The following is a 121,896-nucleotide window of genomic DNA, read 5'->3' on the forward strand; positions in this document are numbered from 1 at the left end:
TGGGGCCGGGCGAACAGGACCAGGTCCCATGGTAGGAGCCGGGGGAGGCAATGGGAGCCTGTGCCTCCAGACCTCGGGCTGTCCAGGGGGATCGCTCGGGGCGCGGGCACCCTCTCTGGCCTAGAGAGTGCCCATGTTACAGAGCAAGGGCAGGGGGTGGTTCACGATAAATTTTCACAGAAAGGATTCCCCCTTTCTATCTCTGGAGGTTTCTCCCCCCCACGCCCACCTGCTAAGTTCCAAATGCCCGCCGCCAGAGGAAAGACGTCTCTCCATGCCAGAGACTGGTGAAAAAGGAAAGGAATTGTTTATTTAAAAGTTACACAGACTTAGAGTAATGGCTTAATGACTTCGACAAGATACTAAAGTCCTCTAGAATACCCACAGATGCACAGTCCTTCCCTCTCCCTGTGCCCAGTGCGGGGTACCGTGTCTCAGGAAAAGAAGTCGAAGTCCGTGATTCAGGCTCCCGGCACCATCAGCCGTGTGGCTGCTGCAATCTCCAGTTAATCCAAAGCCATGTGGCACCTTCTCATGGCCCACCAGCAAGAGTCCTTCCTCCCCTTTTCTTCCCGGCAAAGTCTCTCCTGCCGCCTAAGCCGCGTGGCAAAAAGAAGCACTGCAAAACCTCGTGGTCCTCTTCCTTTCCCTTCAGAACCGCATGGTCCTCTCTTCCCTTCACCAAAGCTGCCTGATCCTCGCCCTTCTCCTCCAAAACTTGTAGTCCTCTCTTTCCCTTCATCAGAACCGCGTGGACCTCTGTCTGTCTACTTGCTTCAGAACCTCGTGGTTCCCTCTCTTCTATGGCTGCCGCGCCTCGGTTTAAATCCCAGTGCCCGTCTTCCTTCGCAGCCCCATTTCCGACTCCTCCTGCAGTCAGTTACACCTGCCAGCATCCCCGTATTCTTCCAGCTTTACTGGGCTGCCAGAGTAAGTCTGGGCAGGTGTGGCCCCATGGCGTGGAGCCAATCATCTCCAAGCTCTCGTGCGTGCAGGCCCTGTAACCAGGGGGAGTTGCTTCCCAGACACATCTTGGGTGGAAGTCACTCCCATCCTCCTGGCTCAAAGCAGGCCCACAGCTATTTAACGTATCTATGAAACCAGTTAAAGGTTATAGATACGTTAAATGACTGTGCCAGGGGTTAGCTGCAAAGCTCCTGCTACCCAAAACAGCTCTGAATGGCCCTGTTCCATGTGTCCCATCCCCCCTGGCTCAGGCTCGTGGGGGTGAGGACATCCTACATACATTTTTCAAATATTTCCTGGACACCTTGAGTTCTGGACCCCATTGCAAATCCCTTCTTGGGGCTCTCCTCTTGGCTGCACCCTGCTTCGCCCACGCCGTCCCTTGACCCCCCGCAGCACACCCGCATCCCACCATAAGCGGCCCTCTGCCTCCATGGAGCTCGGTCCCCTGGGGCCGGGCTGCGTGTCACTGGGCTAGGTTGCTGGAAACCCGCAGACCCTTCACCCCCTCCTGCCAACTGGGAAGATTCCCCTGTTCTTCCATCCCGTGGGGAGACCCCTGGGGGACCTCGGCCCTGGCCCCAGGGCATGGATCCAAGGCGGGACCGGCCGGACTCCCCGGACTCCCCGCAACCCCGAGGGAACGTCCGCGGGTTTCCAGGGTTACCAGGGTTGCTAAGCTCCGCCAGGTGCCCAGGGTAGCCAGCCCACAATGGCGCCCGCCGAGGCCACGCCCCCTCACCCCAGGGAACCCTGAGCGCCTCCCAGCCCGACGGGGCCCGGTAGGCGCCGCCTCCGTCTCCCGGGGTTCGCGTGGCGCGGGACACCCCGGAGGTGGGCTGGCGACCGGCTTCGGCCTCCCGAGTCCTCTCCAGAGCCAGACCGGTCCGGCCCCCCCCCCACAACCCGGAAGGAACGTCCGCGGGTTGCCAGGGTTACCAGGGTGGCTAGGCTCCGCTAGGGGCAGAGCGTTGCCAGCGAACAATGGCGCCCTTCCAGGCCACGCCCCGTCAGCCCCAGGGAACGCTCGACGACTCCTCGCCAAGGCAGAGCCCCGGAGGCGCCGCCTCGGCATCCCGGGGCTCGCGTGGCGGGGGACACCGCGGACGTGGGCTGGCGGCCGGCTTCGGCCTCCCGAGTCCTCTCCAGGCCCCGGACCGCCCGGGACTGCCGCCGCTGGCCCCCCCCCCCCCCCCCGCGACCGCCGTGGACGGGAGCCCGAGGCCGAGCCCCGGAAGACTGCCCTTGACCTCCCTGCTACCCCGGAAACGCCGCCGGCCCCCACAGCCTGGCCGCCCCCTCCGCCCTTTGTGCGGGGACACCGGCCCCGGGAGGCGGCAGAAACCGCCCCAGCCTTCCACACGGCGCTCGCCTATCGCTGCGTGTCGGGGAGGCGGTGGCGCGGCATGAGGCCTCCTCGGGCGGAGGAGGAGGAAGGAGCCCTGGGAAGGCTTCCGGAGCAGTACCTGAGTCCGGGGGTGGGACCCCTCTCCACGCACGCGTGTCTGGGCCGCCAGGCCCACCCCGCCTCCCACTCCACGCACTCACTCCGCCGCCCCCAGAACGCGGACCTCGGCGCCACTGCACTGCCCCCTGGTGGACGGGCGTCTCTCCCCGGGGTTGTCCGCGCAGCGGGCCGCCCCGCGTGGCTCTCGGTGCTGCCCGAGGCAAAATCGTCCACTTCCTGCAAACATTATGAGATGACTTCCCTTTCCTTAGTGTTTCTCTATTTAATGTGTGGCCCGCGACAGCTCCTCTTCTTCGCGTGTGGCCCAGGGCCGCCAAAAGCTGGGGGAACCCCTGCTGGGGCCGGGGCCCGTCCTGGCTCTCCCGAGGCATTGGTTCCCAGCCAGCCGTGCCACCGTCCCCCCGGACTTCCCCTCTTGTCCCGGCCCCCTGGCCTGTTCCCACCACACGGGCCTTGAGGGCATGGGGGGCAGGCCCAAGGGAGTGGGCTCGGCCGATGCAGCGGCGGGGGGAACTCGGAGGGCCGGGGGCACGACCTGACGGTGAGGTGGATCGCCCCCCTACCCGCTCGCCCGCCCGGGTCTCAGGCAGTCAGTCCTCCCTCGGGTGCCCCAGTGTCACGGTGGGCGAGCTGGGGTGCGGGGCGGGGGTCCCGTGGACCCGCCGACAGACCGAGGGTCTCAGTGAGGGCCGCTGTGTCGGTGGCCGCACCCGGGAAGCTCGCCTTGGCATTCTGTCTCTAACCCCACGGCCCCGGCCGGCCGTCCGTCCATTCATTCACGCATGCGTCATTTGCTCAGCGCTCTAGCTGCCCTACCTTCGTGCAGTGGTGCGGCCTTTCATGGGTGAACACATCCCTGGGACTGACTGCACATCGGCCTGTCTCGTACTGGGTAGCCGGCCGGTGGGAGCGGCCAGAGGCTTGTGCCAGGTCACGCGCCTGGCCGGGTACGTGCGCGGGCCCCACCGGGGGTTCCGGTGCCGCCGCGTGGCCGAACACCAGTGAGGACAACGGACGTCCATCGCCTCACTGCCGAGGTCGCCGTGCCTGTCAACCTAGGGCTCCTAGCCCTGCGTCAAGCGCCGCACCGTGCGAGGCGAACCAGCGCCCACTGCGCACGCGGCCCCAGCGGGGCATCGCACGGGAAGCGTCAGTGTGGGGCCTGGGGCCCGGCCCGAGTTCTCGGCGCGGGCCAAAGACAGCCCAACACCACCCTTCCCTGTCCCGTGCCGGGCACCCGCGGGACTCTTCCCGGTCCGGCTCGGGCGGGAGCCCGACACGGGAGAATGCTGCACGGTCGGCTGTGTGAAACGCGGCGCATGACGGCCGGGCCAGCTGTTTCCTCCCGTTTCCCGGGCCGCCGGATGCGAGGCCTCGGGTGGGGCCACATCCCGGGGGAGGCCCCTGGTGGACCTTGCCCCTGCCCCCAGGGACGGGATCCAGGGCCCGACCGGCTGGGCGCCCCGCACCCCGGAAGGAACGTCCGCGGGTTTCCAGGGTTACCAGGGTTGCTAGGCTCCTCTAGGGGCCCAGGGTAGCCAGCCCACAATGGCGCCCGCCGAGGCCACGCCCCCTCACCGCAGGGAACCCTGAGGGCCTCCTCGCCCCGACAGGGCCCGGTAGGCGCCGCCGCCGCCTCCCGGGGTTCGCGTGGCGCGGGACACCCCGGAGGTGGGCTGACGGCGGCCTTTGGCCTCCTGAGTCCCCCTCCAACGCCAGACCGGCAGGGCGCCCCGCAACCCGGAAGGAATGTCCGCGGGTTGCCAGGGATACCAGGGTTGCTAGGCGCTGCTAGGCGCCTAGCTTTGCCAGCGAACAATGGCCCCCGCGAGGCCGCGCCCCCTCAGCCCCAGGGAATGCTGGGCGCCTCCTCGCCCCGGCAGGTCCCCGGTGGGGCCGCGACCGCCTCCCGGGGTTCGCGTGGCGCGGGACACCCCGGAGGTGGGCTGACGGCGGCCTTTGGCCTCCTGAGTCCCCTCCAACGCCAGACCGGCGGGGCGCCCCGGAACCCTGAAGGAACGTCCGTGCGATGCCGGGGTAGCCAAGGTGCCTCGGCTCCGCTAGGGGAAGAGCCAGCTTCACAGGGTCCCTGGGGTCGTGTCTGTGGAACGGGAAGCTCTCCATGCCACCCAGAGGACCGCGCCATTTCCCGTGGATCACACCTCCCAGCTCGTCTCCCACACCCGCAGAGGCAAAGTGCCAGGGAAGAAGTAGGGACCTGGGGCCGGGACGGGGTGCCGGCCACGGTACCGTCCCAGGTGGAGCGGATCCAGGCGGCCGTGACTCACGCCCACGGAGGGGTTCTCCCGTGGGGAGTCAGGTCTGCGCCCCGCCTGGGCGGCTAAGAGCCCGGCTTTGGCGGAAACTCCCCCGCCCTGCCCCCGGGTGGCAGAGTTTGACCCAGCGGCTTCGACCCTCTCGTCTGTGCTGAAGCACCGGAGAAAGGGAGTGTGACCGCCTCGACCTCAGTCCCCCAGAGCTCGAACCCCCTTCTCTGTGAAGAAATCGGCCGCCTCCTGTCCTAGGTGTCCCCAAAGGGCATTCACCTGCGGTGAACCTGGGGCCGGGCGAACAGGACCAGGCCCCATGGTAGGAGCCGGGGGAGGCAATGGGAGCCTGTGCCTCCAGACCTCGGGCTGTCCCGGGGGATCGCTCGGGGCGCGGGCACCCTCTCTGGCCTAGAGAGTGCCCATGTTACAGAGCGAGGGCAGGGGGTGGTTCACGATAAATTTTCACAGAAAGGATTCCCCCTTTCTATCTCTGGAGGTTTCTCCCCCCCACGCCGACCCGCTAAGTTCCAAATGCCCGCCGCCAGAGGAAAGACGTCTCTCCATGCCAGAGACTGGTGAAAAAGGAAAGGAATTGTTTATTTAAAAGTTACACAGACTTAGAGTAATGGCTTAATGACTTCGACAAGATACTAAAGTCCTCTAGAATACCCACAGATGCACAGTCCTTCCCTCTCCCTGTGCCCAGTGCGGGGTACCGTGTCTCAGGAAAAGAAGTCGAAGTCCGTGATTCAGGCTCCCGGCACCATCAGCTGTGTGGCTGCTGCAATCTCCAGTTAATCCAAAGCCATGTAGCACCTTCTCATGGCCCACCAGCAAGAGTCCTTCCTCCCCTTTTCTTCCCGGCAAAGTCTCTCCTGCCGCCTAAGCCGCGTGGCAAAAAGAAGCACTGCAAAACCTCGTGGTCCTCTTCCTTTCCCTTCAGAACCGCATGGTCCTCTCTTCCCTTCACCAAAGCTGCCTGATCCTCGCCCTTCTCCTCCAAAACTTGTAGTCCTCTCTTTCCCTTCATCAGAACCGCGTGGACCTCTGTCTATCTACTTGCTTCAGAACCTCGTGGTTCCCTCTCTTCTATGGCTGCCGCGCCTCGGTTTAAATCCCAGTGCCCGTCTTCCTTCGCAGCCCCATTTCCGACTCCTCCTGCAGTCAGTTACACCTGCCAGCATCCCCGTATTCTTCCAGCTTTACTGGGCTGCCAGAGTAAGTCTGGGCAGGTGTGGCCCCATGGCGTGGAGCCAATCATCCCCAAGCTCTCGTGCGTGCAGGCCCTGTAACCAGGGGGAGTTGCTTCCCAGACACATCTTGGGTGGAAGTCACTCCCATCCTCCTGGCTCAAAGCAGGCCCACAGCTATTTAACGTATCTATGAAACCAGTTAAAGGTTATAGATACGTTAAATGACTGTGCCAGGGGTTAGCTGCAAAGCTCCTGCTACCCAAAACAGCTCTGAATGGCCCTGTTCCATGTGTCCCATCCCCCCTGGCTCAGGCTCGTGGGGGTGAGCACATCCTACATACATTTTTCAAATATTTCCTGGACACCTTGAGTTCTGGACCCCATTGCAAATCCCTTCTTGGGGCTCTCCTCTTGGCTGCACCCTGCTTCGCCCACGCCGTCCCTTGACCCCCCGCAGGACACCCGCATCCCACCATAAGCGGCCCTGTGCCTCCATGGAGCTCGGACCCCTGGGGCCGGGGTGCGAGTCACTGGGCTAAGTTGCTGGAAACCCGCAGACCCCTCCGTCCCGTCCTCCCCACTGCGAAGATCCCCATGGGCTTCCATCCGTAAGGGGCGCCCCTAACGGATGGAAGAACAGGGGAGGCCCCCAGGAGCCGGCTTTTGTCGGAGCCGCGCCTAGCTGGTGTCCGGCCAAGACGCGGGGCCCGGCAGGCTCGGGGCAGGCACCCCCACCAGAAGCCTCCCTCCGTGCAACGTGCCCCACCCTGCAGGTATCTGGCCAGCATCACAGGGTCCCTGGGGTCGTGTCTGTGGAACGGGAAGCTCTCCCTGCCACTCAGGGGACCGCGCCATTTCCCGTGGACCACACCTCCCAGCTCGTCTCCCATACCCGCAGAGTCACAGTGCCAGGGAAGGAGTAGGGACCTGCGGCCGGGACGGGGTGCCGGCCACGGATCCGCGCCAGATGGAGCGGTCCAGGCGGGCGTGACCCACGCCCACGGACGGGTTCTCCCGTGGGGAGTCAGGCCTGCGCCCCGCCTGGGCGGCTAAGAGCCCGGCTTTGGCGGAAACTCCCCCGCCCTGCCCCCGGGTGGCAGAGTTTGTTTGACCCAGCGGCTTCGACCCTCTCGTCTGTGCTGAAGCACTGGAGAAAGGGAGTGTGACCGCCTCGACCGCAGTCCCCCAGAGCTCGAACCCCCTTCTCTGTGAAGAAATCGGCCGCCTCCTGTCCTAGGTGTCCCCAAAGGGCATTCACCTGCGGTGAACCTGGGGCCGGGCGAACAGGACCAGGCCCCATGGTAGGAGCCGGGGGAGGCAATGGGAGCCTGTGCCTCCAGACCTCGGGCTGTCCAGGGGGATCGCTCGGGGCGCGGGCACCCTCTCTGGCCTAGAGAGTGCCCATGTTACAGAGCGAGGGCAGGGGGTGGTTCACGATAAATTTTCACAGAAAGGATTCCCCCTTTCTATCTCTGGAGGTTTCTCCCCCCCACGCCCACCTGCTAAGTTCCAAATGCCCGCCGCCAGAGGAAAGACGTCTCTCCATGCCAGAGACTGGTGAAAAAGGAAAGGAATTGTTTATTTAAAAGTTACACAGACTTAGAGTAATGGCTTAATGACTTCGACAAGATACTAAAGTCCTCTAGAATACCCACAGATGCACAGTCCTTCCCTCTCCCTGTGCCCAGTGCGGGGTACCGTGTCTCAGGAAAAGAAGTCGAAGTCCGTGATTCAGGCTCCCGGCACCATCAGCCGTGTGGCTGCTGCAATCTCCAGTTAATCCATAGCCATGTGGCACCTTCTCATGGCCCACCAGCAAGAGTCCTTCCTCCCCTTTTCTTCCCGGCAAAGTCTCTCCTGCCGCCTAAGCCGCGTGGCAAAAAGAAGCACTGCAAAACCTCGTGGTCCTCTTCCTTTCCCTTCAGAACCGCATGGTCCTCTCTTCCCTTCACCAAAGCTGCCTGATCCTCGCCCTTCTCCTCCAAAACTTGTAGTCCTCTCTTTCCCTTCATCAGAACCGCGTGGACCTCTGTCTGTCTACTTGCTTCAGAACCTCGTGGTTCCCTCTCTTCTATGGCTGCCGCGCCTCGGTTTAAATCCCAGTGCCCGTCTTCCTTCGCAGCCCCATTTCCGACTCCTCCTGCAGTCAGTTACACCTGCCAGCATCCCCGTATTCTTCCAGCTTTACTGGGCTGCCAGAGTAAGTCTGGGCAGGTGTGGCCCCATGGCGTGGAGCCAATCATCTCCAAGCTCTCGTGCGTGCAGGCCCTGTAACCAGGGGGTGTTGCTTCCCAGACACATCTTGGGTGGAAGTCACTCCCATCCTCCTGGCTCAAAGCAGGGCCACAGCTATTTAACGTGTCTATGAAACCAGTTAAAGGTTATAGATACGTTAAATGACTGTGCCAGGGGTTAGCTGCAAAGCTCCTGCTACCCAAAACAGCTCTGAATGGCCCTGTTCCATGTGTCCCATCCCCCCTGGCTCAGGCTCGTGGGGGTGAGCACATCCTACATACATTTTTCAAATATTTCCTGGACACCTTGAGTTCTGGACCCCATTGCAAATCCCTTCTTGGGGCTCTCCTCTTGGCTGCACCCTGCTTCGCCCACGCCGTCCCTTGACCCCCCGCAGGACACCCGCATCCCACCATAAGCGGCCCTCTGCCTCCATGGAGCTCGGTCCCCTGGGGCCGGGCTGCGTGTCACTGGGCTAGGTTGCTGGAAACCCGCAGACCCTTCACCCCCTCCTGCCAACTGGGAAGATTCCCCTGTTCTTCCATCCCGTGGGGAGACCCCTGGGGGACCTCGGCCCTGGCCCCAGGGCATGGATCCAAGGCGGGACCGGCCGGACTCCCCGGACTCCCCGCAACGCCGAGGGAACGTCCGCGGGTTTCCAGGGTTACCAGGGTTGCTAAGCTCCGCCAGGTGCCCAGGGTAGCCAGCCCACAATGGCGCCCGCCGAGGCCACGCCCCCTCACCCCAGGGAACCCTGAGCGCCTCCCAGCCCGACGGGGCCCGGTAGGCGCCGCCTCCGTCTCCCGGGGTTCGCGTGGCGCGGGACACCCCGGAGGTGGGCTGGCGACCGGCTTCGGCCTCCCGAGTCCTCTCCAGAGCCAGACGGGTCGGGCCCCCCCCCCCCCACAACCCGGAAGGAACGTCCGCGGGTTGCCAGGGTTACCAGGGTGGCTAGGCTCCGCTAGGGGCAGAGCGTTGCCAGCGAACAATGGCGCCCTTCCAGGCCACGCCCCGTCAGCCCCAGGGAACGCTCGACGACTCCTCGCCAAGGCAGAGCCCCGGAGGCGCCGCCTCGGCATCCCGGGGCTCGCGTGGCGGGGGACACCGCGGACGTGGGCTGGCGGCCGGCTTCGGCCTCCCGAGTCCTCTCCAGGCCCCGGACCGCCCGGGACTGCCGCCGCTGGCCCCCCCCCCCCCCCGCGACCGCCGTGGACGGGAGCCCGAGGCCGAGCCCCGGAAGACTGCCCTTGACCTCCCTGCTACCCCGGAAACGCCGCCGGCCCCCACAGCCTGGCCGCCCCCTCCGCCCTTTGTGCGGGGACACCGGCCCCGGGAGGCGGCAGAAACCGCCCCAGCCTTCCACACGGCGCTCGCCTATCGCTGCGTGTCGGGGAGGCGGTGGCGCGGCATGAGGCCTCCTCGGGCGGAGGAGGAGGAAGGAGCCCTGGGAAGGCTTCCGGAGCAGTACCTGAGTCCGGGGGTGGGACCCCTCTCCACGCACGCGTGTCTGGGCGGCCAGGCCCACCCCGCCTCCCACTCCACGCACTCACTCCGCCGCCCCCAGAACGCGGACCTCGGCGCCACTGCACTGCCCCCTGGTGGACGGGCGTCTCTCCCCGGGGTTGTCCGCGCAGCGGGCCGCCCCGCGTGGCTCTCGGTGCTGCCCGAGGCAAAATCGTCCACTTCCTGCAAACATTATGAGATGACTTCCCTTTCCTTAGTGTTTCTCTATTTAATGTGTGGCCCGCGACAGCTCCTCTTCTTCGCGTGTGGCCCAGGGCCGCCAAAAGCTGGGGGAACCCCTGCTGGGGCCGGGGCCCGTCCTGGCTCTCCCGAGGCATTGGTTCCCAGCCAGCCGTGCCACCGTCCCCCCGGACTTCCCCTCTTGTCCCGGCCCCCTGGCCTGTTCCCACCACACGGGCCTTGAGGGCATGGGGGGCAGGCCCAAGGGAGTGGGCTCGGCCGATGCAGCGGCGGGGGGAACTCGGAGGGCCGGGGGCACGACCTGACGGTGAGGTGGATCGCCCCCCTACCCGCTCGCCCGCCCGGGTCTCAGGCAGTCAGTCCTCCCTCGGGTGCCCCAGTGTCACGGTGGGCGAGCTGGGGTGCGGGGCGGGGGTCCCGTGGACCCGCCGACAGACCGAGGGTCTCAGTGAGGGCCGCTGTGTCGGTGGCCGCACCCGGGAAGCTCGCCTTGGCATTCTGTCTCTAACCCCACGGCCCCGGCCGGCCGTCCGTCCATTCATTCACGCATGCGTCATTTGCTCAGCGCTCTAGCTGCCCTACCTTCGTGCAGTGGTGCGGCCTTTCATGGGTGAACACATCCCTGGGACTGACTGCACATCGGCCTGTCTCGTACTGGGTAGCCGGCCGGTGGGAGCGGCCAGAGGCTTGTGCCAGGTCACGCGCCTGGCCGGGTACGTGCGCGGGCCCCACCGGGGGTTCCGGTGCCGCCGCGTGGCCGAACACCAGTGAGGACAACGGACGTCCATCGCCTCACTGCCGAGGTCGCCGTGCCTGTCAACCTAGGGCTCCTAGCCCTGCGTCAAGCGCCGCACCGTGCGAGGCGAACCAGCGCCCACTGCGCACGCGGCCCCAGCGGGGCATCGCACGGGAAGCGTCAGTGTGGGGCCTGGGGCCCGGCCCGAGTTCTCGGCGCGGGCCAAAGACAGCCCAACACCACCCTTCCCTGTCCCGTGCCGGGCACCCGCGGGACTCTTCCCGGTCCGGCTCGGGCGGGAGCCCGACACGGGAGAATGCTGCACGGTCGGCTGTGTGAAACGCGGCGCATGACGGCCGGGCCAGCTGTTTCCTCCCGTTTCCCGGGCCGCCGGATGCGAGGCCTCGGGTGGGGCCACATCCCGGGGGAGGCCCCTGGTGGACCTTGCCCCTGCCCCCAGGGACGGGATCCAGGGCCCGACCGGCTGGGCGCCCCGCACCCCGGAAGGAACGTCCGCGGGTTTCCAGGGTTACCAGGGTTGCTAGGCTCCTCTAGGGGCCCAGGGTAGCCAGCCCACAATGGCGCCCGCCGAGGCCACGCCCCCTCACCGCAGGGAACCCTGAGGGCCTCCTCGCCCCGACAGGGCCCGGTAGGCGCCGCCGCCGCCTCCCGGGGTTCGCGTGGCGCGGGACACCCCGGAGGTGGGCTGACGGCGGCCTTTGGCCTCCTGAGTCCCCCTCCAACGCCAGACCGGCAGGGCGCCCCGCAACCCGGAAGGAATGTCCGCGGGTTGCCAGGGATACCAGGGTTGCTAGGCGCTGCTAGGCGCCTAGCTTTGCCAGCGAACAATGGCCCCCGCGAGGCCGCGCCCCCTCAGCCCCAGGGAATGCTGGGCGCCTCCTCGCCCCGGCAGGTCCCCGGTGGGGCCGCGACCGCCTCCCGGGGTTCGCGTGGCGCGGGACACCCCGGAGGTGGGCTGACGGCGGCCTTTGGCCTCCTGAGTCCCCTCCAACGCCAGACCGGCGGGGCGCCCCGGAACCCTGAAGGAACGTCCGTGCGATGCCGGGGTAGCCAAGGTGCCTCCGCTCCGCTAGGGGAAGAGCCAGCTTCACAGGGTCCCTGGGGTCGTGTCTGTGGAACGGGAAGCTCTCCATGCCACCCAGAGGACCGCGCCATTTCCCGTGGATCACACCTCCCAGCTCGTCTCCCACACCCGCAGAGGCAAAGTGCCAGGGAAGAAGTAGGGACCTGGGGCCGGGACGGGGTGCCGGCCACGGTACCGTCCCAGGTGGAGCGGATCCAGGCGGCCGTGACTCACGCCCACGGAGGGGTTCTCCCGTGGGGAGTCAGGTCTGCGCCCCGCCTGGGCGGCTAAGAGCCCGGCTTTGGCAGAAACTCCCCCGCCCTGCCCCCGGGTGGCAGAGTTTGACCCAGCGGCTTCGACCCTCTCGTCTGTGCTGAAGCACCGGAGAAAGGGAGTGTGACCGCCTCGACCTCAGTCCCCCAGAGCTCGAACCCCCTTCTCTGTGAAGAAATCGGCCGCCTCCTGTCCTAGGTGTCCCCAAAGGGCATTCACCTGCGGTGAACCTGGGGCCGGGCGAACAGGACCAGGCCCCATGGTAGGAGCCGGGGGAGGCAATGGGAGCCTGTGCCTCCAGACCTCGGGCTGTCCCGGGGGATCGCTCGGGGCGCGGGCACCCTCTCTGGCCTAGAGAGTGCCCATGTTACAGAGCGAGGGCAGGGGGTGGTTCACGATAAATTTTCACAGAAAGGATTCCCCCTTTCTATCTCTGGAGGTTTCTCCCCCCCACGCCCACCCGCTAAGTTCCAAATGCCCGCCGCCAGAGGAAAGACGTCTCTCCATGCCAGAGACTGGTGAAAAAGGAAAGGAATTGTTTATTTAAAAGTTACACAGACTTAGAGTAATGGCTTAATGACTTCGACAAGATACTAAAGTCCTCTAGAATACCCACAGATGCACAGTCCTTCCCTCTCCCTGTGCCCAGTGCGGGGTACCGTGTCTCAGGAAAAGAAGTCGAAGTCCGTGATTCAGGCTCCCGGCACCATCAGCTGTGTGGCTGCTGCAATCTCCAGTTAATCCAAAGCCATGTGGCACCTTCTCATGGCCCACCAGCAAGAGTCCTTCCTCCCCTTTTCTTCCCGGCAAAGTCTCTCCTGCCGCCTAAGCCGCGTGGCAAAAAGAAGCACTGCAAAACCTCGTGGTCCTCTTCCTTTCCCTTCAGAACCGCATGGTCCTCTCTTCCCTTCACCAAAGCTGCCTGATCCTCGCCCTTCTCCTCCAAAACTTGTAGTCCTCTCTTTCCCTTCATCAGAACCGCGTGGACCTCTGTCTATCTACTTGCTTCAGAACCTCGTGGTTCCCTCTCTTCTATGGCTGCCGCGCCTCGGTTTAAATCCCAGTGCCCGTCTTCCTTCGCAGCCCCATTTCCGACTCCTCCTGCAGTCAGTTACACCTGCCAGCATCCCCGTATTCTTCCAGCTTTACTGGGCTGCCAGAGTAAGTCTGGGCAGGTGTGGCCCCATGGCGTGGAGCCAATCATCTCCAAGCTCTCGTGCGTGCAGGCCCTGTAACCAGGGGGAGTTGCTTCCCAGACACATCTTGGGTGGAAGTCACTCCCATCCTCCTGGCTCAAAGCAGGCCCACAGCTATTTAACGTATCTATGAAACCAGTTAAAGGTTATAGATACGTTAAATGACTGTGCCAGGGGTTAGCTGCAAAGCTCCTGCTACCCAAAACAGCTCTGAATGGCCCTGTTCCATGTGTCCCATCCCCCCTGGCTCAGGCTCGTGGGGGTGAGCACATCCTACATACATTTTTCAAATATTTCCTGGACACCTTGAGTTCTGGACCCCATTGCAAATCCCTTCTTGGGGCTCTCCTCTTGGCTGCACCCTGCTTCGCCCACGCCGTCCCTTGACCCCCCGCAGGACACCCGCATCCCACCATAAGCGGCCCTGTGCCTCCATGGAGCTCGGACCCCTGGGGCCGGGGTGCGAGTCACTGGGCTAAGTTGCTGGAAACCCGCAGACCCCTCCGTCCCGTCCTCCCCACTGCGAAGATCCCCATGGGCTTCCATCCGTAAGGGGCGCCCCTAACGGATGGAAGAACAGGGGAGGCCCCCAGGAGCCGGCTTTTGTCGGAGCCGCGCCTAGCTGGTGTCCGGCCAAGACGCGGGGCCCGGCAGGCTCGGGGCAGGCACCCCCACCAGAAGCCTCCCTCCGTGCAACGTGCCCCACCCTGCAGGTATCTGGCCAGCATCACAGGGTCCCTGGGGTCGTGTCTGTGGAACGGGAAGCTCTCCCTGCCACTCAGGGGACCGCGCCATTTCCCGTGGACCACACCTCCCAGCTCGTCTCCCATACCCGCAGAGTCACAGTGCCAGGGAAGGAGTAGGGACCTGCGGCCGGGACGGGGTGCCGGCCACGGATCCGCGCCAGATGGAGCGGTCCAGGCGGGCGTGACCCACGCCCACGGACGGGTTCTCCCGTGGGGAGTCAGGCCTGCGCCCCGCCTGGGCGGCTAAGAGCCCGGCTTTGGCGGAAACTCCCCCGCCCTGCCCCCGGGTGGCAGAGTTTGTTTGACCCAGCGGCTTCGACCCTCTCGTCTGTGCTGAAGCACCGGAGAAAGGGAGTGTGACCGCCTCGACCGCAGTCCCCCAGAGCTCGAACCCCCTTCTCTGTGAAGAAATCGGCCGCCTCCTGTCCTAGGTGTCCCCAAAGGGCATTCACCTGCGGTGAACCTGGGGCCGGGCGAACAGGACCAGGTCCCATGGTAGGAGCCGGGGGAGGCAATGGGAGCCTGTGCCTCCAGACCTCGGGCTGTCCAGGGGGATCGCTCGGGGCGCGGGCACCCTCTCTGGCCTAGAGAGTGCCCATGTTACAGAGCAAGGGCAGGGGGTGGTTCACGATAAATTTTCACAGAAAGGATTCCCCCTTTCTATCTCTGGAGGTTTCTCCCCCCCACGCCCACCTGCTAAGTTCCAAATGCCCGCCGCCAGAGGAAAGACGTCTCTCCATGCCAGAGACTGGTGAAAAAGGAAAGGAATTGTTTATTTAAAAGTTACACAGACTTAGAGTAATGGCTTAATGACTTCGACAAGATACTAAAGTCCTCTAGAATACCCACAGATGCACAGTCCTTCCCTCTCCCTGTGCCCAGTGCGGGGTACCGTGTCTCAGGAAAAGAAGTCGAAGTCCGTGATTCAGGCTCCCGGCACCATCAGCCGTGTGGCTGCTGCAATCTCCAGTTAATCCAAAGCCATGTGGCACCTTCTCATGGCCCACCAGCAAGAGTCCTTCCTCCCCTTTTCTTCCCGGCAAAGTCTCTCCTGCCGCCTAAGCCGCGTGGCAAAAAGAAGCACTGCAAAACCTCGTGGTCCTCTTCCTTTCCCTTCAGAACCGCATGGTCCTCTCTTCCCTTCACCAAAGCTGCCTGATCCTCGCCCTTCTCCTCCAAAACTTGTAGTCCTCTCTTTCCCTTCATCAGAACCGCGTGGACCTCTGTCTGTCTACTTGCTTCAGAACCTCGTGGTTCCCTCTCTTCTATGGCTGCCGCGCCTCGGTTTAAATCCCAGTGCCCGTCTTCCTTCGCAGCCCCATTTCCGACTCCTCCTGCAGTCAGTTACACCTGCCAGCATCCCCGTATTCTTCCAGCTTTACTGGGCTGCCAGAGTAAGTCTGGGCAGGTGTGGCCCCATGGCGTGGAGCCAATCATCTCCAAGCTCTCGTGCGTGCAGGCCCTGTAACCAGGGGGAGTTGCTTCCCAGACACATCTTGGGTGGAAGTCACTCCCATCCTCCTGGCTCAAAGCAGGCCCACAGCTATTTAACGTATCTATGAAACCAGTTAAAGGTTATAGATACGTTAAATGACTGTGCCAGGGGTTAGCTGCAAAGCTCCTGCTACCCAAAACAGCTCTGAATGGCCCTGTTCCATGTGTCCCATCCCCCCTGGCTCAGGCTCGTGGGGGTGAGGACATCCTACATACATTTTTCAAATATTTCCTGGACACCTTGAGTTCTGGACCCCATTGCAAATCCCTTCTTGGGGCTCTCCTCTTGGCTGCACCCTGCTTCGCCCACGCCGTCCCTTGACCCCCCGCAGCACACCCGCATCCCACCATAAGCGGCCCTCTGCCTCCATGGAGCTCGGTCCCCTGGGGCCGGGCTGCGTGTCACTGGGCTAGGTTGCTGGAAACCCGCAGACCCTTCACCCCCTCCTGCCAACTGGGAAGATTCCCCTGTTCTTCCATCCCGTGGGGAGACCCCTGGGGGACCTCGGCCCTGGCCCCAGGGCATGGATCCAAGGCGGGACCGGCCGGACTCCCCGGACTCCCCGCAACCCCGAGGGAACGTCCGCGGGTTTCCAGGGTTACCAGGGTTGCTAAGCTCCGCCAGGTGCCCAGGGTAGCCAGCCCACAATGGCGCCCGCCGAGGCCACGCCCCCTCACCCCAGGGAACCCTGAGCGCCTCCCAGCCCGACGGGGCCCGGTAGGCGCCGCCTCCGTCTCCCGGGGTTCGCGTGGCGCGGGACACCCCGGAGGTGGGCTGGCGACCGGCTTCGGCCTCCCGAGTCCTCTCCAGAGCCAGACGGGTCGGGCCCCCCCCCCCCACAACCCGGAAGGAACGTCCGCGGGTTGCCAGGGTTACCAGGGTGGCTAGGCTCCGCTAGGGGCAGAGCGTTGCCAGGGAACAATGGCGCCCTTCCAGGCCACGCCCCGTCAGCCCCAGGGAACGCTCGACGACTCCTCGCCAAGGCAGAGCCCCGGAGGCGCCGCCTCGGCATCCCGGGGCTCGCGTGGCGGGGGACACCGCGGACGTGGGCTGGCGGCCGGCTTCGGCCTCCCGAGTCCTCTCCAGGCCCCGGACCGCCCGGGACTGCCGCCGCTGGCCCCCCCCCCCCCCCCGCGACCGCCGTGGACGGGAGCCCGAGGCCGAGCCCCGGAAGACTGCCCTTGACCTCCCTGCTACCCCGGAAACGCCGCCGGCCCCCACAGCCTGGCCGCCCCCTCCGCCCTTTGTGCGGGGACACCGGCCCCGGGAGGCGGCAGAAACCGCCCCAGCCTTCCACACGGCGCTCGCCTATCGCTGCGTGTCGGGGAGGCGGTGGCGCGGCATGAGGCCTCCTCGGGCGGAGGAGGAGGAAGGAGCCCTGGGAAGGCTTCCGGAGCAGTACCTGAGTCCGGGGGTGGGACCCCTCTCCACGCACGCGTGTCTGGGCGGCCAGGCCCACCCCGCCTCCCACTCCACGCACTCACTCCGCCGCCCCCAGAACGCGGACCTCGGCGCCACTGCACTGCCCCCTGGTGGACGGGCGTCTCTCCCCGGGGTTGTCCGCGCAGCGGGCCGCCCCGCGTGGCTCTCGGTGCTGCCCGAGGCAAAATCGTCCACTTCCTGCAAACATTATGAGATGACTTCCCTTTCCTTAGTGTTTCTCTATTTAATGTGTGGCCCGCGACAGCTCCTCTTCTTCGCGTGTGGCCCAGGGCCGCCAAAAGCTGGGGGAACCCCTGCTGGGGCCGGGGCCCGTCCTGGCTCTCCCGAGGCATTGGTTCCCAGCCAGCCGTGCCACCGTCCCCCCGGACTTCCCCTCTTGTCCCGGCCCCCTGGCCTGTTCCCACCACACGGGCCTTGAGGGCATGGGGGGCAGGCCCAAGGGAGTGGGCTCGGCCGATGCAGCGGCGGGGGGAACTCGGAGGGCCGGGGGCACGACCTGACGGTGAGGTGGATCGCCCCCCTACCCGCTCGCCCGCCCGGGTCTCAGGCAGTCAGTCCTCCCTCGGGTGCCCCAGTGTCACGGTGGGCGAGCTGGGGTGCGGGGCGGGGGTCCCGTGGACCCGCCGACAGACCGAGGGTCTCAGTGAGGGCCGCTGTGTCGGTGGCCGCACCCGGGAAGCTCGCCTTGGCATTCTGTCTCTAACCCCACGGCCCCGGCCGGCCGTCCGTCCATTCATTCACGCATGCGTCATTTGCTCAGCGCTCTAGCTGCCCTACCTTCGTGCAGTGGTGCGGCCTTTCATGGGTGAACACATCCCTGGGACTGACTGCACATCGGCCTGTCTCGTACTGGGTAGCCGGCCGGTGGGAGCGGCCAGAGGCTTGTGCCAGGTCACGCGCCTGGCCGGGTACGTGCGCGGGCCCCACCGGGGGTTCCGGTGCCGCCGCGTGGCCGAACACCAGTGAGGACAACGGACGTCCATCGCCTCACTGCCGAGGTCGCCGTGCCTGTCAACCTAGGGCTCCTAGCCCTGCGTCAAGCGCCGCACCGTGCGAGGCGAACCAGCGCCCACTGCGCACGCGGCCCCAGCGGGGCATCGCACGGGAAGCGTCAGTGTGGGGCCTGGGGCCCGGCCCGAGTTCTCGGCGCGGGCCAAAGACAGCCCAACACCACCCTTCCCTGTCCCGTGCCGGGCACCCGCGGGACTCTTCCCGGTCCGGCTCGGGCGGGAGCCCGACACGGGAGAATGCTGCACGGTCGGCTGTGTGAAACGCGGCGCATGACGGCCGGGCCAGCTGTTTCCTCCCGTTTCCCGGGCCGCCGGATGCGAGGCCTCGGGTGGGGCCACATCCCGGGGGAGGCCCCTGGTGGACCTTGCCCCTGCCCCCAGGGACGGGATCCAGGGCCCGACCGGCTGGGCGCCCCGCACCCCGGAAGGAACGTCCGCGGGTTTCCAGGGTTACCAGGGTTGCTAGGCTCCTCTAGGGGCCCAGGGTAGCCAGCCCACAATGGCGCCCGCCGAGGCCACGCCCCCTCACCGCAGGGAACCCTGAGGGCCTCCTCGCCCCGACAGGGCCCGGTAGGCGCCGCCGCCGCCTCCCGGGGTTCGCGTGGCGCGGGACACCCCGGAGGTGGGCTGACGGCGGCCTTTGGCCTCCTGAGTCCCCCTCCAACGCCAGACCGGCAGGGCGCCCCGCAACCCGGAAGGAATGTCCGCGGGTTGCCAGGGATACCAGGGTTGCTAGGCGCTGCTAGGCGCCTAGCTTTGCCAGCGAACAATGGCCCCCGCGAGGCCGCGCCCCCTCAGCCCCAGGGAATGCTGGGCGCCTCCTCGCCCCGGCAGGTCCCCGGTGGGGCCGCGACCGCCTCCCGGGGTTCGCGTGGCGCGGGACACCCCGGAGGTGGGCTGACGGCGGCCTTTGGCCTCCTGAGTCCCCTCCAACGCCAGACCGGCGGGGCGCCCCGGAACCCTGAAGGAACGTCCGTGCGATGCCGGGGTAGCCAAGGTGCCTCCGCTCCGCTAGGGGAAGAGCCAGCTTCACAGGGTCCCTGGGGTCGTGTCTGTGGAACGGGAAGCTCTCCATGCCACCCAGAGGACCGCGCCATTTCCCGTGGATCACACCTCCCAGCTCGTCTCCCACACCCGCAGAGGCAAAGTGCCAGGGAAGAAGTAGGGACCTGGGGCCGGGACGGGGTGCCGGCCACGGTACCGTCCCAGGTGGAGCGGATCCAGGCGGCCGTGACTCACGCCCACGGAGGGGTTCTCCCGTGGGGAGTCAGGTCTGCGCCCCGCCTGGGCGGCTAAGAGCCCGGCTTTGGCAGAAACTCCCCCGCCCTGCCCCCGGGTGGCAGAGTTTGACCCAGCGGCTTCGACCCTCTCGTCTGTGCTGAAGCACCGGAGAAAGGGAGTGTGACCGCCTCGACCTCAGTCCCCCAGAGCTCGAACCCCCTTCTCTGTGAAGAAATCGGCCGCCTCCTGTCCTAGGTGTCCCCAAAGGGCATTCACCTGCGGTGAACCTGGGGCCGGGCGAACAGGACCAGGCCCCATGGTAGGAGCCGGGGGAGGCAATGGGAGCCTGTGCCTCCAGACCTCGGGCTGTCCCGGGGGATCGCTCGGGGCGCGGGCACCCTCTCTGGCCTAGAGAGTGCCCATGTTACAGAGCGAGGGCAGGGGGTGGTTCACGATAAATTTTCACAGAAAGGATTCCCCCTTTCTATCTCTGGAGGTTTCTCCCCCCCACGCCCACCCGCTAAGTTCCAAATGCCCGCCGCCAGAGGAAAGACGTCTCTCCATGCCAGAGACTGGTGAAAAAGGAAAGGAATTGTTTATTTAAAAGTTACACAGACTTAGAGTAATGGCTTAATGACTTCGACAAGATACTAAAGTCCTCTAGAATACCCACAGATGCACAGTCCTTCCCTCTCCCTGTGCCCAGTGCGGGGTACCGTGTCTCAGGAAAAGAAGTCGAAGTCCGTGATTCAGGCTCCCGGCACCATCAGCTGTGTGGCTGCTGCAATCTCCAGTTAATCCAAAGCCATGTGGCACCTTCTCATGGCCCACCAGCAAGAGTCCTTCCTCCCCTTTTCTTCCCGGCAAAGTCTCTCCTGCCGCCTAAGCCGCGTGGCAAAAAGAAGCACTGCAAAACCTCGTGGTCCTCTTCCTTTCCCTTCAGAACCGCATGGTCCTCTCTTCCCTTCACCAAAGCTGCCTGATCCTCGCCCTTCTCCTCCAAAACTTGTAGTCCTCTCTTTCCCTTCATCAGAACCGCGTGGACCTCTGTCTATCTACTTGCTTCAGAACCTCGTGGTTCCCTCTCTTCTATGGCTGCCGCGCCTCGGTTTAAATCCCAGTGCCCGTCTTCCTTCGCAGCCCCATTTCCGACTCCTCCTGCAGTCAGTTACACCTGCCAGCATCCCCGTATTCTTCCAGCTTTACTGGGCTGCCAGAGTAAGTCTGGGCAGGTGTGGCCCCATGGCGTGGAGCCAATCATCTCCAAGCTCTCGTGCGTGCAGGCCCTGTAACCAGGGGGAGTTGCTTCCCAGACACATCTTGGGTGGAAGTCACTCCCATCCTCCTGGCTCAAAGCAGGCCCACAGCTATTTAACGTATCTATGAAACCAGTTAAAGGTTATAGATACGTTAAATGACTGTGCCAGGGGTTAGCTGCAAAGCTCCTGCTACCCAAAACAGCTCTGAATGGCCCTGTTCCATGTGTCCCATCCCCCCTGGCTCAGGCTCGTGGGGGTGAGCACATCCTACATACATTTTTCAAATATTTCCTGGACACCTTGAGTTCTGGACCCCATTGCAAATCCCTTCTTGGGGCTCTCCTCTTGGCTGCACCCTGCTTCGCCCACGCCGTCCCTTGACCCCCCGCAGCACACCCGCATCCCACCATAAGCGGCCCTCTGCCTCCATGGAGCTCGGTCCCCTGGGGCCGGGCTGCGTGTCACTGGGCTAGGTTGCTGGAAACCCGCAGACCCTTCACCCCCTCCTGCCAACTGGGAAGATTCCCCTGTTCTTCCATCCCGTGGGGAGACCCCTGGGGGACCTCGGCCCTGGCCCCAGGGCATGGATCCAAGGCGGGACCGGCCGGACTCCCCGGACTCCCCGCAACCCCGAGGGAACGTCCGCGGGTTTCCAGGGTTACCAGGGTTGCTAAGCTCCGCCAGGTGCCCAGGGTAGCCAGCCCACAATGGCGCCCGCCGAGGCCACGCCCCCTCACCCCAGGGAACCCTGAGCGCCTCCCAGCCCGACGGGGCCCGGTAGGCGCCGCCTCCGTCTCCCGGGGTTCGCGTGGCGCGGGACACCCCGGAGGTGGGCTGGCGACCGGCTTCGGCCTCCCGAGTCCTCTCCAGAGCCAGACCGGTCGGGCCCCCCCCCCCCCCACAACCCGGAAGGAACGTCCGCGGGTTGCCAGGGTTACCAGGGTGGCTAGGCTCCGCTAGGGGCAGAGCGTTGCCAGGGAACAATGGCGCCCTTCCAGGCCACGCCCCGTCAGCCCCAGGGAACGCTCGACGACTCCTCGCCAAGGCAGAGCCCCGGAGGCGCCGCCTCGGCATCCCGGGGCTCGCGTGGCGGGGGACACCGCGGACGTGGGCTGGCGGCCGGCTTCGGCCTCCCGAGTCCTCTCCAGGCCCCGGACCGCCCGGGACTGCCGCCGCTGGCCCCCCCCCCCCCCGCGACCGCCGTGGACGGGAGTCCGAGGCCGAGCCCCGGAAGACTGCCCTTGACCTCCCTGCTACCCCGGAAACGCCGCCGGCCCCCACAGCCTGGCCGCCCCCTCCGCCCTTTGTGCGGGGACACCGGCCCCGGGAGGCGGCAGAAACCGCCCCAGCCTTCCACACGGCGCTCGCCTATCGCTGCGTGTCGGGGAGGCGGTGGCGCGGCATGAGGCCTCCTCGGGCGGAGGAGGAGGAAGGAGCCCTGGGAAGGCTTCCGGAGCAGTACCTGAGTCCGGGGGTGGGACCCCTCTCCACGCACGCGTGTCTGGGCGGCCAGGCCCACCCCGCCTCCCACTCCACGCACTCACTCCGCCGCCCCCAGAACGCGGACCTCGGCGCCACTGCACTGCCCCCTGGTGGACGGGCGTCTCTCCCCGGGGTTGTCCGCGCAGCGGGCCGCCCCGCGTGGCTCTCGGTGCTGCCCGAGGCAAAATCGTCCACTTCCTGCAAACATTATGAGATGACTTCCCTTTCCTTAGTGTTTCTCTATTTAATGTGTGGCCCGCGACAGCTCCTCTTCTTCGCGTGTGGCCCAGGGCCGCCAAAAGCTGGGGGAACCCCTGCTGGGGCCGGGGCCCGTCCTGGCTCTCCCGAGGCATTGGTTCCCAGCCAGCCGTGCCACCGTCCCCCCGGACTTCCCCTCTTGTCCCGGCCCCCTGGCCTGTTCCCACCACACGGGCCTTGAGGGCATGGGGGGCAGGCCCAAGGGAGTGGGCTCGGCCGATGCAGCGGCGGGGGGAACTCGGAGGGCCGGGGGCACGACCTGACGGTGAGGTGGATCGCCCCCCTACCCGCTCGCCCGCCCGGGTCTCAGGCAGTCAGTCCTCCCTCGGGTGCCCCAGTGTCACGGTGGGCGAGCTGGGGTGCGGGGCGGGGGTCCCGTGGACCCGCCGACAGACCGAGGGTCTCAGTGAGGGCCGCTGTGTCGGTGGCCGCACCCGGGAAGCTCGCCTTGGCATTCTGTCTCTAACCCCACGGCCCCGGCCGGCCGTCCGTCCATTCATTCACGCATGCGTCATTTGCTCAGCGCTCTAGCTGCCCTACCTTCGTGCAGTGGTGCGGCCTTTCATGGGTGAACACATCCCTGGGACTGACTGCACATCGGCCTGTCTCGTACTGGGTAGCCGGCCGGTGGGAGCGGCCAGAGGCTTGTGCCAGGTCACGCGCCTGGCCGGGTACGTGCGCGGGCCCCACCGGGGGTTCCGGTGCCGCCGCGTGGCCGAACACCAGTGAGGACAACGGACGTCCATCGCCTCACTGCCGAGGTCGCCGTGCCTGTCAACCTAGGGCTCCTAGCCCTGCGTCAAGCGCCGCACCGTGCGAGGCGAACCAGCGCCCACTGCGCACGCGGCCCCAGCGGGGCATCGCACGGGAAGCGTCAGTGTGGGGCCTGGGGCCCGGCCCGAGTTCTCGGCGCGGGCCAAAGACAGCCCAACACCACCCTTCCCTGTCCCGTGCCGGGCACCCGCGGGACTCTTCCCGGTCCGGCTCGGGCGGGAGCCCGACACGGGAGAATGCTGCACGGTCGGCTGTGTGAAACGCGGCGCATGACGGCCGGGCCAGCTGTTTCCTCCCGTTTCCCGGGCCGCCGGATGCGAGGCCTCGGGTGGGGCCACATCCCGGGGGAGGCCCCTGGTGGACCTTGCCCCTGCCCCCAGGGACGGGATCCAGGGCCCGACCGGCTGGGCGCCCCGCACCCCGGAAGGAACGTCCGCGGGTTTCCAGGGTTACCAGGGTTGCTAGGCTCCTCTAGGGGCCCAGGGTAGCCAGCCCACAATGGCGCCCGCCGAGGCCACGCCCCCTCACCGCAGGGAACCCTGAGGGCCTCCTCGCCCCGACAGGGCCCGGTAGGCGCCGCCGCCGCCTCCCGGGGTTCGCGTGGCGCGGGACACCCCGGAGGTGGGCTGACGGCGGCCTTTGGCCTCCTGAGTCCCCCTCCAACGCCAGACCGGCAGGGCGCCCCGCAACCCGGAAGGAATGTCCGCGGGTTGCCAGGGATACCAGGGTTGCTAGGCGCTGCTAGGCGCCTAGCTTTGCCAGCGAACAATGGCCCCCGCGAGGCCGCGCCCCCTCAGCCCCAGGGAATGCTGGGCGCCTCCTCGCCCCGGCAGGTCCCCGGTGGGGCCGCGACCGCCTCCCGGGGTTCGCGTGGCGCGGGACACCCCGGAGGTGGGCTGACGGAGGCCTTTGGCCTCCTGAGTCCCCTCCAACGCCAGACCGGCGGGGCGCCCCGCAACCCTGAAGGAACGTCCGTGCGATGCCGGGGTAGCCAAGGTGCCTCGGCTCCGCTAGGGGAAGAGCCAGCTTCACAGGGTCCCTGGGGTCGTGTCTGTGGAACGGGAAGCTCTCCATGCCACCCAGAGGACCGCGCCATTTCCCGTGGATCACACCTCCCAGCTCGTCTCCCACACCCGCAGAGGCAAAGTGCCAGGGAAGAAGTAGGGACCTGGGGCCGGGACGGGGTGCCGGCCACGGTACCGTCCCAGGTGGAGCGGATCCAGGCGGCCGTGACTCACGCCCACGGAGGGGTTCTCCCGTGGGGAGTCAGGTCTGCGCCCCGCCTGGGCGGCTAAGAGCCCGGCTTTGGCGGAAACTCCCCCGCCCTGCCCCCGGGTGGCAGAGTTTGACCCAGCGGCTTCGACCCTCTCGTCTGTGCTGAAGCACCGGAGAAAGGGAGTGTGACCGCCTCGACCTCAGTCCCCCAGAGCTCGAACCCCCTTCTCTGTGAAGAAATCGGCCGCCTCCTGTCCTAGGTGTCCCCAAAGGGCATTCACCTGCGGTGAACCTGGGGCCGGGCGAACAGGACCAGGCCCCATGGTAGGAGCCGGGGGAGGCAATGGGAGCCTGTGCCTCCAGACCTCGGGCTGTCCCGGGGGATCGCTCGGGGCGCGGGCACCCTCTCTGGCCTAGAGAGTGCCCATGTTACAGAGCGAGGGCAGGGGGTGGTTCACGATAAATTTTCACAGAAAGGATTCCCCCTTTCTATCTCTGGAGGTTTCTCCCCCCCACGCCCACCCGCTAAGTTCCAAATGCCCGCCGCCAGAGGAAAGACGTCTCTCCATGCCAGAGACTGGTGAAAAAGGAAAGGAATTGTTTATTTAAAAGTTACACAGACTTAGAGTAATGGCTTAATGACTTCGACAAGATACTAAAGTCCTCTAGAATACCCACAGATGCACAGTCCTTCCCTCTCCCTGTGCCCAGTGCGGGGTACCGTGTCTCAGGAAAAGAAGTCGAAGTCCGTGATTCAGGCTCCCGGCACCATCAGCTGTGTGGCTGCTGCAATCTCCAGTTAATCCAAAGCCATGTGGCACCTTCTCATGGCCCACCAGCAAGAGTCCTTCCTCCCCTTTTCTTCCCGGCAAAGTCTCTCCTGCCGCCTAAGCCGCGTGGCAAAAAGAAGCACTGCAAAACCTCGTGGTCCTCTTCCTTTCCCTTCAGAACCGCATGGTCCTCTCTTCCCTTCACCAAAGCTGCCTGATCCTCGCCCTTCTCCTCCAAAACTTGTAGTCCTCTCTTTCCCTTCATCAGAACCGCGTGGACCTCTGTCTATCTACTTGCTTCAGAACCTCGTGGTTCCCTCTCTTCTATGGCTGCCGCGCCTCGGTTTAAATCCCAGTGCCCGTCTTCCTTCGCAGCCCCATTTCCGACTCCTCCTGCAGTCAGTTACACCTGCCAGCATCCCCGTATTCTTCCAGCTTTACTGGGCTGCCAGAGTAAGTCTGGGCAGGTGTGGCCCCATGGCGTGGAGCCAATCATCCCCAAGCTCTCGTGCGTGCAGGCCCTGTAACCAGGGGGAGTTGCTTCCCAGACACATCTTGGGTGGAAGTCACTCCCATCCTCCTGGCTCAAAGCAGGCCCACAGCTATTTAACGTATCTATGAAACCAGTTAAAGGTTATAGATACGTTAAATGACTGTGCCAGGGGTTAGCTGCAAAGCTCCTGCTACCCAAAACAGCTCTGAATGGCCCTGTTCCATGTGTCCCATCCCCCCTGGCTCAGGCTCGTGGGGGTGAGCACATCCTACATACATTTTTCAAATATTTCCTGGACACCTTGAGTTCTGGACCCCATTGCAAATCCCTTCTTGGGGCTCTCCTCTTGGCTGCACCCTGCTTCGCCCACGCCGTCCCTTGACCCCCCGCAGGACACCCGCATCCCACCATAAGCGGCCCTGTGCCTCCATGGAGCTCGGACCCCTGGGGCCGGGGTGCGAGTCACTGGGCTAAGTTGCTGGAAACCCGCAGACCCCTGCGTCCCGTCCTCCCCACTGCGAAGATCCCCATGGGCTTCCATCCGTAAGGGGCGCCCCTAACGGATGGAAGAACAGGGGAGGCCCCCAGGAGACGGCTTTTGTCCTAGCCGCGCCTGGCTGGTTTCGGGCCAAGACGCGGGGCCCGGCAGGCTCGGGGCAGGCACCCCCACCAGAAGCCTCCCTCGGGGCAACGTGCCCCACCCTGCAGGTATCAGGCCCAGTTCACAGGGTCCCTGGGGTCGTGTCTGTGGAACGGGAAGATCTCCCTGCCACGCAGAGGACCGCGCCATTTCCCGTGGACCACACCTCCCAGCTCCTCTCCCATACCCGCAGAGGCAAAGTGCCGGGGAAGAAGTAGGGACCTGGGGCCGAGACGGGGTGCCGGACACGGTACTGTGCCAGGTGGAGCGGATCCAGGCGGGCGTGACCCACGCCCACGGACGGGTTCACCCGTGGGAAGTCAGGCCTGCGCCCGGCCTGGGTGCCTTGGAGCCTGGATTGGCTGAAACTCCCCCGCCCTGCCCCAAGGCGGGAGACTTTGACCCAGCGCCATTGACCCTCTCGACTGTGCTGAACCAGCCAAGAAAGGGTGTGTGACCCCTTCCACCTCAGTCCCCCAGAGCTCGAACCCCCTTCTCTGTGAAGAAATCGGCGGCCTCCTGTCCTAGGTGTCCCCAAAGGGCATTCACATGCGGTGAACCTGGGGCCGGACGAGCAGGACCAGGCCCCATGTAGGAACCCGGGGAGGCAATGGGAGCCTGTGCCTCCAGGCCTCGGGCTGTCCCGGGGGATCGCTCGGGGCGCGGGCACCCTCTCTCGCCTAGAGAGTGCCCACGCCATCCCTTGACCCCGGCAGGACACCTGCAACCCACGATAAGCGGCCCTCTGCCCCAGGGAGCACGGACCACTTGGGTCGGGGTGCGAGTCACTGGGCTAAGTTGCTGGAAACCCGCAGACCCCTCCGTCCAGTCCTCCCCACTGCGAAGATCCCCCTGTTCTTCCATCCGTAAGTGGGTCCCCCCTTACGGATGGAAGAACGGTGGGGGGGGGAGGCCCCCAGGAGCCGGCTTTTGTCGGAGCCGCGCCTAGCTGGTGTCCGGCCAAGACGCGGGGCCCAGCAGGCTCGGGGTAGGCACCCCCACCAGAAGCCTCCCTCGGTGCAACGTGCCTCACCCTGGACGCATCAGGCCAGCATCACAGTGTCCCTGGGGTCTTGTCCGTGGAACTGGATGCTCACCCTGTCACCCGGAGGAACAGTAGATTTCTCATGGCCCATACTTCCCAGTAGGCTTCCCACCTCCTCAGAGGCAGACTGCCCAGGGAAGAACTGGGGACCTGGGGCCGGGCCGTGGGGCCAGTCTCGCTTCCTCGCCAGGTGGAGCAGGCCCAGACGGGTGGTACCCTCTCCCGGGGATGTGTTCTCCGGAGGGGAGTCAGGCCTGGGCCCGGCCTGGAGAGACAAGAGCTTCGCTTTGGCTGAAACCTCCCCACCCTGCCCGGAGGCGGCAAACTCATACGGGGAGGCTTCGGGGCTGTAAAGTCTGTGCTAAACCACCCAAGAAGGGAGTGGGACCGCTTCCACCTCAGTCCCCCAGAGCTCACACCCCCTTCTCCGTGAGGGAATCAGCAGCCTCCTGTCCTTGGTGTCCGCAAAAGGCATTCACCTGCGGTGAACCTGGGCCAGGGCGAGCGGGGCCGGGCCCCAGGGCAGGAGTCTGGGGAGGCAACCGCAGCCCGGGGTCAGTGCTCGGGCTTTCCCGGGGGCTCTCTCGGGGCCCAGACACCCTCTGTCACCTCGATAGTGCCCACGCCATCCCTTGACCCCGCAGGACACCTGCATCCCGCGATAAGCGGCCCTCTGCATCCCTGGGGCTCGGGCCCCTGGGGCCCGGGTGCCAGAAACTGGCCTAAGTTGCAGGAAACCCACAGAACCCTCCGTCCCGTCCTCCCCACTGTGAAGATCCCCCTGTTCTTCTATCCGTAAGGGGGTCCCCCTTTACGGGTGGAGAACAGGGGGGAGGCCCCCAGGAGACGGCTTTTGTTGGCGGCGCGCTGGCTGCTTTCGGGCCGAGATGCGGGGACCCGCAGGTGCAGGGCAGGCCCCTCCACGAGAAGCCTCCTTCGGGGCCACTTTCCCCACCCTTGAGATATCAGGCCAGGTTCCCAGGGTTGCTCGGGTCGTGTCCGTGGAACTGGACGCTCATCCCACCACCCAGAGGACTGCTCATTTACCCGTGGCCCACACTTGCCAACAGTTCTCCCACCCCCGCAGAGGCAGAGTGCCAGGGAAGAACTGGGGACCTGGAGCCGGGTTGGGGGGCCAGCCACGGTACCGTGCTGGGTGGAGTGGGCCCGGGCGAGCGGGACCCACACCCATGGACGGGTTCTCCCGTGGGGAGTCAGGCCTGCACTCTGCCTGTGCGGCTAATTGTCTCGGTTTGGCCCAAACTCTCCCACCCTGCTCCGAGTCATCTGGAGGGTCACTCCTTTTATCACAATCCCCCCAAGAGCTCTAACACCCTTCTGTGGGAAGGAATCGGCGGCCCCCTGCCCTTGGTGTCTGCAGAAGGCTTTCAGTTGTGGTGAACCTGAGCCGGGTCGAGCAGGTCCATGCGCCATGGTAGGAGCCCAGGGAGGCAACAGGTGCCTCTGCAGCCAGGGCTTGTGCTCTCCCAGGGGGCTCTCTCGGGGTCCTGGCGCCCTCTCTCACCTGGAGAGTGCCCACTCCATTCCTTGATCCCCCGCAGGACACCTGTAGACCTTGGGCAGCGGTCCTCTGCCTTCCCGGAGCTCGGACCCCGGGGGCCAGGGTGCACATCACTCGCCTAACTTGTGAGAAACATGTGGGCTCCTCTACTCCAGGCCTCCTCACTGGGAGGATTGCTCTGTTTTTCCATCTGTTCTGGGTTCCCCCCCGAATGTGTACACGCTCATCCCTGGAACCTGGGAATATGTCACATTATGAGGCAAAAGGCACTTTGAAAATGTTTAGGGAGATTATCATGGACTGTCTGGGCAGTTCAGATGTAACACAGGAGCCCCGAAAAGCAGAGAATTTTCTCCAGCTAGTCAGAGGGATGCGGGGGGAGCAGGGGAAATCAGAGAGACTCAGAACAGGATAAGGACTCCACGTGCTTTTACTGGCTTCAAAGACGAAGGGGCCGGGGCCTCAGTCATACACCTGCAAGGAACTGAATTCTGCCAACACCCTGAATGAACTTGGAAGCAGGTGCTTCCATAGTTGGCCTGTGGCACCTGGACTTCAGCCCTGTGAGTGAGACCTTATCGGAAGATCCAGTCCTGTCCTGCTGGATATCTGACCCAGAAACTGTGAGATAATAAATGTGTGCTGTTTGAAGCTGCTAAATTTGTGGTGAGTTGTTCTCGGAGCAACAGAAAAGTAATAGGTCTGACATCAGAAGAGTTCAATATTGTCTGCTGAACGATAGGACACCCGCCCCAGTCAGCCCTGGCAGATGGGGCTGCTGCCCTGCCCGAGGACCCCGACCCCTCCCCCCTCACCAAGAGCCTCCCAGTTCTGCTTGGTTAGAACACTGGCTGCTCCAGAGCCCCTGGTGACCAGGTGAGGCCGATGGGGTGTGTGGGGAAGCAGCTGCTTTGCCAAAGGCAGTGGCACCCTACCTAGTTCCTCTTGCCCTGCCCAGAATGTGGACAAAACCCTGGTCGTGCAGCAGCTGTTGGGCAACCAGGGCTGGAAAAACATAGGCAAAGGAGTAGGAGGTGGCAACCCAGGAGAGCCCGGGGCCCTGCCGGCCCTGCGCAGCCCCGTCGGTGGCCATTCACTGAAAGGAGGGAAACAAGCCCCTGTCTGTTCAAAGCACTGCTTGTCCGCAGGTTCGCCCTGGTGCAACTCCGGGCTGGTGCGGAGCACTTCCTGTGGGTACGGGCTGCCGGGCAGAGAAGGGGGTGGGAAGAGACCTCATGGTGTACCTCATGGTCACAGTGAGCACCTGGAAGACCCCATAAGTGGGCAGCTGGCCCCTGGGTTAAACATCTCCAAGGGCAGGACCCAAGGTACCCATGCTGGAGGGAGGGAACAGACCGCGGAAGGCTCGGTCTACCAGCACCCCCGAGGGGTTACCCACTCTGCCCTTCACTGCCTGTCCCCAACATGGACCTGGTCATCGGTCCGTGTCTGTGGACAGTCTACCCTCCTGTCATTCCCTCTGCCTCCTCCCCAGAAACGTCATTCCCTCCTGCCAAACACCCCAGTGGTCCTAGGCCCTAACGGGTTCCCATTCACCTGTCCCTGTGCCCTACCCACTGAGTGTGGTACAATCAGCAGCAAAGGCAAGCAAAAGTACCCCTTGTCCCTCTAGTCACAGTGGAAGAAGGCCTGGGTGGAGGTCGTCATACTTACTGGTGACCCCCACCCAGCCATACTGAAGGTACAGGACTGCAAAGAGGGGTGTCTTCCAGGAGACCACCACTCTGAAGGGGAAGGAGCCAGGGGTCATGGCCAGCAGTGTGACCTGGGCTGAGTCACTTAAACTCTCTGAGCCTTTCTCATCACCTCAAGACAAGGGCGGTAACTCCTTTCCCACAGACTTGTGTGAAGATTAAATGAGACAAGCACAAAGTTTCTGGCACTCAGTAGGTGCTCAGTAAATGTTACCCAATCTTACTGCATTGCAACCAAGCGTCCTGGAGCACGAACTGGGCTAACAGGACTGAACCCTACCAGTGAGCATCCGGGCAGAGCAGGTATCTCCCTCCCCTGGGGTCCAGGTCCTGTCCCCACCCACCAAAGCTGAAGCCAGGCTGCTGGGGAGCCCTCAGGGGGAGGGCCTGCTGCAGCTGCCGTGCAGGAGGTGACGGGGTGGTGCAGCCCAGCTCAGTGTGTGTGCATGTGCGTGCGTGTGCGCAAGTGTCAGAGCTTGGAGCCCTGTCTCCTCCCACTCTGTGTCCACCCTCTCCTGGCTCTCAGCCTTCTTCCCCAGCCGCCCTGAGCCAAATAGGGCTCAACAGGCAAACACTTGGCATCTGCTCCTGGAATGGTCTTCTAACGCTGGGGCCATGGGGGTGGGACCTGGGCTCCCGTTCGAGTCCTTGTGTCTCTCTGGATGCCTGGTTCTCTCTAACTTTTGGCCATTCCCTGCTGCCTGGATGATGGACCCAGGAAACCGGCGGGACACATCCTCACCTCCCACAGGCTCTGTGGCGAGGGCTGCCCACAGGTCCCCACCTGCCTGTGCTGAATCCAAGTGTGGCCACTTGGCCTCTGTGTCCTCCTTGCCCCTGTCCTGGCCCCACCCTCAGAAAGCACTGGCTCAAGCACCAGCTGCACCACCAACCCACAGTGTCACCTTGGACCTCTCAGGGTGGCCTCTGGGAATGGGGATCAGGGAGCAAAACATCCAGGGCAGGGGAGGCAGTGTGGTGCAGTGATCAAAACCATCAGGTCAATCCTAGCCTCGGTGTGTGTGACCTTGGACAAGCCGCTGCCTTCATGGGCCTCTGCTTCTGTGATAATAAAATGTGATAATAAAAGTCCTCATTTCACGGGACCATTGTCAGGGTTAAAGGGACCAACGTTGGTAAAGCGCTCAGAACCGTCCTGACAGGCAGAAAACCCCCCACAAATGTCAGCTCCGCGCAGCACTGCTGTTGTCATTGCGAGACCGTTTCGCTTTCTGCGAGCTGAGGGTCACTGCCTCCCTATGACCCTGGGCGCTGCCAAGGACAGGGACTGTGGTGGATGCAGGCAGTGGGCCAAGATTCAGCTGAGACACGGAGAAGGTGACCTGTGTGGGTCCTGAAAGGGGCAGCCAGAGTCTCAGGGTCTGAAAGAGGAGGGTGTAAGAGGAAATGCAGAACTGTCAGCACCCCAGGCCCCCTCCCCTGCAGGGCGGGTACAGGACCAGCCCAGAGCCAGACTCACATTGAGGAACACTGAGAGCAGCTCGCACCACCCAGTTCCGATGATGACATACTGGACCTTCTCCTGGGGGACTCCCGCCTCCAGGAACACAGAAGAGGCATAGGCGTACACCTGGGAAGGTGGGCGCAGGGCCAGCTCTGGGGCACTAGTGTGGCTCCCAGGGGCCTGCAGCCCACAGTCCCCCAGCCCGGAGCTGGGGAAGGTGGTAGGGAGGCTGAGCAGGGGCTGCACCGAGTCATTCCCACAGAGCTCCATGGCACTGCCCAGGACTATGAGGCTGGTCACCTGCCTCCGCAGGGTGCCATCCCAGGACAGCTCCCAGGGTCACCACGCTCGCAGGTCCTGGCAGGCGGCGCGCTCCTCCTCCAGCTCCGCCAGCTCCAACGCCAAGTCCGCGGTGCCCCGCAGCCACTGCAGTGCTGGGGCAGGAGAGGGGCTGCTGAGTTCTCCTTCCCTTGGCCTCTCTTTGTTCCCCCACAGCGAGCTCTCTACCCCAAACCCCCTCTCTCTCTGGGCCCCCATGGTCATATGGAGTGATGACCTTCCTGGCCCTGTCATTTCACAGCATCATGGGTGGAAAGAGCTTTAGAACCTTGGGATTCTGTGGCTCCATCAGACAGGACACAGCAGTTGTGACAGATTGCCATCACCTCTGCAATTCTTCACCCTCTCCCTGTATCCATGCCCTTTGCTACAGGATTTTGCAGTTGCTTCCACTAAACAGGCAAGTTCACGTGCGCTGGGCTCCACCATGTGACTTTCTCTGACCAATAGGATGAGTCTGCAGGGAGGGCATGCCCCCTGTTCCTGCCCATGCCCCCTGTTCCTGCTCATGCCTTAAGGGACCTTGCTCATTTCTATTTGCTCTTCTGCCATCATCACAAAAACTTGCCAGGCTAGCCCACCAGTGCCAGGAGCAGAGAGGGCCGCGCTGGTACCACACTAGATCAGCCAACGCCCAGTGAACCTGCATGAGTGACCAAACAGAGCAGAGCCACCAACCAGACACAGCCAACCAACATCAGCCAACACCAGAGAACTCACAGAGGCTTGAGCTAGCAGCTGCTCCTTTTCTTGGCCCCTAAGATGCAGCAATTGTTAGGCAGACACAGAAAGCTGGTGAATAAACTGGTACAAGGAGTGGGTGCTACCGTAATTAAGACCTGTGACCTGTGGTGTTGGTTCCAGGCGCAGACAGAGAATGAGGAGGAGGCCAGACAAGTGACAGCCTGTGAGTGTGGTGCTACGGCGAGGTGGAGGAAAAACAGCAGGCCCCACGTACTTCCGGCCTGGGGCGGAGATCACCACGTGTTGAAAACGAGCTGCCTGCTTCTAGCTGAATATTCCGAGCTTGCTTTACAAAAAAGACATGAGCACAAAAAGACCTTCAGAAGGAACAAAATTTAATTAAATTTAACTTATTCCATACTTGCAAGGTTAGTAATCAAAAATAAAACAACACAAAGCAAAACACCTCTTTCTTACCTCTAGTCTCTCCAGCTAGCAAAAAGTCCCAAATTAAGTCACAGCCCGGCAGCTTTACAGACTCTCGTGGCTTAAAGCAGGGGGTATGCCAGGGGCCCAAGGATTTTGGTCTGTAACAGCCTGATGTGCCCCAAATTCCAGTAACTAGGTCTTGGGAGAGACGCATATCTGAAAAAGGGCTGTGAGTGTGGCTTTTTGGCACCTAAATCGAATACATAGAAAATTCACATCGCTTTTGAGAAAACCATAATGACAAAAGTTCTGCCAGCCTGCCTGGATAAAAAGAGGCAGAGACCACTGGAAATGTACGGGCTTTTGTGCCCCCACTTTCTACGGGGACATTTCCAATGCCATCTTTGGAAGTTGTCAAGGAAGGCGTTAGGCGGGAAGGACATCTGGGAGGACAGAAGCAAGGAGCTGGGAAGCCATGGCCAGGGAGGCCCTCCCAGGGGGCAGAGGAGCATGCCCTACCCCCAGGGCAGGGGCACCTGGCAGTGTTTCCCAGTTTCCCAGCGGCCCTTGAGCACTGCTGCAGGTAGTGGCTGCTTTCCACTTCCTTGCCTCCCACTGCTCTGAAATGAAGGTGAGTTCTAGTTATGCCGCCCCTCTTTCACCACTGAGTACGGGAAGAGTAGAAGACTTGTGTTTCTGGCTCCTAAGTCTCTGGATCAAGAGAAGACACATACAGAGTTAATGTGATCTTAATATCCTGAACTTCAGCCCTGGCTGGTGTGGCTCAGTGGATTGGGTGCCGGCCTGTGAATCAAAAGGTCACTGGTTCAATTCCCAGCCAGGGCACATGCCTGGGTTGTGGGCCACATCCCCAGATGGGAGCACGTGAGAGGCAACCACACATTGATGTCTCTCTCTCTTTCTACCTCTCTTCCTCTCTCTCTAAAAATCAGTAAATAAATAAACCTTAAAAAAAAAAAAAGATCCTGTACTTCCAGCCTGATGCCATTGGATAAGACTTCAGGGGGTTCCAGGTGTCAATCAGTATGTTTTACACAGGGGAGGGACATGAATAATAATTGTGGCCGTGATGGCAAGCTGAGAAAAATATATTAGTGGGCCCTCCCTAAATCGACACCCTTTGCCACGTGAGAGGAAATGCCACTGACTTTCCCACCCCCTAGCTTTGGGTCCAATAACATGACTCTCTCGGGTTGATGGGATATTAAAAGGGAATGAGGGGACCAAAGGTTTGGGAAGTGCTTGCTCGGCTGGATTTGCTTTCTTGTGCATCTGCCGTCACTGTAATGAGAACATCTCTGAGCTAGTTGGCTGGTACCAAGAGTGAGAGGAAAGGCATGTATGTGCAGCGGAGCTGAACTGCTGCAGCCCAGACCGGCCCAGATTGGCCACTCCTCGGCCAACGCCGACACCAGGAGCCAGCCCAGCTGACATCAGCAGGGCTGTGTGGCCAGCGCAGCAAGTGAATGAGTAGAATGTGCTGTAAATGATTGTTGTTTTAAGCCAGGGATTTGGGGATCGTTCCTTGGGCATCGTTACTGTGGCCACAGCTAATGGATAAGACCGTCAGCAGCGGTTTGGCATGAAGTCCTACCTGGTGCCTCGTCTTGCATGTGTGTTGGGGGGGGCCTGTCTCTGCGTCACCCGGGGGTCCTGGGGGCAGGGGCTGGTCTGCTCCTGCCCTGGCACTCAGGCAGCCCCTCCATTAAGCATTTCACAGGGGTCAGTAGCTGGCACAAAGGGAAGAACAACTTTTCCCTGGAAAATGAAACCCGAGAAAAGAGGACCCACATGCTGTGGGCACATGTGCCCACTGGTCAGGAGCAGTCTGGGAACTGGAGGCCACGGTTCCATTCTGGGGCCTGGTTCCTGCAGCTCTTCCCCCCACGTGGAGCCCCGCGTTCTTCCCAGCTCTGTGATAGGACACTTGCCCTTCTTACTTAAGCAAGTAAGAGGCAGCTTCTATCACCAGGGCTCAACCACTCACCCTTCCCACAGGCCCGCACTGAACATCGACAGGGGGCGGGCCAGCCTCAGCTGCTGGGGATTCACAGGAGGAAGAGATGGGCCCAAAACAACCAACACACGACCCACACCAAGGGCTGGGGAGACGGGTGACTTCCAGCTTGAGGGTTGTTGAAGGAAGGCTCTAGAAGGGTGATGGCATTTTGAGGGTGGTTCTTGAGGGGCTTCCCAGAGAAAGAAGGGTTCGAGAAAGGGCCATGTGCCTCTGGGGAGCTGCATAACCCGCCTGGGTAGTGCTGTTGGGGGAATGAAGGTGGGAGACAGACGAACAGGCTCTGGTCCCAGACGCATGCAGGTGAATGAGTCTGCGCTCATGCCTGTAGGCACTAGGGAGACACAGAATGTTTCTGGGCTTGATCAAACTTGAGAGAACCTAGAAGGTGAGAAGCTGAAGGTAGGGAGGTGAGTAAAGAAGCTGAACCAGCAATCCAGGCAGGAAAGATGGGACCTTAATAGAGGTCATGGCAGAGACATGGGGAGAAACGGCTGCATGCTAGAGGTGGTTAAGAAGGACTTGGTGTCTGAGAGAGGGAGGGCAGAGGAAAGGCTGACCCCAAATCACTGGGTAGAAAGCGGAGTCGTCCACTGACATCAGGGACTCAGGAGCAGCGTGGGTTTGGAGGAGGATGCGGAGCTGGATTTGAACATGCAGGACCTATGAGACATCCCGGTGCAGGTGGATGTGTGGGAGAAAGTCCCTCCAAGTGGGTGCTGGCCTGAACCCTGCCAGGGGCCAGCTGTCAGCCCGAACCCAGCACTCACTCAGCTGGTAATAGTGGGCGCAGGAGGTACATACCAAGGTTGGGGCACTGATGATGGAGAGGTTATAGCCAAACCGAAAAGTCCCACCAATGCCAGCTGCACAGGCGGTCAGGAGCACAGCCCTGCCCTGCCTCTAAGGAAGGAAGGGAGAACAGAGAAGGATTTACAACAGCCTCCGCCTCCCCCCCAGGACCAGAAACTGCCAATTAGAGCAATGTAATTGGTTTGAACGAGGCAATGAGAGGAAACCGAGACACAATGGAGTTACCTAGGTCCCATGGCTGGCAGATAGCAGAGCCCAGTCTTCTGCTCTGAGCCCAGGACTTCACTATTTCCCCACCTCCCACCTGTGCTGAGGACAGACACAGCCGGGGAAAAGACAGACATGCGTTTACCATTTGGTGAGATACTATGCGGGGGCGGGGGAGAGGCAGGCAGAAGAAGAGGCTCCAGAGGGCAGGATTCAGCCACCGGTCTGCAGACAGGCCCGTGACAGGCACCCTGGCTGCCCACAGTCCCTGTAAGACCTACGTAACTTCCTCCCAAGCCGTAGGAGGCAGCCAGGGGGGGGACCCAGGGGTTTCGTCTCACTGTGTCCACACCAAAGCTCAGTGCAGGCCGCGCGGAGGTAAGAGTTCCACTAAGATGGCAGATCTGCAGGAAGCAGCAACAGACAACGCCCAATGACAAGTGAGCCCATGTGGCCGGAGACGCAGGTCTCCAAGACAGCAGGAATTGTTTAATTCACTGAGATGGTTCGTGGAAATTGCCCAGAGCCATGACTGCTCATGAAAAGCATCAGACATTGGCTATAACGGTGATTAATTCCGTTAACAAATATTTCTTGCCTCCCTACTATGGACCATAAACCTACTGTTCTAGTGATTAGTTTTAGGTCATGGTTAATAAGCCTAGTAGTTAATGCATGTGAAAAGCTATTGTTTCAGGAACTGCAGGTATGGCCCATCCTGACTCCAGGAGACCACAGCGATGGCTCTCTGTGCTCCACAAGAGACCATAGCGATCAAGGTGGCCTCCGAGCCACCAGGACACAGATAAAGAAAATTACCAGTCAGCAGATGAAAGGATGTTAGGGGAAATTGCTGGACTGCAGCTTTTACCTGATTAACCTCTTTCCTGAATTCCAAATCCCTTACCTACACTTTTTCCCTTGAATTCCAAACCATTTGCCTGCGCTTCGGCCCCGTTATAAGAAAGGCTGGCTAGAAAGGGAATGTAAGGCGAGCTGTTAGGTTATGTAACCTGCCATCTTCTCAGATCGCTGGCTCTCTGAATAAAGCGCCCTGAAAGAGTCGACCCCTGTCTCTGCTTATTGGTTCTGGTGGTGACAGGCACCACAAATGCCAACTTTTCTGGTTTCACTAGGTGCTGGGGATATACCAGTGAACAAAAGAGACAAAATCTGTGACCTCATGGAGATTTCCTTCCAGTGGGGGAAGACAGGCAGCAACAAAAGGGACAAGGAAAATATCCAGTGCTCGTAAGCCAGCCGGTGCGACCGAGACAGAAGAAGAAAGGGTGAGAGGGAGTGTTTAGAGAGGGTGGTCAGGGATGTGTCCTGAGAAGGTGACATCCGCACAGACTTAAAGCAGATCAGGGAAAGGGCCATCCAGATAGCTCCTGGAAATTAGTGCAGGCTGGGGGGAAACCCAGAGACGTGACAGGCGGTGTGGACTGCCCCCACTCTCTCAGTGAAGCAGAAGTCAGGAAGGTTTAATAGGAACACGGAGAAGGAGATGAAGGTTGGGGAGAGAGGTGAGGGTGGGAAACAGTCGAAGAAGGGGCCGAGGCAGCCCGGGTCGCGGCGTGTCTGGCCCGCACGAGGACACAAGGACTGCGCGGGCATCACCAGGGATGCTAGCAGGTCCTGCAGATGTGGGACCCCATGCAACCCAGCACTAGCCCTTAGGCCATCCCTGCGGAACGAACACCTGCCTATGCTCTTCTGAGCCCACACTCTGTACAAACAAGCACGAGATATTTTTTGTACATCTGACGTCTCCGTGAAGCCCCCCATAGTGGCTGCGCCTATGCAGTTCACTCTGGGCCGCAACTCCTCATCTGAAACGCCAGGACCGGGAGGGTTTCGGAATTCTGACCTTTGCAGATGGCAGGACGTCATGGATCACATGCACATTTCTCCAGCATTTGGGGTAACAGTGGCCCGCCTGCACGTAGAGGGAAAGGTGGTGCAATCATTCCAACAGGCCGCGAGTAGCACATCTGGGCGGAGAGGTGGAGGCGCATGCGCAGTGCGCCTTTGAGCGATTCAGTCTAGAGGCCGAAGCTGTCGCACAAGCGCAGTGTGTGTTGCAATGGTCGGTAAGCTTACACTTATTCTCCAGCAGAGCGCGCCACCGCCACCGAGGCGCACGCGCAAGGGCACAAAGTATTAAAGGGAAGGGGGCGTACCGGGAGTAGGTCTCTAACATCCGAGGCTGTAAGGGTGGCTTCTCTTCGTTTTCTAACCCTCCCTTTCCTCAGCTTTGTGGCTGAAAAGCCACTCTTTACTAGGCTGAGCCTGGGGCCCGCCTCTGCACCGAAAAGGAGCTCTGGTGCAAGATACCCTGGCAGAGCGCTTGCCGCAGCGGATGGCTCTGATCACCGCGTCCCAGACTCACCCGAAATTCTGGCCCCTCGTTCCCTCCGCCGCTGCAGTCTCTGGAGTGAATCTCTGCGGGACCCTGCCTCGTTCCTCCTCGAACCTCCGCCACTGTTCCGTCCATCCCCTCTGCCCCGCTTCCATTTACCCCGATCTGGGGTCCCAGTTCGCCACCAGAACCCAGGAGTCCCATGTTCCGGGGAGGCCCCTGACCCCAGGCACATTCTGAACGCCGAACCCTTGATTCTAAACAGACATCCCCACCCTCCCCCAGTTCAGGGGGCCCACCCTTTCCTTAGAGGTGGGGCAGAATTAGGAGGGACGGAAAGACAGACCCACCAGTCTCTGGAACGCTCTCATCTGTCCCTTCTGACAGAGCAGGTGACTTGAAGACGGAGAACCGGTCTCAGGTGGCCGCGGGGGGATTCATTAGGTGAGGGTTGAATCCATTCAAGCCTATAGCCCGGACGCACTCAGAGGTAAGAGTCACAGGGTCCACTGGGCTGGATTAATCTTTTATTTCTCGGGGCTTCTCAGGCCCTGCATGGAATCCATGAGTAGGACAACGCCAAACCGAAATCAAACCTTGCCAAAGACGTTATTTGTGGGTCACAGAAACAGACCTGAGAGTGACTGAGCAAAGACTGATAGGCATGCACTAGACATGTACCATAACAGACACGGAGCATCTCGATTGCTCTTGCTTCATTTTTGATTGATTTTTGCTGCCCCGGATTTTTAAAAATTTCTAAAAACACCATTTCTAAGGGAAAATGCAATACATAAAACATTAGCAGTTGCTAACTGCATGCTTTTTCTTCTGCATCTATTGAGATGATAATAAGGGCTTTCTTTTTTAATTCTTTTTAAAATTTCATTGATTTTACAGAGAGAGAGAGAAACACTGATTTGTTGTTCCATTTGTTTACACATTCATTGGTTGATTCTTGTGTGTACCCTAACTGCGACCCACCCCACACCCATGGCCTATCAGGAAGAGGCTCTAACCAATGAACCTACCCAGCCCGGGCCCAGGGATTTCTCCTTGACTCTGAATATGAGCTCAATTTCATCAGTAGCATTCCCAATGGTAAACTCTCCTTGAATTCTCCGGGTAAATACAATTGCCTCATAATGTAATTGCAACTACTAACACATTGCTGGTTTCTGATAATGTATCATGGTTGCTGATAATTTATTTAGGTAATTTTTTTTCGAAATAACTTTTTTTCCCTCAAAAAATTAGAGTTAAAAGCAATGGCCTCATAATATCCAGTGGTGGGACAATTGATTATCTCTGTGGAAAAATGAGAACGGATCTCTGCCTCAGCCCATTCATAAAAATCAGTCCAGGTGCACACAAATCTACTGCCAAAAGCGAACTCTACACGTTTCTGAAGAAAGTAAAGAGTACTTTTAGACTTAAATATAAGTCGTAACACCATAAAAGTCCTAGAGGAAAACATTGGCAGGAAAGTCTCAGACATTCTACGCAGCAACATCCTCACAGACATGTCCCCTAAAGCAAGGGACATAAAGGAAAGAATAAACAAATGGGACTTCATTAAAATAAAAAGCTTCTGCATGGCTAAAGAAAACAGCACCAAATTACAAAAAGAACCAACAGTATGGGAAAACATATTTGCTAATGATACCTCAGACAAGGGCCTGATCTCCAAAATATATAAAGAACTCACACGACTCCACTCCAGGAAGACAAACAACCCAATTCAAAAATGGGCAAAGGACTTGAACAGACACTTCTCCATGGAAGACATACAGAGGGCCCAGAGACATATGAAAAGATGCTCAGCATCACTAGCCATCAGAGAGATGCAAATTAAAACCACAATGAGGTACCATCTCACACCAGTCAGAGTGGCCAGCATAAACAAATCCACAAACAAATGTTGGAGAGGATGCGGAGAAAAGGGAACCCTAGTGCACTGTTGGTGGGAATGCAGACTGGTGAGGCCACTGTGGAAAACAGTATGGAATTTCCTCAGAAAACTAAAAATGGAACTGCCCTTTGACCCAGCAATTCCGCTGCTGGGATTATACCCTAAGAACCCTGAAACACCAATCCAAAAGAACCTGTGCACCCCAATGTTCATAGCAGCACCATTTACAATAGCCAAGTACTGGAAGCAACCTAAGTGCCCATCAGCAAGTGAGTGAATCCAAAAACTATGGTATATTTACACAGTGGAATTCTACGCAGCAGAGAGAAAGAAGGAGCTTATACCCTTTGCAACAGCATGGATGGAACTGGAGAGCATTATGCTAAGTCAAATAAGCCAGGCGGTGAGGGACAAATACCATATGATCTCACCTTTAACTGGAACATAATAAATAGAAGAAAAAAGGAAACAGAATATAACCAGAGACACTGAAGTTAAGAACAATCTAACAATGGGCAGGGGGGAGTGGGGAGGGGACAGTGAGGAGAGGGGATTACAGGAACTACTATAAAGGACACATGGACAAAATCAAGGGGGAGGGTGGAGGTGGGGGAGGGAGGTGTGTTCAGCTGGGGTGGGGTGGAGGGATGGGGAGAAAAGGCACACAACTGTAATTGAATAACAATAAAAAATTAAAATTAAAAAAAAGACATAATGTTCCAGTTGAAGTGAATGTATATAGAGATTTTAAAAGTTTGTTCAATTCTTAAAAAGAAAAAGAAAAATTAAAGCAACCAAAACAATATTTCAAGGCTTCAAGAAAATTAGTATTTCTTTATCTATTTATATCTATTCTTTTCCAAAAAGAGCAGTCTAATTTGGAGTTATTTTTTCAATTCTCTACTTCTAAGTGTCCTGATTTTTGTTGTTGTTGTGGTAATTATTATTTTTATTTAAGATACATACTTTTGGCCCTGGCTGGGTAGCTCAGTTGGTTACAGAAGGGTCATTCTGATACACCAAGGTTGTGAGTTCGATCCCAGGTCATGGCACATACAAGAATGAACCAATGAATGTTTCAATAAGTGGGAAAACATATAGGTGTTTCTTTCTCTCTCTCTCTCTCTCTCATCATTTTTTTAAAAAGACACATACTTTTCACTTTAATGGACCTGCCAATTCAGGATTAAATATTCTCCTATGGACTATCTGTAAAGCTGTTGAATCTCCCTACTGCACTATCAGCCTAGAAGACAAAGGAACCTGGAGGACAGCTCCTTTTTTCTCTAGTCTTGTGGGTTTCATATATTTCAGAGCAGTTAACTCCTAGCTAATTCGTATGAATCCTTCAAATTTTAGCTTAAATGTCATATCCTCAGAAAAGTTTTTGCCGCCCTTCAAGACTGGGTCAGATTATCCTGTTAACCTGCTCTCACTGTGTCATGCATAACCTTTTCTTCATAGCAATTATCACATTTCATATGATTAGTTTTGTTTTTACAGTTACACTGTAATACAATTTTTGAGGGGCCCCTTTCTGTTTTTGCTCCCCAGTGTATCTCCAGTATGTACTTAGCACATTGTAGCCACTCAATAAATATTTGTTGAATGACTAAACAAAAGTATGAAGATACGGTTCCACTCCAGAAAAGGGGGTTGACAAAGAACACATCAGTAAGTGCTGCCTCTGGAGGCAAAGTGTAAGAGCTCTAGTATCAAAGTCAGAGCTAGCCAGTGATTCAGTCCAAATGAGGGATATGGTGTATTCAGCAGGGAGTTGTGCTTCAAGTCAGACCCTTGCTCAGTAGCTGAAGGGCAGCATGAGCAGCATGAAAGATCTGAATTCAGCACTGCGATGCATAGCTGACCCGAAGTCATCTTCTGTCAAGAGCTAAACCATTCTATAAAGAAAGGATACTATGGAACACGTGCACCTATGGTTTCCTTCATTGGGGACAGAAAAATACAGCTAGGCTAAAAAGAGTTCAAGGAAGAACTATAGAAGGCTTTTGAGAGGAGGGATCTTGCTCCAAAATAATGTGCCATCTCGCTAAGTGAACTTCACAATGCTGCCATTACACTTCTTACATGCAGCCCCCAGGTGGCAGCAGTGTGTTACTCTTGAGTTGGAAATTCCTAATAATTGCTTTAACAGTGTCTGGCTTGCCACCCCCTGACTGCCCTATGGCCGGCTTAGATTTAGTGGCTCCTTCACCCTGTGCGGCAGGTTTGTAGTGGGGCTTCGTCTTGGAGTGACCCCATTTGTCTTTTCCTGGTAGCTGGCTCCCACATCCCTGACTCTTGAAATTGTTCTTTCATTGCCACCCCTGAGTGCCTCCCAATCCTATTGGAATTCATGACCCCAATGGTTCCCTCCAACAATTCATAAACATGTCCAAAACAAAATTCATATTTCTCATCTACCTCATCCCCAACCACCACTCAAGTTTCACTCTTCTATATCATCTGAAACATCTCTTATCCATTCAAGTCATGGTGAAGCTACTTTAAAATATTCCAGATCTGCACCCTTCTCTCCAATTTGTCTGACACAGGACATTCTTACCGCTTCCTGACTAAGTTCCTGACCCATCTACTTAACTCCATCATCTTCCTTTCACGATCCCTCCTGCCACCACGATCTGTGCTTTTACTCAAACTCTTCCAAGGACAACAATGTCCCCGCCTGTTAATCTATCTAGTCACATTCTACTCATTCTTCAAGGTGCAGGTCAACTAGCACCATCTTCAAGAAATTTTTGTGGGTCTCCTCCCAGCCCCAACACTCCCATCATTCTTTCTACTGCCTGTCTACAACACTTCATTTGGAGCTTTTACAGCTGTAATTTTTGACATTGTGCCTTGCAGATTATTGGTTATTTATAGGCATGAATGTCTCCCTATATCCCTTAGGCCAGGATGGCAATATGTGGCACAAATGCTTAAAGTCATCCTCTGCCAGTACCCAATGAGAGACATCACTAATAGATCTTAGCAGTCTTCCTACTGAGCACAAAATCAATCTCAAAATCCCTTTTTTAGGTTTTTATTTATTTATTTGCAGAGAGTGGGGAAGGTAGGGAGAAAGAGAGGGAGATAAACATTGATGTGCTAGAGATACATCGATCGGTTGCTTCTCACACACCCCCAACCAGGGACCTGGCCTGCAAGTTAGGCATGTGTCCTGACCAGGAATCAAACCGGCAACCTTTCTGTTTGTACACCAGAGCTCAACCCACTGAGCCATACCAGTCAGGGCTCAAAATCCTTTGTGACAGAGTACACCAGGCAGACCTAGTCCACAAAATGAAACAAATTTTTCATCCCTGCCCTGGACTATAAGAAACAATAAGACAGAAAATGTTCTATCTTCTTTGAATTCATCACAGCATCTTGCACATAATCTATACTCATTTAAAAGCTTCTAGCTCTGGCTTGTGTGGCTCAGTCAATTGAGCGCCAACCTGCAAACCAAACGGTTGCCGGTTTGATTCCCAGTCAGGGCACATGCCTGGGTTGTGGGCCAGGTCCCCAGTGTGGGGCACGCTGGAGAAACACATTGATGTTTCTCTCCTTCTCTTTCTCCCTCCATTCCCCTTTTTCTAAAAACAAATAAGTAAAACCTTAAAAAAAAAAACCTCTCCTTGAATGAATAAATGAAGAAGTAAACTGCACTAGAGCAGACCCTGGCGGTACGAATGCCATACCCAGACTCCAATATATCCACTATATCGTGCTGGCGATACTCACATGGTATATTTCAATATTTCCCAATCGTATTCAAGGCAGCAACTTACCGAAAGCTGCATGACAAAGTGTTTAATCAGCAAGATTTAACCTGACATAATGTTTCTCAACCTAACATCCAGACTCATAAGCCTGTTTCTCCACCCTGCTTTCAAATTTTTAGTGCATTAAGAAATATCATAAAGGAGTTGCACCATTCAGTCTTAATGAACCCATGGTGAAGGGCTCTGTCAGTATCACATTTCCAACGTGTAATGTTGGTCCTTATTGTGAGGGGGAAAATGATACAACATGAAAACGCTTTGTACTGCCATTGACAAAAACATTCTCAGGCATATTAGAAGTTGCCATTTGACTGTGTGTGTGCATGTGCAGGGTTTCGCCCCTAGGAAAACCATGTGTTGGTTGTATAAGAATTTCCAAATTTCAAGGCTAAACTTGACTTTTCACTTCTTTCACAGTTGTCTATTCTTATAAAGAATTTCCACAGTCCAGCGATACTCAACTGATGTTTATCCACAGCAATGTAGAAGGGGGGAAAGCTACTTTGTGGGGAAAGGGCCATATTCATTACTAGATGCCAATGGAGCATAGTTTTGAAGACCAAACAACTGTTTGCTTCCAAGTCCTTGACCCTTTGTATCACAAAGTATCGCTATCTAAAAATCTACCATAAGCCTCGTTAGATCTTAATTCGAACAAATTGCAGAAGAAAAACATTTATGAGTCAATTGGGGAAATATGAACACTGGATTTTGATAACATTAAGTAATCATGTCAATTTTTAAAAGTGTGATATGGTACTGCAGTTTTGTTTTGTTTTTTAAATAAAAAGGGCCCTTAGTTTCTAGCAATATATACTGAAGTATTTGCAGGTGAGATGATACAATGTCTGGGATTTGCTTCAAAATCATTCACTGTTTGGGGGGTAGAGAATGGGTGGAGATATAAATGAAACAAGATTGACCACATCGATAACCGTTTAGGCTGGATGATGGGTATGTGGTCGGTCATTCACTGCAACAGTCTCTCTACTTTTATATTTGAACTTTTCATAATAAAATATTTCCCAAAGTCCACTATGTAAGTGGTTGCATGGTTTGGGGAGGCCTCTCATACTGTGAATTATATCCAGGAATAATAATCCACCAACATCCTAGCTTTCCTTGGCCACATTAGCAAGGATGAACTTGTCAAATGTGTTATAAGGAAGCAGAGGCCAAAAGGAAGAAGAAATGAGTCAGACAAGTCCGAGAAGACAGGAAGTTCAGAAACTCCTGGAACATGGTCTCTGGCCAGAGTGGATAGGCTACGGCCAACCACTAAAAGAGTGTCTGGGGTTTGTAGCAGCTAAAACAAAGTGGTAGATTAGCAACAGGGAAGACATCTTCTGTACACACGTTTGTGAGGGTTTACTGGGGAATAGCTTAAGTGGCAAAGCTGTAAAACAAATTCATCTTTTTTTTCAAGATTTTATTTTATTTCTTTTTAGACAGAGGGGGAAGAGAGGGAGAGAAACATCAATGTGTGATTGCTTCTTGTGCGCCCCCATCTGTGGACCTGGCCTGCAAACCAGGCATGTGTCATACACTGGCAATCCAACAGACAACCCTTTGGTTTGCAGGCTGGTGCTCAATCCACTGAGCCACACCGGCCAGGCCGAAATTCATCTTTATTTCCCTTCTAGAGACATCATGAAGAGAAGACATTTAGAATTCATTCTTAGTCCAATTCTCAAGTTAATTAACTCGTAAATTATTTCCTGTTTTGTCCATATTTTCAAGTCAACAAATCTTGGGTCAGCAGCTGTTTTTCTATATCTGCTTCCATTATCTTTTTCAAAACAAAAATTACCATTTTATAGATTGTCAGTGTTAGACCTGAAGGGACCCCTGTAGACCACACAGTACTTTTTCCACATGTGACAAAAAATGAAACTAAGAGGAAGGAATTGACTCACCCAGCATTATACAGCTCAGGCACATGGCAGGCACATGGCAAGCACTTAAGAAATACCTGTTGAATCCAGGATTGATACATGCTAGTATGACCCTACCAAGAAATTACAGCTGGTATCAGATCTGACTGGTTGCTGCCCATGTTGTATAGTTTTAATATCACTCCTGGCTGGAAAAAAAATGAACAAACAATGCTTGCTTAGGCGTCACATATACTAAAAAAAGAGACCTTCTTCCTCTATAATTCTGGTCCTGGTTTCCACGGGGCCCTACTTACAGGCAGAGCAGCTCTTGGCTGTAAAGCTCACAGCTAATCCAGCCCTCCTCTTGGGGCTGAGATTTATCAATTAGTCTGTTCACCTCCTCAGTGGCCACACATACTGGCCAACCTTATTTTGGCCTGCATGGCACAATGTACATTAATCCTCATATGTTAAAGTTTTGCTCTGCTCTCTCATCCTGAAAAAATGGCTACTTTGGGCTCCAAACTAGCTGTTTTACTGTCAGGGAGCAGCTTTCCAGCATTATTTTTCCAGTTTTTATCTACTCCAGAGGTGAGGGGAGAGAGTGGATCTGTTTTTCTTTTTTTTTTCCTGACAACTCCCCCCCCCCAAAAAAAGGAAAGAAAAAATGGCTTTTGATTTTAAGGTTTTAGATGCATAAATAAAAGTTGTGACTCGCATTCCAATGCTCTAATATTGCTAACTAAATTTATACCGTAACATTTTCCCTAAAAACAGTACAATTGAAAATACCATTTCATTACAAATTTAATATGAAGAAAGTGAATAGTATAATACTGTAAAAGCTAGGTATATTGTTGTTACCAAAACTGTCATTTCCACATAAGAAGGAAGAAGAAATTGTGCGCAACCATAGCTGCCATTTATTTTTTATTTTATTTTTAAAGATTGTATTTATTTATTTTTTTAGAGAGGGGGAATGGAGGAAGAAAGAGAGGGAGAGAAACGTCAATGTGAGAGAGAAACATCACATCAATCAGTTTCCTCTCGCAGTCCCGCAGCACAGACATGTGCCCTCACTGAGGATCAATCTGGTGACCTTCTGGTTTGTAGGACAACACCCAATCCACTGAGCCACACCACTCAGGGTCACAGCTACTATTTATTGAAGTTCACTTTACATGGCTTACTTCACTGATATCACACAATAACCCTATGAGGTAGGTACTTTTATCACCATTTTACAGTTTACAGATAAGAACTGAGGCTCAAGTTAAGGAAAGTTAAGATCAAGTTAAGGAAACCTCCCACAAAGTGGAATCAAAAGACAATGAAATGAAACAAGAGAGAAACATATGCAAATTAGGGAATCAGCCCACGATATCCAATATTCAGGTAGTAGGAGTTCTAAAATTAGAGAAAATAGAAAGGATAATATTATGTAAGAAATAATATAAGATAATGTCTCAAAAATAAAGGATCAGTTTTTAAGGTGGAAGGGCTCACAAAAGCTCAGCACAGTAAATGGAAGAAGATGCACAGGAAGGATATCATTGTTAAATTTTAAAACACTATAGATCGCCCTGGCTGGTGTGACTCAGGAGATTGAGCGCTGGCCTGTGTACCAAAGGATCGCCAGTTCAATTCCCAGTTGGGGCACATGCCTGGGTTGTGGGCCATGTCACCAGCAGGGGGCACTTGAGAGGCAACCATAAATTGATGTTTCTCTCCCTCTCTTTCTCCCTCCCTTCCCCCTGTCTAAAAATATTTTAAAAGATAAATAAAATAAAATATTTTAAAAGAAAGAAAGAAAGATAAACAAAAATTTTAAAAAACACTATAGATGAAAAGAAAACCTTTAAAGCTTGCAGATAGAAAGTTACACACAGAAAACTGGAAATTAATATGGAATCAGACTTCTCAAAAAGCAACTCTAGAAGCAAGAACATATTGGAATAATGTCTTCAAAATACTGAAAGGAAATTATTTCTAGGTAGGAATTCTTCAAACAGTGAAAATGTTAAACATATGTGAAGATATATTTAGACACCGAGGGCTTTATTAAAATTTTCTCCCATGCAATCTTTCTAAGGAAGCTAGTGCAGGGCATCATCGAACAAAACTAAAACATTAAAACAAGAAAGAGGAAAACATGAGATCTAGGAAAGAGAGTCGAACAAAGAAGAGAAGCTAGGGGAATTCCCAGGAAAGCAGCTGGGTGGCAGGTCAAGAGGGCAACCATTTCAGAATGGATCAGGAGGGTGAGGGTTGTCTCCAAGATAAAGAAGTGGAACCCATAGTTTAACTAATACATTTGACCATACTAAGTGGAGTTTTATGATTCTGTCACAAAGTTTGGGGCTGAACTCATGACAAGTACATAGAAAAACAAATTGAATGAAAAAAAGAAACAATTTGGGGAAAATAAACAAAAGAAATATAATTAATGGTACTTTACATGGACCACCTGTGAGGAATAATTATGTTCTATAATGCAAATACTGAATATTTTAAAATATATTTTATTGACTATGATGTTACAGTTGTCCCATTTTTCACCCTTTATTCCCCATCTGCCCTGCAACTCCCTCCCACCTGCATTCCCCACTTCTTTGTTCATGTCCATGGGTCATACATATAACTTCTTTGGCTCCTCTATTTCCCACACTATTCTTAACCTCCCCCTGTCTGTTTCATACTGACCATTTATGCTTCTTATTCCCTGTACCTTTCCCCCATCCCCCCACTCCTCTTCCCTACTGATAACCCTCCATGTGATCTCCATTTCTGTGATTCTGTTCCTGCTCTAGTTGTTTGCTTAGTTTGTTTTTGTTTTTTTAAAGTTCATTTGTTGATAGTTATGAGTTTGTTGTCATTTTGCTGTTCATAGTTTTGATCATCTTTTTCTTAGATAAGTCCCTTTAACATTTCATATAATAAAGGCTTTGTGATGATGAACTCCTTTAACTTTACTTTATCTGGGAAGCACTTATCTGCCTTTCCATCCTGAATGATAGCTTTGCTGGATACAATAATCTTGGATGTAGGTCCTTGCTCTTCATGACTGGGAATACTTCTTTCCAGCCCCTTCTTGCCTATAAGGTCTCTTTGGAGAAATCAGCTGACAGTCTTATGGGAACTCCTTTGTAGGTAACTGTGTCCTTTTCTCTTGCTGCTTCTAAGATTCTCTCCTTATCTTTAATCCTGGGTAATGTAATTATGATGTGCTTTGGTGTGTGTTTCCCTGGGTCCAACTTCTTTGGGACTCTCTGGGCTTCCTGAGTTTCCTAGAAGTCTATTTCCTTTGCCAGATTGGGAAAGTTCTCCTTCATTATTTCTTCAAATAAGTTTTCAATTTCTTGCTCTTCCTCTTCTCCTTCTGGTACCCCTATGATTTGGATGTTGAAATATTTAAAGTTGTCCCGGAGGTTCCTAAGCCTCTCGTTATTTATTTATTTATTTTTATTCCTGTTTCTTCATTCTGTTCTGGTCGAATGTTTATTTCTTCCTGGTCCAAACCATTGATTTGATTCCTGGTTTCCTTCCCTTCACTGTTGGTTCCCTGTACATTTCTCTTCATTTCACTTTGCATAGCCTTCACTGTTTCCTCCATTTTGTGATTACATCCAACCATTTCTGTGAGCATCCTGATTACCAGTGTTTTGAACTCTGCATCTGATAGGTTGGCTATCTCCTCATCACTTCGTTCTGTTTCTGGAGCTTTGATCTGTTCTTTCATTTGGGCCTTTTTTTTTTTTTTTTTTTTTTTTTTTTTTTTTTTTTTTTTTTTTTTTTTGTCGTGGCAAAGCTGTTCCTTTGTAAGGGGCAGAGCTTTAGATATTCACCAGGGCAGGGCAACCCACATCACTGTGTTGTGGTGCTGTATGTGGGAAAGGGGTCTGAGAGAAAACAATGGTGCTTGCTTGGCTCTTGGCCAGCTTTTAGTCACTCCCTCTTTACACACAAGCAAATTGGGTCCTTCTGGTGCTGATTCCCAGGTGGGTGTGTTTGTGTATGTTCTAGGATCCCGTAGGTCTCTCCAATGAACTCTCCTATAAAGCTGGGATTTTCTCACACCACTGCAAGCCCCACAGGTGTTTACAGCCAGAAGTTTTGAGGCTTTCTCCCCCTGTGCTGGAACCCTGGGTTACGTGGTCTGTCTCACTCCCAGTTGTTTTCCCAGTTATCCGCACAAAAATGTGGAACCTCCTGGTCCTCCAGCTGCTGCCTTGCTGTGCGTCCTGTCTGCACCAGCTGCCCGTCTCCACCTCTCCTACTCATCTGAATGAATGTTTCTTCTTTAACTCTTTGGTTGTTGAACTTCCATACAGTTCAATTTTCTGGCAGTTTTGGTTATTTTTTGTTTATAAATTTGTTGTCCTTCTTTTGGTTGTCGATGCTTATGAGTAGGCTATATCTACCTAAGCCTCCATCTTGGCCAGAAGTCCCAAATATTGAATATTTTAACCAAAAAATTTTTGTATTAGTGCAAAAGAACTGTGAGTGCATCATGTGTTTATATTTTCAAATAACCAGCTCCTGGATTTATTGATCCTTTGAATTGTTCTTTTAATCTCTATGTCATTTAATTCTGTTCTGGTCTTTGTTATTTCCTTCCTTCTACTTGCTCTGGACTTTGTTTGTTGTTGTTCCTCCAGTTCTTGTAGATGTAGATTTAGGCTGTTTATTTGAAATATTTCTATCTCTCTTAGGTAGGCCTGTATTACTATGAACTTCCCTCTCAGGACTGCCTTCACTGTGTCCCATTGGTTTTGTACTGTTGTGTGTTTATTTTGTTTACAGAAACTTTTTGATTTCTTCCTTAATCTCATTCTTGACACATTCACTGTTTAATAGCATGCTATTCAGTCTCCATGATTTTGAGTGTTTTGGGGTTTTTCCTTTGGGGTTGGTTTCTAGTTTCAGCCCCTTGTGGTCAGAGAAAATGCTTGATATGATTTCAATTTTCTTGAATTTGTTGAGGCTTGCTTTGTGTCCTATCATGTGGTCTATCTTTGAAAAAGTTCCATGGACACTTGAAAGGAATGTGTATTTTGCTTCTCTGGGATGAAAAGCTCTATATATATCAGTTAAGTCCATTTCCTCTAGGGTATTGTTAAGTGACACAATATCCTTGTTGATATTTTGTTTGGAATACCTGTCCATTTTTGACAGTGAGGTGTTAAAGTCCCCTACTATAATTGTGTTGCTGTCGATATCTTTCTTGAAGTCCTCCAAGATTTTCTTTATGTACTTGGGTGCTCCCATGTTGGGTGCATGTATGTTTATAATGCTTATTTCTTCTTAACGGATTATTCCCTTCGGTATTATGAAGTGACCGTCTCTGTCTCTTTTTATGGCCTTTGTTTTGAAATCTGATTTGTCTGATATAAGTATTGCTACCCCAGCTTTTTTATTACTGTCCATTTGTTTGGAATATTTTTTTTCAACCCTTCGCTTTCAGTTTGTGTATGTCTTTTGACTGAGGTGGACCTCTTATAGACAACATATATATGGGTCATATTTTCTTATCCATTCAGCTACCCTACATCTTTTGATTGGAGCATTTAATCCATTTACATTTAGGCTTATTATTGATAAGTACTTATTCATTGCCAGTTTACCCCCTTTGTACCTGTGTTCCTTTCTCTCTCACTCTTTTTCTTCATCTTCTTAAAGCAGTCCCTTAAGCATATCTTGCAGTGCTGGATTGGAGGAGGTGTATTCTTTGAGCCTTTTTTGTCTGGGAAACTCCTTATTTGGCCTTCCATTTTAATTGAGAGCCTTGTTGGACAGAGTAGTCTTGGTTGCATGCCTTTGCTTTTCATCACTTGGAATATTTCTTGCCATGCCCTTCTGGTTTATAGTGTTTCTGTTGAGAAATTAACTGCTAGACTTATCGGAGCTCCCTCGTATGTTACTTCCTCTTTCTCCCTTGCTGACTTTAAGATTCTCTATTTGTCTTAGAATTTTGCCAATTTCATTATGATATGTCTTGGGGTGGGCCTCTTTGGGTTCCTCTTGATTGGGACCCTCTGTGCTCCCTGGATTTGTGTGACTTTTTCTGTTATCAGATTAGGGAAATTTTCTGTCATTACTTTTTCAAACAGGTTTTCTATCCCTTGCTCCTCTTCTTCTCCTTCCAGTATCCCTATTATACATATGTTATTATGTTTCATGTTGTCTTGCAGTTTCCTTAACACTTCTTTGGTCTTTTTTACTCTTTTTTCATTTATTTGTTCTGTTTGGGAATTTTTTTCTACCTTGTCCTCCAGCTCACTGATTCAATCATCTGCTTCATCTAACCTGCTTTTGATTCCTTCTACTGTGTTCTTCATTTCAGATATTGTATTTTTCATTTCTTCCTGTCTCTTATTGATAGTTTCTATGTCATTTTTCATGCTGGTGTAGTTCACAGTAAGTTCGTTGAAGCTTCCCTGTAGTTCTTTCAAGTTCTCACTGAGCTCCTTCAGCATCCTTATGACCATTATTTTGAACTTGATGTTTGATAGTTTGGTTGCCTCAATTTCATTTAGCAGTCTTTCTGGAGATTACTCCTTTCCTTTTGATTCTAGGTTGTTTCTTTGTCTTACCCTTTTAGGTAACTCTGTTTTTTCTGCTTGTTAGATTTGTCTGCTTTGACTTCCTGTCTTCATGCTGTGGTCTTCTGTGGTAGGTGACCTGTGCAACTCAGTGGTGCAATCTCCTTGATCTCCTGCACTTGATGCTTTTGCACTGCCCTTTATGCCTTTTCTGTGGTTGTAATTGGGTTTTGGTTGTTGTTGGGACATTCTTTGGTGGGTTCTTCCCTCCAGCTGACTGACTGAGAGTCACTCTTCCCTCCATATCTTGTATACTGTTGTACAGGTACTGCCAGAACAAAAACCAAACAGCCCAGGAAACAGACTCACACCTGCAAAGGCATCTCCCACCCACATTTACACTACCAACAGCCAATGTGCCACTATTAATAGAGGTGTAAAGAGATTAAAACTATTATAATAAAGGAAAAGTGAATGTGAGATGACTAACTGAAAGAAAAAGATACTGAGAGGGTAGAAGGAAGGGCAATAATAAGAGTAGGGAATAGAGACAAGGCAAAGCAGGAAAGAAAATAAAATTTATTTCCTAACTAAAAAAGAGAGGAAGGAAGGTGAAATGGAGTAAGACAGGAGAAGCTTGTAGTATTAGGTTAAAACCAAAATTTAAAGAAAAAATATATTTCTATATATCTAGTGAGAGAAAAAACTGACAACTGACAACCACAATAAAATATATGCATGTATTAAATAATATGGTCCTAACTGCAGAAAAATCTGCACCACAGAGATATCAACAACCAATGAGCTAAGATTTATACAGGTAGAATGGGAATAAGAGAGCACAAGGAAAGATAGAAGAGTTTAAGAGTTGTCTAGAGGAAAGAGAAGTTATTTTGAGAGGATAGAGGGAGGAGAAATACTAAAAGTGAAGGATGAAAACCCCACTAACAGAGGGAAAAATTAATGTTTAAAATGAAAGAAGGGTGAGGGACAAATACCATATGATCTCACCTTTAACTGGAACATAATAAATAGAAGAAAAAAGGAAACAGAATATAACCAGAGACATTGAAGTTAAGAACAATCTAACAATGGGCAGGGGGAAGTGGGGAGGGGACAGTGAGGAGAGGGGATTACAGGAACTACTATAAAGGACACATGGACAAAATCAAGGGGGAGGGAGGGGGGTTCAGCTGGGGTGGGGAGAAAAGGCACACAACTGTAATTGAATAACAATAAAAAATTAAAATTATAAAAAAATGAAAGAAGGGAAGGAAAGGTAGAAGGCAAAAATTTGAGATTTGAAATACAAAGATAGTCACTATCTAGAAATAAGATTGAAGAACTGTAACAACAACCACCTTATCCACTACCTATGTGCAAAGATGGATAAAACTGTTGAAAGAACACAGATATTTTAAGAATGGAAAAAAGAATGTGAGATGACCAGTGACAAGAAAAATGGTTTTGAGAGGCTGAAGGGGGTAGAAATAGTAGGAGTGCAGAATGGAAACAAGTTTGTAGCAAGAGAGAAAACAAAATATAAAATGAAAATAAGGGGAAAAAAGAGGGTGAAATGGGGTAAAAGAAAGGAGGAGCAAAATATCAGATTTGAAATAAACTATAATATAAAGTCTAGTGACTTAAAATGCACACACTTGAAGGACAAGAAATGAATATTAAAAAGCTATACAGGGGAGAAAATTTCGCAAATCATGAAGAAGCCCCCAGTGGTTTTCATCTTGATAGTGTCTAGTATTTACCATTGTTTTTTTTTTTCTTCTGGATCTGCCTCTGGTGATGTCAGATGGTGACCCAGTCTAGCCTTAGGCAGCCTGTTCAAGACTACTAGGGATCTACTGACTGTGGCTGGACCCTTCAGTTGTTAATCTAGTCACCATGCACTCAGCAGTCAGGCTGAAGCACTACAAGGTGGGGTAGAATAATTCCTGCAGGCGGGGCTATTGCTTTCCCTCAGGCTGATACCACTTGGGGGAGTGGTCTGCCTGAGCAAGATGGCTCCTGCAGTTATGGGGGATGACTTAGCACAAGGATCCTGAAGGCTATGCTCTCAGTTCTCTCTCCTCAAAGCTACTGGCCCCAGTCTCTCCTCAAGCATCTCTAGTCCTCTCTGCCCTCCCTTTGCCAGAGCCCAGGGTAAGTGGCTACAAATGAAAATGTGTGTGTTGCCCTGGCTCAGTGGATTGAGCACAGGCTGTGAACCAAAGGGTTGCCAGTTCAGTTCCCAGTCAGGGCACATGCCTGGGTTATGGGCCACGTCCCCAGTGGGGACACGTGAGAGGGCACCACACATTGATATTTCTCTCCCTCTCTTCCTCCTTCCCTTCCCCTCTCTCTAAAATAAATAAATAAATAAATAGATAGATAAATAAATAAAATAAACTCTTTTTTTAAAAAAGGGAAAAATGTATGTGTTGGCCCTTAAAAAGGCTCTCTATGTCTCCAGCTGTCTGACCCTAGTAGAGAGAAACCCCACCACTTTTCCCAGCTGGATGTTATCTGGGTACTTTTCAGGCTCTTGTGCTGTAGGCTGGGGAGCCCAGCCTGGGGTTTACACCCCGTACTTCTCACTGGGATCCCCTTGGCCACTTAAATATTCCCCCAGAACTTTGGCTGCCACCCATGGGAGCCCAGCTAACCTTCTCACGTCTCCTGTGCATTCCCTACCAGTCTCATTGTGGTGAACCTGTTTGTTCCATCTGTCTGGGTTATAAGGCTTCTCTCCAGCTGTTGTTCAGTTGTTTATTCTGGATGATTTCTCCATAATTTATTTATAATTCCAGATTGGTCCTGGGAAGAGGTTAGTGTAGCTTCCACTCACTCCACCATCTTTTCAGAACAACATAAATATATTATCTTACATTCCTGTAGGTCAGAAGTCCAACTCAATCCAAATTACATTTCTTTCCCAACAAGCAAAGATGCTTTCTGTAAACAGATTATTCATTTCTCACTCTATCACGTTTCTTACCTATCAGAAAAGTGACCAAATCAAATACTATTTTTCTAAATAAAACCATACAAAATACTGCTTATTTGCTAAAATAATTAATGTATACTATTGTGACCAATGCAAAAAGTTAAGATATTGAAGACTGTTAGTTTATGCACATAACATTATACTTTTATATGTATTTTTTCAAATAGATTCCATCTTCCCAATTTGGCCAATAAAAATTTCAATTAAAAAAAGAGATTTCTGGTCAAGATGGAGGCATAGGTAAATATGGCTCACCTCCACACACAACCACATCAAAATTACAACTAAACCGTAGAACAACCATCACTGAGAACCATCAGAAATCGAGTTGCATGGGAGTGTGACAACTATGGAATTAAAGAAACCACAACCATCCAGACTGGTAGGAGGGGCAGAGATGTGGGAATGGGCTGGTCCCACATCCACGTATGGTGGATAAAATTTTGGGATGGATACCTTGGGAGAAAAACATCCCAGCCCCACACCAGGCCTCCTAGCCCAGGCTTCCAGTGCCAGAAAGGTAAGTCCCCATAAACCAGCAGGGATTAAGTTGATGGAATAAACTGATGGGGTCCCAAGCACTTCTTCCTAAAGAACCCACTCACAGCTTAGACTTACTCCCTCTGAGCTCCAGCACTGGGGTAGCAGCTTGAAAGTCACCAGTGCCATACAGGGAGAAGCTGAAGTGTCCGGCATTAGGAGAGAGCTGGGGGACAGCTTTCTCCAAGACAGAGAAGTGGGCAGAGGCCACTGTGCCTTTTCTGAACCCCCACAGAGAAACAGAGCCAGCAGGCAGGTACCATATCTGAGACTTCATCAACTGCCTGTGTGCCCCACCCTGGAAATCCCCAGAGACTCTGTGCTTATGTGCTCATCCAAATTATGTGCTCATCCAAGCTGCTTTTCCATATGAATGGCTGGTCTTGCCTCATGCTTCACAGCTTCCTAAATTTTATCAAACCAGCAACAGGTAGCCTCAGCGAGCCCAAGTCCCTATACCTATTTCTAAGTGGCCCTAGGCCTGGCAGTAGCAACAACCAGCCTAGATTCAGAGCTTGGCCTTGCCTGGGAATCTCCAAGCTCAGCACAAGTAGTGGCCATCTCAGGTTGTTTATAGCTCATGGAGGGTGGCCCCGTGCAAAACACAGGTGGGGACTTACCTTAGCCTGCACCACATGGGAAACCTCAGGGCCAGCACACCCAGTGGACAGATGCAGACCAGGTTGGTGCACTACTACCCTGTCCCTGTATAGGTCCTCCACAGAGGGTGGAGGTTGGTAGTCAGAGGTCATACAGGCAGTCCTTGCAGCTTTCCAGCCTAGGTAATCCCTGCCATTGATCTGCCAACAGCAATCAAGTCTCAACTACAAGAGGAGGGTGTACTCAGTCCACACAGAGGGCGCACCTTCAGTACCTGGCTTGGGTGATAGGGGAGGCTATGCCACTGGACCCTACATAGGACACCTACTACATTAGGCTACTGTACCAAGACACGGAGTCATAGCAGCTCTACCTAATACATAGCAACAAACACATGGAGGCAGCCAAAATGAGGAGACAAAGAAACATGACCCATAAGAAAGAACACATCAAAACTCCAGAGAAAGAGCTGAACAAAATGGAGATAAGCAATCTATCAGATGCAGAGTTCAAAACATTGGTTATAAGGATGCTCAAGAAACTTAGTGAGGACCTCAGCAGCATAAAAAAGATGTAGTCAGAAATTAAGGACACACTAATTAAAATAAAGAACAATTTACAGGGAAATAACAGTAGAGTGGATGAAGCCAAGAATGAAATCAATGATTTGGAACATAAGAAAGCAAAAAACAACAACAAAACAACAAAACAAAAACAAAACAAACACCCCCCCCCCCAGAAAACAATGAATCAGAACAACAAGAAGAAAAAAGAATAAAAAAAAACAAGGATAAGTAAGCAGCCTCTGGGGCAACTTCCAGAGGTCCAACATTCACATCATAGGGGTGCCAGAAGAAGAGAAAGAGCAAGAAATTGGAAATCTGTTTGAAAAAACAATGAATGAAAACTTCCCTAATTTGATGAAGGAAATAGACATGAAAGTCCAGGAAGCATGGAGAGTCACAGACAAGAGGGGTGCAAAGAGGCCCACTCCAAGACACACCATAATTAAAATGCCAAAGGTTAAAGATAAAGCAGACAAGTGTAATGGAACAAAAATAAAATAATTTAAAAAAATAAAAATAAGGATAAAGAGATCATCTTAAAAGCAGCAAGAGAGAAGTTAGTTACCTATAGGGGAATTCCCATAAGACTTTCAGCTGATTTCTTGAAAAAAACTTTGCAGGCTAGAAGGAATTGGCAAGAAATATTCAGAATCATGGAAAGCAGCTAGGATTGCTTTACCCAGGAAAGCTATTATCTAGAATCAAAGAGCAGATAAAGATCTTCCCAGACAAAAAAAAAAAAAAAAAAAAAAAAAAAAAAAAACCCTAAAAAAAAACTAAAGGAGTTCATCATCAGCAAACCATTGACATATGAAGTGTTCAAGGGACTCAGTTTTAAAAAAAGATCAGCCCTGAGTGGTGTGACTCAGTGGATTGAGTGCCAGCCTGTGAACCAAAAGGTCACCAGTTCAATTCCCAGTCAGGGCACATTCCTGGGTTGCAGGCCAGGTCTCCCGTGGGGGGCACTCGAGAGGCAACCACACATTGATGTTTCTCTCCCTCTCTTTCTTTCTCCCTCCCTTCCCCTCTCTAAAAATAAATAAGTAAAATCTTTTTTAAAAATAAAAAAGATCAAAACTATGAACAATAAATAGCAATAAATACATATCTATCAACAATTGAATCTAAAAAACAAACTAAGCAAATAAGAGGAACAGAAACAGAATCATGGGTATGGAGAGCATTTTGATGGTTGCCAGATGGGAGGTGGGTGTGGGGGATATTGGGTGAAGAGCTGAGGGGATTATGAAGTACATATAGGTAGTTACAGAATAGCCATGGGGATGGAAAGTACAGTATAGGAAATGCAGAAGCCAAAGAACTTATACGTATGACCCATGGACACGAACAATGGTGAGGGGATTGCCTGAAGGCTGGGGGTGCTGGGTGGAGGGAGGCAAACAAGGAAAAATTGAGACAACTATAATAGGATAATCAACAAAACATAATTTTTTAAAGAGATCCTCTAAAAAAACCCAAAATCCAGCACAGCATGACTGAATTTTCTGCTTAGGGTCTCAAGAGGCCAAAATTATGGGTTTGGCATACTTGGGCTCCTGTATTAGACAGATTCTGCTTCTAGGTTCAATTTTGTTGCTGGCAGGATCTGGTTCCTTCTAACACTTTCTACATTGTCTCATCCATCCTCAAGCCAGCAATGCACTTTAGGCCCTTTCTGAACTTGGAATCTCTCCTCTTCTGCCTGCAGCCAGAGAAATTACTCTGATATTATGAGCTCAAGTGATTTGATTGGGCCCACCCAGATAATTCATAACCTCTCCATTTTAAGGTCTGTAATGTAGCCCTGATTGGTGTGGCTCAACTGGTTGAGCATTGTCCCACCAAGTAAAAGTTTGCAGGTTCAATTCTCAGTCAGGTCACATGGTTTGCAGGTTCAGATGCATACGAGAATACAGTCAATCGAAGTTTCTCACATCAATGTTTCTTTCCCTCTCTTTATCCCTCTCTTCCCCTCTCCCTAAAAATAAATAAAACCTTTCTGGAAAAAAGGGTCTGTAATATTAATCACGCTTGCAAAGTCCCTTTTGCCATGTAAAGTGACATTTTCACAGGTCCAAGGGATTAGAGTATGGGCATGTTTTTTGAGAACAGGGATCAGGCCTAAGGAGGGAGGGGCAGGGAACTGCTGATTTTATAAGCCGTGTGGTACTTTTTAAATTATGTACATGTTTCAAAGGACACATGGACAAAACCAAAGACGGGTAGGATCAAGGGTAGGTAGTGGGGATGGCTGGGGTGGGGGAGAATGATGGTAGGGGGGAATGGAGACAACTGTACTTGAACAACAATTAAATATAATTAAAATTAAAATAAAAAAAAATTACCCTGGCTGGCATGGCTCAGTGGACTGAGTGCCGGACTGCGAAGCAAAAGGTTGCCAGTTCCATTCCCAGTCAGGGCACATGCCTGGGTTGCGGGCCAGGTCCCCAGTCGGGGGCGTGCAGCGGGCAACCACACATTAATGTTTCCCTCCATTTCTCTCTCCCTTCCCCTCTCTCTAAAAATAAATAAATAAAATCTTTAAAAAAATTAAAAAATAAAATAATTAAAACAATTATGTACATGTTTTATTCTGATCAAGTAAAAACCAAGACATTAAATTCAATGACCAAATTTGCAAGCATTGAAATCAAATGAACCATATTTTAGGTAATTTATCAAATGTAGTCATTATATAAGCAATCTATATATTAGAAAGTCCATTTTTGTGTTTCTAGGCAAAATGACCTAAGGTTTGCAAAGCTTGCTAAAAAAATATTTGTTAGGCACAACCATGGCTGGGCCCTTGTGGAAATTCTGATTTGGACGGACCACAGCATTCATTCAATGTATCAATTCCTTTTATCAAAGGACCTACTCTGGTTATCTTTGGCAGTTACTAGTCATAGCTCCTTCCTGTATCAAGAGTAGATGACTGTAAATATCATCTTAGTTTGTTTGGATGTCAGAATGGAGCTGATCTAGTCCAACCTCCTCATTTTATAGATGTCCCAAGAGAGGAAGGGACCTGTCCATGATCGTCACTTCTAAATGAGCTCCACAACTGAGGGCCTCTGTTATGAGCCTTAGATAGGATAAGAAATCACTAAGTCTAACATCTATCTGCATTTCATAGATGGAAAAGCAGATGCAGACAGGAAGAAATACCTGGTCAAGGTCATTTGGAACTCCTAAATTCTAATCTAGATTTCTTTCACCTGAACAAAGTAGCCTCCTCCTGACTAACCACCTGATACCAAGCTGAATCTCACTGACTTCTAAATTCCTAGTACCTAGCACATTGCCTGGCACGTAGATGAATGAATGCACAAATGAATCTTAAGACATTGTAAAAAGCTCACTTTGCAATTAAGTAATTTAAATCTCGGTCTTCCAGTTGATAAGCAATAATGTGAAATGTTTCTTCTCTAGGTAGTTGCCTCTTTAGGACAAATACATCACTGGCTGTAGTATATAAGCTCTAAAGTTGGGGTGACTTGTTTTCTGATTGTGTCTCATTCAATTATTAGCTGTGTGATCTTGCACACATAGACCAATCATCTTATGTGAGCTTTTTCACCTACAAAATGAGGATAATAATGCAACTTATCTCCTGGTACTCACACGAGGATTTAGTGAAATAACACATGTAATGGCACACAGTAGTCACTCAATAACTATTAATCTTCTCTTTTCATATAATTGTCTATATAATCAATGTTGAAAACTAGAAGTGAAATATATTCCCATTGCTATTGCTGATAAACTCAAAGCACGGCCATTAGGAAAGAGGGCAAAGAACCTTCAGAAAAAAGTCATATTGGGGGTTATCAAAAATAGCTAGCACGTCCAAATGTCAGTAAAACTCCTTCCCTGAAGTAAAAGCATGCCAAGATTTAGCAACAGTATTTATTCAAACAATGTTTTTGCTTGATCTAATCATTGCAGTTTAAACGGAAAGAGATTCTGGAAATCAATGTGCTTAGATCATGCTGGTTCCTTTCCCCCTGAGATAAGGTAACTATGTATGTGGCTACAGGAATTTGTTTTCCATAGACGTCATACAGACATACAAGCCCAAGGGCCTTCAGTTACATGTTTTCTGTCATAATAGTGTTTTGATATATCAAGAATTAAGTTTCCTGTTAAAAAACAAAACTATGCTTACCTGGAAGTAGATTTCCAGAATCTTCTTGGATCATTTGAGATAGTTAACAGGACTAACCTAATCAAGATCAGAACCCCCTGCACACATCCTGGGGTGTGGACCCTGTGAAGACTCAGCCAATAACATGTGGTCTGGTTCAACCCAAATGAGAAAAACCCTCTGTGGTATTCAAACCATTTTGCTGTCATTACAGAAAATATGAAACTATATCACCTTCTCTTAAGAGGACAGCTATTGAGAACTGATTTTGTTAGACTCAAATCTAACCTGGTAATGTGATTAATTTATAACTAGGGGGTCCCCCTTCGTGTATATCATGACAGCTTCCTTAAAGTGTATTGTACTCTATTTTAAACTTAATATTAGAAAGCACCAGTTTTCCATTTCCCTTATTAACATATCTACAATTTATCAAATACTTAGATTTCTTAGTGCACAGCCTTATCAGAAAACACAGCCATACAGAGAACAGCAGGGAAGCTTATGATAAATGATTATTAGATAAAACAGCTATCTTGGAATTTTTCACATTTATTCTTTTAACTCCAATTTTTTATGCTGCCCACTCCTCACAATACTTTCCCCAAAATAATGCCAAAGGAAAACATTTGGGTGACATATAAAAAGACAATATTTATTTTATTCAGACTTTCCTATAAGCAGTTAAACACAATGATCCCTAGTTGAAGTTATTACCAAAAATGTTAACATCGTTTCACATATCCCTTTAGTGCCCAGATGAAGAAAACACTTATCTCAATGCAAGAATAAGAATGAACATTCTTACAGTAGGTTTACTTAAGTATATGGAGAAAACAATCTGTATAGGTTAGACATAAAATAGCAAATGAATGTACGACTTTCCTACAGGTGATGAGAATTGGGTGGGGGGAAAAGTAGGTTAGCAGTTGTGAGTATGTGAAACAGTTTATTCTTGTACTATTATTTATTAATTATTGTATTATTTTCCATATGAACAACTGTAAACCTACTTTCACTCTACCCAGTATTAAAGTCCCCAAGAGCTCCCAAGACCTGGGGATCACTTTTCAACAATTATAAAACAGCCATAGCTAGCTGCTCCCATAACTCACTGCCCCCTTTTCCCTCAACTATTTTACTGCTAAACGAGAATGGAAACAAAATACAATTTCTACACTCCCAGGATGCTTGAGAGTCAGCATCCCATGCTTGGGTAATAAGAATATCAAAGCACCCCCACCAATGCTATGTAAATAGGGTAACAGGAAAAATGGCTTTGGGTGAGGTATTTCAGTGTTTTGCTTCCCACAATTATAAAAGACCTGGCTAGGAAGGAATCTCGTTCTTACAAAGGAAAAGTAAATATGTTTTCTACAGAACAGTAGAACAAAGTGGAATATTCATGCCTGTCTCCCAGCCTCAATCTGATCTCAAAAATAAAAGCACAGGGAGGCAACACCTGGGCATCTACTCTTGCTCTGGACGCCAATTTTCTCCGAAAAGCCAGGGACACTGTGCTCCTCCTCTGCGGTGCAAGCAGGTTGCCACTTTCCCCCAAACCTGCGAAGAGCAGAGATCTCTGATCTCCCTTCCTCTAACAGCAGGAATTACAAGCAGTGTCATTTGACTAATACAAATGGGTGAATGTTTGAAAAACTGGTGATACAAATTTGTCAAGTTCCTACCTGTAATCTGAGTCTGTGTTGTAAGGAGAGAAACACCGGGGTTGGGGAAAGGCACTAGCATTTCCACACTACTTTAAATTTGGAGTAAGTAGGAGTAGAGGGAATACATATGTTGTGGAGATGAGTGAGAATGGAACCCTAACATATGCAAAAACTGCATACGAACGTTGGAGCCTTGGATGCTGGCTATCTATATAAGCCATAAAACCTACTATGAACTATTTGTGACAGTAAGGAAAAAGAGGAAAATAAAACGATTCCTTTTTACCAAGCGAATAGCAACATTCTAAGTGAAGATAATATCTCCTTTCTGTTTAGAAAATATGTAGACAAACAGTAAATGCTGAAAACCTTCAAATGAATGCAGACACATAGAAGTTACAAAATACGCAAAAACTAGTCACTGTCTCTCAGTCTACTGACAATTTACCTGAGCCGCAAATCACTCCCTGCTCCTCTAGGTGTTCTGAGCAGATTTATATTCTAATATCTATTGAAAGGTGAAAGACTACAATGAGGGAAAAGGCGAAGGGGAAATCAGATGTGGGAAGTTGAAAGATCAGATCAGGGGAATTGAAAGGTCTGGAAAATGACTGGTGGAGAAAAAGAAAGTGGTTAAGAACTGAGGAGTTCCAACCAGATTGTCTACCTTTTGAGGGAGATGCCTCACCCCTGGGGGCCTAGCACAGTCTGGACACATAGTAAATACTTGATTTGAGTAGAGATGGTGAAGGAAAAAAAAAAACAATATATCATTACAGAATGCAATGGTTCAAACTCTAATACTCAATAAGTCATTCTGTCTCTGCTGCCCTTAAAAGACTGCAATGGCTTTGAAAGGTCCCAGCAACAGAGGCTGCCTCTGCTTTGCCTGTAGGTGTCATCATCGTGGCCAACCAACGCTGATGTCTGGGCCTTTCAAGGCAGAGGAAAATGTTGCCAAAGGGATGATGATTCTAGCCTCTTATGTTTTAATAGCCACAAACATTATTTACTGGGATCCCAAACAACAGATAACAGATTTTTTTCAATTCTGTTTGATAGATCTTCTCTGTGACTTAAGTTTGGCATTAAGAGTTGCACCCAAAAATGAGTCCCCCCACAAATAAAATTGGTTGGTATTGTTTGACACAAATGATACAAAGCAGGCATAGATCCATCTCTCAGGCAGCTATCACAACTCTTGATAAGATTGACTCTATTGTCATCATCACTTTTTGCTTTGTCCCCTAAGTTTGTAACCTTCACAAAAGATGCCTGCTTTTATAATTCAACGAGAATAATTCCACTCTCTTCTCCAAAGGGCCAATTATTTTTAGTTTTTTGGTGCACAACAACATTAAAACCTGTGGCTCTTAGGAGCTGCCTGTTTTTAAATAGTCCAGTAGTTTTGGTTTCCATTTAACAAGCTCCCAGATAACAAATGGAGAACAGGATGAGTCTTCACAAAGTCATGATGAGGGTTAAAATAAATTATCCCCGTCACTGGGAGGTTCTCTTCAGGTTTTCTATCAGCACTACAGAGTCAGTTTCTTCTTTGGTTTGCTTCTCATAGATGTCATACTTCTTCCAGTGCTGAGAAAAAAGGAAAAAACACATACACGATGACTTTTCTAAACCATGTTCTTTCCCTGAGTACTCAGAGCCAATGGTTATTTTTAGCTTTGTGTGCACGGAACCATGAGCCTGTTATGTTTTTTTAACCTAAGAATCTTCATCTATTTGAACAACTAATTAAACAAAACAATCAGGAATTAACTTTAAAGAGGGAAAAGGCATGGGATTGTTATGTGACATTGAATGGCTATTGTAAAACATATACACATTTGGACATCTCCAAAATTAAAAACAAAGACTTCTGAAAAAGATTAAAAGACTGGCATACTTTTGTTACTTCAATTATTTTTACCTTTAATTCCTTACCATTCAAATTTGACCATTACTCCAGAGATATAATAGGTTCAAAAGGTCAGCCAGCATCTTAGTAAATGGCAGTATGAAATGTCCCCAAAATCTTAGTGCAGTGAAAACTTTTGAAATACCCTGTATTAACAGTCTCTAACAGTCTCATGTAACACAGTTTGCTAGAACAGGGAATCACGCATAAGTTAAGTTCACATTGAACTCAATTTAAGTGTGTCTCTTATAGTAAAAGCCAACACCCTGGTCCTTGCCATCTCTACTTACAAATCAAGGAAAAGGGTAAAACCGGAGCTCATCTGCACAAGAAAGTTGTTAGACTAAACCAAGGTCTGGCAAACCATGTTCTAAGGGCCAAAGCCCATAGGCCACTTGTTTTTGTTAATAAAGTGTTATTGGAACACAGCCACACAGCCACTTGTTTCTGTATGGTCTATGGCTGATTTCATGCTACAATAGCAGAGTTGAGTTGCTGTGACAGCAAATAAACACAGAAGATAATACCTTAAAAGAAACAGAAGATGAAAAGGAGGACTTTTTTAATCAAAAAGAAATGAAGGTGATAAAAATTATTCAAGAGGATGAGACAAATATCTAGAAAAAGAAAACCAGAGAACAGAATAACTAAAATCTGTAAGTGAAGAAAATTTTACTGAACATTTTTTTAAAACTCTGAAACTACATACTGAAAGGGCACAACATATACCTTGGAAAATTAATCCAGGATGACCAACAACATTAAGACATATTCTGGTAAAATTGTTGGACTTTGAAAAAAATCTTTTTTAAAAAGATCTTATTTGTTTTTAGAGAAAGGGAAAGGAAGGGAGAAAGAGAAGGAGAGAAACATCAATGTGAGAGAGATACATCAATTGGTCACCTCTCGTAGGTGCCCCGACCAGAGACAGAACCTGCAACCCAGGCAATATGCCCTGAAATGAGAGATCAAACCAGTGACCTCTCATTTTGTGGGATGATGCCCAACCAACTGAGCCACACCGGTCAGGGTGGGAAAAAAATCTTTTGACAAGCAGGCAAAAAATACCAAGTGTTTTAATACAGAATGAAAATTATGTTGCCAGTAGACTTTGGCAACATTTTGTGCCAGAAGAAAATGGAGGACACATTTCAGATACCCAAGTCAAGAATGTGTGAACCACAGATTTTATATCTAGCTAAAATGATTTCCAATTATTAATTGAGCAAACTCCACCAATGTGTAAACATTTTAGGAAATGTTGGTCCCATAAAAACTTCCTGAGAAAACTTTTAGAGCTTCAAACAACCAAAATGACTGGAGTGACATAAAGACAGCCAGTAGCCATCAAATACATATCCACACAGATGAGGGCTATAGGGACATAATATAATATAATATATAATGGCCTTCTGCACTGACGGTGTAGATACTGGACAACTTTTAAAATAGGGAGAGAATGGGGGAGAACAAAATCGCAAAATTACTCTTTTCAATAATTATTAAAAATTACTTTATAAGTTGTCCGAAGTTCACAAATTCTTATAGTTTCACCTATTTGTTTCCCACCTGTTAAATCTAAATGAAGTGAAACATGAGCACTTTATTAAAACATTTTATGTGATTGGTTAAAAGTGTGGAGTAAAGAATCAGGGTGCCTGGGCCCTTCTCCTTTGAGAGATCGGCCACCTTTCCTCCCCAAGCAGATCATGTCTTGGTAGACTTATTCTCATCTGTGGCAGCCAGGGGTGGGGGGGTGGTTGGCGGGGGGGCCCTACGGGCGGAGCTCCCCCACAACAGCCGGTGCTCAGGCCTCACACATAGAGTGAGGGGGAGGTAAACGGGCAGATTATTCCACCTTGAATCCTAAACATCCTCATTTTACTAGTGACTTTAATCAAGAGAAAAGGAAAATATGTCTAGTTCCTTATCTAACACATACACAGAATGAAGATTAATAACCAGAGACTTTATTATTTATTTATTTTTAGACTAAAAGTTGGGAAAAAAAAAAAAGAATCAGGATGCCTGGATGCAGATCCCAGCTCTGATAATGTCGGTTAAGTTTGGATCCTACCACTGCTATGTACTAACAATATTATATGTAATCCCCTGGTGCCTCATTTTCTTCATCTGTATAATGGAAAAATACCTACTTGCAGATGGGGACCAGTTAATGAGTAAAGTGCCTCAAAAAGTGTTTGATACATAGTAAAAGTTCAGTAAGCATGAACTATTATTATTATTGTTGGTATTGCTGTTATTCCATTTACCAATAAAAATATTTTCATTTTTTTTAAAGATTTTATGTATCCATTTTTAGACAGAGGGGAAGAGAGGGAGAAAGAGAGAGAGAGAAACATCAGTGTGTGGTTGCTTCTCACACGCCCCCAAGTGGAGATCTGGCCCACAACCCAGGCACGTGCCCTGACTGGGAATCAAACCGGCAACCTTGTGATTCGCAGGCCAGCACATAATCCACTGAGCCACACCAGCCAGGGCAGTATTTTCATTTCTCTATGTTGTTCACATAGCATTTAATATGATTATACCTGAGTGGTAGGATTAAGAGTGACTTTATTTTTCTCTTTTGATTATCTGTATTTCTAATTCCTCTATAATAAATATGTATTCGTTTAAAAGAAAATGTTTTCATTTTTAAAAATGCACCCTAAACATTATACTTTCATTGGTTTCTGGTCATGAGACCCAGTGCTTAGCTGTTTCAATGAGGTGAACCCTGCAGCAGAAAAGGCTTCTGAGGATATTCATTTCTTCGATTGCCTTGTTTCACTTTTGAAACTTGAATTACTCTCATTTTCACCCATCATCAGCATTATGGCCTTTCCCTGAACACTGCTTCTATGACTATGGACATATGAGGTAAAAGGAACAAACGGAAAGGCTCTGACCTATTCTTCAGTTTTGTAAATTGTATGTCAGTCTAATTTTAAAATTACGTGTAGAAAAAAATAAATCCACAAAATTACCAGTTCGCAATTCAATTCTCACACTTCTGGTTTTTTAAACAAGGTAATCAACAATAGAATAGTGGCCAAAGATGAAAAATATCATAGATGAAGAAAATCAGTGGTTAGGAGTCTAACACAACTGATTCAGGTGCCAGTAATCCAATCCTAGAAAAATAGTGTTATACAGGCTTTTATATTTTAAAGAAATAAACAAATTTCATGGTATAATGGAATATCAATTCTCAATTGAAGAGTACTTTCAAGATTTGGTTATTTCCCACAGTGAATTTTCCTAGAAGTGAAGTGTGTTTCATGGACGTAAGCACCACGCAAAACACTGGCCTTCTGTATACAAGTCAACTGATTATATGCCCCAGTCTTCTTCAGATCAACATTCACAATAGGAAGTTGTACAATATAAATTGAAGGTGCCCATGCCTTAAAATCATTGCAGCTTCAAAAAGAACTGTTCAATGTGGTGTGGAGGGGGCTAATATGGTACCATTGGATATGGCTAATAATCTAACCCTTCACTTTAAAAATTGAGGGAAAGAATAAAACACGTTTCTTGCCTTTCTAGCCAAAACTGAATTTCAGAAACAAAGAGTCCAGTTGATGACTGGAAGCAGTACTTTATAGAAAAGTGCCAGCTTATAAATGTAGATTAAATTATAGATGAGAAAGATCATCATTACACAACCCCTAATGAAATTACGGATTCAACTGGCATAAAAACATTAACTGAAGAGTTGACAGGGCACTAACGTAACACCACACAAATTATCATCAGGTGGCAAGGAGGAGATAAGTGTAGATGGCAGGAGGGGTCAATCTTAGTCTCACTAATGGTGGAACAACTGGACAGTATCTGTCTCTTGACAATTGGGACAGTTGGGAAAAATTTAAATATGGACTAAGTATTAGACGATACTAAGAAATGAATAATTCTTAAAGTGTGATCATGCTATTTTGACCATATAGGATAGCGTTCTTAGTTTTTAAAGAGATATACTGAACTTTAAAAAAATCAGCAATATTTGAAGTCAACTCCAAGTTATAAAGCTGCTTTCCAACTAGGAATGCAAAACTGGCACAGTTCTAAAAATATATTTGGTTTCCAAGAAGCAGTAAAAGAATAAATAAATTTTTGTGGATGAAAAATAAACACAGATACAAAGGAGAAGCAATCCCCTGTGTGCCCCCCTCGCCCAATATGGCCAGGAGCCCAATTACTCACAGAGAAAAGGCAAACAGCAAAAGAACAGGGACAAATGCTGTTGGCCAAAATGTTACTACAGTGATGAACAAAACACTTCAAAACACTAGAAACCTTAAGAAAAACTATGTAGAAGAATCAATTTATTTGTGGCCACACCTAAATAAGCTTTTAAAGAAACACTATTGGTGTTTAAAAAGGACATGGATTTATTTCTTTGTATTATGAGTCAATAACAGGCTATAATGGCTTCTCATTCAGGTTCTACAATTATTTCTCTATGTACTAGTCCTTCAGAAATTTCTTTGTAAGCCCCAATGTCCCCATCTCTCAAATGAGGAGGCAGGACTAGAATCTAGAGTTTTGAAAATTTATAATTAAAGAAATGTAATTAACGATGTAAATCTCCATCTCATTACATGACTCTAGGGCCACATTCATTCTGTAATTTGATGATTCTAGAATTAAGAGGATTGCTGCCACGTAGAGAAAGAAGATTGTTCATTTGGTTAAAAAGGAAACATGAAAATTTGTTCTATTACCCTATCCCCACTCTAGCACTTTTATTATACTTTCAGTATTTTTTAAAAGATTTCATTTCTTTATTTTTTGACAGAGGGGAAGGGAGGGAGAAAGAGAGGGAGAGAAACATCAATGTATGGTTGCCTCTCATGCGCCCCCAAGTGGGGACCTGGCCTGCAACACAGGCATGTGCCCCGACTGGGAATTGAACCGGCGACCCTTTAGTTTGCAGACCTACCACGCTCAATCCACTGAGCCACACTAGCCATGGCTATTACACTTTTAGTTTTAAACACCGATTTTATTTAATGGTCTGCAACCATCACAAACAAAAAATGAAATGCTTTTTGTGGTCCATCTTCTTAGTGTATCCGCCTCACCAAATTATAGCATTTTCTGACTCACAGTGACAACGTATTATCCTCTAGACAGCAAATTGAAAAAAAAAATTTTCCCTTTTCTGAGAAAGATAATTGATCTGATTTTGCTGTCAGTGTTACATCATTCATTTCATCACCAGGCTTGAAATCCTGAATTTTTATTTTACTTTCTCCCCACCTTTCATGACCCACATACAGTCATCAAGTCTAATTAGTTTCCTTCAATGTCTCTTGCATCAATTTACTCTGCTACCATCCTGGTTCAAGTCCCTATCACCTCTCAGACCTGGATGACTACAATATTCTCTCTTCCCTTTATAACGTATGCAGGGCTTCTTTTTATCAGAAAACTAACACATGCTCACTATACACAATTTGGAAATTTCATAAAGGTAGAGAGAGAATGATATCAATTATCCAATGGGCCCAGAGATGATCCTTTTGACCCATTTCTAACCACTCACTGTTCTGTGTAAACATTCATTCATTTTTTAAAAAAAAATAGGATTATAGCCCTGATTGGTGTGGCTCACTGAGTCGGGCCATGTCATCCTGCGAACCAAAAGGTCGCTGGTTCAATTCCCAGTCAGGGCACATGCCTGGGTTGCGGGTTCAGTCCTAGTTGGGAGCACCTTTGAGACACAACTGATTGATGTTTCTCTAGCACATCGATGTTTCCCTGCCTCTCTTGTCCCTCTCCCATCTCTAAGAATAAACAAATACAATATATTTTTAATTAGGATTATAATGCACTATACATTGATTATATGTTACTGTTATATCATGATATGTTTTACTTGACATTAAATGTTTTGAAAAGCAAACTTCTTAAAAACTACTTTCAGTTGCTGATGTTTCATGGTTTCTAATTCTTCATGTTAAAAACAAATGCTGCATTGACTATCCTTGTGCCATTGTTAGATTATTCCCTTAAAATAGATCCCTAAACGTATAATTACAAGATCAAAGATTCTTGTTACAATTTACCAAGTTGCTCTCCAGCAAGAAAAGTGCCAGCTCCCCACTCACTTATTAACACTGCATATTATCACTTTTTAGAAATGTATTAGGCTGGAAATTTATATCTCATCAATGCTTTGGTTGGTATGCCTTGTGTGTATTAGTGAGTCCAAACATGTTTTCACAGATATTGGACATTTGTGTTATTGCACTTTGACTGGCTTTCATTCTGCTAAGAGGGGTAGTAAACTTCAAATGCCTTTTAGGGGTCTGAAACCACACTGGGAATTGGGAATGGTAGGGCCTGAGATGAACTGGAGAGTGTGTCCTGCTCAAAATTCCAAAGTGAAAAAATTAAATTCACCATGCTGCCCAAATAAAACACCTATGGGGCAAATTCATGAGTAGTTTCCCAGTTTGCTACAAGCTAGTGCCTCCCATCTTTAATCGGAATTTAATCTCCCCTCCTATTGTCAGAATGGCATTCCTATTACTTTCCTATATAAATTCAGCCATAATGTGATGTTTTTGTCAGAACTCCTCTCCCCCAACCTTCTATTTCTATCATACAGAAGTCTTCAAAGGAGGTAAGGTGCTTGAAGACAAGCATTCTCTCTCACAAAAGGCAATGCAGCACATTGGAAAGAAAGAATTCTAAAATCAGACAGTCCTGTGTCAAATCCCACATAACCACCTACTAGCCTTGCTGATGCTTCATTTCCTCATTTGTAAAATGGTACTAACAGCCCTGGCTGGTATGGCTCAGTAGATTGAGTGCTGGCCTGAAAACCAAAGGGTCGCCAGTTCAATTCCAGGCATGTGTCAGGGCACATGCCTGGGTTGTGGGCCAGGGCCCCACTTAGGGGCGCATGAGAGGCAACGATGTTTCTCTCTCTCTCCCTCTCTCTCTCCCTCCTTTCCCCTTTCTCTAAAAATAAATAGACATCCAGCCAAAAAATCCACCCAAAATGGAGGCATAGGTAGATATAGTTTGCTTCCTCATACAACGGACAGAAGGACCAACAATTTAAAAACAAAAACAACCACAACAGCCAGAAAGCCAAACTGTATGGAATGCTGACAACCAAGGAGTTAAAGAAGAAACATTCATCCAGACCAGTAGGAGGGGCAAAGACAGGCAGCCAGTGGGGAGAGGTTGTGCAGCAAGGCAACAGACCTGGCCAGGTCAGGAAGCAGGTAGCACACTTGGCGGTCCCACACTCATGTGTGAATAAGCCAGGAGGAACAACTGGGGAGTGAGACAGACAACACAACCCAGGGTTCCAGCACAGTGAAATAAATCCTCAAAACTTCTGGCTGTAAAAATCTGTGGGGGTTGCAGTAGTGGGAGAAAAATCTCAGCCTTACAGGAGAGTTTGTCAGACAGACCCTCATGGTCCTAGAATGTACACAAGACCACCAGCCAGGGAATCAGCACCAGAAGGGCCCAACTTGCTTGTGGGTAGCGGAGGAAGTGACTGAAAGCGGGGCGAGAGCCGAGCAAGCAGCATTATTCCCTCTCGGATCCGTCCCCCACATACAGTATCAAAACACAGCAGAGTGGGTTGCCCCGCCCTGGCAAATATCTACAGCTCCACCCCTTACAAAGTAACAGCTGTGTCAAGACAAAAAAAATATGGCCCTAATGGTAAAAACTCCAAAAAAAGGACTAAGTGACAAAGAGATAGTCAACCTATCAGAATCAGGATGCTCACAGAAATGGTGGAATGTAGTCACAAAATAGAGGAAAAAGTAAAGGCTATGCAAAGTGAAATAAGGAAAAATATACAGGGAACCAACAGTGACAGGAAGGAAACTGAGACTCAAATCAATGATTTGGAGCAGAAGGAAGAAATAAACATTCAACTAGAACAGAATGAAAAATAAGAATTCATGACAAGAGGCTTAGGAACCTCTAGGACAAGTTTAAATGTTCCAACATCTGAAGCATAGGGGTGCGAGAAGGAGAAGAGGAAGAGCAAGAAATTGAACACTTATTGGAAAACATAAGGAAGGAGAATTTCCCCAATCTGGCAAAGGAAATAGACTTCCAGGAAGTCCAGGAAGCTGAGAGAGTCCCAAAGAAGTTGGACCTAAGGAAGCACACACCAAGGCACATCATAATTAAGTTACCTAAGATTAAAGATAAGGAGAGAATCTTAAAAGCAGCAAGAGAAAAGGAGATAGTTACCTACAAAGGAGTTCCCATAAGACTGTCAGCTGATTTCTCCAAAGAGACCTTACAGGCAAGAAGGGGCTGGCAAGTAGTATTCCAAGTCATGAAAGGCAAGGACCTCCATCCAAGATTACTCTATCTAGCAAAGCTACCATTTAGAATGGAAGGGCAGATAAAGTGCTTCTCAGATAAGGTCAAGTGAAAGGAGTTCATCGTCACCAAGCCCTTATTATATGGAATGTTAAAGGGACTTATCTAAGAAATACAAGATTAAAAACTATGAGCAGTAAAAATGACAACAAACTCACAAGTATCAACAACTGAACTTAAAAAAAAAAAAAAACCTAAAACAAACAAAGGAAACAACTAGAACAGGAACAGAACCACAGAAATGGACATCACATGAAGGGTCATCAGAGAGGGGAATGGGGGGAAATGTATAGAGAATAAGTAGCATAATTGGTAGGTACAAAATAGACAAGAGGAGGTTAAGAATAGTATGGGAAATGGAGAAGCCAAAGAACTTATATGTACAACCCACAGACATGAACTAAGGGGGGAAGGGGAATGCTGGTGGGGGTGGGGGTGCAGGGCAGAGGGGGATAAAAAGGAGAAAAGAATGGGACAACTGTAATAGCATAATCGATAAAAATATTCTTTAAAAATAAAAACAAATAGCCCTGGCTGCTGTAGTTCAGTGAGTTGAGCACAGGCTGTGAACCAAAGAGTCATCAGTTCAATTCCCAGTCCAGGCACATGCCTGGGTTGCAGGCCAGGTCCCCATTGGGGTCCACATGAGAGACAGCCACACAATGATGTTTCTCTCCCTGTCTTTCTCCCTCCCTTCCTTTCTCTAAAAATAAATCAATTAATTAAATACATAAAAGAAATAAAATAAAAATAAATAAATGAAATCTTTTAAACAATTTTTTTTAAAATGGTACTAATGGCACCTACGCCACAGGGTTTGTGAGCATTCAGTAAGGGAATATCAGAAAAGCACTTAGTACACTGTCCGGCACACAGCAGGTTTTTAATGGCTGGTTGGAGCTGTTGTTAGAGTACTTACACAATTCCCAACCTCCAGGATCTATCACAGTAGCTGGTGAAATGAAGAAAGAGGTGGGGGAGTAATCTGAAGGCAAATATCTATAACAATGATTTTCAAAGTCTGGTCTACATACTATCTTCCCAGGATTGGAATCATCTGTGGGCCCCTGGCAACTATGCAGACTTCTGGGGCCCATCCCAGACTTGCTAAATCAGAATTTCTAGAGCTAGGGCCCAGGATTCTATATTGTTACAAATATCCTAGGGGGTTGTAACTCAACTAAAGTTGAAGCACCACTGGTTGCCATATTCACCTCAGTTACCATGTACAATCTCTTCCTCAAATAGCTGACTTCTGGACCTACCTCGACCTACCTGCCTGGTAGTGCCCTGCCCCTCAGGGTCTGGCAAAGTTACCCACTGTCTTCCAGCATGACTTGGTGTAAAAGTGATCCAAATGAAGCATCCTTAGCTAGCATGTCAGCCTCCGTGCCTTACTTCCCTAGTTACGTATCATCGCTGCCACTGTGAATCACTCATTATTACAAGAATTGTTTGGAAACTAAAGATAAATGGAAAGTATTATCAATAGTAATACAAATCACTGACACTTACTAAGGATCTATAATATGCCAGGCACACTAAGTAGTTTTTATGTATGAAATAAATTTAATCCATATAACAATGTTATGAGGCAGGTGTTATTATTACTTCTCATTTACAAATGGGAAAGCTGAGGCACAGAAGATTAAGGAAATTACTTTAGGTCAAAGAGATGGTAAATGACACAGCAGAGACTGGAATCCAGACAATCTGACTCCAGAGCCCAGGCTATTACCTATCGTGCTAAACTACTTCCCTCAATTAACTGCCCTATGCCTCATGTTAATAATTTTAGATTATAAAATAATACTGATATTCATTTTATTTAATGTCTTCATTGTTTTATTTGGGTGAATGTATTGATTAGAAAAACTTCAAACCCCTTTGTTCCCATAAGGTTTTAGGTTTTCCAGCTACAGCTTCTAACATCAGAGTTTGCAACAAACTAACTGTAACAGTTGGGGTGGGGTTGCTTTGCTTCCATGCATTCAGAGGCCAGCTTTCCAGGCAATAGCATGAACAAAATCTATTTCAGTTGTTGACCCTATGTTTATAGCTCCCCAAATCAAGCTGTAAAAATTATTCCAAGAGTCAGAAGCCTTGCCTATTGGGCCAGTTTCATAATAGAGGCCCTTCCCCCTCATGTTTACATCAAATTTGTCCCCTGCCCCAGAGAGAGAATGAAGCCAAGTGCTATGATAAAGTATTCTGGACACTTCTTAACTGCTATGCTTGGACTGAGACACAACATTTCCAATGAGCTCTTCATTAATGTTTTAGATAAAATGTAGTTCCAAATAACCAATTTCGAAGGGTGATTCTGACACAGGCTACGACATGGATGAACCTTGAAAACATTATGCTAAGTGGAAGAAACCAGACACAAAAGGGCATATATACTGAAGGATTCCACTTACATGAGGTACCAAGACTAGGCAAATTCAGAGAGACAGAAAGTAGAATAGAGGTTACCAGGGGCTGGGGGTTATTGTCTAATGGGCACAGTTTCTGTTTGGGAAGACGAAAACTTGTGGAAATAGTGACGTTTGCACAACATTATAAATGTACTTAATGCCATTGAACTGCACCCTAAAAATGGTTAAAATGGTAAATTTTATGTTATGTATATTTTACCAAACTTAAAACAAATCCCATAGTTTAAAAAAAATAAAACCCAACTTGGAATCTCATGGAGTCAGTGCTTACCAGGGTATCATCATTCTGGTCTCCAAACATTTCTTTAAAAATCTTGCCAGGATCAGGAATTGGAGGGAATATAATGATCTTGAGCCTTTAAGAAAACATAAACATTTTTTGATCAAATCTTTCACCCCATAGAACGTCACACTTAAATACAGCCATGCTAAAAGAAGGCTTGGAAAAAAGATATGGTAAACAAGATATCTTTTGTGATAGAGCAGTTGTAAAAAAATTCCTTAAAAAAAAGTTTCATTTATTTATTTAAGAAAGAGAGGGAGAGAGAGAAATAAAAGAAAACACAGATTTGTTGTTCCACTTATCTATGCATTCATTGGTTGCTTCTTGCATGAGCTCTGCCTGGGGGATCTAACCCACAACCTTGGTGTATTGGGACAAGGTTCTAAGCAACTGAGCTACTCGGCCAGGGCAATAAATTTCTAAAACAAGCTGAGAAATCAATGTCCAAAGAGGATCAAGTGTGGGTGGAGTAAAGGGACCTTCAGGATAAGCAGACAACCTGTAACGTACTATTTAAATGTTTTTCCTGATTTATTGAGATATAATTGACAAATTAAAAGTGTACAAATTTGGCCCCGATTGGCATGGCTCAGTTGGTTGGGCGTTGACCCACAAAGCAAAAGGTTGCTGCTTCTCCCTTTTCCCCATCAGGGCACGTGCCTGGGTTGTAGGTTTGGCCCCCGGGTGGGGCGCATATGAGAGGCAACACATTGGTGTTTTTCTCTCCCATCGATGTGTCTCTCCCTCTCTTTATCCCTCCCTTCACCTTTCTCTGAAAGTAAATAAAACCTTTTTTAAAATTGTACATATTTGAAGTATATGTACAATGCGATGTTTGATATACATATATATTGTGAAGTGATCACTGTAATCAAACTAATTTACACATGCATCATTTCACGTAGTTATGACTGTGTATGTGTGATACCCTATCATTTAATAATAATGCTTTAGTTAACACAGACCAGATGGGAGCTTGCTGTTTATGATTTTGAAAAAAAATAATCTAAGAACAGGGTACATTCCTTTTTTATTTTTCTTTTTGTCACTTCACTCCTCTATTTTTACTCCACTTTGGTGGACTACCTCATCTTCTAGATCTCTGCGCACTGGTGTGCCTCAGGGTTCAGCCTTCCGTCCTCTTTTTCTCACTCTCTTTATGAGCCCTTTCTTCCAGTCTTAGGGCTTTAAACTCATTTGCACGCCAAGGACTTCCAAAATTCTCTCTCCAGCCCAGACCTCTCTTAAACTCCAGATTCATGTATACAACTACCTATTTAACATTTCTACTTGGCTGTCTAATAGGCGTCTCAAATTTACCGTGTTCAGAAATGAAGTTCTCACCTTTACATTGAAACCAACCCTCCTCCCAAATTTCTCTACCATAGTAAATAGCTCCAGCATTCACTCAGTTTGCTGAAGCCAAAAATCTCAGTTATGTTTGAATCCTCAATTTCCGCCCCGTATCCACAGGGAAGTAGCCATCAGCTGGTGCTATTCTATCTTCAAACTATATCTCACGTCAGACCTGTTCTTACTCCATTGTCAACCATCTAGCCTAGGCTACTCTCATCTTTCCCCTAAACTAATCTGCCTGCTTCCATTCTTGCCTATTCTTCACTCAGCTAGTTGCTGAGTGAAGATCACTATAGTTTAGTGATCTTTGGTGGCAGGTAAATTAGATCACGTCCCTCCCCTGCTTAAAACTTGCCAATGTTTCCCCTTTATGCTTAGGATAAAAGCTCAATCCCTGCCATGGCCTACATGATGCAGCCCTGCCAATCTCTCCAGCCTCATCTCCTGTTGCTTTCTCTCTTGCACACTCTACTCCAACAAGACACATGAAGTTCATCCCCACCTTGGAGGATTTGCACTTGCCCTTCTCTTGGTCTGGAATACTCTTTCTCTGAATATCTAGCCTTTCTCCCTACTACCCACACAACTTTATACTCACTAAGTGAAGTTGTAGTATTTATGATTTGTTTTATATACATATATAATTTGTTTTATATGCATATATATCCCTCCCATTAGAATGTAGATAGGGAATTTGTACTGTTCACTGCTGTCACGCCAGCAATAAGGACAGTGACTGGCACATAGTTAGGCATTCAATAAATGTATTTACTGAAGGAGCAAACGATAGCACCAGACTTGTCTCTATGGTAAGACAGAGGAAGGAAAACAGCTCTGGCTGGGGTGGCTCACTGGATTGAGCACCGGCCTGCAAACCAAAGGGTTGCTGGTTCATTTCCCAGTTGGGGCACATGCCTGGGTTGCGGGCCAGGTCCCCAGTAGGGGGCGTGTGACAGGCAACCACACATTGATGTTTCTCTCCCTCTCTTTCTCCCTCCTTTCTCCTCTAAAAATAAATAAATAAAATCTTTAAAAAAAGAAAGGAAAACATTCTCAAGGTTTAACATACAGTATTAAATTTCTCAAATACCATTACAGATGACTTGGTGAAGTTCTCATTCCTATGGAAATCAGTAGCAACCTGATTTGCATTCATACCAGACAGTTCATTAATTAGTAATGGTCTCCATTTCTAAAACTTCATTCTAAACAGCTATCAACTAAGTATCAATAAATTAGGCATTTGAAAGAGTAGAGTTAACACAGGCCTTACCAATAATTCTAAACACATGCAAAGGGAGCTGTCCCGAGCGGAGCCCTAGGAAACTAATCTAACACTTTCCTCACCAGAAAATGTGTATAATAATATTGCTTTGCCATGTCATAGTACCAAACACCAGTTATAATCCAAATTCCTTTAACACACTGGGCAAACGTCAAACACCCACATGGAGTAATAACCTTAGCAACCGGGCTAGCATGAACTTTCAAGCTTGCTTGAGCAGCTGCCTTACCTTTTTAGATAAAGCAGGAGGACTATGATTGCACCTGCAACAATGACTGGAATGATGAGTAACATAATTATGTAGAGTGTGGCACTGGTCTTCTTACCTGGAAAATGAAAAGCAAACAGAAAGATATGAGAAATCAAATCCTTTCAAAAGTAAACCAAGCAACAGCTCTATTAGAGACTAGTGAGATCACAGATATTTCTGCCCTTGACCTCAACCTATTTTCCAAAAGATTTCAATTATCTTATCTTCTGTTATCTTGATACGGGGTGGGGGGGGACGCATCCTGCTCTGGTACCTAAAATTCCATGAATCAATGAACAGCTTAGAAAGTATCTGAAACTAAGATATCTTAACAGGTTTCAGACACTATTAACAAATATGTTATATCTATTAAATATGTCATCTGATTAACAGTGACTATCTTTTCTTATTGGTTACTTAATACTATTAGAACAACTAAAATCATCCTATCAACAACTACCACTACTACCATTCTTAACTGAGCATCTACTATATGTCTGGTACCATACTAGGTGCTTCTACATGCTTATATCTATGCTATAGAAATAGATAATATTGTCTCCTATTTACACAGATGAGAAGGATAAGGCTCAGGGTGGTTTACTGGCCTGTGCCTAAGGGTTTAGTAAGTGATGGAGCCAAGCCTCAAATCCAGAACTGTCCAATTCCAGTGTTTCATTAACTGCCCTGTTATACCTAACACATGAAATATCATATGTCTATTTATTTGCTTATCTTTTCCACAAGAGCATGAACATTTAGAAAGCATCAAGGTCTAACATCATTGTTTTAGGTAGCCTCTAAGATGACCCCAAATGATATTCAGGAGACCCCTGCCTCCTGATATTCATACTCTTGTGTAATTGCTTGCCCTTGAGGGTGGGCTGGACTAATTGGCTCATCTGTGAAGAACTGAATAGCAACAGTGATCAGATGTCATTTCCAAGATCAAGTTATAAGATTGTGGTTTTCATAATGGGTGTTCTCTAATACTTTTTTTTTTTTTTCTCTTGGATCAGTCACTTGGGGAAGCCAGCTGCTGCTATGTCATGAGGTAGCCTCTGTGGGGAGAGCCATGTGGCAAGAAACTGAAGAAGGTCTCTGTATTAATTTCCTAGAATTGCTGTAACAAATCACCATACCTTGGTCGGTTTAAAATAACAGAAATATATTCTGTCACAGTCCTGAAGGCTAAAAGTCCAAAATGAAGGTATCAACAGGGACATGCTCCCTCTGGAGGCTCTAGAGAAGAATCCCTCCTTGCCTGTTCCTAGTTTCCAGTAGTTCCCAGAATACTTGGTTTTCCTTGGCTTGCAGCTGCATCACTCCAATTGCTGCCTCGATCTTCACATAGTCTTCTTCCGTGTGTGTTTGTATGTCTCTGTATCCTCTCTTCTTCTGTTTTTATATTATATTTTATTGATTATGCTATTACAGTTGTTCCAATTTTCCCCCTTTGCCTCCCTACCCCCAGCACCCCCTACTCCCTCAGGCCATCCCCAAAACATTGTTCATGTCCATGAGTCATGAGTATAAGTCCTTTGGCTACCCCATTCTCTATACTGTGCTTTACATCCCCATGGTTCTTCTGTAACTACCTATCTGTACTTCCTAATACCCTCTCCTCTTCACCCATTCTCTCCCTCCCGTCTCCCATCTGGCAACCTTCTGGTAACTAACTTCTTTTCTCTTGCTGCTTTTAAGAGTCTTTCTATCTTTAACCTTAGGCTTTTTAATTATGAAGTGTCTTGGTGTGGGACTTTTTGCAACCATCATAATCGGAATTCTCTGTGCTTCCTGGACTTGCATGTCTATTTCCTTCACCAAATTAGGGAAGTTTTCTTTCATTATTTTCTCAAATAGATTTCCAATTTCTTGCTCTTTCTCTTCTCTTTCTGGCATCCCTATGATGTGAATGTTGGACCTCTTGAAGTTCTCCCAGAAGCTGCTTATACTATCCTCGTGTTTTGGGATTCTTTTTCTTCTTGTTCTGATTGGTTGTTTTTATGGGAGGGATTTACCCAGTCCAGTCAGCTGCAAGGATTGGTTGTGACCACTGACCACCAACCTCCACCCTCCATGGAGGATCAGCTATGCAGGGGCAGGGTGGTGATGCTCTGACATGGTCTGTAGTCACCCAGGGGGTGCACTGGCCCCGGGGCTTCCTGGGTGGTGCAGGCCAAGGTCAGCTCCTACCTGTGTTTTCCCTGGGACCATTCTCCCGGAGCTATAAAGCAATCTGAGATGGCTGCTACTTGTGCTGGGCTTGGATATTTATTCCCAGGCTAAGCCAAGCTGTGAATCTAGGCTGGCTGCTGCTAGTGCTGGGCCTGGGGCTTACTGAGGCCAGCTGTTGCTTGTTTGACAGGATTTAGAAGCCAAGACCAGCTGTTCTCATGGAAAAGCAGCTTGGGTGGGCCTATAAGTTGGGTGGGGGAAAGCCTCTGGGGATCTCCAAGGTGGGTCAGTGTTAGCCAGGTTGATGGAGTCTCAGATATGGCACCAGCCTTCTGGCTGTGTGTGTGCGGGGGGGGGGGCGGGGGGGGGGCTTAGAAAAGGGACAATGGCCTCCACTGGCCTTGATGACAGACACCTCAATTCCTCCTTGTATACCACTGGTGCCTTTCAAGCTGCTACCCCAGTGCTGGAGCTCAGAGGGAGTGAGTCTGAGTTGGTGAGTCTGTGTGTGGGTTCTTTAAGAGAAAATGCTTGGGGCTTCATCAGTTTCCTCCCCTCACTTAATCCCCACTGGTTTTTGCAGCCAGAAATTATAGGGGCTTATATTCCTGGCACTGGAACCCTGGGCTGGGCAGGCCTGGTGTGGGTCTGGGGCTGCTCGCTCCGAGATACCCATCCCAATTTTTTATCTACGTGGGTGTGGGACCAGCCTGTTCCACATCTACACCCCTCTTATCAGTCTGGATGGATGCGGTTTCTTTCATTCTGTAGTTGTCAGACTTCTATTCAGACCCATTTCTGATGTTCCTGAGTGGTGGTTGTTCCATATTTTAGTTGTAATTTTGATGTGGTTGTGCGAAGAGGTGAGCCATGTCTGTCTACGCTGCCATCTTCCCTCTCTTCTTCTTATAAGAATACCAGTCATTGGATTTAGGGTCTACTCCAAGCCTCATCTCAACTTAATCATATCTGGAAAAATTCTTCCAAATAAGGTCACATTCACAGGTACCAAGAGTTAGAACTTGAACATATCTTTTTGGGGGATACAACTGAGGTTCCCCAAGAACCACATTAGTAGTGAGCTTGGAAGTGGACTATGTAGCCCCAGTCAGGCTTTCAGATGCCCTCTAGTCCCCACTGATAGCTTGACTGTAACCTCATGAGAGACCCTAAGCCAGAGGTACCTAGATAAGCTGTGCCCAGATTCCCGACACACAGAAAGAAACTGTGAGATGATAAATATGTGTTTTTAAAGCCACTATATTTAGGGGCGATTTGTTATACAACAATAGATAACATATACAACCATGTCTGGCACATATCTTGTTCAGTGTCTCAATTAATAGGGAATTGACTACCTCGACAACCTGTGTCTGACTGTTAGATAGCTGTTTGAAAGTTCTTAAGTTGGTCCTATTTTGCCCCATGGAGCCACAGAAAAGGCATGGAGCCTGCTGCCTATTTCCTCTTCTACCTGACAACACCTCAAATGTTAGGGTTTATCAATCATAACTCCCCAAGCTTATTTCATCAACTGTTCCTTCCTCAATTCTGAGATTCTTCAGCATCCCGATTACCTTTCAATATAGATTCCAGTCTGTTGATTCGCCCCCAACAATGTGGTGCCCAGAATGAATACAACACTCTTCTGATGTGGCCAGGACACTGTGCCCCACCCTGCAGTACTCCCTTGTTTTAGGTGCTGCACTATCACTGCTACCTATGACTGCATATGCCTTTAGGGACACTTAAGGGTCCAATGTTCAGTCACTTTGAGTTTACAGTCAAATAAAACCCTGTGCCCCACCCTACAACATGCACATTCATAAACCACAGGTGTTTTCAATCCAATACTTGAGCCTGGCACGTAGTTTGTTCAGCCTCTCAATTAATAAATGAAACTTATTTTTTCAAACCTAGATACAGGTTTATCCCTATTAAATGCCACCAAGGGTCACTGTTCTACTCTTGATTCTGTCACCAGCACATAGATTAGTCTTCTAGCATTGCACAATCTGTAGATTTAATCATGCCTATCTTCTATATTTTTGTTCAGGTTGTTAATAAAGATGGAGACAGGACAGAAGAGAAGATAACACCATTCAGATTGTGGATTTTCAAAGATCTATATATTGCAAATTAACCCTGGGTAATTTGACAGTAATGAAACAGAAAATGCATTTCAAATGTAATACTCTCTGGCTGACATCAAGAATGCAGAACAGTCCTTTCCCCCATCCCATTTGCTGCTTCAGCATAGATTCCATGCATCAGTGGTTTCAATTTTAACGAAATCCTGTTCCCTTACCTATAGTCATCGCTGGACTCCAATTACTCCAGAGTTGGTTATCCTCATAGCAAAACTTATTTGTTTTGACTCTCATTCTGACTGTGTTCATAGTATCAGGAGGAACACCAGGAACCCGGAAACAAATTGTACCCTTAGATATAAGGTAAAAAAGCAAGAAATATTAACAGTTTTTTCTCCTTCTCTGGTTCTGAATCCTAAATATAATTATCAACCACATTCTGTATATGATTAAACTTGGATTGTAATCCAAATTATCTGACTTTACAACCCCTGGATAAAAATTGGCAATAACACAGAGAAGAAAGTAGTTTATTTTTCTCAAAGCAGTTCAAATTTAGGCTATGCTCACCCCACCCCACCCCCAATTACTCTTATGAGTTTAAGCCCAAATAACTAAAGTTGAATTTACTGACCTCCAGGTTTCCCTCAATTTCTGAATTATCACACATGGGTTCTTCAGCCTTGAAAATATAAAAAATGAATAAATTAGAAATATTAAAAAGACGACATTAACCATGTCTAACAAGGTTACCTTTATCATATTAAAACAGAACCGGGTGCAGTGAACAAAATGGTTTTTAAATAAGTGGTGCTAGGTCAACTACCTATCCATATGGGGGGAAAAATTCTTGACCCCTACCTCACATTATTTACAAAGTCAATTCCAGACAGACTGTAGATTAAAATGTGAAAGTTAAAATAAATGAATAAATATGTAAATAAAGCAAGATTTTACATGAAAGCATAGAACATCTTCATGACCTTGAAGCAAAAAAAAAAAAAAAAGATTTCTTAAAGAGGACCAAAATAATATTAACCATAAAGAAAAAACTTTTATAAAGTCATCTCTACTAAAATTAAAAACTTCAGATCATCAAAATATATCTTATTAAAGAAATAAAAAGGTATGGTCCTCTTTTAAGAGAGAAGATATTTGCAATTTCTTACAAAGCACTGGCATACATATGTTCTATAATACATATTTACATTTATATATAATACACACACATATACATATATCCAAAAGTTCACAAGGAAAAGTCAGACAGCCAAATAGAAAAACTGGCAAAAGACTTGAATAGGCATTTCATAAGAGGATATTCAAATTGCCAATAAACATAAAAAAGTGCTCAACTTCATTAATTATCAGGGAAATGCAAATTAAATCCACAAGATAACAATACACATATCTAGCCGAAAATACCAAGTGTTGGTGACCATATGAAGAGTCTAGCACTCTCAATTTCTGCTCTTAGTTGTGTAAATTGGCAAAGCTACTTGGGACAACTGACATTATTTACTGGAGACAATCAGATGTAACCTACAACCTGTATGTGCTCAACCAAAATGTATGCACATGCATACCGAGATAAGTATGCAAATGTTCATTAAAAGCTCTATTCATAAAACTCCAAACTGGAAACTATCAAAATGCCCATAAATGGGAGAATGGATAAATCACATGTGGTATATTGGCATAATGGAATGAATACAATGAGAATGAGCCATCTACAGCTATGAGCAACAATATCAGTCAATCTCATAAATATAACACTGAACGAAAGAAGGCAGACACATAAAAATAAATTGCCTATAATTCATTTATATAATGTTTAAAGAGAGTCGATAAAACTAATCCATGGGATTAGAAGTTAGGATAATAGCTGCTCGTTTGGAGTGCAGTGACCAAAAAGGGTCACAAATGGGGCTTCTGCGGTGCTGGTTATGTCAGTGAAAAATCATTGAACTCTACATAATGATGTGCGTTTTTTTCCTACATAGACTATACATCAATTACACATTAAAAAAAGAAAAGAGGAATCATTCTCCCTTGTGGAGAATATATCCAAAATAACTAGGTTACAGAAAAGAAAGTATAATGTAAAATTTTATTCCACACAGTTTAAGTTACTTGCTGTCTGATATAAAGAGAATAATCAGTTCCTGAAATGCAAATATTTCAAAATTGAGTAAAAAAATCAACACATGAAAATCTGGCCAACAGGTACATGAAAAGATGCTCAACATCACTAATCATCCTGGAAATGCAAATCAAAACCAGAATGAGCTATCATCCGAAACCTGTTAGAAGGGCTATCATCAAAAAAATCAAATGACAAGAGTTATCCAGGATGTGGAGAAAAGGGGACACTCAAACGCTGTTGGTGGGAATGCAGACTGGTGTAGCCACTAGGAAAAGCAGTATGGAGTTTCCTGAAAAAATTAAAAATAGATCTACCATACGATCCAGTAGTCCCACTTCTGTGTATATATTCAAAGGAAATGAAATCAGGATCTCAAAGAACTCCCTGCACTCCTATGTTCATTGCAGCATTATTCACCATAGCCAAGATGTGGAAGCAGCCTAAATACCCATCAATGGATGAACAGATAAAGAAGAGGTGGCACATATATACCACCAAATATTATTCCGCCCTGAGAAAGAAGTAAATCTTGCCATTTGCAATAACATGGATGACACTTGAGAGCATTATGCTAAGTGAAGTCAGTCAGAAAGAGAAAGACAAATACTGTATGATCTCACTTTCATGTAAAATCTAAACAAGTCAAATTCATAGAAGGAGAGAATAGAATGGTAGTTGCCAGAGACTGGGGGATACAGAAAATGGGAAGATGTTGGTCAGAGGGCACAAACTTTCAATGATAAGACCTGGGGATGTAATGTGCAGCATGGTGACTATAGTTAATAACACCGTATTGTATACTATAAGTCAGCTAAGAAAATAAATTTTAAGTGTTCTCACCACACCAAACAGAAAAGATAACTGTGTGATGTAATGGATCTTAATGAACTTGATTGTAGATATCCATCCACAATGTATATGTATACTAAATCATATTGCACACCTTAAAAATAATCACATTGTACAACCTAAATACATACAATATGTACACACACACACACACAAATCACTGTGTAAATTAAAGTCTCTGGACTCTTATTCAAATGTAAATCCTCTCGCGTGTTTATCAGCTACTCTGATACCTCCAAGAGAAAAGGAAAACAAAGGCACAGAGAACCGAGTAAACAGTTTGCAGGGACGGAGGCAGTCAAAGATGAGACATTTCTTACTTTGTGAGTCTGTCATAAGCTACTTCTAACCACAGCCCCATGTGATGGCACCCGTTCATGTTCCAGCCTACTTCCCCCTCTTAACTGTAACGCTAGGCAAAATAATTCCTCAAAAAAGTCTTGAAAAAGAAAAAAAGGTCTAACCAACACAGTTCAAGATCAGGGTGCACACAAAAAAGCTGATGGCATTCTAGGGGAGGAAGCAGCTGGTGACCATCTGCTACAAGAGAGTACATTAAACTCAAGTGTGTAAACAGAGTTAATTCCACATAGACCACACGCGGCAAACACAAGGCCTACGGGCCAAATCAGGCCCTCCACCTTGTTTTATCCAGCCCAGCACCTTGTTTCTACCCAACGGCAGTACTGAGCTCCTTTCCCCTAGTTAAGGAGTAGTTACATTTATACAGTCCTAAAATTACATTCGGCCCTTTGAAGGCAACTGCGAGGCTGACATGGCCCCCCTGAGAAAATGAGTTTGACACCCCTGACATAGACTATAGTTCTGATTTAGGTGAATAAATTCCATAGTATGTGTGTTCTCTTCCATTCGGAAGTTTGTAAAAGGTAATTCATTTCAACAAAAATTTATTAAGTGATAATTACACAAATGGTGTTATACGAAGTATTCTTTGTCAAAGTTTAATACGTGAAGACCAACTTTTGAAGTCATATTTATTAGCTGTGTGGCCTGTAGTAAGTTACTTAACGTCTCTGAGCCTTAGTTTCTCAATAAAATGTAACCTGTTTCATGAAATGTTACAAGCCACTATATAAGAAGTACACAAAAGAGTGTATTTGTAGCATATCATAAACACTTAATAAATGATGACTGTTGCTATTATGGGGAAGTATTAATGTGGTCTCCAGTGATTAATAACAAAACCTTTGAACTTAGACTTCTGCTGCAATCTTGACTCTACCACTTTCTAAAAATGTGATCTTAGGAGTAACCTCTGAGACTGGGTTTTCTCATCTATAAAATGAGGGGAGAAGCAGGATTTAGACCCTTGGAATTAATGTAAGGACTTAATGAGACAATTCAGATGAAATGCTTATTAAAATACCTAGCACATACTAATTGCTCAATACCTATTAGCTGCTATTAATAGCACAAACAGCACAGAGTAAATAGCACCTAACGCCTCCCTACAGGAGGTTATATTTATAGTGGAGAGAAAAAGCCTACACATGTGATCAGGGTAACCAGCAGGACATAGCTCAGTGCCAAATGACTAATACAAGTAGCATGTGAATTTGGGATTTGATGCAGGAGAGCACTAAAGGCTGAGAGTTGTCAAGTAAATTTCAGCTTTCTGGTAGCTCACTTACATGTAAGCCACACCCCCTCAGCACTTGGAAGCCTTTGCTTTTTCCCTTTGCAGTACTGTATGGCGACACCCGTTTCTATTCCAGATAATAGTTACTCAATTTCTGAAATAGATTCATCTGCAAATTCCCAGAACAGCTCTGCTCATCTGCGGACCTGGTCATCCCTCTGGAGTTACATCAGTCAACAGTGGCTTATGTTATTAAGTACAGACACTCCTCAACTTATGATGGGGTTACATCCCAATAAACACCTCATAAGCTGAAAATATCCTAAGTCAAAAATACATTTAATACACCTAACCTACTGAGCATCATAGGTTAGCCTAGTGTGCCTTAAACATGCTCAGAACACTTACGTAGCAAAATCATCTAACAGAAAGCCTATTTTATAATAAAGTGTTGCCTATCATGTAATTTATTGAATAGTGTACCCAAAGTGAAAAAACAATGGATGTATGGGTGCGCACCATTAATGGACACAGCTAAAAGCAAAGTAGGCCTGAAGAATGTTTGAAGCATTGAACCAAAAGTCATTACACATGAGAGAGGATCATACTGCATATCGCTAGTCCAGGAAAAGATCAAAATTCAAAATATGAAGTACAATTTCTACTGAATGTGCATCGCTTTTTGCACCATCATAAGTCAAACCATGGTAAGTCTGTATTTTGAAATTTCCATGATGAGCTAAAACAACTGAATGACGGAATTTGCCCTCATGCAAGGTGCTGGGCTTCCGTAAAAGCCAACATAAAACACTTGGTTTCTAACGTCTAAAACTCAAAGGCACACAAGTGAGTGGCAAAGTCCCTGTGGTCTCAAGGCGCCACCTTATGGAAACTATGCTCCTCGAGTTCCACAATTTTAAATCTGGGCAAAATATTCAAATTTAAAAAACATACAAACAAAACCCTACTTTGTGGTACAAACAAAAATGTTGGAGGCCCAGTTTGTGGTCTCTACTCTAAAGTGTAACAATGACACTGATATCCTGATGTTACGTCACATTCTGTTGTGCCCAGCCCTCCACAGGGACCTCTAATTAGCATTTTATATCAGATTCTGAATAGCAAAACTGTAGATAATCCAACCAATACTGACTACTCAACTTTGGCTACTTTAGTATTTAAACTCTAAGAAAACTGAATGGCCATCCAGAGCTTCCAAGTATCTACCTGATCTGACCCCAGCCTCCATTCTGTTTTTCGCTCATGCCACACTCATTGCTGCTTCAGTCTTTGTAGTTGCTATCCTCTCCAACCCCAGACCTTCACATGGCTGGCTCCTGCTCATCACTCCGGTCTCATCTCGAATGTCATCACTTTGGATGACTACCTTACCTAATACTCCCTCAGGCCCTCCTATCACTCCATTACATTGCCCCACTTAGTTTTCTTCATGGCACTCATTCCCTGAAATTAGCTTGTTCATTTACATATTTATCTTCTAGTAGGTAAGGTAGGTAAGCTTCAAGGAAAACAACTTGTTCATCAAGGGTCAAATACATACAGTAGATGCGTAATAAAACTTTTTGAGCAAATGAATTAATGTATGGCTTGAATCTTGAGGTCAATGCTACCTTAAAACCTCAAACCTTCCACCATCCTATTTCAGACAAGAAGTTTCAGTATCATCATCATAATCATGTGACAAATCTAGACACTGTATTTCATCGATCTTTCAATGTGTTACACTTTAAGAAACTCAAGTGAAAGAAAAATATCCAAATAAAAACAACGATCCAAAAAAAACTTACGGAGAAAATAAAATGCGCCTCGGTTTGGCTGTTATTGACTTCCACTTGATAAGATAAGCAAGTTCTACCAAAATTCTGTGGATTCTTCCCTAGCACGTATAACACACCATGTTTGACGAAGAGACTTTTAATATGTGGAGGATCAGGTTGCACTGAAAGACAGAAAAATACAAATTAGCTTCCAGAGTTTATTTTGATATGATATATACATGGGGAGAGATAATGAAGGTCACAAAGTTAAATCCAAACAGGGCTGATACTTTGAATGGCCTTACATGATCAGACATACAGTTCCAAATTTCTGATTAGGCACAATTAATGTAAAAAGCTGATTTTAAGTCACCTAGTAAAATCTAGGATCTAAGGAACATCTTTGGGTGTCTGGCAGATGACATGAACTCTGACCTGCATATGGTTAGATCACGGCCAGGGTATAATCTGAACATCCAGCTGCATCATAAAGAAAATAAGGGCTTGGATCCAGATGTGCATTCACCTAATAAGTAACAGGGGCACCAGGTATAAGGAGTTTCCCTGGCCATCACCCATTTGCACCAGTCAAAGACCACAACTTAAATACTAGCCCAGTCTCTGTCACATGCTACAACACGGATGAACCTCAAGGAGATCATACTAAGTGAAATAAGCTCATCACACCCTGGATGGTGTAGCTCAGTGGATTGAGTGTGGGCTGTGAACCAAGGGGTCACTGGTTCGATTCCCAGTCAGGGCACATGCCTGGGTTGTGGGCCAGGTCCCCAGTATGGGGCTCATGAGAGGCAACCACACACTGATGTTTTTCTCCCTCTCTTCTCCCTCCCTTCCCCTCTCTCTAAAAATAAATAAATAAAACCTTAAAAAAAGAAATAAGCCCATCACAAAAGAACGAGTACATATATGATTCTACTCATGAGGTATCTAAAGTAATGAAAATCATGGAAACAGAAAATAGGCAGGTGGTTACCCAGAGCAGGGAAATAGTGTTTGGGGCATCAAGTTTCAATTTCACAAAATGGGGAATTTCTTGAGATCTGCTGCACAACAATGGGAATATATTTAACTGCTGAACATACACTTAGGAATGAATACAATGGTAAATTTAATGTTAAGTGATTATAACCACAATTTAAAATAAAATGAATGAAATAGCTTAGTCTATTTAGTTTTGGGGGACTCAACTATGCATAAGACCACACAACAGAATAGAAAATTGACAGAAAACTTGAGGATGTCACCCTCTTGCTGAGAAGGATCTCCCTTTATGTCACCACTAATCTCTAGGAAGAAAACTAGCAAAATGAGCTTCAAAAGGTCCATTGAGGACAACCTGCCAAGCAAGGGAGAGCACAGAGAAAGGCTTCACTTCAGATTATCCCACTCGGCATGTTCCTGTGACCTCAGTCCCCTGATCTATATACTAAGCTGCCTTTGGTTCACTATTAGAATTCACTTCATGACGATCTGAAAGAGTGGAAATAGTGCTCTGCTCACAGACCTGGGAGCTTTTGTCAACTCATGGTTATTTACGTATAAATGTTCTGTATACCATGTAGCCAGAATATGAGCTCCCTGCTAGGGTATTACAACAAATAAATAAACATGATGCTTATAATAGTCTGTTTTGGAGATTTACAAAACACTCTGACACACTTCATATCACTTGCAACTTACTACAGTTGACCTTGAACAACAAAGGGTTTGTTAAAGCAGTTGCCACCTCCCCAGTCAAAAATCTGCGTATAACTTTTGACTCCTCAAAAACTTATAACTAATAGCCTACTGTTGACCAGAAGTCTTCCTGACATTATAAACAGTCAATTAATTACATATTGTATATGTGTATTATATACTGTATTGTTATAATAAAGTAAGCTAAAGAAAATGTTATTAAGAAAATCATAAGGAAGAGAAAACAAATTTATAGCACTGTACAGATTTATTGAAAAAAAAAAGACACATATAAGTATAACCACACAGTTACAACCCATGTTGTTCAAGAGTCAGCTGTATAATCCTTTGAGATCAAGAGGGACTATGCACCCTGTTTTACAGGTGAGGGAACACTTAAAGAGAATCTATATGCCTTGTCCAAAGTGAAGGAGCTAGTACCTCAAGCTGATATTTTGTTTTCAAGTAGGAGGTTCTTTCTAACAGGTTAACACTTGGCTGTACTGGCTGTTCTGATCAATCAGTGCCTGGACCACTCAGAATGTAAGATAATTTGAGTATCACCCCTGATCACTCTACCTCTGGTCTAAGCTTTTTTAAACTATGAAATAAACTATTCAGGAACTATATTTGATCATATTTATTCTACAGCATCATAAATAAAAGACGGTATAATAATTAAAAGACAGTCGATCTTAAGAGTCAGAGAGCCCGGGTTCCAATCTTGGTTCTGTATCTAACTGCTTCCTCTCAGTCTCCGTGTACTTGAAAGTACACAAGGTGAAAGCATGTGGCAAAGGTACTCAATAAACATTAGAACCTCTAACCTTGCTTCTTTAAAAAAAAACATCAAAGAGGCATACAACTGTAACTGAATAACAATAAAAATTTAAAAAACAACATTAAAGAAAGGTATATAAACATAGCTTTTTTTTCTGGAAATATCTTAAAACCAAAATCCTTTTTTATTATTTGAATTGATTATTCAAAAGAACAATAGAGGACTTCTAAAACTTACCATGAGAAGTTAAAGGCACTATATTGAAGGATGGTCTAATTTTTCCTGCATTATCCTTGACCATGACTTGAACACTGTGTTGGTCGAAACTGAAATCCTTAAGTTTAGTCAGAGTAAAAGAACAAGTACTGTGTTGACCTTCTCTGTAGATGTTTTCACACTGAAGAATTTTTCCCAAGCTGCTGTGCCTACAAGGCAAAATGAGAAAATCTTCTGCATTATTTTTAACAAGGAACTCAAGAAACAACGGCAGATTTTTTTTTCAATTTTTCAATTATTTTATTGTTGTTCAATTACAGTTGTCTGCATTTTCTCCCCACCTCTCTACCCCACCCCATCCAAACCCACCTCCCTCCCCTGCTTCCAACCTCCCCCTTGGTTTTGTCCATGTGTCCTTTATAGTGGTTCCTGAAAACTCTTCTCCCCACTGTCCCTTCCCCCCTCCCCTCTGGCTATTGTGAGATTGTTCTTAACTTCAATGTCTCTGGCCATATTTTGTTTGCTTTTTTCTTTTGTTGATTATGTTCCAGTTAAAGGTGAGATCAATGGCAGAATTTTTTTAATGACTGAAGATGTTCATGAAAAGCAATATTTGTAATATGGCAAGATAGCTTTTTCTAAAACTCTATTTTACGTAGCTCCATTTCATACTCTAAGGAGAAATGAATGTTCCTTTTTGCCAAACACTGGTACTTTCAATAGCCATGGAAACTATAGGAGTACTGGTTCTTTTTCCTTTTCTGAATACAAGGTATTATGAGGCCAGAATGTGAAGTTTTATGCTTCTTGAAAATACCCGGAGAACCAAGATGGCGGCGTAGGTAGACACACTGCGCCTCCTCGCACAACCAGAACTGACAGAAAATCGAACGGCAAGGAAGTCCGACACCAAGGAAATAAAAAATAAACATTCATCCAGACTGGTAGGAGGGGCGGAGACGGGCAGCCGGGGCGGAAAGGACTCGTGTTGCCGTGGCAGGACCGGGACTGGCGGAGTGTGGGATGAACGGGGCAGGCAGTCTGACCACTAGCAGACCCTGCGGCCCCACATTTGCGCACAGATAAACCGGACAAACGGCGGGGAGCAAAGAAGACCGCGCAACCCAGGGCTCCAGCGCAGGGAAATAAAGCCTCAAACCTCTGATTGAAAACGCCCATGGGGGTTGGAGCGGCAGCAGGAGAGACTCCCAGCCTCACAGGAGAGGTTGTTGGAGAGACCCACAGGGGCCTAGAGTGTGCACAAGCCCACCCGCTCGGGAACCAGCACCAGAGGGGCCCAGTTTGATTGTGGGTAGCAGAGTGAAAGATTGAGGTCTGGTAGAGAGTGAAGCGGGCGCCATTGCTCCCTCTCAGCCACTCCCCCACGAACAGTGTCACAGCGCAGCAACCAACGTTACCCCGCCCTGAGGAAACACCTAAGGCTCCGCCCCTTTAAGTAACAGACACGCCAAGACCAAAAAAAAAAAAAAAAAAAAGGCCCAAATGACAGAACACTTCAAAGCTCCAGAAAATACAACTAAGCGAGGAAGAGATAGCCAACCTATCGGATGCACAGTTCAAAACACTGGTTATCAAGACACTCACAGAATTGGTTGAATTTGTTTGAAAACTAGATGAAAAAATGAAGCCTATGCTAAGAGAAACAAAGGAAAATGTACAGGGAACCAATAGGGATGTGAAGGAAACTGGGACTCAAATCAATGGTGTGGACCAGAAGGAAGAAAGAAACATCCAACCAGAAAAGAAGGAAGAAACAGGAACTCGGAAAAATGAGGAGAGGCATAGGAACCTCCAGGACATCTTGAAATGTTCCAACATCCGAATTATAGGGGTGCCAGAAGGAGAAGAGGAAGAACAAAAAATTGAAAACTTATTTGAACAAATAATGAAGGAGAACTTCCCTCATCTGGCAAAGGAAATAGACTTCCAGGAAGTCCAGGAAGCTCAGAGAGTCCCAAAGAGGCTGGACCCAAGGAGGAACACACCAAGGCACATCATCATTACATTAGCCAAGATTACACAGAAGGAGAGAATCTTAGAAGCAGCAAGAGAAAAGGAGACAGTTACCTACAAAGGACTTCCCATAAGACTGTCAGCTGATTTCTCCAAAGAGACCTTACAGGCAAGAAGGGGCTGGCAAGAAGTATTCCAAGTCATGAAAGGCAAGGGCCTACATCCAAGGTTACTGTATCCAGCAAAGGTATCATTTAGAATGGAAGGGAAGATAAAGTGCTTCTCAGATAAGGTCAAGTTAAAGAAGTTCATCATCACCAAGCCCTTATTATAGGAAATGTTAAAGGGAGTTACCTAAGAAAAAGAAGATCAAAAATAGGAACAGTAAAAATGACAGCAAACTCACAGTTATTAACGACCACACCTAAAACAAAAACAAGAGCAAACTAGGCAAACAATTAGAACAGGAACAGAACCATAGAGATGGAGATCCCGTGGAGGGTTATCAATAGGGGTGTGGGAGGGGGAGAGTGGGGGAAAGGTACAGACAATAAGTAGCATAGATGATAGGTGGAAAATAGACAGGGGGAGGGTAAGAATAGTGTAGGAAATGCAGAAGCCAAAGAACTTATAAGTATGACCCATGGACATGAACTATAGGGGAGGAATGTGGGAGGGAGGGGGTGGGCAGGATGGAGTGGAGTGGGGGGGGAATGGGACAACTGTAATAGCATAATCAATAAATATATTTAAGAAAAAGAAAAAAAATTAATGCCCTGCCCTGGCTGGTGTGGCTCAGTGGATTGAGTGCTGGTCTGCAATCCAAAGGCTTGTAGGTTTGATTCCCAGTCAGGGCACTTGTCTGGGTTGCAGGCCAGGTCCCCAGTAGGGTGCGTGTGAGAGGCAACTGCACATTGATGTTTCTCTCCGTCTCTTTCCCCCTCCCTTCCCCTCTGTCTAAAAATAAATAAAATCTTTAAAAAAGAAAAATGAAAAGATAATTTAAATTAATATATTTAATCCTTCAAAGGCTGTGCAAAGAAATGCTTCAATAAAGAAAATGTTCTTGTTCCTTAAAAAATAGTACATAAGGCTTTTCTCCTAGCTGTAGGCCCCGGTAGTTCATTAAAAAAAAAACACAAAAAACAAAAAAAAAACCTTTTTAAAAACTAACTGCCCTGGCTAGTTTTTAGGTCACACAGGCCTGGAATGTTTTCCATCCATAGCCAGAAACAGAAACCGAAGACACATGACATTTTTGTTACATAACTAAAGAAAACTGTGTACAAAATTATTTTTGCTTCAAATAATGAAGGAACTCTTTTAATGGGCTATCTTTGAGATTCCTTTTTCAATTTTGTACCAAGTATTTCACATATTCTCATGGACTGCAGATATATAATTTAAATTTTTGTTGTAATTCAGAAAAAAAATAAGAAAATAGAAAATACTGGTTTTGAATAGACAATTTTGGGGGACTTCTTGTGAAAGATCAGATGATAACCTAAGATAGAAAACATTCAGTTACTTCATATTAAAATTCACACACAGCCCTGGCTGTGTGGCTCAGTTGGAGCGTTGTCCCATACACAAAAAGGTTGAGGGTGTGATCCCCAGTTGGGGTGCATACAGAGTAGGGGCAACCGATCAATCTTTTTCTCTCTCTCTTTCTCAAATCAGTAAAAACATGTCTTCAGGTGAGGATTTAAAAAACAATTCACACACTGAAATTCTCCACACACTCATACTGCAAACATAGTAAGGAAGAAATGGACAAATGAAAGACTATTTCCCCAACTCCGAAGATGATTAATGTGGTAAGAAATTCCCTAAAACTCATTGGCATGGCTAGTCTGCAGCTATTAAGGTCAGGCTCCTTCAGTGACATGCTCTCCATTTAGAGCCACAAGTCAGTGTCCCAGGTCTTCAAAATGACGCTGCATTTTTGGATTAGGGTTAGGGAAACAGTGTAGCCATTTGACATGATTTAAACTGGTATCTAAATCAATTCCAAGTGCTTGGTAATGAATGAGCCATGAGTCTCACTTTCTTCTGTCATTTTGATTGGAAAGAATCTCTCTAGGGGGGAGCTGAGGAGGAGGAAGTATGGGCTACGGGGCCAATCCTGCAACGTGAGGGGAACAGGACAGCAATATGTACTGGCTGAATCTGCAAGGGAGCAGGATGTAATAAAAAATATATAGCTATTATGTATGGAGTGCTTACCATATACATGTTAGCAGTTAGGCACAGCTCTGAATACTTTTCATGATAGCAATCTTCACAACCTTAAGAATTAGTAATATTATTACTACCCCCATTTTACAGATTATAAAACTGAGTCTCAGAGAAAAGGCACTTGCTAGTAAGGAAGAGAACCAAGATTTGAACCCAGGCAGTGTGGCTCCATAAATTGAGTGCTGGCCTGCGAACCAAAGGGTCGCCAGTTCAATACCCAGTCAGGGCACATGCCTGGGTTGTGGGCCAGGTCCCAAGTAGGAGGCATGCGAGTGGCAACCATACATTGATTTTTCTCTCCCTCTCTTTCTCTCTCCTTTCCCCTCTCTCTAAAAATAAATAAATAAAATATTAAAAAAATAAGTTACAGGATCGCGAGGGCAGAAGATATAGTATCTATATCAGCACTATCCAACAAAATTTTCTGGGATTATGGAAGTGTTCGATATTTGTGCTAATACTGGAGCCACTAGCCCTGCATGAAATTGGCTGGTAAGGCTGAGCAACTAAAGTTTTAATTTGCTTTCATTTAAATTAATTCAAATTAAAACATAAAGGGTCACACGTGGCTAGTGGCTCCTATACTGAACAGGACAGGTATAGCAAGAGTCCATGCTGATGATCAACTCCGGGAATGTGTACAGGGTGCCGGTGAACCACCACTCCCTTGGGATGACTTCTTGAGCCACCTCCAATTATGGGAGATTGTGCCCTGCACTTTCATTGACTGAGGGCTGAAAGGCAGCCCAGGTACTGCCTGCTGTCAGCTTTGGCAAGACATTGCATTAACCTGGAAGAAGAAGAATGCTTTTTCCAATTGGTTAGTCCAGTATTTTTGTAATTTAGTCACCCAGCAGGGCAATCATTTTGCAATTTGCTCTAAGACTTGCTTTGGGCTAGTATATGGCCTAACACACTTTCCTATTTTTCTTATAAGAAATCCAAGGACTAGTCCACCATCTATGTCCTGTGTCACCCCAAATTGCTGTATCTGGGTTACTTTTCTGCATAGTCTGCCATGGAATAAGACAGTTTTAAGATGTCTTCCCTTCTTTCCCCTGCCCCCTCTATAGACACAGACTCTGTAAAGGTCTCCCCTGTGATTCTACCAACAATGACTCTGGGGAAAGGAAGAGGAGTTAATAGCATGATCAACACAGGATGTTACCAAATTTTAAGACGTCTTGAAAGCCTTAATAATAGCTCTCTCCAGACTTCACTGCAACACTGTCAGAGCCAGGCTACTCCTTTTAGGGTTTAGTTCTCTGGCCCCTTCACTAGCATTTCCTTATTTTTTAAACTGTTTGTTTGTTTGCTTATAAAGACTTTATTTATTTATTTATAGAGAGGGGAAGGGAGGGAGAAAGAGGGAAACATCAATGTGTGGTTGCCTCTCATATGCACTCTACTGGGGACCTGGCCCACAACCCAGACATGTGCCTTGACCGGGAATTGAACCTGCGACCCTTTGGATTGCAGGCCGGCACTCCATCCACTGAGCCACACCAGCCAGGGCCACTGGTGTTTCTTTAGAGAGTGAGATGTACTCAATCCTCCTCTGTTTTTGGTCCTGAACTATAATATTCCTGTGGTGTTTATCCCTCCTAAGTCCTTACCCCAGTCTCAAATAGTTTCTCACTTTGGATCCTACCTACGAAACATTAAAAAACTAATATATGCAGCATGTACCACGTGTCAGGCACAGGGGAAAATAAAACACAGCCACTGCTCTCAAGGGAGACCACAGTCTGGGGAGAGCTACCACTAAGTAAACAGGAAATGACAACACTGTGCCGAGCACTATGACACAGGAAAGTGCAAGGTACTGTGGGACACAAGGATGACGGGGCACACACATACAGACTTGGGAGGTCAAGGAAGGCTTTGTGGAGAGAAAATGATGTCTGAGGTAAGATAAGGACAAACAAGAGGTATCAAGGTGACAGGGCAAGACACAGACTATGAGGGCATACAGAATGGTTCCACTATTCTGTTGGAATTCCATCATTCTATTTGAGCATTTGAAAAGTAAGTTTGAGGAACTGAAAAAAGTTCAGTGTGGGTTGAATAGCAGAGCTCAAGAGGGGTGGGGCCTCCTGGCTTCCCCAGAAGGGCTTTTCATCTTTGCCAGAAGTATGTGAACCCCCAGGTAACTTTAGAGGTTTTTGTTCAAAAATTCATGTGACTTTCGCATTCTATTCTATGATCTAGGCATGAATGTTATAATATACCAAAAACACTTCTCATCAAGTCATCGGGCAAAATGGACACTCCAGGGTGAAAGGCCATGTTTATCTTATAGCATCAGAAGTCCTGAACATGGTTTCTGCAGTCCATTCAATCCAAAGCAGTTGGAGTGAATGATAGAAAAGGGGACAAGGCCACATGAAGAGCAGACTGCCAGCACTACATGTCCCAGTTCTCCACCTTGACATCACAGTGACTAAATATCCCCATTCCTCAGAATACTCCTCCCCAAATGCCAGCCTCTGAGAAATCCCCCACCTATGCTGTCAACCTTCATCAAAGCCTCCCAGTCTCCCCCTGCCACCACCTGAAGCTCTACTCTATCTTCTCATGAGTTTGTCTACACCTCTGCAACAGCCTTCATCTTCGCTCTTGTTTTTATATAGGTATTTGTGTTGGGCACTCTCTAGCTCTTTACATTTTAAGCTTTAGGAGCAGACAATTTTTTTTTTTTTTATCTCAGCTACCCATTCAGCACTTTGCCTACAATGTGTGCTAATTAAAGTTTTGTTGAATTGAATTGATTAACCTGGTCCTTTTTTCCTTGTCGTGTTGCTAATAATTCTAGGCCCTAAAGCAAAGAAAATGATAAAAGATTAATTGATAACTTTAACAGATTTTGTAGCTATAGTCACATATACCAACTATTAGTTATTTTGTAGAGAACTAAATTAGTTTTTAACCTGGGCAGCATATAATTTTCTTTTTTAAAGGTATACACCAGTGATTTATACATTGCTGTGGGAATATAAAATGGTACAGCCACTCTAGAAAACAGTCTGGAAGACTATACGTTCAGAGATCGTTTCTCTAGTTTGTTAGGAGTAAACAGTTTGGCAGTTTGTTATGAGACTAAATATGCAATTACCATGGGACCTAACAATTGTATTCTTGGGCATCTATTCCAGAGAAAGAAAAGTTATGTCCACAAATATTTACAGCAGTTTCATTCACAATACCAAAAAATTAGAAACAACCACCCTGGCCAAGTGGCTCAGTTGGTTGGAGCAGTGTCCCGACAGCAAAAGATTGTAAGTTCAATCCCCAATCAGGACCCACACGGGAGGCAGCCGATTGATGTTTCTCTCTCACATCAATGTTTGTTTCTTCCTGTCTCTCTCTCTGTCTCTCTCACTCTCTCTCAAATCAGTGAATATATCCACAGGTGAAGATTTTAAATAATAAAAATAAAAACATTAGAAACAACCAACATATCCTTCAAGAAATTAATGTTTAAACAAACTGATACATCCATATCATGGAACACTACTCAGCAATGAAAAGGATTAAACTATTAATATACACAACAACTTGAATATATCTCAAGGGTATTATACAACATTTTTTAAGTCTCCTCAAGCAGTTATATGCTGTATGATTCCATTCCAATAACATTCTTCAAATGACAAAATTATAGAAGTGAACACATTAGTGGTTGTCAGAGGTTAGAGACTAGAGGGTGAGGAGGGCAGGGGGAGGGGCTGCAGAGGGGAGATGGGTTTGGTTATAAAAGGGAAACTCAAGGAATCCTTGTAGTAATGGAACTGTTCTATGTCAACACATGTGATAAAACTGCATAGAACTACACATATACACACAAATGAGTGCATTAATAACTTGTAAACACTGAAAAAGTTTGGTGGATTGTACCAACACCAGCTTTCTGGTTTTGACATTGTCCTCTAGTTATACAGGATGTTATCATTGGGAGACACTGGGTGAAGGGTACACAGGATCTCCCTGTGCAGTTTTTGCAACATCCTATGGATCTATAATGATTTTTTGAAGTGTTTTTTTAAGCAGACACCCCAAAACAGATGTATTTTCCACTGCAATAAACTGCTCATCTTTTTGGGTGTGCCAAAAATATGCTGTTCTTTTTGTTTTTTAAACTAGGTTAGATATAAAGACTCCAAGCACCATCACAACTGTCCTTCCTCTATAAGCATTCTGTTCAAACTTACCAGTAGTAGAGAGTATAGTTAGTGTCAGGACTTGTGTTCCTTCCAGGGAGCCAAGTACACTTCATGTAGCTCAGGTTGTGCCAAACACATTGTAGCTCAGTCACCGCTGACTCAGGATCACCTGGAACACCCAGCCAAGAGTTTAGGACCCTCCTTTCCTTATAACGCAGACTAGCCAATCACTCTGGGGCATAGGGATGGATGGGGTATTTCATGCTGCTTTATCCAAATCTAAAATGCTCACGACTTTCTCTCTCACCTCCACCTACTAAGAAAACACTTTTATTATTATTGAGGGACCCTAACTCTTACATCCCTAACTGGAGACACAGTTGAAAGGTCAACTATTTTAATCATAAGAAATGACTATAGGATTCCTAAATGAATGTGAAAATATAAACCACCTGTATACCTACCTATCTTTTTTTCACAAATTTGCATGTCATCCTTGCACAGGGCTTACACTAGCCTTCTCTGTGCCATTCCAATCCTAGTCTATGTGCTGCTGAAGCACTAACTACCCATCGTTGAAATAACACATTTACTGAGTTATAATTCACCTTCTAATCTTTTGTTCAATACTATCACATCTTGTTCTAAACATTAAACAATTTTCCTGAAGCAATTTGGGAAAAGGTAAGCATAATGTAACTCTTACTAGTTGCCTATTGTGTGTTATGACTTTAGGAGCCTTAAAATCTTTACAATCTGAAATCTCTACCATTAAAAAGTGTTTTCAGTTGAGGCATCATGTCTCTTTATTAAATGCCCCCGTTTGACTGCAAACTTGTTCATCCTTGAAGTGCTACTGTACCGAGTCATCATCAACCATTTTACTGTCATAATACAATTTAGCTTTTTTCAGATTATTTCTTAAACTCCTAAAGAAATGAGAATTGGGGAGTTAAGTTGTTTTAAGCCATGCTCCCACCCTCCTAGCAGTACTGAATTTTATACTTTTACAAATACTACTTCATATACCTTTTTATTGATTTGACAAAGAGAAACATCAATTTGTTGTTCCATTTATTGATGCATTCGTTGGTTGATTCTCGTATGAGCCCTGACCAGGGATCAAACCCACAACCCTGGTGTATTGGGATGATGCTCTAACCAACTGAGCTACCCAGCCAGGGCCACTTCATACACTTTTGATCAGTGCAAGGCAAGTAGACAGAATGGTCTGGAGAATATGCCACATTGTGCTAAGGTTTGGAGGTAAGACATGGGCCCTGCATAACCAAGGTGGCAACATAATATTAATAGATAATATGTACAGAGCATTTACTCTTTGCCAGCAACTATTTAAGCACCTCACACATACTGACTTATGTAATCCTTTCAACAGTCCTGATAGGTAGGTACTATCATTATCTCCAGTTTACCAATGAGGAAACTTAAGGGAGGGAAGAGCTAAGTAATCGGCCTATAGTCGCGCAACTAGAAACTGGCAGAACTGAGTTTTAAAGTTAGACCTTTGGCTCTGGTAGCTCTGTTCTTAACCACTATGTGCTATTCCCTGCATGCAACATAAAAGCCAAAAGGATACTGGGTGAGGGGTGGGAAGGCAGTTGGGGGACAATGATCATCAACCTGAGTACTTGACAGCTTTTCCTAGGGCTAATCTGGAATTGGAGCCAGGCCAGCAGTTCATTTTCCTTTTTTAACATCCTTCCCCAAATATATCCTGTATATCAAAACAAGCTCTATATAATGAGGAAGATAGTACATATTTTGAGGGTTTTTTTAAGCACTGGACCTGGAATCTAAAGACTTCAGCAACTTACTCAGTTTCCTTATAAAATGGTAAGGGTAATAATACTATATGACTTGCTTACTTCACAAGATAAGCTTATAAGGCTTGATTTAAGGGAAATTTTGTGTGTGTGTGTCATTTTTCAAATTATTAAGTGCTATATAACTATTACGCACTGTTATTCAAGGTTTCTGTGAGCACCTGGAAAGCAGGGCGTCCTCATATTGATCACTGTGTTGCTACCACCTAGAACAAGTGCTGGAAACTTATGAGACTCAGCAAAGCTTTGCAATTGATGAATTAATGAACACTGAACATAACCATATGGATAATTTGGAGTTGTTCTCTATATATTGAGAAATTGCTTTCACTTGTTACCTTCAGGGGGTGAGATGCACTTTTCCACTAAAGTGCTAGGATTGTCACTTTCATTGGCGCTACACTGGGACCCCACTTGCAGACAAATCTTCTCATTCAGTGCCACTTCTTTTGAACGATGAGTTTCTGGAGCAATTTGCTATGGTTAGGAAATAAAAATAGGGATTGCTATAGCAAGCACACAGAAATACACTTATGTAATAAAACAGTAGCATGTGGAGATATATAAAAAATGGAGTTATCCAATAGTATAGATAACTTATCTCAACCTAGGGTGATTTTGCTCCACCCACCACGCTAGGGGACCTTTGGTAATGTCTAAGAACACTTTCAGTTGTCATGACTTGAAGGGAGCTGCTACTGGCATTTAGTGAGTAGAGGCCAAGGATGCTGCTAACTATCATACAATACACAGATCAGCCCTGGCTAGTGTGGCTCAGTGGATTGAGCATTGGCCTGAGAACCAAAGGGTCGCCAGTTCAATTCCCAGTCAGGGCACATGCTTGGGTTGTGGGCCAGGTCCCCAGAAGGGGGCTCATGAGAGGCAACTGCACATTGATCTTTCTCTCAGTTCTTTCTCCCTCCCTTCCCCTCTCTAAAAAAATAAAGAAATAAAATCTTCAAAAATGTTTAAAAAAAATACACAGATCAGCCTTCCTTCCCCCCCTACAATAAGACTTATCCTGCCACAAATGTCAGGGGTGCCACCATTTAAGAAACCCTGGTGTAGGTTAAAGATAATTTCCTATTTTTTAAAAAGATTTTTTGTTTTATTGAACTTTTTAAATGTATAAACATCATAACATTTACCTCTAAAACCTACCATACTAAAACATCAACTGTCTAAAAGCAATTCTAAAGGAAAAACAGTAATACTGTCAGAATTCAATTCCAAACACATGCAGTATCCCATCAAGATCAAAAAGGACTTGATCTTGATGGGATCAAGATCAAGTGAAAAAGGACTTCCAGACAAGATGGAGGTGTAGGCAGATACACTTTGCTTCCTTGTAAAACCAAAGGAAGGACTACAACCAATTTAAAAACAAAAAACAACCAGAACTGCCATAAATGGCACTGTATAGAAGTCCAGTAATGGCACTGTAAAGAAGAAACATTCATCCAAACGGGTAAGAGGGGCAGAGACGAGCTGCTCGGGCAGAGAAGGTGCATGGCAAGGCAGTGGCTGGCAGACTGGATGGGGGAGGCGGCAGCTGCCTGACTGGGTAGTCCCACATTCAAGTGCGGATAAACCAGGAAGAACAACTAGGGAGCAGGACAGACCACACAACCCAGGGTTCCAGCACAGGGAAATAAAACCTCAAAATCTCTAGCTGTAAAAACTTGTGGGGGTTGCAACGGTGGGGGGAACTCCCAGTCTCACAGGATAGTCCATTGGAGGTATCCACCAGGTCCTAGAACATACACTAACCCACCCACCTGGGAATCAGCACCAGAATGGTCGAATTTGCTTGTGGGAAGTAGAGGAAGTGACTAAAAGTGGGGTGAGAGCTGAGCAAGTGGCATTGTTCTCTTGGACCCCTCTCCCACATATGGTGCCACAATGCAGCCAAGTGTGTTGCCCCACCCTGGAGAATTCCTAAGCCTCTGCCCTGTACTATGTAATATGTGCATGGAGACAAAGAAATATGGCCTGAATGAAAGAACAGATCAAAACTCCAGAAAAAGAATTAAGCAACAAGGAGATAGCCGATCTATCAGATGCAGAGTTCAGAACACTGGTAATCAGGTTGCTCACAGAAATGATGGATACAAAATAAAGTAAGAAGTGAAGACTACACAAAGTGAAATAAAGAAAAATATACAGGGAACCAACAGTGAAGGGAAAGAAACTGGGACTCAAATCAATTATTTGGAGCAGAAGGAAGAAATAAACATTCAACCAGAACAGAATGAAGAAACAAGAATTCAAAATAATGAAGAGAGGCTTACGAACCTCCGGGACAAATTTAAACGTTCCACCAGCTGAACCCTAGGGGTGCCAGAAGGAGAACAGGAAGAGCAACAAATTGAAAACTTATTGGAAAACACAATGAAGGAGAACTTCCCCAATCTGATGAAGGAAATAGACTTCCAGGAAGTCTAGGAAGCTCAGAAAGTCCCAAAGAAGTTGGACCTAAGGAAGCACACACCAAGGCACATCATAATTATATTACCCAAGATTAAAGACAAGGAGAGAATCTTAAAAGCAGCAAAAGAAAAGGAGACAGTTATCTACAAAGGAGTTCCCAGAAGACTGTCAGCTGATTTCTCAAAAGAAACCTTACAGGCAAGAAGGGGCTGGAAAGAAGTATTCCAAGTCATGAAAGGCAAGGGCCTACATCCAAGATTACTGTATCCAGCAAAGCTATCATTTAGAATGAAAGGGCAGATAAAATGCTTCTCAGATAAGGTCAAGTTAACGGAGTTCATCATCATCAAGCCCTTATTATATGAAATGTTAAAGGGACTTATCTAAGAATTAGAAGAAGATCAAAACTATGAACAGTAAAATGACAACAAACTCACAACTATCAACAACCGAACCAAAAAACAAAAACAAAAACAAATTAAGCAAACAACTAGAACAGGAACAGAATCACAGAAATGGAGATCACATGGAGGGTTATCTATGGGGAGGTGGAGGGAGAGAATGGGGGAAAAGGTACAGGGAATAAGAAGCATAAATGGTAGGTACAAAACAGACAGGGGGAGGTTAAGAATAGTATAGGAAATAGAGAAGCCAAGTAACTTATATGAATGAACCATGGACATGAACTAAGAGGGGGTGGGAATGCTGGACTGAAGGGGGATACAGAGCAGAGGGGGATAAAGAGGAGAATAAAAATGGGACAATTGTAATAACATAATCAATAAAATATACTTAAAAGATACATCAAGGTGAAAAAGACTGCTCACAGAATCTAGTCATCCTGTCCTGGCTGGTGTAGCTCAGTGGATTGAGCACGGACCTGGTAACAAAAGGGTCACCATCTCAATTCCCAGTCAGGGCACGTGCCTGGGTTGCAGGCCAGGTCCCCTGTAGGGGGCGCGTGAGAGGCAACCACACATTGATGTTTCTCTCCCTCTCTTTCTCCTTCCTTTCCCCTCTCTCTAAAAATAAACAAATAAAATCTTTAAAAAAAAAAGAGACTCTGGTCATCCTGGTCACCTCTCAGGAGAGGAAGTACAGAAATGGGACCTCAGGGCCAAAGAGAGACTTTTCATTAAAAATCTTCCTGTATTCTTTGACCATTTTGACTATCTTACATATCAATATAAATTTTAAGGGTTGATGCATTTAATGAGTATACCACACTCTTTTTCTCAAAAGTAGATAAGCTTTCTGGAACCATAAAAAGCCAACTTAAAGATAGCATACAGACATAAATCGCAAACCTGGTTATTGTGATTTAGAATAATAAGATTAATGGTCTCCTCAGAAAAATATCATCCAAGGTGACAGAGTTGGAATAATTACGAATGGAGTTACTTTTAATCAGAGCTCCAAGGAGTTTCCTGTTTTGCAATAGTTTCTGACTCAAGTTGGAGACAGCATTTCCTTTTACATACGTGCTGATGGCCACGAAGGGGAAATCTGTCACAGCTACCTCTATTTATCACCCTAAGGCACTACTCTGCCATGTCTCATGCCTGCTGCCAAATGAACATAAGGGTAACTGTGAGATATTCCCAAAAGCAGCACATAAGGATGCCCTCTGAGAGGTAGCTAGCAAACCAAGAATTCACGAACAATGGCAAAGACATGAAAAAAAAAATCACTTTACAGAGATTGAACAGCTTTTAGGCCCAGACAAGACAGCCCTCTGAAAAGGGAGTTAGCCTGTCAGCCCTGGAAGAAAAGAAAATGAAATTTCTGCTAGCAAAATTCTGGCTGGGAGACAAGAGAGAGTAATTTAGCTCCGTGGACATTTGAGTTTTGTGTCCTGTCAGCAAGGCTATGCCTACCCTCGGTGAGGCCTCCGGCTATTCTTAGGCAAGTACATTTTCGTAACTAATTCCTAACTCTTTGCCAAGAAGCCTACTTATCATTTGGCTTTCAATACAGTTGCTGCCAACAGGGACAGAACACAGCAGTTAGGCCAAAAGAAGGCTATCTACAATATTTCACCTGTATCGTTTTCATGGAAAAGTAAGGAAGTGGCCCTTCAGAGGTGAATGTGTGCTGAGGAAATGAAGCTTCTCAGCCCGTGCAGCTGAAAACCAGCCCCAGGATCGTGGTAATGGTGGCAGGAAAGCTCTGAATGCAAATTTCACCGACATCACAATTTTATTATGCACAAGTCCTACACAGTAAGTTCTCACTTAACGTCGTCAGTAGTTCTTCGCCTTTAAGTTTTACCACAGGTTAATTGATATAAGAGTTGAGTTTTTATGGCATCTCATCAATGTTACAACAAAACGACATTGAACAAAACATTATTCCAGGACTTCTTATATACCGCTGAAGGAGCCACTCTGACCCAACGATCAGTGATAATTCTCGTTTGGAAACTACATTTGTCGTTTGTAGATACCAGGGGAAAATGTGCGGTCAAATGACATGTATCAGAATCATTATGGAAAAACCTCAGTTCTCTTATTATATTAGATACTGCTCCAGGGAGAGGGCTGTGGAATTTTATTATGTATTTTTATTATAATGGAATTTATAATTGAAAAAATACTTCACTACCTAAATTTGAACCTTATGTTTTGGGAATAGGAATAATAAAATGAGTTAGAAAAGGCACGGTAGGGGGAAAGAATCATTTTTTAAAAATCTCTTTCAAGGCTTAAGGTAAATAATATTAAATTGGCATGAATAAAGCAGGAACCCAAATTGTCAGTGATTGTCAAGTCAACCACACCTTTTTCTATCAGACAAGGAACTAAAGCCCTCCCAGCAGATCTTGATGAGGTATGCATGATGGCGCCCATGTGACTTTCAGCTATGGTGACTCATTGCACTGGTAGCTAGCTGCTGTATGACATTATGCTCCACCCGTCAGAGAATCTGGCCTCCTTTCAAACTTTTATCAAAAACCAAGGCAAGAGTCCTGAACTGATCTCTTACCCTTAGGACCAGTGTTAATTTGGCTGGATGAAACCTTTCCCAAGTTGTAGATTCCTTTCTCAGAAGGAAATGAGTGTCAGCTTCAGCTCTGCCTCTCAGGATGCCTGGACAGAACAACAACCTTTTAATTTATTCACCTGGTGAGACTTACCTATCTCTTGGTGATGAAAGATATCTAAAATCTGATTCCACATCCTTCTTGCACTTGCCAGATTGAAAAACTATTACACAATATTAAAACAGTGGTGGAGGACAACCACTTACCTAATTTTTTTTTATTTCTAAGAATTATTCATAAATCCTTGACTCATCTTAATGACCCTCCAACTTTAATACTAAAAATGAACTCATTTAGCAACTTGAGATCCTAAGATGTTCAAATAAGCCCTTTAACATGTAAAAGCTATCATAATGCCACTTCTTCAATATGCTTCAAAGGATATATGCACCCTAGTTTTGTCTTATGATGTTAATGCTGAGTCCAAAGGACAGAAAGAGGAAAGGAAAATTACTCCTGCCATTTATGCTCAGCCTCAAGATTGTAACCTTCAACAGATCCAGATAGGAAGCACCCCCCAGCACTAACTGGAAGGAATAATCCACATTCATCATAAATGCAGGATCGACAATGACCAATGCTGTCAAATGGCTGAAATAAATGACTTTAAGCACAGATCACCCTCTATGGTCTACATTTGGTCTCCTCAGAGGCAAAATGGAGGGAACAAGATTAAGTGATAATATTATCTATAAAAGTAACAATTGCTTATGGTTCAACAATTATTATGGCTAAGAATGCTAAAAGCTAACAATTATTGAACACTAACTCTGTGCCAGGTGCATTACAAACATCATCTCTTAATACACACAACCTTCATATGAAGTAGGTACATTTGACAGTTGAACAACGTGGGATGGGTAGGAGCACCAACCCTCACCCCCAGCAGTCTAAAACTCTCATATAACTTTCCATTTATAGTCAGCCCTTTGAATACACAGATTCAACCAACCATGGACTGAAAACAGCATTTTCAATCCACAGTTGGAAAACAGTGGTTGGGAATACAAAAATACTGTCTTCGATCTACAGTTGTTTGAACACACAGAGGCAAACCCGGCACATAGGAAGGGCCAGCTGTACTTACTGCAAAAAATCCGCACATATGTGAACCTGTTCAGTTCTAACCCATGTTGTTCAAGGGTCAACTGTACTCTTACTAGCTGATCCTCGGACCAGCCTTTTACAAACAAGAAAATGGAGGCTGAGAGAGGTTAAGTGACTTGCCCAAGACCACACAGCTTGAAAGGGGAAGAGACAAAATTTCAAATCCAATTTTGATCCCACTGCCTCCTAGTTACTTTTTGACAACCAAGATGGCGGCATAGGTAGACACACTGCGCCTCCTCACACAACCAGAACTGATAGAAAATTGAATGGCAAGGAAGTCCAACACCAAGGATATAAAAAATAAACATTCATCCAGACTGGTAGGAGGGGCAGAGACGGGCAGCCGGGGTGGAGAGGACTCGCGTTGCCATGGCGGACCGAGACTGGCAGAGTGTGGGACAAACGGGGCAGGCAGTCTGACCACTAGCATACCCCATGGCCCCACATTCGCGCACAGATAAACCGGACAAACGGCGGGGAACAAAGCAGACCCTGCAACCCAGGGCTCCAGCGCAGGGAAATAAAGCCTCAAACCTCTGATTGAAAACGCCCGTGGGGGATGGGGCAACAGCAGCAGAGACTCCCAGCCTCACAGGAGAGGTCGTTGGAGAGACCCACAGGGGCCTGGGGCGAGCACAAGCCCACCCACTTGGGAACCAGCACCAGAGGGGCCCAGTTTGATTGTGGGTAGCGGAGTGAAAGATTGAGGTCCGGTGGAGAGTGAACCGGGCGCCATTGCTCCCTCTCGGCCCCTCCCCCATGTACAGCATCACAGCACAGCAACCAACGTTACCCCGCCCTGAGGAAACACCTAAGGCTCTGCCCCTTTAAGTAACAGACACGCCAAGACCAAAAAAAAAAAAAAAAAAATGGCCCAAATGACAGAACACTTCAAAGCTCCAGAAAAAAATACAACTAAGCGAGGAAGAGATAGCCAACCTATCGGATGCACAGTTCAAAGCACTGGTTATCAAGACGCTCACAGAATTGGTTGAATTTGTTCAAAAACTAGATGAAAAAATGAAGCCTATGCTAAGAGAAACAAAGGAAAATGTACAGGAAACCAATAGTGATGCAAAGGAAACTGGGACTCAAGTCAATGGTGTAGACCAGAAGGAAGAAAGAAACATCCAACCAGAAAAGAAGGAAGAAACAAGAATTTGGAAAAATGAGGAGAGGCATAGGAACCTCCAGGACATCTTGAAACGTTCCAACATCCGAATTATAGGGGTGCCAGAAGGAGAAGAGGAAGAACAAAAACTTGAAAACTTATTTGAACAAATAATAAAGGAGAACTTCCCTCATCTGGCAAAGGAAATAGACTTCCAGGAAGTCCAGGAAGCTCAGAGAGTCCCAAGGAAACTGGACCCAAGGAGGAACACACCAAGGCACATCATAATTACATTAGCCAAGATTACACAGAAGGAGAGAATCTTAGAAGCAGCAAGAGAAAAGGAGACAGTTACCTACAAAGGACTTCCCATAAGACTGTCAGCTGATTTCTCCAAGGAGACCTTACAGGCAAGAAGGGGCTGGCAAGAAGTATTCCAAGTCACGAAAGGCAAGGACCTACATCCAAGATTACTGTATCCAGCAAAGCTATCATTTAGAATGGAAGGGAAGATCAAGTGCTTCTCAGATAAGGTCAAGTTAAAGAAGTTCATCATCACCAAGCCCTTATTATAGGAAATGTTAAAGGGAGTTACCTAAGAAAAAGAAGATAAAAAATAGGAACAGTAAAAATGACAGCAAACTCACAGTTATTAACGACCACACCTAAAACAAAAACAAGAGCAAACTAGGCAAACAACTAGAACAGGAACAGAACCATAGAGATGGAGATCCCATGGAGGGTTGTCAATAGGGGAGTGGGAGGGGGAGAGAAGGGGGGAAGGTACAGAGAATAAGTAGCATAGATGATAGGTGGAAAATAGACAGGGGGAGGGTAAGAATAGTGTAGGAAATGTAGAAGCCAAAGAACTTGTAAGTATGACCCATGGACATGAACTATAGGGGGGGGAATGTGGGAGGGAGGGGGTGGGCAGGATGGAGTGGAGTGAGGGGCGGGGAAATGGGACAACTGTAATAGCATAATCAATAAATATATATTTTTTAAAAGTTACTTTTTTAAGTCTAAATTTCTGTAGGTATACTGAGGAATTAATCCAATTTCTAGGCCAGAATATCACCTGACTGATCCTTGACCATAGTTAACAGGCTAAGGAATAGGAACCTGTTAGAAAAAGAGTGACCTCTGCTCAGGGTTTCAATTAGATACTTAGGAGAGACTCGAGTCTTTCCCGGAATTTCTCAAGATTGAACTACCAAAAATTGCTACTAAGACTCTTAAATGCCTAAAGCACCTCCTTAAGAGCAAGAGGAAGCCAACATTCTGAAAAGCAGAACTCTGACTAAGTTTCACTGCTAGAAATATTACAGGCTTCCGCATTTAGAGGACTTCTTTTAAAACGTAAATGCTTTTGACCAGCCTCAATTCTTTATCACTTAACACTTAAACCTCAATTAACACCTCAGCAAGAAAAGGTCCAGGAAGGCAGATTAGGACATTTCCCTCAAGAGAAAGAACCTATTCCATCCTCACTTTATTAAGCCCTCACATACATTATTTTCCACGCCCTAGCAAAACCAGGGAAGTGAGTAGAGCGACACTTGACACACAAGGAAACTGAGGCACAGAGAGGTCTTTTCAATTTAAGTAATTTACCCCAAGCCACTGAGCTAGCTAAGTGGCACACCAGGTAAAACTTAGTTCTCCTGCCTCTTCCTGTGACCAAAATGCTTGAACTGGTGATTTCACAATTCACTGCTTCAAAGTACTGTCACTAATAACAACGTCTCATTTGGCCTCCTCAAAATCCTGAACAAATTCAACCCCCAACATTCCCTAACTCCTCCACATACACCCCCACTGAAACAAGATATAAAGATATAAGACAGTTTTGAACAAATGGTCTGATGCTTTAAAGAATCTGTTCATTAGAAGGGGCTACAAACCAATAAAGCCCAACCAAAAACTCTATTAAATAAAATTATCATTTATTAAAAATGAAATTATGCCCCGGCTGGTGTGGCTCAGTGGACTGAGTGCCAGACTGCTAACTAAGGGGTTGCCAGTTTGATTTGCAGTCAGAGCACATGCCTGGGTTTTGGGCCAGGTCTCCAGTAGGGGGGCACTCAAGTAGCAACCACACATTGATGTTTCTCTTCCTCTCTTTCTCCCTTGCCCTCTCTAAAAATAAATAAAATCTTTTTTAAAAAACCTGAAATTATCCAATCTTGTTAACAAAAATTCACTGAAATGGGCCAACTACAGCTGACTGGAAAGGCTGAAAGTTCCCCACATTTTTCTTCAGGCATCATGAAACCTTCTAGTCAATCCCACCTGCTAAGTACATCTTTTTTTTTTTTTTCACTTGCCATCAAGCGCTTTCCTTTGCATCACAAAGTTCTTATATATCTATCTGTGCACAGGACTAGCAAGATGGTGATTATGAAAATTCCCTGACAAACTGAAAGTATTATATAGATACAAGGCTTTAGGCAGGAACACCAATTTTAACATAATTATTTATTGAGTGCCTAATAGATAAAGGTATCTAGCATTTCCTATCAGAGAATCTCAATTGCATTTGATTATCAAACAATTAGCAAATAATTTCATGTTTTCAATTTTCTCAACAGTTATTTCTGTAATTTTTCCAGTTAAAATTTAGACATAGCTCAAAATAAAATTCTCACCTTGAAATAAGATTAGAATTTGGCTTATTCTTTTTTTTTAATTTTTTATTTATTGATTGATTTTAGAGAGAGAAGAAGGGAGAGAGAGAGAAACATCAATTCATTGTTCCACTTATTAGGCATTAATTGGTTGATTCTTGTATGTGCCCTGATTGGGAATCGAACCCGCAACTTTGGCATACAGACAGCATTCCAACCAACTGAGCTACCCGGCCAGGGCAGAATTTGACTTATTCTTGGCTCCAATTCATAGCATTCATTTTATTTAATCAATTCTGTATGTTCTAGAAAACTTACCTTATCTTGCTTGTTGCCAAAATGACTAAAATACCATAGACTACAATTCGGGCTGGCTCCCTCCGGAGGATTCCATGTCCATATTACTGTGCAGAGGTTTTCAACAGAAACACTCAAATTCGTCACAGGCGGCTGAGTTTCTGTTCAAATCAAGCACAAGAAATAAATTTATCAACATCAGCCAGTTTTGGGGGTGGTTTATTTAATTCATTACTCCAAGTCCTAGATGCCAAGAATAAGAAAAGTGGGTAGAAATATTTAATGTTTATTGATATCAGTACTTAGAACTCTCCACATATTCATCTGTTGAATCCTCACAACTTTATGAGCTAGGGACTATCAGCCTCATCTTAAAGACGAGGTGACTGAGGTGCAGGAATGTTGACTCACTTGTCCTATATCCTAGTGAATGACAAAGCTGGGTGGAAACCCAGAAATTCATGTGGCTCCAAGGCCACATTCTTAACTCGTTGCTATACAAAGAAGTGTATATTCCTAAGTTTCCCTCCTACAGGCATCTGGGATTCCCCACACTTGGGATCCACTGTCTCCCTCAATAAAGTCACTTCCATCTCAGCAGTTCTGCCAGTGAGCTTAAGCAGCTCATCTGTGTGATCTGGCCATTGTTTTGATAGCTTTTCTGAAGAAATACTGAGGAAGAAAGATTAATAGTCCTTACTGTTCCCCTGGAGTCTGACACTAAACAGCTGGAACTGTACCTTTAATTTATCCAAATAGGGGAAGAAAAGAGGAGAAACTGAACCAGTATCTTAAAATTGTGTTTCATTTGGAGAAAACCCAGCACTGTGTCCACTATTCACTGGCTATTACTTTGCAGCTAGCTCTAAGATCAGGGAAAGGAGTTTACTGCTTCAGCCAAACACAGGGAAATAGGTTATGTGGGGGGCATCATTTCAAACTTTCCTAAGACCTTCTCTCCTGAGGCTAGGACTACCAGGTGTACAGAATGCTCTGTCCTCCCTTTGCAACAGTTCTGTAAATCGAAACTTATTCCAAAATAAAGTTTATTAAACTAATTTTTAAAACAATCCACCCAAATGGTCACTACCGTGGCATACTTAATCATTATTAAGGAGTACAGTTATATTAATTTGTCGATCGATAGTCATATCTCATATGCTATGCTACCTCTTTGGAGTGCACTGGGCATCTTACAAACTCTGCAGTACTTGTGGCATTACTTTCAACAGCACAAAACATTCCACGTGCCCTCAAAATATCAACCCCACAGGCACTAAGTAGTTGGGATTTCCCCAATAGTCAATTTTGTACATAGCAGCCTACAGAGGCCCTGGACTCAATATTCATCCCCTCTTTCCCAACTGTACTACCAATAGATTTTCAACAAAGTAGACCAGAAGCCCAAACGTGGGAAGGAGCAGTGCACAGCAGGGGTGTGCTGTGGAAACAGATCTGTGGAAACAGGGATTTCCCATTATAGTCCATGCCAAACCAGCTAGTGTCAGGGAGCACCAGTGGCTGAGGCTATAGGATTTTAAGGGATTACAGGAGTGTACAACTATTCTGTTTTGGCCCCTCTAACATTACATCAGTGATGTTTTTGAAGACAAATCATTTGTCAGGTACAGGGCCTGTAATAGAAACTTTGTCCTGCTGAAGACTACAATCTACTTTAAGATTCTCTGCCTTATTTTGCAGGTTCCAGAACCACACAGCAGCAAACTTCCTAAAACAACCTTCCCAACTACCTCCCACTCCCACACAAAAATTAAAGCCCTGATAATAAAAAATATGATGTGTTTATGGTTCACTTAAATCAGACTGCAATTTTCAAGTAATTGAAGACATTTTAAAGTCTACTCTTAACCTCCATATTTTAATAGACCAATAGCCTGCCCTGTTTCTTTTTTTTTTTAATTTTTTAAAAAAATTTTTATTGTTATTCAATTACAGTTGTATGCCTTTTCTCCCCATCCCTCCACCCTACCCCAGCTGAACCCACCTCCCTCCCCCACCTCCACCCTCCCCCTTGGTTTTGTCCATGTGTCCTTTATACTAGTTCCTGTAATCCCCTCTTCCCACTGTCCCCGCCCCCCCCCACCCTGGCTATTGTTAGATTGTTCTTAACTTCAATGTCTCTGGTTATATTTTGTTTGCTTTTTTCTTCTATTGATTATGTTCCAGTTAAAGGTGAGATCATATGGTATTTGTCCCTCACCGCCTGCCTGCCCTGTTTCCAATCTCATAAACGGATTTAATTTTCCCAGCATCTGTTTTGAAGTGTCTTTCAGTCAGATCTCATTGTTTTGCATTTTAGGCTACTTGTGGATATCTGCCATCCTTTCTTTTCCCCTAATGGTTCCTTCCACTTCTCTTGAGATTTTTCTGCTTCCTATACTTTAAAACACACACATATACATAGATGCACACACACTGAACCTTCAAATACAGTCTCAAAATGTTTAAATGTATATGAACACATGTGGATGTGTCTATAGTACAACCAGACACCTACATAAATAGCGGAGACTGTACTTCTTGCTCACAGGTAATACGACACAGGATTTCAGTATAGTGTAATGACTAAGAGCATGGACTGTGGAGCCAGGCTGCCTGAGTTCATATGCCTGCCATGCTACGTACTAGCTGCCAAGGTACTTAACCTCTCTATGCCCCAGTTTCCTCATATGTAACATGAGGATGATCATAATAACCTAATGATTATTATGAAGATTGAATGAGTTAATAGAGATAAAATGCTCAGAACAGTGCCTGGCATAGGCAAGTGCTAGATAAATGTTAGCTGCTCTCTTTTTCTCTGAAGAAACAAAACCGATTAAAAAAATGCTTTGGTTTTGTCCGAAGGTGATCATATGTCCATGGCCTTTGAGACAGAATATCTCTCTTCTGCCTGATAAGCTTTCTTTAGGCATTTCATTTTACCCATTTCTTAGAAGCGGATCACTGCCTTCAGACGGCAAAGTGGGAAGGAGAGAGGGACTCAAGTAGCTCCCCCAACTAAACTTCAAACCTCAAGTGAGTCTGTATGATCATGTAGCACAATATCCTGTTCTAATTAGGAATTACCACAATCAATGCTCTTTCTAATAAGGCATGTTGCTTAGCTAATAGTTTTGCATACATATTTTGGGAAAAGTTAAGGATATCACAAGAATCAACCTCTGTCCATTTTTTCTTGCATCATCATCTCTCTCTGTCATCCTAATCACACTGATGTGTTCTGCTGGGCCCCCGCGAGGCAGTCAGTTATGGTCCTGGACAGGTGTTCACAGGACAACTTTCTAGTAGACACCCTCAACCCTGGATTTCTGCATAGCTTCACACTCCAGTGATTCCCCTTACCCACTTAAATCTCCCTGCTCGCTTCTCCTCCAGTGTCCACTCTGCCTCCAACTCGGGGCCTTCAAGGGCAAATGAAGCTCCTCTGGCAGGACTGACTTTGCCAGTGCACCCTCCTGCCAAGCCAGGCTCGTCGCTGATCACAAAAGAACACTCTCACCTTCTCACACCAGGGTCTTGGCTCCTGTTATCCAACGTCCCCATGGGAGTAACTTCCCCACCAATTCAAATTCCACCCACCCTGAAGGTCGAGCTCAAGTTTTACTGCTTCCATGAAACTATCAGCCCTCACAGTTGCCCCTCTTCTAAGCACCTAGAGTACTTATTACTGTTTGGATCACACAGACTGGCAATTCTAAAGCAAGTCTCCAATGTATGATCATTTGCTTCATAACAAGTGGCCTGTACATACTTTCATGGGTTCCAACCAGTTCTGCCCTGCCACTCTGGAAGGCGCCGTGTTCCTCTCCCAATAAGAACTCCCCTCACTTCTAAACACAGAGGCACTGATACAGTGGTTAAGGCCTCTGAAATCAGGCTGCTGGTGTTGGAAGCCTGGCTCCTCCACTCTACCAGCGGTGAGACTTCAAGCAAGGCTCTTCACTGTGCTTCAGCTTCCTCATGTACAAAATGGGAGTAGTAACAGCACCTACAGGATAGGTTTTGAGTAAACATTAAATGAAATAGTACAAGTGAAAAACTTAGAACACTGCCTGGCACAGAGTAAACACTATATAAATCCTAGCTGGTGTTATTAATTCACGCCACAATGTGGGCTACCAATCTAAACAGACTAAACTAAGATGGTAACCTAATCATTCTCTAACCTCTCAAGATTAGAGCTAGAAGAGCCCTTAGAACTTACAGAGTTCAACCTTCTCCTTCCACAGAAAACTGCTGCACAAGGAAGGGGAAATGCCTAGCCCTGGGTCCCACAGCTGGGAAATGTCAGACCACTAAAACTCAAGTCCCCTGACTGTTTTTTTCCCCTTCATCATACCTCAATGCAACTCTATCAATATTTCCAACGGGGAAAAAAGGGTCTGTATTCTAAGTAATCAAGTTACAATTCAGTCGAGGTTGCTAGTATTATCTAGAAGGCCAGCTGTTGTTTCAGGTGTGTGTGGGAGGGAGTCTGTGAGAGGGAGGGCGCTGGAGTAGCACTGTGAAAATCAGGGGACTAGTGAGATGGATGACCCTAGACAAGTCCCTTCTCTTCACTGGACAGCAGTTTCCCCCAAAATTATGGGAATCGGATCTCCCCAACAGAACTAGAGGTACCTGGGGGCAAGCATGATACTGTACACACTGAGGTTCAGAGCAAACGTACGGAGCCTGGCTGAGTACTAGACAAGGCAGACACCTGAATAATTATTGAGTGACAAATTTCAAACCTCTCTACTCAATGCCACCTTTTCAGTGGGATTCCATCCTCCTTACAATGGCAAACCTCTTCCCGGCTTTTGTTTTTCTATATAGTAATTAGCACCATCTGACATACCGTATATCCCTCCCCTGCATTCCCTCCCAACTGTACCAATAGCAGATAAGCTGCACAGGGCGCGGACTTGATCTGTTTTGCTCACCCCTGCATCCTCAGCCCCTAGATACTGCCTATCACACAGCAGACTCTGCATGTGTTTTGCTGAGTAAATTAATTGAGAATGTCAAGGTTTCCTAATCAGTATTTCAACTTAGGTTGCAAAGCAAAACACGCTGGTGAAAATGCAGTAAGTAAAATTGTGGGTGTTTGTGTCAATGTGATAATAACAACTTTTCAAATTTGGAGCTACTGTCATTGCCCAAAATGTCCAGAAGGCCACTCGTGCCAGGAGCTGTCCGTGGGGAAGACATTGGCCCCAACTTTTCACATTAATTCTGACAGGTTAAGTGAAAGTTGCTGTATAGGGTGATGGGTTTACATGAACTCTGTACTTTCTTTGCAACTTTTCTGTAAACAGAAAATTATTCCAAAATATAAAGGTTATTAAAGGGGAAAAAGGCATCCACCTGGATGCTACTACGGATCTGGAGTTCTCAAGGGATTTCTTGGATGCCAGAGGAGGCCGTGACTGACACATCCTTTTCCTACAAGGACAAGGATCTTTATAGATTCCCTTCACTCGACCCGGCTGGCCCGGATCTCGATCGCCATCCCAGCTGGTTCCCGGCCCCTCATCTCCTCCTTGACTCACAGGCGACATTCTGGGTCCCGATTCCCCGAACCCCGACACCGCGGGCACGTTTCAGTCCCGCGCCCCGGCGCCAGGCTCCTTGGCTTTTCTGAAGGCGCAACGAAAGTGCGGCGTTGACTCTTTGTCCTCCCGTTCCGCGTCGCCGCCTGCGATCGGGAAAGCCCGGGCGCCCCTTGGTCCCCCACCTGGAAGCGTGTGCCGGAGGCTGCCGTTGCCTAGCGTTGAGTGTTGAGAAGACAGACTCCGGCGCCCACTCCCTTCACAGCCTTCGGCCCCGTCGCGTCCTCGCCCGCCTGCCGGCCGCGCCCCACTTCTCCCCTTGCCCCAGGCCGGGGGGCTGCACTCACCCGTGGGTGCGGTATTCCCACAGCTGGCAGCGCAGAAGAGCAGCGCCCACAGCCCGCAGAGCCGCGCCGGCAGCTCCATGCAGCCCGTCGCCTCGGAGCCCGGCGGGCCGCGGCAGCAGCCTCACCAGTCCCCGCCTCCTTCGCTCCAGCTCCCACTTCCCGGCTCCACCGCCCTGGAGGCTGGGGCCGGCGCAGACGGGAAGGGCCGCCCCGCCCACCGGCCGCAGGTAACCCAGGCAAGCAAGTACAGGCGGGGGCTGGGCGGGGCGGCTCCCCAGATGTGCTGCGCCGCGCCGCACCTGGCAGCACCGCCTCCTGGACCTTCCGAAGTCTCTTCGCGGGCCAAACAGACTTCCTTGACCAAGTCTTGGCCCAGCCCTAGCGCTTGACGGTTGCCCCTCCCCCCCGCGCCCAGGCCGGCGTCGCCGCTGCGGGCCAACTTGTGGGGCCTCAGAGATGCCAAGAACTGTGCCCTGCTGGACACTGGGGCAGGGCCATCTACGGGAAAGAGCTTTGGCCTGGGAGTCTAGAGACGTGGCTTCCAGTCGTTGGCCTCTGAACCATTGTTTTCTAAACTGTGACTCCAGGGTTAGTAACCCCAGCCCGACTTAACAGGGTGGATTTGGAAGACCACGGATGGGACTTGCTGGCAGTAGCTTTGTGAAAAGGACCAAAGGTATATTTGAATAATAGATAATGAGTCAGTTGGGAGGAAAGCACAGCTCTAAATATGAGGGTCAGTGCCATACTATATACATTGGATTTTTAAAAGCACTCAACTGACTTTCTACATGTATCTTTTTCATGGGTATGTATTCAGAGGATGGAAAGTAAGTCAGGATACACATTGAATAGAGAAAGTGGGTCACTGAGGCTGAGAATAGAGGAAAATAGGGACACTTTATTCATTTCCTATTGCTGTTATAACTAATTACCATGAATTTACTGACTTAAAAGAACACAGTTTTATTACATTAGAGTTCTGGAGGTCAGAGGTCTCATTGGGCTAAAATCAAGGCTTGGGCAGAGCTGCCTTCTTCTAAGAGGTTCTAAGGGAGAACCTTGCCTTTCCAGTTTCTAGAGACTGCCCACATTCCTTATCTTGCTGCTGTACTACTCAGACCTCTACTTCCTTTGTCACATCTCCTTCTCTGACTCTGGCCCTCCTGCCTCACCTTTTCATCTCTAAAACCCTTTTGATTAGATTGGACCTATTAGATAATCCATGATAATTTCCTGTAGGGAACCATTTGGAGTGGCATAGGAAATGTAGCCCAGCCCCCACTTGGAAAGGCCAGTGGGGAGCAAGATCCAACACACAGGACCCAGGCCTAGGATAGGCTCTCCCGTGGGGAATCAGGCCTGCATTGTACCTAGGCTGCTATGAGACTTGCTTTTTGCTAAAACTCCCTCACCCTGAATTGAGGCAGCAAACAGTTACTGCATATCTTTAAAGTAACTTCCTAAAATCTATCATAAACCTCCCAAGGATGAGTATAACCAGTTCAACCACTTTTCTCTTTACATTTGCAAATATCCTTTTCTGATGTAATTAGCAACATCCTCTCCTTTGTTTTCTGTAAAAGGTAACCACCTAAAGCAAACCTGTGCATAGTAAATGAGGACCATCCTCAATGTAATGTGCCCAGAAAAGCAATAAAAGCCTGTCCAGGCAAGGGTCAGGGCCCTCTCTCTCATTCAGAGTGTGGCGATGCCATCCCTCTTCCTCCACAGGACTTCTGTAGTCCGTGTGAATTTGTCCATCGCAGCCACAACACATGGACCCTGCTGGCCGGGGTCTGCATCAATTTCCCAATCTCAAAACCCTTGATTTAATCACATCTGCAAAGTCCCTGTTGCCATGTAAGGTAAGACATTCACAGTTGTCTGGGATTAGGACATGGATGTGGTCCACCTCCCAAAAAAAGTCATGTCTGGATGGATGAGACCCACTAACTGAGGTGTACTTTGGTTGAATTAAGCTAATGTATATACCTGAAATCTGTTGCAAAAAATATAGCAATAAAAATGCTGATAATACATCTAGTCCCCCCCCCCCAAAAAAAAAGACCCAGGGATGTTTAAACTATCCAAAACAAAGGCCTCACTCTTGGCCCTCAAAATCAATGAATATTTATTGTCCTTTCAGTAACTGTGGTAGACCATCATTAAAAGCATGTCCTGCCAACAAAAAGCTGCAACCAGTGCCAGGGGCTATTGTAAAGGGAAGAACAAGGAATTGTGGGGCACAAAGAAGGGGCACATTATGGGATGGAAGAGGCAAGGGAGGCCTCCAGGAGGCAGGCTTATGTCCGCTAACTTTTGAAATATTGTGTCCTGAGGTTCAAGGTTCATAATAAATCCTTGCATGCATATGTTACTGAAGAAAATAATGTTTATGAAAACACTTTGTAAACTATCAAACCCTGTAGAACTGCGAAATTACTTCTCAGTTATTGTTTCTCATAATGTAATTTCCCCTCCTCATCACCGCACACATGCACAGTTGTTGACATTTGCCATAAACGTTATACAATAAGTTTATAATAATGTTTCCAAAACGATTATGTCATCTGCCCTTAAGAAGTCTCCAGTAAGAACAGGAGCCCCTGGGGACTGGCTGAGTGCCATTGGGTACATTGTCTGCATAGACTGAGCCAGCACTTAATGAAAGAACAGTAATGGCAGCCAATGATTAGGAAAATAAGGGTCAGGGCTT

General features: G+C 47.6%; 1 protein-coding gene and 1 non-coding gene across 2 annotated transcripts; both read right to left on the reverse strand.

The window, feature by feature from the left end:
* Positions 1–62,160: 62,160 nt before the first annotated feature.
* Positions 62,161–119,522, reverse strand: IL13RA1 (interleukin 13 receptor subunit alpha 1). Its single transcript, XM_024559109.4, has 11 exons — positions 119,178–119,522; positions 113,294–113,433; positions 102,993–103,131; positions 100,859–100,979; positions 92,457–92,644; positions 89,771–89,922; positions 84,002–84,049; positions 83,586–83,718; positions 79,079–79,175; positions 76,197–76,281; positions 62,161–64,789 (listed from the first exon to the last, which is right to left on the reverse strand). Exons 1-11 carry the CDS (start codon positions 119,254–119,256, stop codon positions 64,697–64,699), a joined length of 1,275 nt encoding a protein of 424 aa, XP_024414877.1. The 5' UTR covers positions 119,257–119,522; the 3' UTR covers positions 62,161–64,696.
* LOC112303540 (U6 spliceosomal RNA) lies at positions 101,270–101,372 on the reverse strand. Its single transcript, XR_002974667.1, has one exon. It is a non-coding gene; the product is annotated as a U6 spliceosomal RNA (small nuclear RNA).
* Positions 119,523–121,896: the final 2,374 nt, after the last annotated feature.

This window comes from Desmodus rotundus, chromosome X (genome assembly GCF_022682495.2).
Source record: "Desmodus rotundus isolate HL8 chromosome X, HLdesRot8A.1, whole genome shotgun sequence".
In the NCBI taxonomy this organism is placed as follows: Eukaryota; Metazoa; Chordata; class Mammalia; order Chiroptera; family Phyllostomidae; genus Desmodus; species Desmodus rotundus.

Coding starts and splice junctions, on each gene's coding strand:
- IL13RA1 (XM_024559109.4), bottom strand. CDS start 119,256: ATGGAGCTGCCGGCGCGGCTCTGCGGGCTGTGGGCGCTGCTCTTCTGC. Junction 100,980..102,992: donor GTGCATCTCACCCCCTGAAG/GTAACAAGTGAA, acceptor TGGGTGTTCCAG/GTGATCCTGAGTCAGCGGTG. Junction 64,790..76,196: donor ACCAGAATGATGATACCCTG/GTAAGCACTGAC, acceptor CTTTTTTCTCAG/CACTGGAAGAAGTATGACAT.